General features: G+C 42.0%; 1 protein-coding gene across 1 annotated transcript; it reads right to left on the bottom strand.

Annotated features, from left to right (window-relative positions):
* Positions 1–34,197: 34,197 nt before the first annotated feature.
* Positions 34,198–136,856, bottom strand: SCN10A (sodium voltage-gated channel alpha subunit 10). Its single transcript, XM_009201166.3, has 27 exons — positions 135,257–136,856; positions 133,662–133,789; positions 130,608–130,688; positions 111,347–111,475; positions 103,373–103,464; positions 101,044–101,235; positions 100,533–100,599; positions 96,861–97,002; positions 96,517–96,714; positions 95,625–95,795; positions 92,052–92,345; positions 89,601–89,712; positions 81,755–81,993; positions 78,995–79,168; positions 68,671–69,030; positions 66,734–67,180; positions 65,272–65,412; positions 63,521–63,644; positions 62,326–62,480; positions 59,059–59,232; positions 54,044–54,166; positions 52,170–52,454; positions 50,855–50,908; positions 49,505–49,642; positions 47,287–47,391; positions 41,869–42,139; positions 34,198–38,591 (listed from the first exon to the last, which is right to left on the bottom strand). The coding sequence occupies exons 1-27, from the start codon at positions 135,524–135,526 to the stop codon at positions 37,378–37,380; spliced, it is 5,880 nt and encodes a 1,959-aa protein (XP_009199430.2). The 5' UTR covers positions 135,527–136,856; the 3' UTR covers positions 34,198–37,377.
* Between the last annotated feature and the right edge of the window lie 243 nt (positions 136,857–137,099).

Here is a 137,099-nt window from a genome sequence, read left to right as displayed (position 1 = left end):
GACAGAGGGGCAGAGTGAGGGAGGGAGCATTTTAGGGTGATGGGATGTTCTGTATCTTGACCTTGATGGTGGTTCCATGACTCTGCATTTGTCAAAACTCACAGAACTGGACACCAAAAGGAATGAATTTCCCTGAATGTAAATTAAAATATAAATAAATAAATGGTTTAAAAAAACAAGAAAGGAGGCACTTTTACCTTTGTGAGCGGAAGTGGTGCTTCCTTCAGGAATGTGTGAGTGTGTGGGTGTCTGTGGAGTGGAGGAGAAACAGGAGATATCTCTGGCTCTTAGAGAGATGGTAGTCAGAGCTGCCGTTCTGGAACAGTCCCTGGATTTCAGGTATTTCATCTCTGCTGCTCTGTACATAAGCCTGGTCTAGGGGCTCTCGTTGCCCAGAAACAGGAGTTTGGACTTTGAAACAAAAGACTGTGTTTTGTTTTGTTGATCAGACGTTTTCTCCCTAACGCACTCTTCCCTCTCTCTTTGGTGGTAGAGAAGAGGGAGGGAGCCAATGAGCGAGGGAGCCAGTGATCCCACGCTGGGGGCACTCCTGAGCCTCCCCCTCAGTTCCGTTCCTTCCCCAGCATCCAGATTTCTAAAAATAAAAACATCAGGGATTTGGAAAGAGGGTTGGATACAGAGTCAGCAGAACCATTGACTTAAGTCCCAGTACTACATAGGATAGCTGAGAGGCTGCCCCAGACCTCAGTTTCCCCATCTCTAGGGGCAAAATTGTGGGATTCTGAAATCCTCCAGTTGCCCTACCCCACTCAGCAAGAATGCAGTCATAATGAATGAAGGAGGCACACAAGGAGCAACTCAGCGTCTCCTGCTGCGGTTCCCCTGCCTGGGGCTACCTCCTTCACTTCTGCAGCCAAATGCTAACAGGAGTCCCGGGTGTCCTAGCCTACCCCGTGCTGCCTGAGATTAGTGAATGAACAAAGGTGTTAGACCTGACAAGAGAATTCAGGAGACTTTGGTTCTTTTTTTTTTTTTTTTACTGGAAGTCAATGCTTCGGGCCAGAAAAATGCTTAGACCTGGCAGTGGCTGACAAAAGCTGCCTGTTGTCAGCAAGTGTATCGGCTTCTGAAAGAGATAAGAGGCAGGGGGCTGGAGTGCAGGCTTCTCAAGTGAACGCTGACAGGAGAACAGAAGAGCTGCCTCCCACTCTCACCAGCACGGAGATCCGGGCTGCCAGGGCGGAGACGTCAACCATTCCAGCCCCCACACTGCTCTGATGAAGGGAGACAGGTCTGGGCACCGGCAGTGACCTGCCCAGGGCCTGCAAGTGGCAGCGGCTGTTGCTGAGGTCCCTGGGGAGAGTCTGGGGACCTGTCCGCCTAAATGTGCACTGGGGAAGAGTGGAGCTACTCTGGACTTAGCTGTGAAATGGAGGCAGCCTTGTAATTTCTGAGCGCTGTGGAGAACAGAATCCCTGTGGCTCCCATTCTGAGAAAGGAGTGTTGGGGGCCCAATCAGCCACAACTCCCAGGGAGGTTGGCCAACTTTGGGCCCTGGGCCAACTGTGGGACCACATCCTTATTGATGGACCTTTCCATGGAAACAGGGTGAACACAGGGCTTGCCGTTTGTTCTTTTGGAAGTTTCTACTGAATAGCTCTCATTCATTTCCAGGGTGCAGACATTAGCTGTAATGCCTTTTAGGGCCCCACCTGGGATGCTTCTCCCATGCAGATAAATATCCAATAGAAATGCATTCTCCTATGGTTGTTGTCAAGCCTCTGGGGGTGGAAAGCAGGGAGAGGCCCTCCATTTGCCTCCTGGCTCATGTTCCTGGTCTATACCTGTTGGATCACACTAAGAAGCAAAATTGAACTGTTTAATGCTTCTGAGGCTGAGTGGATGGGACACTCAGCCTCAACTTCAACATCCTTCTAGTGCACCTTTCTGAACCCAAGCCAGAAGGCTAGCAACTAGATTTCCCAGACTCCTTTGCAGATAGAGTTCTGGATTTAAATTTAGATTCCACCAATTAGATGTGCTGGCATGAGATTTGAATAGCAGTTTAAAGCAGAAATCATCTTCCTACTGTTTTGGCTGTTTCTCCTGGCAAGCATAGTCAGAGAGATGTTGGGCTTTTCTCTATCAGTATTCCAGTGACCTGTGACTAGATTTATGAGTATAAAAAAATAACATGTAGCAGGTGTAATGGCTTTCCTATCATGGTGAATTCTCCCTTCATGTTTTGAAGCACTCTCTTGGAAGTCAAACATTATGTAGAAAGTCTGATCACCATGCTGTGAGGAAGCTCAGAACTGCCATAGGTAGAGAGATGGTCCATGTGAAAGAGCAATGAGATGCCAAGATGGGAGTAAAGCATTCTTGGATGTTCTAGCTCATCCTAAACAACAGCTGAATGCAGCTGAGTGAATGACCCTGGCTAATGCCACATGCAGCAAAAGAACCACTCAGCTGAACCTGCCCAGGTTCCTAACACACAAACTTATGACCAGATTAGAAGGTTTTTTTCCTGTTTGTTTTTTGTTTTTAGATAGAGTCGCGCTGTGTCACCCAGGCTGGAGTGCAATGGTGCGATGTTGGCTCACTGCAACCTCTGTCTGCCAGATTCAAGCAATTCTCCTGCCTCAGCCTCCAAGTAGCTGGGATTACAGAAACCCGCCACCATGTCTGGCTAATTTTTTGGTATTTTTAGTAGAGATGGGGTTTCATTATGTTGGCCAGGCTAGTCTCAAACTCCTGACCTCAGGTGATCCATCAGCCTCGGCCTCCCAAAATGCTGGGATTACAAGCGTGAGCCACTGTGCCCGACCTAGAAGGTAATTTTTTAAAGCCCATTAAATTTTGGGATAGATTGTTGTATCTCAATAGACAACTGAAACACTGATGCTTGGATTAAAGCTATTGTAATTAGTACTCTTTTTTAAATGGAGACATAATTTACATGCGGTAATGTTTAAAGTGTACAACTTGGTAAATTTTGACATATGTGTACATCCATGAAATTGTTACTACAATCAAGATAGTGAACATACCCATTACCTCCAATAGTTTCTTGTGCCCCTTTGCAATCCTTCCCTCTTGTCCCTTCCTGCACACCCACCTCCTCACCCCTGTCACCAGCGAACTGCTAATCTACTGCCCTCGCTTTCTGTTACTACAAATTAGTCTGTACTTGTCTGGAGTTTTCAATAATGGGATAATTATTATTATAATTTTTTATCTGTCTCTTTTAAGTAAAATTATTTTGAGATTTATTCATGTCATTTTACGTATTGATAGTTCATTCTTTTTTATTGCTGAGTAGTATTTCATTGTATGGTTGTATCACAATTTGTTTACTCATTTACCTGTTGATGGACATTTGGGTTGTTTCTAGTCTTAGCTATAATAAATAAAGCTTCCATGAACATTCATGTGCAAATCTTTGTATGAACATAGGCTTTCATTTGTGTTGGGTAAATATCAAGGAATGAAATGAGTGGATTGTATAGTAGAGGAATGTCTAATTTTTTGAGAAATCATAAAATTATTTTCTAAAGTGGTTACATCATTCCCACCAGCAGTGGCAAGTTCTACTTCCTCCATTACCTCCCCAAAACTTGGTCTGGTCTGGTCAGTTTTTAAAAATTTTTGCTGAGTGTTTAATAGTATATCATTGTGATTTTAATTTGCATTTTCCTAATCACTGATGATGTTGAGCATCTTTTTGTGTGCCTGTTTACTATCCTGGTATCTACTTTTTGAAGTGTCTGTTCAAATCTTTTGCCCATTTTAATATTTGATCATCATTTGCTTATTATTGAGTTTTGAGAGTTCTTTATATATTCTGAATCCTTTATCAAATTTGTGTTTTACAATTTTTTTCCAGTATGTGGCTTGTCTTTCCATTTTTTTTTTTTTTACAGTGTTGTGGACTTCTGGTTTCAAAATGGCAGCGTAAATTCAAGCTAGCTTCACTGTCCTCCTCACAACAGAAAAGCAAACCCAAATTATACAGTGCTAGGATTATCACCAGCAATATCCCAGAACTCAAATATGAGAATGAGTCAATTCCTGGGGCCACAAAGAGTGAAAAAACTCCAAGCAGACAGTAGGAGAACCAGATTTTCATATCTGCAATGCCCCTTCCCCCAAGCTGCCAAGCAGCAAGCATGCAAAATTCCACGCCTTCTTAACTAAAAAAAAAAATTTTTTTTTTTTTGAGAGAGTCTTACTCTGTCACCCAGGCTTGAGTGGCACGATCTCAGCTCATTGTAACCTCTGCCTCCTGGGTTCAAGTGATTCTCATGCCTCAGCCTCTTGAGTAGCTGGGACTACAGGTGCAGACCATGGTGCCTGGATACTTTTTGTATTTTTGGTAGAGACGGGGTTTCACCATGTTTACCAGGCTGGTCTCAAACTCTTGACCTCAAGTGATCCACCCACCTTGGCCTCCCACAGTGCTGGGATTACAGGTGCCAAATCATAGTTTCTACATTGGGAAAAGTGATACCAAGGTGGATAACCAGCTTCCCCACTTTCTAGATTCCCTGGCAGGAGCTCTGTCCATGCTTCAACCCACAGGAAGTAGTGTGAGTGCCTAAAGGGGACATATTCCTGAGGACAGCAAGAGACAAAGTGGGGAGGTAGGATTATCACCCCTGGCTCTAGAAAATTTGCTTTGTAACTTAGCTGAAGGAGATGGCAAATCAGAGTGGTTGTTCAGCAGCGACGCATCGTAGGAGGTACATTCCACAGGTCCTCTGGGCACAAACCCCTTGTCAGCCTTTCCACATTGCTGAATATCCCCTTTGGGACCTCTTCCTGACTGGCAGCTCTCTGATTACTTGCTAGGGCTGAGGCAATCCTGGGCTTAAGGTGCCATCTAGTGCCAAAAGGGAGGCAGTGACCTAGTAGAAAAAAAGTAAGAAATTCAACAGGTAGATTATGAAGAATGTCTAAGTAAATACACCCAACAAGAATGAAAGCAAGTCATACAAAGAATAAGTAAGTAACTAATCCTTCAATGCAAAAACAGTTGTATACAGGGAAATATGACCTCTGCAAATGGACAAAGGCAAGGAAACAGTGAATGACCTTAATGAGACAGTTATATGTGAGCTTTCTGACCAAGAATTCGAAATAGCAGTTTTAAAGAAACACAGTGGTCTTCAAGGTAACACAGAAAAATAATTCAGAAATTAATCAGAGAAATTTAGTTAAGGCATTGAAATAATTTTTAAAAAATCAAACAGAAATCTTGGAATAGAGAAATACATTTGCTGAATTGAAAAATTCACTGGAGGTTCTCAACGGCAGAATGAATCAAGCAGAGGAAGGAATCAGTGAACTCACAAACAGGCTATTTGAAATGACATGGTCAAGGGAGAAAAAAGAAACAAGAATAAAAAGGAATGAAGATTTCCTACAAGATATAGAGAATTACCTCAAAGGCCAAATCTAATAATTATTGGTGTTCAAGAGGGAGTTGAGCAAGGGCAAAGGGTATAAGGCATATTCAAGCAATAATAATGGGTTATTTTCCAAAACTTGAGAAAGATATAAATATCTAGGTACAGAAAGGTCAGAGAGCACCAAACGGTTTCAACCCAAACAAGACTACGTCAAGGCATATAATAAGCAAACTCTCAAAGGTCAAGGACAAATAGGATTCTAAAGGCAGAAAAATAAAAACAAATGATATATAAAGCAACTCCAATTCATCTGGCAACAAACTTCTCAATGGAAGCCATACAGGCTAGGAGGGATGGAATGACATTTTCAAAGTGCTAAAAGAAAACAACTGCCACCCAATAATACTCTATCCAGAAAAGTGATCCTTGAAATATGAAATAAGGGTGAAATCTTTCCCAGACAAACAAAAGCTAAGATAATTCACCATCACCAGACCCATCTTACAAGAAATGCCAGTGGAAACCGAAAAAGAGCAGGAATAAGTATACTTGTTTCAGATAAAACAGTCTACAAAAGGATCAGTACAGCAAGAGAATATAACAATTACAAATGTCTATGCACCCAGTACTGGAGTACCCAAGTATATAAAGCAAACATTAATAGGTCTAAAGGAGAGTTAGACTGCAATACAATAATAATAGAGGAATTCAATGCCCCATTCTCAGTAATGGACAGATTATCTAGACAGGAAAACAACAAAGAAACACCAGAGTTAAGGTACATACTATACAAAATAGGCCTAATTGACAGTTACAGAACATTTCACTTAATTGCTGCAGAATACACATTCTTTTCATCAGTACATGGAACAACTCAAGTCTCAACAAATTAAAAAAAGTAGAATTCATATCAATGATACTTTCTGACCACAACTGAATAAAACTAGAAATCAATAACAAGAGGAACTTTGGAAACTACGCAAACACATCAAAATTAAACAACATGCTCCTGAATTAAAATTAATTAATGTTAATTAATTTTAATTAACTAAAATTATTAAAAGGGAATTAAAAAATTCCTGGAAACAAATGAAAATGGAAATACCACATACCAAAAAGATGAAATGCAGCAAAGGCAGTACAAAGAGAGAAGTCTGTAGCAATAAACGCCCACATCGAAAAAGTTGAAAGACTTCAAATAAACAACCTAATGGTGCACTTGCAGAAACTAGAAAAGCAAGAACAAACCAAACTCAAAATTAGCAGAAGGGAAACTAAAAATCGGAGCAGAAATAAATAAAATTAAGACAAAAAATTTATAAAAGATCAATGAAATAAAAAGTTGGTTGTTTGAGAAGAAAAATAAAATCAACAAACCTTTAGCTAGATTAACAAAAAAAGGAGACCCAAATAAATAACATCAGAAAGGAAAAAAGGGACATAACAATTGAGACCATAGAAATACAATGAATCATTGAGGACCATTATGGAAAATTATTGCCAACAAATTGGAAAACCTAGAAGAAACGGATGTATTTCTGGACACATACAACTTACCAAGATGGAACCATGAAGAAATAGAAACCTCAGCAAGTCAATAATGAGTAACAAGATCAAAACTGTAATTACAAAGTCTCCCATCAAAGAAAAGCCCAGGACCTGATGGCCTTACTGCTGAATTCTACTAAACATTTAAAGAAGAACCAGTACTGATTCTACTCAAACTCTGAAAAACATTGAAGAGACAGAATACTTTCAAACTCATTATATGAGGCCAGTATTAGCTTGATACCAAAACCAGACAACCAAAAAAACAAAACTACAGGTCAATACCCCTGATGGATACAGATGCAAAAATTATCAACTGTTGTGGGAAGCCAGGGACTCCGAAGAGAGGGACTGGCTGAAGCATGGCAGAATAACATAAATTGTGAAGATTTCATAGACATTTATTAGTTCCCCAAATTAATACTTTTATAATTTCTTATGCCTGTCTTTACTGCAATCTCTGAACATAAATTGTGAAGATTTCATGGACACTTATCACTTTCCCAATCAATACCCTTGTGATTTCCTATGCCTGTCTTTACTTTAATCTCTTAAGCCTGTCATCTTTGTAAGCTGAGGAGGATGTATGTCACCTCAGGACCCTGTGATGATTGCGTTAACTGCACAAATTGTTTGTAGAGCATGTGTGTTTGAACAATATGAAATCTGGGCACCTTGAAAAAAGAACAGGATGACAGCAATGTTCAGGGAACAAGGCATATAACTTTAAACTCTGACTGCTTGTGAACTGGGAGGAACAGAGCCGTATTTCTCTTCTTTCAAAAGCAAATAGGAGAAATATCGCTGAATTCTTTTTCACAGCAAGGAACATCCCTGAGAAAGAGAATGCGTCCCTAAGGGGAGGCCTCTAAAATGGCCACTTTGGGGACGGCTGTCTTTTATAGTCATAGACAAAGGGATGAAATAAGCCCCAGTGTCCCGTAGCACTCCCAGGCATATTAGGACAAGGAAATTCCCACCTAATAAATTTTGGTCAGACTGGTTGTCTGCCCTCAAACCCTGCCTTCTGATAAGATGTTATCAATGACAATGTGTGCCCGAAACTTCATTAGCAATTTTAATTTCGCCCCATCCTGTGGTCCTGTGATCTCGCTCTGCCTCCATTTGCTTTGTGATATTTTATTATCTTGTGAAGCATGTGATCTCTGTGACCCACACCCTATTCATATACTCCCTCCCTTTTGAAAACTGCTAATAAAAACTTGCTGGTTTTACAGCTCAGGAGCATCATGGAACCTGCCGACATGTGATGTCCATTCCGGACACCCAGCTTTAAAATTTCTCCTTTTGTACTCTTTCCCTTTATTTTTCAGACCAGCCAACACTTAGGGAAATACAAAAGAACCCACATTGAGTATCAGAGGTAGGGTTCCCCTGATAATCAACAAAATACTAGCAAACTGGAGTCAACAACATATTAACAAGATCTTTTATTATGATCAAGTGGGGTTCATCCTAGGGATGCAAGGATGGTTTAACATGCACAAATCAATAAATGTGACATATCACATTAAAGACTCAAGAACAATAATCATGTGATTATTTCAGTAGATGACAAATCCAATAAAATTCAACATTCCTTTAGGATAAAAACCCTCAACAAACTGGGCATAGAAGGAACATACCTGAAAAGAAGGCCGTATATGACAAACCCACAGCCAACATCATACCGAATGGGGGAAAAAAATGAGGTCTTTCCTCTAATATCTGGAACAAGACAAGGATTACCACTTTCACCACTTTTATTCAATACAATGCTGGAAGTCCTGGTCAGAAAATTAGTCAAGAGAAAGAAATAGAAAAACCTAAAGAGCACATCAAAAAATTGTTAGAACTGATACAGAAATTCAGTGAAGTTGCAGGATACAAAATCAACACACTAAATCGGTAGCATTTTTATATGTTGATATGGTTTGGCTGTGTTCCCACCCAAAATCTCATCTTGACTTGTAATCCTCTTAATCCCCACACAATGTCAAGGGTGGGTCTAGGTGGAGGTAATTGGATCATGGGAGTGGTTCCCCCATGCTGTTCTCTCTCGAGATCTGATGGCTTTATAAGCACCTGGCATTTCCTCTGCTTGCACCGACTCCTTCCTGCTGCCCTGTGAAGAAGGTGCTTGCTTCTCCTTTGCCTTCTGCCACGATTGTAAGTTTCCTGAGGCTTCCCAGCAATGGTGGACGGTGAGTCAATTAAACCTCTTCCCTTTATAAATTACCCAGTCTTGGGTATTTCTTCACAGCAGTGTGAAAACGGACTAATACATATGTTAACAGCAAACAATCTGAAAAAATTTCAAGAGAGCAATCCCACTAAAAATAGCTACAAAGAATATAGAATACCTAGAAATCAACATAACCAAAGACATGAAAGTTCTGTACAAAAATACTCTATAAAACATTGACGAAATAAATAAAAAAGATGGTAGAATACTTCATGCTCATGGAATGGAAGAATTAATGTTGTTAAAAATGACAGTACTACTCAAAGCAATGTACAGATTCAATGCAATTCCTATCAAAATACCAAGGATAGTCTTCACAGATGTAGAAAAAAAATCCTAAAACTTATATGGTGATATAGTTTGGACATTTGTTCCTGCCCAAATCTCATGTTGAAATATAATCCCCAATGTTGAAGGTGGGGCTTGGCGGGAGGTGTTTGTATAATGAAGATGGATTCCTCATGAATGGCTTGAGCCATCTACTGTTGATAAGTGAGTTCTCGCTGTGAATTCACTTGAGGTATGGTCATTTAAAAGTGTGTAGCACCTGCCCCCTCACTCACTTTGTCTCTTTTTCTCTCTTGTTTCTGCTTTTTCCATGTGATGTGACTGCTCCCACTTCACTTTCTGCCATGATTTTAAGCTTCCTGAAGCCTCCCTGGGAGCAGATGTATGTCATGCTTCCTGTACAGCCTACAGAACCATGAGCCAGTTAAACCTTTTTTTCTTATAAGTTACCCAGTCTCAGGAATTTCTTCACAGCAATGCAAGAATGGTCCAATACATATGGAACCACAAAAAACCCTGAATAGCCAGAGCAATCTTGAGCAAAAAGAATGAAGCTGGAATTGTTACACTAACTGACTTCAAGATATACTACAAAGCTATAATAGCCACATTTTTAAAATCTGATTTAAAAAGGGGCAAAATATCTGAATAGAAATTTCTCAAAAGAAGGCATATGAATGGCCAACAGGTGTATGAGAAAATGCCCAACATCACTAATCATCAGAGATATACAAATCAAAACCACAGTGAGATACCATCTCACTCAAGTTAGAATGGCTTTTATTAAAAAGATGTAGAATAACAGATGCTGGTGAGGATCTGGAGAAAAGGTAACCCTTGTTCCCACCCATGGCAGGAATGTAAATTAGTACAGCCACTATGGAAAATAGCATAAAGTTTCCTCAAAGAACTAATAATGGAACTATGATATGATCATATGATCCAGCAATTCCACTACTGAGTGTGTGTGTGTATATATATATATATATATATATATATGTATGTATATATAATACACATATATGTATATATTTCATCTGTATGGAAATAAATATATCAGAGATATCTGCCCTTCTATGTTTATTGCAGCACTATCACAATAGCCCAAATATGGAATCAACCTATGTGTCCATCCATGGACGCATGAATAAAGAGAATGTGGTATATATACACAAGGAAATATTATTCAGCCACCAAAGAATGAAATCCTGTCATTTTCAGTAACATGGAAGGAACTGGAGGTTACTATGTTAAGTAAAATAAGCCAAGCACAGAAAGACAAATATCACATGTTTTCACTCATATGTAGGAGCTAAAAAAAGTGAATCTCTTAAAGATAGAGAGTAGATTAATGGTTACCAGAGGCCAGGAAGGGTAAGAGTGAGGAGAATGAATAGTTGATTAATGGATACAAATACGTACTAAGATAGATAGACCTGGTGTTGGATAGTTATTAGAGTGACTGTAGTTAACATTAATTAATTGTACATTTAAAAATAGCTAGAATAGAATAATTCAAATATTCGTAACATAATGAAAAAATAAATATTTAAGGTGATGGATATCCCAGTTTCTCTGATTTAATTATATGAATGTATCAAATTATCACATGTACTGTAAAAATATGTACAGCTATTATGTACCACTACAAAAAATAATTAATTTAAAAAATAAAAAAGTTTGATTACAAAAAACAAAAACAAAACAAGCAAATAAAAAGTGTCTTTTGCAGAATAGAAATTTTAAATGTTAATGATTTATAATTTATCATTTTTTTCTTTTAAATTTTATTGCTTTTGAGTTTATATCTAAGAAAGCTCTGCCTAATCCAAGGTCAAAAATATATATTCTCCTACGTTTTCTTCTAGAAATTTTATAATTTTATGTTTTATATTTAGACATATGGGCATATATTAGGCATAGTTTAATATTTGTATAAGATGTGAAACACGAATAGAAATTCTTTTTCTTTGCATATAGATATCAAATTGTTCCAGCACCATTTGTTGAAAAGGCCATCCTTTCTCCTTTAAATTGTCTTTGTGCTTTTGTCAAAGATAAATTCACCATGTATATGTGGGTCTATTTTTGGAAACTATATTCTTTTCCATTGATCTGTATGTCTCATCTTTCATCAATGCTGTGTTGTCTTGGTTACTAAAGATTTATAATAAATTAATCAAGTAACAAGAATTTCTTTCCTTTTTTCTTTTTTGGAAAACTTCTTTTGACTATTCTAGTTACTTTACGTTTTGATATAAATTTTAGATTCAGTTTGTCAATTTCTTATTTTATTTTATTTTTTGAGACAGGGTCTGGCTCTGTTGCCAAGGCTGCAGTGCAGTGGCATGATCTCAGCTCACTGCAATCTCTGCCTCCCAGGCTCATATTATCCTCCCACCTTAGTCTCATGAGTACCTGGGATTACAGGCATGCACCACCATGCCTGGCTAATTTTTGTTTTTTTTTTTTTTAGAGATAGGGTTTTCATATCTTGCCCAGGCTGGTCTCAAACTTCTAAGCTCTAGTAATCTGCCTGCCTCAGCCTCCCAAAGTGTTGGGGTTATAGGCAAGAGCTGTTGTGTCTGGCCAGCTTGTCAGGTTCTACAAAAAATCCTGCTTGGATTATGACTAAGATTGTGTTGAATCTATAGATCAGCTTATGGGAGAATTGACATCTTTGCAATATTAAGTCTTTTAATTCATGAACATGGTATATCTCTTCATTTATTTAGATTTTACTTTATTTTTTACATCTATATTTATAGTTTTCAACATACAACTCCTGTACATACTTTATTAGATTTATACCAAGGGTTTGATGATTTTTGGTGCTGTTATAAATTTTACTTTTTAACATTTCAATTTATATTTCACCTTCGAAGGGATATCTCAACATGCTTCAGATCACTGGACTCTTGGAATCTGAGATTACGTGTGCTTGCATTTTAATGGGGTTTACTCTCATCTTTTGATTCACATCTGTCTTACTAAGGCAACTAAAAAACTTGCTACTTGTGTTCATCATATCCAATCAGCATAATATCAAGAATGATGTGAATCGGTTTGCTGTTATGTAGAATACCAATATTATGAAAATTTCTTCAGACTATATAATTGCAGGGAAAGCAAGTTTAAATAGTCCTGTAGCAAAACTGCAGGTGCATTGTTAGTCATGCTAGGTAAAAGCAGGCTGCTTCTGTTGATCTTTGCAAATTGATGTGAAGGAAAAAGCATTTGCAAGGTCAATAACTGCATCCAGGACTCAGAACCTGTGTTGATTTGTTCCAGTAAAGATACTACATCTTAAATAGCTGTTGCAATTAGAGTAACTACGTAATCAGGCTTACAGTAATCCGCAGTTATTCTCTAAGATCTGCCTATCTTCTGAACAAGCTAAATTAGTGAGTTAAATGGGATGTGATAGATAACACTACCTGTGCAACTTTAAAGTCTTTGTTGGTGGCACTAATCTTTGAAATTCTCCCAGGGGTTTCAAAGGGCTACAGTAATAGCTCTTACTCCATGTGTCAATGAGCCAATATGAGGATTCTGCCTGCTTCCAGGTATGCCTCTCCCAGCTGTCAGGGGTCAGGAAACATCTCCTGTGAAGGATCTAGATCCAATAACCATGAAGTATGTCAATAGAGCTTTGTGGGCCACACTATGATTGTCATCTCCTCCTCACATCCTCCATCCTCACTGACTTCCATAAGTACCCGTTTTCCATTTAGATTGCAGTGGCATTTTGGGTTCCCAGGAATTACTGTCAGTTCAGAGTGAGTGTCTTTTAATCCCTCTGGATATTTCTTTTTCACCAGTGCACAATTACTATAGTAAATGATTGCAAGTTCCTTTGGAAAAAGCCTGGTGAAAGATTTATAGTATATACTTTTGGAAATTCTGCAGAATCTTTTTTCAATAGCACTGTGTCTCTACAATCAAAGGAATCTTAGTTTGTGAACTGCTTAAGGTTTGGAAACTGGGTGACAGGCTATGACTCTTTATTGCAGTGACTCTTCTTTGCAGTAAGTAGTTTCTGTCGACCTATCTTCAGACTCACTGTTTCTTTCCTCAGCTGTTTTGAATCCACCAATGCAACAGTTGAAGTTATTCTTCACTGCTGTTGTTGTGGTTTTAATTTATACTATTTCCTTTGACTCTTACAGTTTTCTTTCCTGCTGAAATCTGATCTTGTATGTTGTCTATATTTTCCATTAAACCTTTCAACATATTATCAATACATATTTTGAATTCCCTGTCTGATATTTCCAATTTCCATGTCATATGTGAGTTTAGTTTTGGTTATTGCTTTTTGTCTTCAGGTTATGTTTTGTCTTGCCATTTTGTATGCCTCACATTTTTTTTATTATTAAAAGCTGGGCACAATGTGTAAGTCAGTAGAAACTGGGGTAAATATTTTTATGCTTGGAAATGCACATGCTTTTGTTTTTGCTAGGGCTTTAGTTTGGGTTTTGTGTTAATCTAGTTAGTAGTTGGGCTGGGTTGAGGGCTGCTCCCCACTTGGCTTTGAGTTATCTCCCTGTGCTGCCCCTCAGAGAGAATGAATTTCTTGCAGCTCTCTCAGTTGTATTCCACTGTTATTTTTACATGACACTTGTTAGCATGGTGCTAGTGGACAGGAGAGGGAAATGTTTTTTGATGTATGAATTTAGCTTCATTCTTAGGCAGGTACTGAGAACCTGGGTCTTGGAAGTGTGGTCTCCAAAAGTATTCTTGCTGCTTCTTATAATACTGGGCCTTGTTATACTCCAGTTCCTCCGCTCTGGGGATACAGGATTTTTGTTTGTTTGGTTTTATTTATTTATTTGACCTCCCCTGGCTGCAGTGAGTTTCCACCAGTGTTTTAAGGCTATCATTTTGTTACCTGTCCTCTGTGGACTAGGGCTTTTTTAAAAAAAACTAGGGGAGATAGGGAACATGGGTCTGGGTAGAGGTTTTCTTTTCTTTTCTTTTCTTTTTTTCCAGTGACTGCTGTTTCCCTTCCCCAGGCAAAGATGGGGAGAGAGCTTTAGCAAGTTTCTTACCCATGTTCCCTGTGAGAACCAGCTGGGGTTCCCGGAATAAAAAGATGCAAGAGAATGTAGACTTCTCTGTTTATGTGCCTCTCCGCTCCCTACAGGCTTTACTCTTTCATGCTACCCTCCCATTGTACTTTACAATTTATTAAAAATTTCTAGTTAGGCCAGGTGCTGTGACTCACGCCTGAAATCCCAGCACTTTGGGAGGCTGAAGCAGGCAGATCACAAGGTCAGGAGGTCAAGACCATCCTGGCCAACATGGTGAAACCCTGTCTCTACTAAAAATACAAAAATTAGCTGGGCGTGGTGGCACACGCCTATAGTCCCAGGTACTCGGGAGGCTGAGGCAGGAGAATCATTTGAACCCAAAAAGCGAAGGTTGCAGTGAGCCGAGATTGCGCCATTGTACTCCAGCCTGGAGACAGAGTGAGACTCTGTCTCAAAAAAAAAAAAAAGAAAAAATTCTAGTTAAATCTTCTCATTGGCTTATATGGTATTTAGCAACATCTGTCCTAGGTAAGCAAATGCTTCGGTCTTGTTTTTCCCTACAGGCACCTGTTTCTCTCCAGATATTGGGTTAGTTGTTCTCTGTGATCTCAGTTCTCTCATAGATTTAAGAAAAGTCACTACTTTTTTGGCTTTTTTCTTATAAGCGTAGGAGCAATGCTGTTTCCAGTTCTCTATATCTTCAAGCTTGAGCTGGAAGTTCTCACTATTTTAATAGAGATAAATTAGTAGATGTAATATAATATAGAGAATTATGAAGTAGGTATTAATCTGTTAACTAAGTAACCGAAAAGGTAAACAGAGAACATTAAGGTCTCACAGCAGTAGGATCTACAGGAAGCAGATATAATTATAATTAGATAGAGCTGGAGGTACAAAGGAAAGACCTGGAAGGAGGGGTCCTGAGGAGCTGAAACTTGGACTTTTAGGAGGTGATTATGGCTGGCTAGTAGAGGTGTTTCTAGGGTAAAATCATGAAGGAGTTGGTTCTGCAAGTGCGGAAAAAATGCAAACTAGATTTAATTGCTGCTTTGGGAAGGCTCTGCTGCTCAGCACATGACTAGGAGAAGTTTCTAAACCTGTGTATCTGCTAACATAAAGACCAGTGACTTCGCAAAACTTCAACATAATAGGGGGTTAAACACAAGAGAAGTTTATTTCTCCTTTGTGTGAATTAATTTTGAAGATAGGCAGTCTAGGCCAAGTTTTGTGGTTCTACGATCATCAGGAACCCATCAATTCTGTCTTTCTAATTCACCATCCTAATTCACAGCTTCTGTCACCTCATAGTCCAAGGTGGTTGCTCCATCTGTCTCATTTGCATGGTAAGCTGGATGGAGGAGTTAAAACAGAACTCAAAATAGTTCGCCTCCTCTCTTTTAAGGAGCTTTCTGAAAGTCATAAAAATGCCTCTGGTTATATCTCTTTTAATCAGAATTTAGTTATAAAGCCACACCTAGCAGCAAGGGAAGCTGGGAAGGCTGTGTTCTAGCTGAGGATACTTGTCAGAATTCTGTTACCAAGGCAAAAGAAGAGACTGGATTTTGGGAAGCAGTTAGCTGTTTATTCCACTATGTGATTGAGGAAACCTACCAAAAACTGATAGCAAATATCTCAATAAATTCTGAAAGGTTTAGATATACGTGCTAAAGTCAGAAACAAGATTATGATACCCACTCTTATCATTTTCTATTCCACATCGTGCAGGAGGTCCTCCATGCATTAAGACTAGAAAAGAAATGGTGGCTTAAGTCTTGAAAGGAAGAGACAAATATATTATTTTTTACATAAGACCCAATTATCGACAAGGAAAATCTAAGAATGTATAAACTTGTAGTACTTAATAAGAGAGTTCAGAAAAATTTCCAGACACAAGATCAACTTTTGAAAATCAATAGTGTTCCTATACAATAGTAATAATAATCATAAAAAGTAATAGGCAAAATATGCCTTTTGTAGTAGCAACAAACTATGTCCTAGGAGTAAATATAATAAAGTTGTGCAAGTACTTTATGAAAATTAATGTCATGTATTATTGAAGGGCATAAAAGATCTAAGTAAATGAATAGGCATATCTTGATATTGGATTGGAAGATTGAATATTTTTAAAATGTTAGTTCTTTTCTAATCTATAAATTCAATGTATTTGCAAAAATTACTCTAATAGATGATTATATGGAACAAATCATAATTCTAAGATTTATATGGAAAACTAAAAGGTCACAAATGATAGTAAAATTTTGAGTAAAACCAAGTGAGAGACTTTGCTTATCAGATTTATTACAGAGCTATAGTAATATAGCGTTTTTCCTGTAAAAAGGCAGAGAGGTACATTAGTGAGATTGAACAGAGCGTCTATAAACAGGCCCAAGCATGGATGGGAACTTGATATTACATGTGTCAGAGGTGATATTTCAAATTTTAGGGAATGGATGGCTCTCTACAAAATGGTGTTGGAACAAATCACTATTAATATGGAAAAATATTGGATTCTGTGTTGAAGATGATTGGTTGTCTTCTAATATCCATTATCCTTCTCCTGTCTTCATAAATTAATATATTTTCCGTTGGGCACAGACCCAGACCCAAGGCTGAGATTAATACCTCTTTGAAAATGGTGTGGCCACCACAGGAACACAGCCTACTGGTAGTGAAGAAATTTGCCACAGAGTGTGGACAGGAGCTAGTCTTTACAAGTGGCCCGCCATTGGCATAATAAATGGGCAGGCCAAGCCTGTTCTGTAGAAGTCACTTTCCATTGTGGATGGTATGTCATTGCCTGAGGGTGCAGTCAGAGCTGGTCCTCTGTGCTAAATAGACAGAGTGAAAGACTAGAACCTGGAAGGGAATGTGTTCTTGCCAGAGCTTAGTCAGGTGGCAGCACCTAGCTATAAGGGAGACTATGAGAGAAGAAATGTGGGTGACTTCCAATTATACCTTTAAAGGGAGAAAATGTGCCCTCCACTTTTCCATTTCCCATTGGCTGAAATGTGGATACAATAGTGGGGTCCAGAACAGCCCTTCTGGGACTTGAGATGAAAGCTTCATGATGCAGATGTCAGAGCAGCATGGTAAAAGGAGTCTTTGGTTCATGGTGGCTGTGGAGCCTTCAGTCCTATACTTCCCACTTGGATTTTCATATGACAAAGCAATGCACCTCTAACTGTTTAAGCCTCCGTGATTTGGGGTCTCTTTGTTACAATAGCCAAGGCTATATCCTAACTAACATAAATATATACCTTGTGTATTAAAATATAAAATTCAAGGTGAATTAAAAAGCCAAAACAAAACACAAAATTTGAAATTTTTAGAAGAAAAAGAGAATATATTTAAAATTTCAATTATATAAGGAATGATTTCTTATATAGACCAAAAGAGGGAAAAGATTGACAAATATGACTATATTTATATTAAAATCCTCTTTTTATAAAAATCATTGAAATAAAGCAATAGTAACTACATATGATGAAGGCTTATTCTTTGCAAGTGACTCTTCTAAATTTCTTTTCAGTGATTACATATTCATGGTCAAAACAGTGCTCTGAGGTGTATGCTATTACCATCTCCATTTTGACAATGAGGAAATTAAGACACAGAGAGTTCATATACTTTGCCCAAGGTCACAGGGCTAATAAGTAGTAGAAGGGGGTTTGAACCTTGGCAATCAAGTGCTGGAGGTTACACACTTGACCACAACTTTATGCTGCTCCTTATTGATTTCTAAATGGACTAGAAAGACAGACGATAGGCTGGGAGAAGACATTTTCAATTTATAGCAGGTAAAGATATATGCAAAGAATACCCGAAAGTGTGTAAGAAAAAGACAACTGATGCAATAGACAAGTGAACAACAAGTACAAACAGGTAGTACATAGAAGAAAAAATACAGAACCAAAAAATGTTTTTAAGAGTAGTCACATTCACACAATAGTCTAGAAAACAGAAGAGGAGGGAGAACTTCCGAACTCATTTTAAGAAACTACTATTACCCTGATACCAAAACCATACATAGAAAGTACAAAAAAGAAAAAAAAAGATCAGTGTCTCTCATGAGCTTAGCCACAAAAATCTTCACCAAAATATTAATAAACTGAATCCAGCAACACTTAACAATTATTATACACTATGATGAAGTGGGATTTATTGTAAGTATTTAAGGCTGATTTGAAAACGATTTGGAAAATCAATTAATATGATCACCATATCAACAGGCTGAAAATCCTATGATTATATTAATTGATTGAGAAAAAAAGTATTGTAAAAATCCAACACTCATTCATGATAAAAACTCTCAGCAAGTTAGAAATAGAGAGAAATTTCCTCAACTTGATGAAAAGCATCTATGAAAAACCTATGGCTAACATCATACTTAATGGTGAAAGATTGAATGCTTTCCTCCTAAGATTGAGAATGAGGAAAAAATGTCTATTCTCACTGTTCTTATGCAACATACTACTACTGGAAGTTCTAGATAGTGCCATAAAGCAATAAAAAGAAATAAAAGCATTCAAAAAAGAAGAAATAAAATAATTACTATTTGCAGATGACATAATTGTCTAGTAGAAAATAACTACAAAAACAAACAAGAAAACTCCTAGAACTAATACGTGAGTTTAGCAAGATGCAGGATACACGATCAACACACAAAATTTCATCACATTCTATATACTAACAATGAGTGTATAAAAACTGAAATTAAAAACACAATACCAATTGGTGAAAAAAAAACCCCACAATATCATTATTGTATTCATTTAAAAGAAAATGAAATACTGTAATGAAACATGTGGAGGTTCTACATTCTGAAAATTACAAAATGTGAGTGCACAAAGAAGAGCTAAATAAACAGGGAGATATACCATATTCATGGATTGGAAAATTTAATATAGTAACGATGTCAGTTCTCTTCAAATTAATCTATAGATTTAATGCGACTTCTATAAAAATATCAGCAGCAGTTTTTGTAGACACTGACAAGCTTATTCTAAATAGTACATAAAAATACACAGGACGTAGAATAGCTAAAATAATTTTGAAAAATAGAAAAAGTGGAAGAAATCACTCTATTCAATGTTAAAGTTTATTACATAGTTACAGTAATTAAGATAGTGTAGCACTGGTGGAGAGATAAACATATATGTCAATGGAATGGAATAGAGAATTCAGAAATAAGATATACATATATGTCCAACTGATTTTTTTTTCTAGACAAGATCTTGCTGTGTTGCCCAGGCTGGAGTGCAGTGGCATGATTTCAGCTTACTGCCACCTCTGTCTCCTAGGCTCAAGTGATTCTCCTGCCTCAGCCTCCTGAGTAGCTGGGATTACAGACGTCCACCACCATGCCTGGCTAACTGTTGTATTTTTAGTAGAGATGAGGTTTCACCATGTTGGCCAGGCTGGTCTTGAACCCCTGGCCTCAGGTGATCCACCTGCCTTGGCCTCCTAAAATGCTGGGATTACCGGCGTGAGCCACTGTGCCCAGCCTTATGACATGCTGATTTTTGACAAAAGTGTCAAAACAATTCGATAGAGAAAGATATCCTTTTAAACAAATGGTGCTGGAGTGATTAGACATCCACGGGCAAAAACATGAACCATGGCCGGGTGCAGTAGCTCAAACCTGTAATCCCAGCACTTTGGGAGGCCAGATCACCTGAGGTCAGGAGTTCGAGACTAGCCAACATGGTGAAACCCCGTCTCTACTTAAAATACAAAAATTAGCCAGGTCTGGTGGCAGGCACCTGTAATCCCAGTTACTTGGGAGGCTGAGGCAGGAGAATTGCTTGAACCTAGGAGGCAGAGGTTGCAGTGAGCTACGATTGTGCCATTACACTCCAGCCTGGGGGACAAGAATGTGACTTTGTCTAAAAAACCAAACCAAACCAAACCAAACAAAAAACAGGCATGAACCGCAACCTCAAAATAAACTCTAATAGATCACACATTTAAGTGTAAAATGTAAAACTAAAAGAACTTTAAGAAAAATATTTAGGTAAAAACTTTCAAGACATTTGGACTTAGACTTGATGCCAAAAAGATTATCCATAACGAAAAAGTTGATAAATTGCACCTCATCAAAATTAAAATCTTTTGTTCTGTGAAAGACCATTAAGGGGTTGAAAAGATGAGCTACAAATAGGGAGAAAATCACATATACAATGGAAAACTATTATCTAGAATATATACAGAATTTTCAAATCTCAACAATAAAAAAGTCTCAAACAACCAAATGGGAAAATGAGCAAAATACATAAACAGACATTTGGCTGAAGAGGATTTATAGGTTGCAAACAAACACATGAAAAGATGTTCAACATCATTAACTATTAGGGAAGTGCAAATTAAAACCATAATGAGATATCACTATGCACCTATCAGAATGTCTAAAATACAAAATAGTGATAACACCAAATGCTGAGTAGGATGTACAGAAACCATACATTGCTGGTGGGAACGTAAAATAGTACTGCCACTCGAGGATAGCTTGGCAATTTCTTACAAAAGTAAACATGCACTTACCGTATGAACCAGTAATGGCACTCCTGGGCATTTATTTCAAAGGAATGAAAACTTATGTTCACATAAAATCTGTACATGAACACTCATAGTAGCATTATGCTTAATGAAGATTTAAAATAACCAAGATGTCTTTCAATGGGTAAATGGTTAAACAAACTGTGATACATCTATACCATGAGATGTTATTCAGCAATGAAAAAAGAATGAACTATGAATACACACAACAACTTGGAGGGATCTTTAGGGAATTATGCTGAGTGAAAAAAAAAAATCCAATCTCAAAGCTTACATACTGTATGATTCTATTTATTTGATATTACTGAGATGGCAAAATTATAGAAATGGAGAACAGATTAGTGATTGCCAGAGGTTAGGGGTGGAAAAAGGAGGTGGGGTGACTGTGCCTGTAAAAGGGTAGCACAGGGATCTTTGTTCTGTATCTTCACTGTGTTGGTGACATGAATCTATATGTGACAAAACTTCATAGAACAAAATATACCCACAGGCACACTCACACAAATGAGTGCAAGGGTGTTTGTTTGTTTGTTTTTAAGTTACTGAGACTCTGTGAAGAAGTTTTAGGAATCCCTTAAATTTTTAGTTTTGCTTATATACTCTTTCACATATACACATAGAAATAATATATAATCTATCTCTAAATAATATAAAAGAACTATTTCTTTTTTTCTTTTTCTTTTCTTTTTTTTTTTTTTTTTGAGACTGAGTCTCGCTCTGTCGCCCAGGCTGGAGTGCAGTGGCGCGATCTCGGCTCACTGCAAGCTCCACTTCCTGGGTTCACGCCGTTCTCCTGCCTCAGCCTCCCTAGTAGCTGGGACTACAGGTGCCCTCCACTACGCCCAGCTATTTTTTTTTTGTATTTTAAGTAGAGACGGGTTTCACCACGTTAGCCAGGATGGTCTCGATCTCCTGACCTCATGATCCACCTGCCTTGGCCTCCCAAAGTCCTGGGATTACAGGTGTGAGCCACCGTGCCCGGCCCAGAGCTATTTCAATAAGTACAAAATAAAAATTCTAAGTGATAAGAGAAAAAAAGGAACCAGGAAAGTATCACTAAAATGCCAACGATTTGTCATTTCATCATATTTAAAATTGATGAAATTTAATTAAAATTAATTTAAAATAAAAGTTTCTGACATCTAGTATGGATAATGACATGGGCAAGTGGGAGCTTTCCACACTATTGGCATAATTTGGTTTGACCACTTTGGAGTACATACAGTCCTTGAGGTGCAGAATGTACCCCAGAAAACCTTGAAGTAGGTACCCTAGAGCAATTTTTACAAATATGCACAAGTAATTGCTTATAAGATTGCTCTGATCAGCACTGTTTTGAGTAGCAAAAATTTCAAACAATGTAAATATTCATCAGTTGGAAATGGTTTAATTGTGGTGTGTTCAAAAAATGAAAAATAATTAAAACTTAAAATGAATGATGAGCTAAAAAATGTTGACTAACAAAGTAAATTATTGAAAGATACAGGAAATATTATGCTGTTTATGAAAAGTGTATAAAATACCCAAAATATCATATATTACTCATTAAACAAATTTGCATAATATAAACACAAAACATTTTTTATATAATATAAAGATAAAAATCTTGCAAAAAAATGTGCTCTAAATTCATGACAGTGGTTGTCTCTAGGATGGAAGGAAAGAGAATCAGACTGCGAAGGGATACAAGGGATATCTCAACTCTTTAATGTTTGAATTCTTTCAAGAATAAAGGAAGAGATCTGAAACAAATGTGATTGACAGCATTTCTTAAGAAGTTACAATACTCCAGGCACAGATTCAAGTCTTGGATTCAGTCACTTAATATTCATAACAATACACTATCCCTTTTTGCAGAAGAGGAAGGTGAGGCACCAAGAGGCTAGGTAACTTATCCAAGGTCTCACAGTGGGTAGAACCTGGATGTGTGGTGTTTGTGGGTGGACTGCCTGGCTTGTATCTGAGCCTTGTGAGGAGCATTTCAACAGGCCAACTTTGTGACCCCTGAGGGTGCTTTCCCTCCCCTCTAGTGCTGACCACCAACCTATTCCTGAAGCACTGATTTGAGGATGGGCAGTGGCTGGTGTTTCTCATGCCTGGTATGTGATGCATCTGAAGACGGGCTAGCTAACTGTTGGCATAGAGGCCGAATGCAGGGTGGCTGTGTTGGGATAGATAAGCCTTCCTACAATTTGTCATCTAACAGGATGCCCAGAAGAACCAAGGGATCTCAGCAGAAAAAAATCTGTAGGGGACTACCTCAGGGCTTCTCAGGGCTGTGGATGGAAGTAGGGGGAGGGGACAGATGAGCTAGAGGGACAGCATCTTACTCCAAAGGAAGAAACTACAGGTGGGAGAGCTCCAGGAATGAGAGCTTGAGGCAAACCCATAAAATCTCCCACAGAGTCATATTTAAACATTGGTGAGGCTCAGAGAGCCAGAGGTCAACTCACAACAGTGACAGCTGGAAAGAATTTTCCAGTTCCCTTTCCTTTCTAACACCCAAACCTCATAAGGGTCAGAGACAGCAGCTAGAAGATGGAGAAGGCAAGTGAGAGGAAACAAGCAACACCCCTTTCCAGGAACTGGAACTTTGAATGAGGTTGAAAGCTTGGTTATTACATAGGACTGACATTCTAAGTACCAAATTGGGACTTTATTTTGTGACCAAAACTGATCAGTGGACTTCTTGTTACATAAACGTAATCAGAAGAGGCAAGGGACAATCAAGATTCAATTCAGAAGTGTTACAACTTCCATTCTGAATGAAATTTAAGGGGGCAATGAGTGACAAAAATGAAGTTGCATCGTTGAATACAGAAGTAAGAGGCAAGCAATGTGCCAGGGAGCAAAATTTAAGGAGACACCAACTCTCAGGCTCATGCAACTGCAGGATCAGCACTTGAGAGTGAGTGCCTCCTTCAATCCTGTGTCCAGGGCACCATGCTTGCCTCACTCTGGTCCCCACCTTGATGGGCAGTACTAGAGGAGAAAGCACAATCCCTGCAGGTGGTAAGGGGAAGCCTAGACTCGAGGTACGGATTTGAGGATGTCAAAATTACTGGATGGGAGTTTCTTGAATGGGGGCTCTGCTTCAGAAACACTGCTTCACAGTGCTGAGGGCAATCCATGATGACTGTGGGCACTCAGGGAGGGGAAGGGTTGTTGCTAGATCTAATTGGAAAGCAGCTTTTCTGGTCCAAGATGACTACGGATGCTCAGATGACATACTGCTAAACATCTGCTCTGAAGGCCTCCATCTGTGATACCTTCAGAATCTACTCTACTGTATAATGTTCATGCAGAAGCCATGTTCTTCCCATGCTGCTTCCATCAATGACTAAAGAGAGTGGGGGTTCTAGAACTAGGCCATTCTTGCCCATTGAAGACCCCTCTGCTGGCCACTCTTTATTCTAAGACTCCTCACCAGCCTGTTAGAGACCTTTCCACTGCTGGCTGCACTGCAGACCGAGGCTTTTCCAATCTAATCCTACTTCCTTCCTTCTCTCCTTTTATAGACATCAGACCTGCATCACATCGGAGGTTTTTCCTGCTGATTCCTGCTCCCCTCCCTTTTATTCTTTATAAATGTCCCCTTCCATGAATCTCTTGCAATATAATTCTGACTTGAGAGACTGGCTCTTGGAGGACCAAGATTGACACAGAGGTGCTCTTCCCACCATGGCAACACATTGCGGGAGCAGTTCTTCTTGGTCCTGTAGACTCCGTATAGAAGAGATTCAGGGAGGATTTTGAGAACTATAGGAAGTGTTCAAGCTGGCAGGATAAATATATCTGAAATGTGCTCCATCATCCTCAAGGCGATCCCTATTTAGAAAGACTTTAGAGCTTAGTAAGATACCATAGAGGCTCTGTCCAAAACAGGGACAGTGAGTGGGGTAGGTGGACCTCATGGTCCATACATATGATGCCACTGGAGTGAAGCCACCAGTTGGAGCCCTTATTTCTCCATGTTTAGGAGAGAGCCTTGGCTGCCCCCTGACTTCTTTTATGAAGTGAACAACAAGGGGAAGCCAAAGAGTTTCTCCCACAGTCTTCTGTTGCTCTGAGCAGCAATAGCTAAGCTGCTTATAAACAGTAAGCCACAGCAACTTAGCCTGATGTTGTGTGCCAGGAAAAGGAACCGTGACAGCTTCTGGGTACAGTCCCAGTTTGGAGAGTCTTGTTGCAAACTGTGACTTCCAAAGTAGTTCAGTACAATAAACTCATGGAAAAAGGGGCCATAGGTGGTTATAGACTTGTTGGGAGTCTTGTCGGTTTACAAGAGGCAGTGAGAAGCTATAACTTGGGCTTATAATTAACCTTTTCTTTCTCACAGAACAGTTGAGAAGGGAGGTGAGGATCTACTTGGTCCCAAAGCAGTTACCATCGAAATCAAAGCTTTCAATAGTGCTTTGAGAAGGTGTAGAGAGGAGTTTCACCCGCCTCCTTGGTCAGAAGCAGATGGGCGATGGGTGATAGGTGGGGAGCTGGAGATGACAATGGTCAGAAGCAGATGGGTGATGGGTGATGGGTGATGGGTGATGGGTGGGGAGCTGGAGATGACATTGTTATTTCTGGGTAGGACCCTTCAACACCTCACATAAGCTAGAGGAAGTGATTTCCTTTCTCCAGGAACCATCTGTAGCAAGCCTGGAGATGGGCGCAAGGGCATGTGGATGGCATGGGAGAGTGACTTCCCAATTCTGAGCAGCAGGATGTCTGAGGGTTTGTGTTAATTTGTGCTTTCCCCCAAACAGGAGCTGAGACAAGAATCTGGGGACAGATAGTTTATTTGGGTGGCTATTCCAGGAAGTAAAAGTAAAGGAGCAGGGAGAGTTAGCCATGAAGGAAGAAATTCCAAGAAAAGCTGGTTAATGCCCTGGGTAAGAGGGCAGGGCAGGGACTAAGGTGAGTTGAGAAAGTGGCTTGGGGTGCAGAAGTTAAGGAGGCACTCACTCTCAGGTTCATGAAAACCTAGCCCTACACTAGAGCCTAGGCTTGCTGTGGATTCTCTGAGGAGTTTGGCTCAGAACTGTCTCTCCAAGGAGATTAGGATATTTATCTTCTAACTCTTGTCCTCCATGGGTAGAGGGTCAGCCTCAAGAGTGTCAGCATCCCCATGTACTCGCCTCTCCACCCTCGTGCATCTGGGCTGCATGTGCCTGGAAAATAGCAGTGGAGAAAAGCCCAATGACTTTGGAGAAGGCCCCGAGGCAGAAGAGCTACAGAGTTGCATCCCAAGTCAGATGAGGCAAGGGATGTGGCACAGAGCCCCAGTAGTGTATGCTACAGGGTTGACATGGTGGAATTTGAGCACAGCCTCCCACAGTGGGCTCTAGAGGAGCTGCCCTCTATTTTGATGACCCAAGTGCTGGGCATGTTCAAGGAGGACCCTGCAATGTGGTGAGATGCTCCTTTGTGTGTGAGCACAGTGTCCCACCCAACATCCCTCTACTCAATGCGGCAGGGACAGCAGCATTGCCCCTGGGGAGGGGCACAGTGTGGCAGGATGGACTCTCTAATTTCCCCCCCTTTTGTCTTTCTGCTTCTTTCTTCTGGGCAGGAGTGGAAGGCTTCTCTTAGCATGAGAATGTTTAGAAGTTATGCCAACGTCAATAAATGGTTGGCCTGTAGGTGCTCCTCCCTAAAGAATACAGGGTAGGGGTCAATGGGACTTAGCGACTTAACATAAAATGGGAGGGCAAGACGGGGCTATGGCTGGCTGCAAGGCAACCCTAAGTGGGCAGCAAAGAAGCGCCAGCATCATCCTCTGCTTCAGAGCAGTCTAGGGTCAGCTAGAAGCAAACTTGGTCATGGGTGGAGTGGGCATGACTTTTCAGTCACTGTGGGTCGGGGCCAGAATGATGGGAGTTACAGCACTGGACTGAGGTGAAGGTTTTGAGGCTCAATACATTTCTAGGCAGTAAATTTAATATTTCAAAGAGTTTGGGGGAAGTAATCACACTGTTCTAGAGAGAAGGCAAGACCCTGAGTTAGAGGAGTAAAAATAACGGATGGTGAGAGGTAGAGATTTGACGTAGAGACCCCAGGACTTAGCTGACAGAGTGTGTGGAAAGGCAGCAAGCATGGCTAGCTCTGAGTGTCCAAACTGGGTGGATTGGGAGGTGAGTGGTATCTTGAAAAGGGCAGGGGGCACTGGAGACTTGTTATGAGAAAAGAGGTGTGAGTTGGAGTGATCTGAGAACATTCAGGTGGACATGACCAGGAGGGGCTGGAGCCAGTTGAGGAGGGGTGACTTTGAACTCTAGGGAGCACTCACATTTTTCTTCTTTAAAGACAGTGCCTCACTCTGACACCCAGGCTGGAGTGCAGTGGTGCAATCATAGCTCTACTTCATTAGGAGGAAGCTCTGGGAGTTAAGCACTCCCTTGCACATTCCATATCTGCTGTATCCTCAAACTCCTGGGCTCTAGTGATCCTCTCACGTTAGCCTCCCAAAGTGTTGGAACTATAGGTGCAAACCACCACACCCAGCTAATTAAAAAAATTTTTTGTAGAGATGGGCATCTTGCTATATTGTCCAGGCTGTTCTTGAGCTCCTGGTGATCCTCCTGCCTTGGCCTACCCAAAGTGCTAGGATTATAAGCATGAGCCACTACACCTGGCCAGCACTGATATTTAAAGATGGCCAGAGGAAGAGGTGTTCAAAGAGGGAGAGGGAAAGAAAGTGAAAGAAAGAGAATGTTTTCAGAGGAGGGAGTGTTGTAGGAAGGACTCAAGCCCTTTTTCCTCTTAAGGGCCCGGTGTTTTGGAGGCTCTGCCATTCTACTTCATTAGGAGGAAGCTCTGGGAATTAAGCACTCCCTTGCATGTTCCTTATCTGCTGCAGAATTTCACAATGGTCTCGCCATAACAACCCCTCCCAAAGCTGTTTTTTCTCTTTCAAACCTTGCAAAGCATTTTCATCCCCATTGAACTTCTTTGCTGGGTTTGGTAGGGCAGTAATCTTCCCTCCAGTTGTGTAGATGAGAAAATTTGCTCAAGGAATTTGTGACATGAGCAACAGAAGGCCTGGAATCAAACTGGGACCATCTGCCCTCTCACGCAGAGCTCTGTCTGGAGCGCCATACCGCTTAGCAGATGAGTTTGAATGCATCTGCGTGGATCATTTCCAGATATCTTCGACCTCCAAGTGTTTCTGAGGCTCCTTGTTCTAGCTTCAAGAAAAAATTATTCAACAAGTACGTACACACACACACACATCTTTATATTGCCTTATAATGCAATTAAATCTGTAAGCTGAAAGTAGGAACAGCTACATTTCTAACAATCAATTAACTCAGTTCTGGTAAGGAAAAAAAATGAGTCTTCCTCATGTACCCCCCTTTAGAATTTATCTTTGTGCGGTGTGCATATGGACCAGGTTTTGTTGTTGGTTCTGTTGTCAGAACTGGTATTTAAAGGGTCAGCAGTAGACAGGAATTTCCTTGGTGTATATTTGATGCCCCCAGCAGATCCTGCCTTTTTCTACCCGAACTCAGGTGAATGATGATTTATCTGGGTCTCCTCAGGAGGACACGTTTCAAATATATTTCCATTTCAAGGAATCTTTGAATGACTTTCTGGAGCCAGAGTTCACTGCCAATGTTTGGGGCCTAGGGAGCATTTATCCAGACGAAAAGTACTTGGCCATCTCCCCTTAGATGAAGATGGGAAAGGGGAGCCTAGTCCATGTCCTTGGCATCCTATCTGAGCAGGCTTAGTGGCTTTTAGTTAGTTTGGTTGAGAGACTCAAAAGTCCCTAAATCAGGTCAGCACTGGACACAACCTCCTACCTAATCTCCCTGCACCTAAGCTCAGCTTTTATGTAATTTGTAATTGTGGCCAGACGGGTCTTTACAAGACATGAATACAGCGTGTAACTTGTAATACTCATGGGGAATTTTTGCACACCAGCCTCCTTCGTCCTTTCGGTAACAGTACCTTCACGTTTTTATTGGGGGGGGGAGGGGTTGGAGAGAGGAGGTAATTGCATGTGGTCTTGTTGGAACTATCAGTCTAAACGCCCCTGTCTTCCTCCACTGGAGCTGGGCTGATCAGATGCTCTCTAGCTGAAATTTGAATCCTAACTGGGAGATTCACAAGGGAAAAAAACTGAAACTCCTTGGTCTTGGCCTCTGAAGAGACTTTTTATCAGTGCCTACTGCCCAGAAACTTACCTAGCCTGGGATGCCATCCTCCCTGGTTCTTCAGCATTTTCTTTCATTCTTTGAGCTTCCCATAGCCTCCTAGTAGATTCTTTCTATGCTTGCAACTGAATAATTCTGATGCAGAAATTGATACCTGGAAATGACTGTTACTGTTAACAGATTCTAAAATGTGTCATTGGCCAAACTGAGGTTTGAACGTAGAGCAGTGAGACTTTCCTGTCCCCAGATCCAAATCTGGAAATCTCTATTATACCATTAGCTGTAGCCTGCTGTATCTGGAGACTCAGGCCACCTGCCTCTTGCAGTAGGAGTTTTAGGGCCTTGATGGAAAAATTCTAGGATCTGGAAGGGTGTGGGCTACTTTCTGTAGCCTTAGCAAAGTCATACAAATAAAGACAAACTTACTTTGCCTAAGTTGGCCCATATTAAAGCAGAAGGGGAAGCCTTTTCTCTTTATGGCAAGAACCCTAGATCTTATAGGCTTATGCATTGAAAAGTAGAGAAAACAAATTTCTGTTCCAGGCTAATAATGATGGAGAGAAGGCAATGGGGTTGGAAATGGTAGTGTGCCAGAGCCGGCTCATATTGGCTCAAGTTGACTCTGGATATCTCTTCCCAATTCTATCTTCAGGGTGGTCACATTAGTAGTTTCACATGGGCCATGGTGGAAGTGTTTACGCTAGACAAGGCAGAAAATGCTATGTATCAGTTTTTTTCTTCTCCTAAAGAGCTAATTTTTTAAACACCAGCACACCACTGGTTGGATACATTGAGATGGGGTAAGAATAGGAGCTGGGAGAAGCCTGACACCTCCTCCCCTCTCCTGCACTCTCTGTAAGGCAAAGGAGACTTTACCCCAATTTAAAGAGCTGTCCAGTGGGATACAGACTGGGGTAATGGGGAAGTAAACTGTGCCCCCAAACCCAAGCCTATGTTTTTTCAGCAGTATCTTTATATAGTGGCTGGCTAAAGCCATGATGAAGGCTACTCAGCTGAGAGCTGGAGGGAGAGAGGGCAAGAGGTCTATTGTTAAAAGACAGTAACACACAGGTCTAAGTCTAGATTGAAGGGGCATAACCCACTAGATCTCACAAGTTGGTAAAATATAACAGAAAAAATCTCTTATATTTTGAGACTGGGGTTTTGAGTGAGTTGCATTGCCAGAGAAACTTCAGTCCAGATAAGAAATGGCCTGTGATTGCTCAAACCTGAAGGCAATTTCTAGGGCCCATTGGTGCCAACATAAAGCGCAATAAGCTGCCTATTCCCAAGAGGGAATCTCTTCCCAGTGCTCTTGTCTCATGAGGAAGTAGGACAGTGGATGAGGAATTCTTCCAGTGATCAAGACCAAGAAAACTCTCCACTCTCAGGTCAAGGAGTACATGCTTCAGGGTACACTGTGGATTGGTACTTCGGGATGTGGTTTCTCTTTTTCTAAATAGTGCTTTCTAAATGGAAGCTAACATGTTTATCCTATACTATCGATCACATGGTTAGCATTTGGGTACTGGGCCATGAGGAGCTACCTCTAAACTGATCAGGAAGAAAGCATTTCACTCATTTGACAAATATCTTTGAATTTACTTTGATACTGTTCTGGTGGCTAGGAATACATCAATGAGTAAAGTAGAGTCTTTGCCGCCACAGAGCTTACATTCTAGTGGAGAAGACAGGCCATAGCCAAGTTCATGTATGAGACCCCAGAGGGTGTTAAGTGCTGTGGATGTGGCTTGTGATTAGATAGGCTGGTGGGAGAAGAACTGAAGAAAGCGCAGGGCTGAGTGTTATGGTTATACTGACTGAGGGAAAGCAAGTTCCATGGACTTGACATTGAGGCAAGAGCATGCCTGGTGTGTTTAAGGAACAGCAAGGAGGACAGCAGGGCCGAAGCACAGGGAGTGAGTGGAGGGGAGATGAGGTCAGGGAGGAGTGAGGGCCCAATGATGTGAAACGGTTGTAATGACATCTACTCAGAGCACCCTGGAGCATGGGTGGATTTGAGCTCTGGTTGTGGTTTGAGAATTGACTGTTGAGGGTAAGAGTAGAAATTGAAATAAAACTTGTGAAAAATGATGGCTACTTGGATAAAGTTGTAAGTTAAGGTGGTAAGAAATGGTCAAATCGGCCAGGCGCGGTGGCTCACGCCTGTAATCCCAGCACTTTGGGAGGCTGAGGCGCGTGGATCATGAGGTCAGGAGATTAAGACCATCCTGGCTAACACGGTGAAACCCCATCTGTACTAAAAGTGTGACAGAGCAAAACAAAGAAACAAAAAAAAAGAAAGAAAGAAAAAAAGAAATGGTCAAATCCTGGACACAGAACCTGCTGGAATTTTGAAAGCAGAGTTGACAGTAGTTGCTGATATCTATTATTGAAACACGCTTGACTTGAAGCTGAATGCAATAATTGGACAAGGCTTGGGAGTGTATGGTTTTATGTGAGAAAGTTACATCATGTTAGGAAGTTATTCTTGTTATTGCATGTCTGGAAAGAAGGAAGTTTGCTGACACTGGGCAGCCATGAGGTGGAACGTCGTGAGCAGCTGTTGTTCATCATCTATTCCTTCTTATTATGGCCACAGAGCTCCTCTATATGGGAACTACTCTCCACCCAGCTTCTGATTCTGACTGAGCACATGATCCAGGAATGGCCCGCAGGCTGCATGTTCTGGACACAATGTTTGCTTAGGAAAAGGGATGTAATACAATCAGGGCCAATGCCATGCCTTCCTGGATTTTTGCTGGAATCACTGGGTAGGAGTTGAGCTTCCCCTCTGCGATCACAGATATGCAATTTGCAGGTGATCTTGGCTACCCCATGGAAAGAGTCTGCCTGATAATGGAGCCAACACAGAAGAAACCAGAGTCAAGAGGGAGAGATGATATCCTGATGGCATTGTGTGAGCTCCTGAATCCAGCTAAGCCCAGATTCAGCTGCATCTCAGCGTTTTCTGTTTAGATGAAAATGTCTTCTTTTCTTTCTCCTTTTTCCCGGGAACTAATCTAGGTGGGATTTCTATCACTTGCAACATGGGATAATATCTGGTCAGTATACAGAGGTATAATGAGATATTTCTATATTGACTCGGAAATAGCGGCTGCCTCAAGTCTTCCGAGGACTCCCTACCCCGCCAGCTATCCTGATCCCTTCTTTGGGACCTCTCTCTCTGGACCTCCCCACAATGCAACAATGAAAGGGTTAATAACTGACACAGCAGGGGGCCTGCTTCAACAATATGGTCAGTTCCTGCTAATTGGTTAGTGCCAGGCAGATTGTGAAAAGTTTTAATGTCATCCATAGTACCATCCAAAATAATTCAGGGGATACAAAACTTTGTGCCCGTTGTGAGCATATTCTCCTCACTCTCACACTCCTTGATATGCTTGTATTACAATAGCTTGGTTACCTTTCCTCAAACTCTTCATCCACATGCACATCTTCAGTGTCTTTTGCAGTTTTTATTCCTTTTTCCAAGAATTTTATTTTTTATTACCCACTATTGGACTCCTACGCCACCTTTTACAACTCAGCTTTGATAATTCAAGTCCAAGACATAAAATGTCACCACTGAGAGTAGCAAATAGTAACTACTTCTGTGAAAAGGTAGGAGTATCAAAGCTGAACCATTTAAAATTTCTCTTTTCTTCTTAAAATCATGGGATAGAGCATACACAGAAAATGCATGAGACAAATACGTTTAGCTTAATGCATAGACATAAAGATAATACTCGTTAAGAGAATCATGTAGGTGAGTAATTTTTTTTTTTTTTTTTGAGACAGAGTCTCTGTCACCAGGCGAGAGTGCAGTGGCGCAATCTCGGCTCACTGCAACCTCTGCCTCCTGGGGTTAAGTGATTCTCCTGCCTCAGCCTTCTGAGTAGCTGGGACTACAAGCACGTGCCACCATGCCCAGCCAATTTTTGTATTTTTTAGTAAAGACAGGATTTCACCATGTTGGTCAGGATGGTCTCAATCTTCTGACCTCGTGATCCACCCTCCTCGACCTCCCAAAGTGTTGGGATTACAGGCCTGAGCCACTGTGCCCGGCCTACATGAGTAATTAGAACATTGCCAATCTGTCACAAGCACTATCGTCCATCTACCAGTAACCTTGACTTTTGTGGTCACCAGCCCTTGCTTTTCTTTATACGTTCCTAAACGATATAGTTTAATGTTGCCTGTTTTTGGCACTCATATAATCATAGAGTAGATATAGTTTTGTGTCTGGCTTCTTTCATTTAATAAGGTTCCTTTTTAGACTTGTTTGAGGCTGTATATCATCCATTTTCATTACTACATAAAATTACATTTAAAAATACCACAATTTATTAAATTATCCTACTATTGAAGGACATTGGGTTGTTTCTAATTTGGGTCCATCACGAACAATATTGATAAGAAATCGTTTTGTAAATATCTCCTGGAATATGCGTGCATGGATTTCTCTAGATTTCATACCCAAGAATGAAAAACCTGAGTCATGGGTAAATTTAAGCGGCTTTCTGACCTAGAACTAGAAATACCATTTGGCCCAGTGATCCCATTGCTGGGTATATACCCAAAGGATTATAAACCATGCTACTATAAAGACACATGCACACATATGTCTATTACAGCACTATTCACAATAGCAAAGATTTGGAACCAACCCAAATGTCCATCAATGATAGACTAGATTAAGAAAATGGACCATGGAATGCTACGCAGCCATAAAAAAGGATGAGTTCATGTCCTTTGCAGGGACATGGATGAAGCTGGAAGCCATCATTCTAAGCAAACTATAACAAGGACAGAAAACCAAACACCGCATGTTCTCACTCACAGGTGGGAGTTGAACAACGAGAACACATGGACACACTGCAGGGAACATCACACACTGGGACCTGCCGGGGGTGGGGAGATGGGGGAGGGATAGCATTAGGAGAAATACCTAATGTAGATGACGGGTTGATGGGTGCAGCAAACCAATATGGCACATGTGTACCTATGTAACAAACCTGCACATTGTGACATGTACCCTAGAACTTAAAGTGTAATTTTAAAAAAAGAAAAAAACAAAAGAGTTGTCTTCTTAATGTATTTGTAAGCCTTCAGCCTGTCTTCAACTCCAGACTGAAGCTCTATCTTATTTTGCATCCCTAGCACTTAGAGAAGTGACTTCACTTTTGTCTTAGGCAAATGCTCCAGCACACCAGGGCTCTGCCTATACCTACTATTCTGTGTTAACTGGATGTTCTGAATTTGCCATCTGTGTCTACGTGTTATGCAGTTTAATGGTATAAAAAGTTAGGGTGGTGTTTATGGTGGAGGCATATTTTTGAGAACTTGCAGGTTTCAGATATTTGTATAGCCAGCATCATTGTCCTGTCTCTTATCTCCCTTCAGTGCTAAGGTATCCTCACATATTCTGGTCCAGAGAGATTCTAGTATTATCTCTTGTGGGTGGGGTTCAGAAGGTAGCTCTGGCTCTCAGGTTGGCTCGCATAGAAATCTAGTTCCTACCTTGCAGTTGTACCACCAGGTGAACTTGGAAACTGGATCTAGCGAAATTTTCAAAAGATAATCTTGCATTTGGATACATTTCCAAAAACTCCGTGTCATGCAAGATGTATATATTGCATCCCTTTTCCAATGGTTCCCATTACAATTTGGGAAATGCATTTGTGTAGAAAAAATGAGAAATGTATTAGTTTCCCTGGGATGCTGTAACAAATTACCAGAAACTAGGTAGATCACAATAATAGAAATTTATTCTCTTACATTTCTGAGGCTAGATGTCTAAAATCAAGGAATTGGCAGGGCCGTGTTCCCTCTGAAGCCTGCAAGGGAGAACCCTTGCCTTCCGTGCCTCCTTCTAGCTTCAGCAATCCTTGCCATTCCTTGGCCTGCAGATGTATCTCTCCGATTTCTTCCTGTGTCTTCATACAGCTGTCTTTTCTCTGTGTGTGCTTTTTCTGCATCTTCCCATGGTATTCTCCTCTCTGTGTGTCTCCGTTCAAATTTCCCTCATATTTTAATGACACCAGTCATTGGATTGGGGCTCACCTTCATCTGAATTTGTTTATGTCTGCAAAGACCTTAATGTCAAATAAGGTCACAATCACAGGTACTATGGATTAGGATTTCAACATACCCTTTTAGGGAACATTATTCAACCCGAAGCATAATTCAACATAAAGTTGAATTATGTTCCTATGTTTAGGGAACATAATTCAACTCAAAGTAAGAATACTTCTGAGAATAGTATCGTCTACTTTAACAGAATCAGTCTGATGGTTGGGCACACTTAATTCTTTCACATATCATTGTAAAAATAAACCTGTGCCCAAACTCTCTGTCCACTTAGCTGTCTTATAAACACTTGGGCTAGTAAATCCACATGGGATTTAGATGTTGAAGAAGCTGCACAGTCAGTCTCTGTGCTCCCTGGTTCAGTGTTACAAGAAAAGAAGAGCTATTTGGTTGAACTCATCTTTTAGAATAAATTAGGCATTCAGAGAATAGCTGATTTGTGGTGAGATGCCTTGGGCCCTCTGCTATCCCATCATCATCTTATTAACCTGCATCTGTGGATGCTGCCAACTCCCAATAAGCACCTTGAAAGCCTCTTTGACTTCTGATGGGCTAATAATGACAGAGAAGGCACAGCAAGGCCTCAGCAAATCTGTATCCTTGAGGCATGTGATATGTATCAGCCACTGTGCTTTGTAATTATGCAAATGGAAAATCTTATGAAATGATCAAATATATATCCAATGAATTGGCCTGAACTTTGTGATTGTGGCTGGGAATGGCCCAAGAGTTAATGAAGATCATGATTGTCATTACAATCCCTATGTCTTCTGTTGTCATAGGGAGTCTGCTTTCCTTCATCTCAAAATCTGCAATGCGCCTTTGGCCTAAATAAACTCCTCTGACAATTCTCACTCTATTCAGTTCATACAATTAATCTTTTGGGGGCTTAACTCCTATTTTATCTCTTGTTCTTGGAGCAGTGCCCATCATATACTAGGTAATTAATAATATTTGCAGGATGAATGAAAGAAACTACTGGCCATACCTTTTATATACTGGATCATCATTCTCATGATTATACTTTTTCTTCTGATTATACTAACTATGGAGTCCTGGCCGCCGGGTAATGTAAAAACTCTCCTCCTTAATGTCTGATTATGATATGTGAACAGACTCTGGAATGTATTCAGAAGCTGCCTCTTCAGCTACACAACAGAAAGGTCCAGCCATTTCAGCCTCAGAGAAGAGTGTTTTTCCCATATAAATGGGGCAGGCACCATTGAGTTCTACAACATGAGACGTGAAGGCTATAGACAGCATTCATTTTCTTCCCTTCCCACCAATTTTACAAGTGAGGAAATTGAAGTTAAGAGGGGAAAGTCTTTAGCCCTGGTCAGCCAGGCAATCAGTGGAAAAGTTAGGATTCCAACTGGCATTTCCAGATCCCAGGACAGCGCTCTTTCCTGCTCCACCCAGCCTCAATCTCAAACTGAAAAATATCAAGATCCCAGAAAGTGAGGGGTAAGTGACTCATGATACATGTCAGTATCACAGAAATAAAAGAAAAATAAAATGATGCTTTAAGATATAACAGTGGTGTGGACATACCTTTAAAAATAATAATTTTAATGGATATCGCAAAGGTTTTTCAAGACATGGGCCACAGGTGTTACCCTGGGTCAGAGCAGTTGTCCGACAGCTCTCACATGCAGTCATGCAAAATCCTAAATAACATTGCCAATCTCTATGTGGTGCTTCACAGAGGACTACCTTGCACCTTAAGTAATGTTCTTGTTCTATATCTTTGGAAGTTCTGGTCCTGAGAAGTTTGTCTCAGTAAGTATAATCTGATTACAATCAAAATAAAAGGACCAGGGATATTTTCTGGAGAGTAAGAGAACCCGTGATCTGATATTGAAATTCAGAAGGGAAATCACAGTGGAAGTACTCTTGGCTTCTGACTCCTTTTTGTGTATGAGGGCTTTTTCAAAGGTGGTTACCAGCTGCATTCCCTGCCCAGTTCTGACATTGTGACCAGTGGCATGCATTGCCGAGGCTGTAGCTGGGTGTGATCTGTAGCGGGAAAGAGTTAACACAGAGCAGAAGGACACATCATAACTGAACATATTCAGGCTGGAGTGTCCTCACTAGGGCCCAGGGGCAGTCACCTCTGTACTGGTGGCTTCATCTTCATTTTGTATTGAGCTAGATGTCCTCATGTTGACTCTATCACTAAGGCCTCTAGTGACACTCTCATAGGATGGTGGGAAAGATGTGGCAGATGCAGTTGCAGATTTGTCTGGCAGTACACAATTTTCATTTGCTGTGAATGCAACAAAGGCTTCATCTGGGAGTGATGCAGCCTCCTCCTCAGCTCTGGGCACATGTAGGGTGTTGGAGAGTGCCATGGAGCGGTGCAGCACATAGCTCCGATAGGCCTTTTGAATGACAGTGGCTGAAATGTCTTCTTGCTTCCATCGGAGAGTGGTTGCTATTGGTTCATAGGATGACTTTGAAAGATTAGTTGCCATAAATTTCTCCTCCATATTTGCCTTCAGAGAATCCAACTCCCCGGACTCTCCTAGGACATTCTTGGTGAAAGCAAAAAGGATGTCCAAGCAGTGGATCTTGTCTCCAGGGACCAAAGGCAGGTCCATCTGGATCAGTATATTTCGATTGGGTTTTGGGATTCTCAGGGGACCAGAGAGAGTGTCTGCAAAGTCTGAGAGAGCAGAAAAGGTAATAAACTGAGTAGCCTCTGGGTCAAACTTCTCCCAAGTCTCATAGAACATGTCAAAGTCGTCCTCACTCAGGGGCTCGGTGCTCTCCTCCGTGGCCACGTTGAAGTTCTCCAGAATCACTGCAATGTACATGTTGACCACGATGAGGAAGGAGATAATGATGTAAGTGGTGAAGAAGATGATGCCCACAGCTGGGCTCCCACAGTCCCCTCTGGTGCCATTGCTGTTGGGCAGATTGGGGTCACAGTAGGGGGGCCCCGTGTTGAGGATGGGGCTGAGGAGGCCATCCCAGCCGGCTGACGTGGTGATCTGGAAGAGGCACAGCATGCTGTTGGCGAAGGTTTGGAAGTTGAACATGTCGTCGATGCCAGCCTCCCACCTCACATGGGGAAAGCTGGACATGCCGAAGATGGAGTAGATGAACATGACAAGGAAGAGCAGTAGCCCGATGTTGAAGAGGGCAGGCAGGGACATCATGAGGGCAAAGAGTAGTGTGCGGATCCCCTTGGCCGCTCGGATCAGTCTGAGGATGCGGCCGATTCGGGCCAGGCGGATGACTCGGAAGAGCGTCGGGGAGAAGTAATTTTGAAGCGACTTAAGAATTGCAGAAAAAACCAGGCCTTTAAAAGAAGGGGGAAATTATCTAATTAGTATCTCCAGCTGTGAGACCTGACAAAGTTGGCTGTGATGGTACTCTGCTTTGCTTGGCATGGACCGCCACTTGGGCATCCATATTTGAGGACTCTGGGCCCTCGGAGCCTGGCACGGTAGGTAGCACAAAGTAGGGGCTCAGTAAACGCCCATTGCATAAGTCCTCTCTTCCTCATCAGTCTTACCCTTCCTACCATGTTATCTTGCCTCCACCCAGAACATCCTCTTGGTCAACCTCCACAGTCAAAAACTTATCTTCTGCAGCCAAGTTCAGCCGGAAGTGATTGCAGTTTATTCCACAGGCCCACAGTCTTTGGCCTGTTTTTGCCTATGACACAGACTCTGCTCCTCCCTGATACTGCAGCCTTTGGGTCATGCCCTTTCCTCCTCTCTGGTCCTGTGCTCTGTGAAGGCCATGACCCCCTGTGATTCCTCTCCCTACCTCCTACTGTGAAGATTGACTCTGTTTCTGGCACCTGGTCCCATGGCTAATTGTATGGAGTCTGGTGTTAATTACAAGGGGGCCTGAGGAGTCGGGCAACTGGCTGACAGCTAAAGTAGAATGGCTTTGAATGGCCAGCTGTCTGCACAATGGCTTAATTTGTTTTTGTTTTTGTTTTTGTGTTTGGTTCCAGCTGTGTTTGAACTTTATGTTAGGGCCTGGAGATACGGTTTTTTTGGGGGTCAGTTACTGCCCCCAACTCCAACTAAGAACAAAGTTGGAAATATAAAGAATGTATATGTGCCTCTATGTGATGTCTAATTTGAAGATGTTTGAAGCTTAGTCTTGGGGACCTGGGGAACCCTATTTGTACCAAAGGCCTCCACCAAAGATGAGGCAAGGCCTTTAGGTAAGAGAAGTTCAACATCTCACAGGAAAAATGGTGAGGGATGTAGCATCAAGCTCTCGCTCCTTGCCGGGTTCCTTGGGCCCTCTCCCCTAACCTGCCCTTTGTGGTTGTGCACATGGGTCACAATATTGTGTTGGAAAGAGGAAGAAAGTATAATGGGACTTGGGAAATAATTATAATTTTGGATTATAAAATCTTTGTGGAAGACCTTTTGTGAAATTCCAGTTTAATTAGGACATGTTCCCATAGTGTAGGGTACATTATTTGTCTATATACTCTGGTAAAATTTTCTGCCAGACAACTGGTCTACAGCATATTTTAATTTGCTCCAGAATCTTATTTTAAGGGAGAATGAGTGCTTGTACTTGTAACAGTTAGATATCCAATTGCCTATTGCTGGTGAGAAGGAAGAAAGGGAGGTAAGGAGAGAAGGCAGAAAGATTGATATAGTGGGTTTTTCTGCTTATTTTCCAGCTCTATAAGGGATTCCTGCCCCAGCGGATGGTGCTACCCTGTAAGTCACAGGAACTGGTAGTTCAGATATCCCCATCACAGAACTAAGTACTTGGCTATGTTTTATTTCTGTATTTCTGATACATAAACAAGCTCCCTTCTTTAATATAAAATCAAAATAGCCTTCGGAATCTTTCACTTTGGAAGACAAACAAAACAAAACAAAAATGAAAACAACTAACCAACCAACCAACAAAAACTCCTATTATGCTAAGTGAGATAAGCCAGACACAGAAGGACAAAAACGACATGATTGCATTTATATAAGGAATCTAAAATAGTCAAACTCATGGGAGCAGAGAATAGAATGGTGGTTTCCAGGAGCTGGGAGGAGGGGAAATTGGGGAGGTGCTTGTCAAAGTGTACAAACTTTCAGTTATGTGACATGAATAAATCCTAGAGCTCTACTTAGAGCATAGTGCCTGTAGTTAGCAATACCGTGTTGTCTACTTAAAAATTTGCTGAGAGAATAAATCTTAAGTGTTCCTAGCACTCAATAAATAAATAAATAGGCAGGAGGAAATATTTGGAGGTTATGGACATGTTTCTGGCATTGATGGTGGTGATGGTTTCATGGGTGTATACTTATATCCAAACTCATAAAGTTGTGTACATTAAACATGTACAGCTTTTTACATGTGGATCATACCTCAATAAAGTATTAGAAAACAGAGCAGCAATATCAGAATAAAACAGGAACAAAAACAAACTGAAATCCCCAGAAATACATGCAACCAAAGGCTGTGTTTCAGCACCAAGGTGGGGAGGTTGATGAATGCTGCCAAGTTGTATTTAGATACTCTCAGCTCTTGGTAGTAAATCAGTGGGAAATTAAATCTACAGCTATGCCCCAACATGAAAAGTAAGCAGGTCAGGATATAACCAATCAATATACATTGATAATGCCAGGTGAAGCTGGTGAGCTGTGATTTGGCCTTTATAGGGTCAAACTTCACCTAAACCATAAGTCCAGGGACAGTCTCTTGGCTGTTGGTGACAGGCAGCAAGTTCATTAGAAGATCAGAGCCTAGTCTAAATTCAGCTTCACCCCTTGGAAACTCTGTGACCCTGCATAATATTCTTGATCTCTGAATCTCAATTTTAAATGTATAAAATGAGGATAATAACACCTGCTCAACAGGGAGGCTGCGAACATTCATGGAGCCCAGCTCAGCGTTCAGAACTTAGTAAGTATTCAATCATGGCAGTTCCATTCCCCATGTTAGCCTCTAACTCTAGTAATATTCTCTGAACACCATTGGGCCCAAAATACTGGACCTGTCATTCAACAACACCCAGACTGGGCCTTAAGGGTTTTAATTTCTTGGCATTGATATCTTGACTTTTCTATCACTGATGTTCCCTAATAGAACAGTTGTGTAGAGACTTAATTCCAGACCCTAGACTTGAGAATCTGCTTTGAACAATCTCCTCCCAGTCTTTCCTCACTTTGATGGCAACCCACCTCCTTTTCCAGAACATATTTTAAGACTCACCTCACATTACACCACCCGCCCCCTGCTTTCAAGACCATAAAAGCAAGGTCTGCTGGAGGCTCCATCATCTTACAGTCTGAGGTTCTCAGAAGGAATGATTATTCCCTGTCAGCCCCTGAGGTTCTGGCCATGGGCTGTGCACGCAGTAGGCACTTGAAAACACTTCATGTGAGCATGGAGAAGACCAATAGAACCTCTTCATTTCACTGAGACAGTAGCCCAAGACATTTAAAACTTTCTGCTCTTGGAAAGCCGCAAATACAGGGTTCTTCTAACATAAACATGTATTTCAAAAAGTTCATTGGTTATTTCCTTGGTTTTAGAAGAGTATCCCAAAGACCCCTAAGCAGAGGTGGGGCTTCCCCACCACCTGACTGCCCACTTACTCGTAATGGAGAGAACTACGACAATGAAGTCAAACACATTCCAGCCATTGGTGAAGTAGTACTGCCTCAAAGCGAACATCTTCATGACACATTCGCCCGTGAAGATGGCCACAAAGAACTGGTTGATTTTGCCCAGAATTTTCGTCTTTTCTTCACTCTGGTCATCAGTCTCCACCATCATGGTGATCATGTTGAGGCAGATGAGGACCATGATGGTGATGTCAAAAGCTTGTCTGGTCACGATGTCAAAGACAAAACCCTGGAACTTGTTCTGAGAAAACAGGAGATAGTGGCATCAGGGCCTTTGGGCCAACACAAACCAGGCATCTGTATTATCCATAGATGAGTTTTGTCTCCATCACACTCCACATCTGAACAGAAGCCAAATACTATCCTTACCTCTTCCAAAATTTCACTTTTAGTTGACTCTACCTCATTGCCCCAGTTCAAGTCCTTAATACCTCTCCTGGCCCTTTGATGTCACCAGGCCCTTCCTTTGTCCTGGTCTGTGCCCTTGCCTCTATTTGCAATGCCCTCCCAGTCCCCTCTCTTGGCTGTCTAAATTCCAACAGTCTTGAGTAATTCATCTGTTTTAAGCTCTATTTACTGCATGGAGCTTCCCTTAGTCACGTGACACCACACTGCCCTGTCCCTTTGGGGCTCCCACTTTTCAGTCAGCCTTGAGTTCTAGTATTTCATATCTGCGTCTCTTCTTCTTTACTAGATAATGAGCTCTTTGAGGACAAGGGCTATACCTTCCTTAACTTTGTTTCCCTGTAGTGCCCTGTACATTGCAAGAGTTCAAGAGCTGCTTGAAATATTAGTTTGAGCTACTTTGCTGAGAGTAAAGTCAAGTGCAAAGGGGAAACTTATTCTTGGAAATGTTCCCTCTACTTCTGGTGCTATGCAAATGCCTAAGCAAATACAGATATAGGGCATGGGGTCAAGTGTTGGTTGTTTGCATCTTGGAAGGAATATCCAGAGTGGCCTGGAAAACCAAGAGATCATTTACATCTGGTTATTTTTATGGTGTCTTTAAAAAGTTCTTAGTGTGATCCTCTCTTTTTTTAGTGCTGTGAACATCTTACTGCTCTGTGAGTCCTTGATCTCAACCCCATTCCCCACTCTTTTTGACCTCCCAAACCTTCCCCTGACCTCTATGGAGCTCACCTGCCTTGATCTGCACGTATCTCCCCCTATTCAAAGGCTGCCATTCTCCCCTACCCCATGTACCTCAGGGGTTGGGTCTGGGGTTCTCCTTGTTCACCACTGACCCTTCCATACCATTGTTCTTCCTGTGTCTTGTAAAACCCCTTCTTGCTTTGTAGCTTTGCCACCTAGCTTTGTCACCTCCTCATTATTGCCACTTACCAACCTCTTGGTCTCTCTGCCTCATTACTGATGGGTGAGGAGGCTCTTGGCCATATTTGCCAGCTCTTGGCCACATTTGCCCACTCTTGGCTATTATCCTAGGCAACATTAATATCCATGTGCATTACTGTTTGTCTCTTAGTTTATTGCACAAATCTCTAATTACCTAGTTTCTCCTAACTTAAAGCAGAATCTTCCAGAAACTTACATCTCCCTCCAGCTACCATCTTAGATCTCTGCCCACCTTCAAAGCAAAATTTCTTGAAAGAGTTGTGACAATCACTGTCCCTCATTTACTCCTCAGCCCACGTCAACAGAACTTCTGCCTCTATCCTGACATTGAGATGGTTCTCACTAAGATCATGAATGACTTCCCATAATATTAGATCCAAGGACACTTGTCTGACATTGCCTAGTACACTCTCTACCTTGAAATGTTGCTTTCTTGGTTTCCACCATGGCTTACATTTCTGCTTCTTTTCTTGCCATTTGTGATGCTCTTTTATAGTCTACTTGACCCAACTTTTAGACATCAGAGCTCTTCAAGGCTCAGTCTTGAGCATCCTTTGCTCTTCACCCCATTTTTTCTCCCTTGACAATTTCTCCAGCCAGGAGTTAATATATATGTGCAAATTTGGTCAATTGTTTGCCTCTGTCACCGGACTATAATCTCCATAAGAGTAGGAACTTTGTCTGTCTTGCTCACTGCTCTAACCCTGGTGTCTCCATAGTGCCTGGCTGCAATAGATGCTCTACAAATTGGTAAATGAGTGGAAGACAGAATGGGCAGCTCTGAGTTAACCATAGCTCAAATAAAAATTTAAAGTCACCCTTTATTTGACTAAATTCAATTCTGTACCAAGGGTACATACTGAATGTATGGGATATGTGGCCTCTGCATGAGTGGCTATGAGGGAGGAAAAGAAGAACCTGTCTGATCCCTGCCAGGGAGCCCACGGGAGCTGCACAGCAGGCAGAGGGGGAAGTGCTGTGATGAGGCTGATCCTTGCCTTCTGCTTCACGGTGGGGATGGGTTCCTTTCCTGTTGGGTTAAAGCAAAGTACCAGACCCAAGTGGCCTTGGCTCAGGGCAGAACTGCTGGCTCACATCTTTCCCGGGGTGGGAGGGGGATTGCTGAGCCACTAATCCCTTCCATTTCATCACTGAAAATGGTGAAAGAATACAGGCCCATTCATGGTCACATGACTTCTAATTAAACACAGCAGGCAACAGCATCGCTAAGTGGCTGGGTATGAAGTTTGCCCTGGATATTGTGACTTGCTAGCTGCTCTTGGCTTAGCCCATAGTCAGGGATCATACCTTTGCAACCCTTGGTGCTCTCAGAGATGATGAAGTGGGTGATTGATGATGTGATAATCTCTAGAACCTATTATATTTCTATAAAGCGGAGTATGTGAGACTTGCTTTTATTGATTTCTGTAGCAGGGAATGTTAAAGAATAAAATTTTCCAGTCTTGTTGAATCCTTAGCTTTTGCCATGGAAGAAACAAGACTTAGAGCCTGAGCATCATCAGAGGTGAGAGGAGGTGTGTGGGGCTCCTGTGTGGTCCCAGGTAAGCTCTGTCATGAAATGGCACCCATGCACTGATGGGGAAGAAGTCCTGTGTCAGTGCTTTGCTGGTATGACCAGCTTGAGCTTTGGAGCTCCTAAGGGGAGAAGGTGGACATTCCAGGGCCAATAATCTGGCCAAAAGCAAGCTGGGCCTGGGAAGAAGGGTCTTAGTTGGGAGTGGGAATTTCCTTTTTCCTTGGATTTCTTTCTTGGTTCTAGACTTTGAAGAGGGAAGATGATCAGGCTTGTGCCACTGGGCATGTGGGTGTCAAAGATGTTGCCTGTCATATGGATGCTGATCAGGAGCTAGGATTGTCCAAGACATATGGGTCCTGGAGAGCAGCCATCTGCAGTTGGTGCTTGGACTCTGCTTCATGCTGGTTTCTCTGTTGGCATCCCTGTGACTTCAAAGTTTTGTTTAAATGTTCTAACCTTGCCTCAGCTATGCTAAATTAGGGAACAAAGGAAAGAGTGTCTACCTTGCTTGGGCCAGAATATTAAGGGGAGAGCCATGTTCCTCCACTAAGGCTAGCATAAGGTTGACAGTGAATTAGTAATCTACTCCCCTTCCATTCAAAGGATGGAGAATCTCAGGAACAGAGTTGGTTATGAGGTTTCACTTTCCCTCCACATGTGGAGAACTCCCCCATTGCCATCCCGGGAGGATCCTGGTTGCAGTTTAATTAGCAGAAATGGTGATTTTGTTGCAGGTATTCCTGGCTGACCATCAACTCCATCTCCCACTCTTATTTACTGCCTGGAATTTCAACATTAGAGTCCTGCCTTTGTAGGTAGATGCCTCTCCAGGGTCCCTTTTTAAAATATGATTTATCTTGTCCTAAGAATGTTGTCTTCTTTGAGGGGAGGAAGCTTTCTTTGGCAGCCTATGGGGTTGGGTGATGACAGGGAAGAAGCAGGGATGTCAGAGAGATTGAGTAGTATGTGGGGGAAGGTGCCAAAAACCTTTATGATTTTGCCAAGGGTTGCCCCTAGCATACACTCATTGGCATCTGGTTCAAATGTGGATTCAACCTTACTCCAGCCACCAGTAAAGGCCAGTGTGGACTCAGCTGCTTGCTTCTCAGCAAGTCTTAGGGTCCTCCTCCCATTACCCATGACTTGAATGTAGTTGGGACTCAGCCTTTCACCTAATTTTAATTTTGAGCCTGCTCCTCCCCGTTGAACTTGTTGATGGAGGGATACTCAATGAACCTAAGGACTTTTGCTTAGGCTTACTCAGATCCAGTTATCTTGATCATATGGGGGGTTTAGGAAGAAAGCTCTGTCCCTACAGAGGTCTGAACCTCCTATCACTCCCCATTCCCCACTGGAACACTTCTTATCAGAATCTAGACTAGTAATAAATTCATGACCACTATTTCAAAATAAAGTGTCAAAAGTCATCATTTTTTTTATCTTGTAAATGTTTTTGACTTTGTTCTGACAAAATTTGAAGTAAATTATGCAAATCCTATACCTTGATTTTAAAAAATCTAATACCTTGGCTAACAGAATGCAAGTCTCTATAATTCATTTAGGGAAAGGCTTGTTCCTTTGTTAAAGGTCCTTTGGACTTTGCCGTTGTGTGGGGAAGGGTTAATGAAATTGTGCCATGAGCAGTACCTGTGATTTTCTTCACAAATGCTGCATCTTAGCCACAGAAAGTTCACGTAAAGGGACACGGGGCCAATTCCATTCACTGGAGTGGATGGCTTGGAAATTCTTTGAAGAGGATCAGCAAAAATTTCTGACACATCAACATCTTCACCCACAAACCTGATCATCCATTCCCAAAAAAGTGCTATCTTGGGGCCTCTCAGAGGCTTGATGTTTTCTATCTTCTGGTAGAGGGCTGAGAAGAACTTAGGTGATATCATGTGTGGTATGGGTAGTGTGTTTAATGGAGATCTTGAGATCTTTATGAAAAAAGGAGTGAAACTAGAGTCTGGCCCTTAACTCAAGTCGGATAACTTTTGGTTCCTATTGGGCCACTCGACCATGACCATGTCTGCATCTTGGATCCTGGCGGGGGAGTTGAGTTGTGGTCATTTCCTCTCTATACCTGTAGGCATGGGGTAGAATATAGGGTGATACTGGAGATCCACTGTGACCTAGACCATGATACATAACCACACAAGTTTAATCCCTGGGTTCTAACTACCCTTACTGTCACTTAGCTTAATCTGCCTCCAATCCTATGCTTGAACTCTAAAACTGTTGGAGAAACTCAGTGCTCCCCCAAACAGATTCATTTCAAATAGCTATAAAAGGTACGTTTACTTCAGAAGACCAGAGTTGCTTCTTTTGGACTTCTCATTCCTTGGGCCTAGGAACCCTCATCACCCTCATCCCAATGTCAACCCAGATCTTCTCCTCCATAAACAGCACTCCCTCAAGCCCCTGCCTGACACAGGCATAGACTGTCATGTTGGATTCACAGACAGGCTGTGCTACAGGAAAACTCTGGGGCTTACCAGGGGCCGTGGGATGGGCTTCTGGGGCTTCTTGGAGCCCAGCTTCTTCATGGCATTGTAGTACTTCTTCTGCTCCTCTGTCATGAAGATGTCCTGGCCCCCTAAGTGCAGAGAGGGCCACACTGTTACTAAAGCAAGAGGAACTCCCGACGGATACCAAAATCAGAACAGGCAGGCGAGAAAGGATCATATCAACCTTCTCCCCTCCTCTGCAAATAGACACACCAAGCTCAGCATCAAGGAGTGTCTTGCCACAACCAGTGTCAGAACAGTGGGAGTCAGTTCCATTGCCGACTCCCTGCCTGGGTCTCTAAAGCAAAGCCAGTTTCTGTTCTCGAGGGATCCAGAGATACTGCCTGGATAGAGGGTGGGGAGGGTTGGGAAACAGGACTCAATGAGACAGTACATGTTGGTTCAAATCTGAGTCTTGGATCTAGCCTGTTCATTCCAGTAAAATTGTTTGGTCTTCTAGAGTCACAGTCTCTCCCAGCGGGCAAGAGATTTCCTGAGGACCTTGAAGCAAAGACTCTGGGACAGAAGCCCTCAAATCTTTTCTGAAGAGGAGGAGATGAGGACAATTACTGCCTTATCCTTGGGTCCTTGGTCTCAGAGGGACCTCTGGTTCTCTTGAGGCCCTGCCAGTCACACTGCCCTCTGCTGTTATAGTGCCAGAAACTGTACCACCAAAGATGTCTTCCACGCTTAGAATTGGGTATTAGTTTTTCTTTAGTGGCCCTTGGATTTCCTTCATTCAAGTTCTCACCTTTAACTTCCTGACATAATTTGAAAGCCACCCATTTTAATAACATGTTTATGGAAGTCAGTCCCTGCAAATGCTGGGAAAGTAGGCTGAGATCCGTGGAATTTGAGAGGAGATCTGAGAAGATCTATGGACACAAAGGGCTTCCTGGGAGGACCATCTTTATGGGGTAAGAGAAGGAAAGGGCAAGAGCAGTGGGTAGGTGAGCTCTGGGTGAAGTCATGCTGAGAACTCTGACCAAGGATTCAGTAGATGCAGTTTCTCAGTGACCCCAGCCTGATCACTGGCTCATCTCCCTCCATTACCCAATGTCTCCCTCTGTAATCTGTCTCTTGGCCTCAGTTTTCTCATCTGTAAAATGGGAGAAACGACTGCTGAATAATCTCAAACCTCCCCAGGGTGCTGATCACACTGATCAACACTGTCTTGTCCCAGACCTATCCTACCCTCTTCTTATGCCCAGAACCCTGAGCAAGGATTTCCTGTAAGTGGGGTGCCTGCCCCACTATGTATATATTTTAAATTGTTAATAGTAAGAGCATCTGGTGCTCTTGAGGCCCTGCCAGTCACAGTGCCCTCTGCTGTTACAGTGCTGGAAACTGCACCACTAAAGATGTCTTATGCTCAGTCCTAACCTCAGTGCTCTTTGTTCAGGGTTTTGTTTACCCCTCACCACAATCCAAGGAGTAGGTATTATCAGCCCCATTGAATGAATGAAAAAAACTGAGACTCAGAGAGGTTTAAAATATTGCCAGCATGAGCCATCCACAAGTAGCTGAGTCAGGAATGCAAACCCAGGTTTGTATGTGCTCTGTGACTTATCTATGTAGCCCCTTTTCTCTCTGGATCTCAGTCATGCAAATCTAGGACAGTGCCTATCTACCTCAGGGGTATGGAGGGCATTAAATGAAAGGATAATAGGAAAGTACTTTATACCTTTATTGCCCTGATATTTTCTTATAAACATCAGAGGTTATCTGAGATTTGATTCTTATTAATCAGAGTCGGTACCCTTGGAGGCACAAGCCTTCCTCCCCATCCCAAGGAGGGTTGGGATTCTGCCAGTGCTTGGCCATGGCCTTTCCTGAGATGCCCTGACTCAGTCCTTTGTGGGGATCAGATGCCCCAACAGGTCAGCAAGTTCTGAATCCCTTTCTTTCCCTCCTTGTATTCTCCCAGGGCTCACCTGGAAGACATCTAATACATCCGGTTCCAGTTGGGAAGACCAAGGTCCCTTTGGGATGTGAACCCTGAATGAGGATGTCAGGGGGGCATTGCTGACAGAAAGAAATGCAGCTCTTCCAGCAACAGCAATCACAGGGCAAGGGTTAGCACTGATATTAAAGTGATGGGCTGTGAGTAGTGTGGCTTTTGTCAGGAGGCCAGAGCTGGCCAGGGAACAGGAAATATAAAGCTTACCACTACAGCAGAAACCAGAAACCCCTGAGCCCCACTTATCTTTTTTTTCTGTTGATTGAAGTTGTCAATTATGACCCCAACAAAGAGATTCAGTGTGAAGAAGCCTCCGAAAATGATGAAGATGACGAAGTACAAATACATGTACACGTTGTCCTCCCACTTGGGTTGCATGTTGACCTGTGACCAGACAAGGGAGAGTGGGAAGGAGGGTGGGTGTTTTAGTTCAGGTTCAGTCTGAAAGCCAAGCCTGAGACAGGGACCTGGGTACAGGTGATTTATCTGGGAGGTGATCCAAGGAAGCAGGAATGAGGGAGTGGGGGAGAATAAGTGGGAACAGGAGAAGAGCCTGTGAAGAGGATATTGTTAAGCAGGGCATCATTGTGGGCAACTGGAGCACAATCCTACTGGGGTCCTCTGAGTAACTGTGTAGAGCACATGCAGGATTGTATCACCAAGTGTCAGGGAAGCTGGAGTATTTATCCTCAGACTCCCAAAACTTATTGGTAAGTGTTGCCCCTGGGAACATTAAATCCCTGGTCCTTGGGGGAGGAGTTGCTGAACAAGCTCCTAAGCCCTGAAGTCTTCAAACAGAGAATCAGAAGTGCAGCCTGCAGGTGAAATCAGAAGTGGGCCAAAGGAAAAGGTGGCAGGGAATTGACAGTACCTGCCATAGCAGGACGGGGTCATTCCCCAACAGTGTCTCCCCAGCCTGGTTTTATTATTATTTTATTTTTTTTGAGATGGAGTCTCGCTCTCTCACCCAGGCTGGAGTGCAGTGAAGCGATCTTGGTTCACTGCAACCTCTGCCTCCTGGGTTCAAGAGATTCTCCTGCCTCAGCCTCCCAAGCAGTTGGGTGCCTGGTTAATTTCTTTCATATTTTAGTAGAGACGGGGTTTCACCGTGTTGCCCAGGCTGGTCCCCTGAGCTCAGCCAATCTGCCCACCTCGGCCTCCCAAAGTGCTAGGATTACAGGCATGCGCCATTGCACCCAACCCAGCCTGGATTTTATGATAGTTTCTGAGATTCTACCTCATTCCTCCCAATGTCCCTTGATTATAGCCACTACCCTTGCTTTGCTCCCACCCCTGTCCAGGGAGTGGCTCACATGAACTCTCTCTTAGAGGTTATCTGATGCTTTCCTCAAAGGTGAGCAGAGGAAGACCTCAAGAAGCCTCAGGAGTGTAGATGTAAAGGGGATAGGCTCAGTGGCTGAAACACCCAACAGAGAGCCAGCTGGACACTGCTTCAAGGAGGGACAGTGTGAGGTTGCTTGGTGATCACCTCTTCCAGTACCAGGGTCATCTTCATTTCATTTCAAAAGCAGACTGAACTGATATGGGTAGGACTCACAGAGGGGAAGGCTGTAGGGACAGTGGGCTGAGACTCACCTCCCGGGAATCGACAGCTGCATACATAATGTCCATCCAGCCTTTAAAGGTTGCCTGGAGACAAGGAGCAGAGGCCACTCAGTGTCTGCCCATCCATTTACACTGGACCTTTCCCAAGCCATGGTGGCCCAGTTAGAGAGGGCAGATTCCTGAGTTGGAAAGGGCTTGGGCAGAAAGAATGAAAGGAAAGGTTCCTTTGGGTTATTTGACTAATCTCATACGATGATTTAAAGTAATTCCACATGTGGCTGTTTAAGAATAGAGTAGCATTAAAGACACAGAGCCTTTCAGAATGTAGTATGGACTGAGGACTGAGTGTCTAGGTGTCTGGTTCTAGTGCCAACTGCTACAATGCTGCTCTGTGCACTTGCCTAAGGTTTCCCCTCTCAGGGCTGCCATTTTCTCAACCACTTTCCCACTATATGCACATGATGTAAGAATGGTATATCTTTCAGATGGAGAAGTTGAGAATAGAAGACCTCCACATTCCTGCATTCAGCTTTAGCATTCTTGAGGTCGAGAAACTGGGTGTGCCTTCCAGCATGTTCAGAGCGTGCAAGACATCTTAGGTCTTACACTCCTAGGCCTGTTACAGCACTTGATGAGCTGTTTTGATTCACTTATTAGTCTGTTTCTCTCATACAGCATCAGTGTCCAAGGCCAGTTCTGACTGTATCTCCCAGGGCTGAGTAGTACCATGCCTGGCATACCAGAGATACTCAGAGATTATTTTTTGAATAAATGCAAGAACCAATGGTAGAATGTAGACACTCAAGAGTAACTGCATGACAAATGTATGAGTAACTGTATTAACACTTGAATGAACAGAGGACTGAATAAACAGGTGGATGAAGGCAAGAAATGAACGATTGAATGGATGATGAAAGAAAGAAAGACACGGTGAATGTGTTTGATTGTCATTATCACCGACATTATCTATCATTACGATAGACCTAATTAGACATAATTTATTACCATTTAGGAAATGATGTGAAGACCAAACATATGGCTATGCCCTGTCTATTTTTTACAGGTACTGTGTTTTAAGTCACTACCTGATACAATCCCATGGCAGGCCCATCCCTTTATACTATTCTACCAGCCCACACTTGTGTAATTGCACCACTGTGAGATCACATTCACTAGGAAGGCCCTCTAGTATCATGGTGTAGTCTGTAGGAATAGAGAATGACCTCAGTTCACCCTGAGTTCTACTCCTTGCAAAGTCCCCACATAGCATCTTCTGGGAACTCAGACTCTCCATTTTATTGAGCAGCCAAAGCAAGAGATATGGTTGATCTCATGGTTGACTCACCACCTGCAGAAGTGCAAGGTAACCCATTGCAACATTATCAAAGTTGACTTTCACATTGACCCAGAAGAAGCTGCCGGTGGAGTTTTGAATATTGCAGTCAGACTTGTTATTCACAATCGACAAAGGTACAAGAGAAAACTCTCCATCGGTGTAGTTGATGCACCTCCAAAACTTCCCTGCGAAGAGGTTCACACCCATGATGCTGAAGATTAGCCAGAAGATGAGGCAGACGAGGAGGACGTTCATGATGGATGGGATGGCGCCCACCAGGGCATCCACCACCACCTGGTGGGAGATAGAGAAGGATCTGGAACCCCCAATGCCCCACCCCCTCTGCTGGATTCTATCTCTTTCTATTCTCATTCAGGCTGCTTCATGAGCCAGTGGCCTGTGGAAGCAGCAAGAGAAGTGGGTTAATTAGTGCAATAATTCAGACTCAGAAGACTGAGAGACACTGGGCAGCTGAAGATGGATTTAGACCTTCTTCCCTTAACCTCATTCAGGGTGGGTTGCAGTGAGAAGATGGATGAGTTTACAAGCATACTCCACTCTTTTAGAAGTGTGAGAATGTGTGTATTGTACCTGCACATACAGACTTCTAGAACCTTGACTTATTCTCTTTAAATACCACACATAAAACAGAAACACAATTTAAATACAATTTAAAGTATGCTTTGGTCAAGAACTAATGAAAACCTAAATCCATAGTCACAAAATAGCTCATTTGTAAATAAGCAAACGAGGATCTATTAGATACAAAATAAAATAAATTTCAAACTATTTCAATCTTCAGGTCCTACTGTTTGTAAAGGCACAAGTTAATTTCAAAAGCCCACTTTTGTTTTTGAAGCTATGATGACTACTTCCAGCCAATGATAGTGGAACAAAGCAAAACCTTACTTTCTGCCTTTTGTAATTATGAGGAAGAGGTGGCTGTCAATCAGCAGTCTCTAAAACAAGGCTTGGGCTGTGAGCATTCCGTCCTGATGGAGGCAATTAGGGCAAAGTGGAGGCTGACACAGGTGGATAAAGAAAGGGGTGGATGGAAGGGGAAAATCCACAGGACCTGATGATTGCATCAAGTTGGAGAGAAGAAGCATTCCAGTGGGTGGCAGCTGAGGTACTGAGCTGATGATGTCACTACGTTTAAATGGAGTATTAGAGGAAAGACTCATTTGTCATGGAAAGACAGATAACTTGGGATGTTCTGGAGATGTTGGCAATAAGAGGCAGAGTTGAGTGACTGAGAGAATAGATGCTTGTGGAGCAATGATTCAGGATCATTTCACTAAGAGGAAAGGGGGTGAGGTCTGGGTCCTGGTGGCTGTGATATTTATGGGTGACAAGGGAAGAGGGGTCCACAAAAGGACTTGAAAGAGAACTAAGAGAGTTAGGACATGCAGCACCACCAAAGTCAGAGCAGGAAGTGAAGACTCAGAGCCTACCTTTGGACATGGGGCCCCGGAGCTCAGGGTTGGTGGGATGGAGGGCATAAAGGGGGAAGGGTTACCAAAAGCTGCAGATCAGAGAAGTTTTTTTTTTTTTTTGGTTGTTTGTTTTTTGAGATGGCGTTTCACTCTGTCACCCAGGCTGGAGTGCAATGGCACAATCTCAGCTCACTGCAACCTCTGCCTCCTGGGTTCAAGCGATTCTCCCGCCTCAGCCTCCTGAGTAGCTGGGATTACAGGCACACACTACCATGCCCGGCTAATTTTTGTACTTTTAGTAGAGATGGGGTTTCACCATGTTGGCCAGGGTGGTTTTGAACTCCTAACCTCAGGTGATCCGTCTGCCTCAGCCTCCCAAAGTGCTGGGATTACAGGCATGAGCCACCGCGCCTGGCCAGATGAGAGCAGTTTTGAGATCAGACTTACCCGCATGCCTTCAAATCGAGACAGAGCCCGCAGTGGCCGCAGAGCACGAAGGGTTCGTAGGGCTTTGATGGGAGCCACTTCAGAATATTCCAGAATCTTTGCTGTGAGACTTGTCAGTGAGATCTAAGTGCAGCAGAGGGCAGAAACATCACTCTAGGTTTGCAGAAGGGCAGTCCTGGTGGAAGAAGACAGGAATTCCCTGCCCAGCCTCCCATCCCTACACATCTAAGCCATCATCCTAGCTCCCACCTTATTTGGAACTCCAATGAGAGGTCTGGAAAGAGTTCTGTCTCTTCCCTTTTATTAAAAATTTTATTCACCACTCTCTTAAACAATCTGGGCAGGAAAAACTCAGTCTCAAACATCACCAACCTCTGGTATATAGGTGGCCAAGCTTCCAGTGTATTAAATCAACTCTTCCTTTTCCCTCTAGGGGCAGCAGTCAGGCCTCAACAACCTTGAAATTGATTTTCAGAGACTTGGAGACATGATGTTCCCTCCTAGGGGCTATGCTGAGGGTCTACTCTAAGGAATATAGTAGTCTCAATTATATTTGCTCAGAGAAGTGGGGTGGAAAGAATAGTGGCTTGGGTGGGGTCTAATTCCCTCTTGACCCCTGATTTTTTGTGACCTTGGGTTAGTGCCCGGCTAGTCCAGGATACTTTCACCCTTTGTAAAATGAAAAAGTCAGACTAAGAGAATTCCAAAGTTCTGATAGCTCTGTAGTTCTTCAAAAAGTTTCTGGTATGGGTCCATGAGATCTAGCTTCAATAGATATCTGAGAAATAATGACTGACTTGTGAACCCCTTTTGGTCTGTCAGTTTTCTTTAAGTGGTGGTCCAAAGACTGCAAAGGACAGAAAATTACATGAAAAAAGTTCCCCTGCTAGGAACTTTGAAGGTTCCAGGGAGATGTCATAGATACAGGCTATGACCCTGTGCTGTGAGATCTTAGCTACGCCACGGATGGTGGGCTGAATTCAGACTCAGCTTATCCTGGCAGTTAGGCGGGATGCACACAGGGGCTTCAGAAAAGAAGGGCTTTATACTTGAGTGACAGGGCCTCAAGCAATGCCCATTCTTTGGATGAATGGCTTATTCTACCAGGACAAACAACTGGAATGGAAGGGACCTCCTTCCTTCATTCATGTAAGGCTCCAGACACCGGCAGGTGAAACCCAGCTGCCTGGGTGCCTGAGGGCAGGGAGGTTTGGGGCCAGTTCCATGCTGAACCCTATTCAGTCTTTTGCTCAGCCCCTTGGGAAGTCTGCCTCACATGGATAATCTGCAGCTGGGGCAGACAGGTGCTGGTGCCTCTCCAGCAAAGTCTGTCCACCCAAGCCCACCTCCATTCTCACTGCTCAACCCACTAGCCTCCCAAGTGGTCTCCAGGCCCTAGTACTGCATCCATGCATCTATTCTCCATTGCAAATCTGATTATGATCATGTCTTTCTCTAACTCTCAAACTTCAGTGGTACTTTATCACCCTCAGGATAAGCTCCATACTCTGTAGCCTGTGTCATATGGTCACAACCTACTTTTCCAGTCATATTTCACCCACACATTCTACTCAAATCAAATTGTTCCCTGAGCATACTTGTGTCTGTGCCTTTGTTCAGGGTCAGGTTTTAGCTAAGACGGGCCTTCCCCAGTCCTCTCGCAGCTTCTTGCTCCTGCTTGTTTCTATGCCCCACATCTAATGCCACCTCCCATAGGAAGCCTTCTCAACCACCCCACCCCAAGAGTGGAAAAAGGCTCATGTCTCTTTGTCTCCAAGATACCAATTGCCCCCAGTAGTGCTCAACACATTCACCCTTACAATACATTTATTTCCGTGTGTGTGTCTTGTCTGCTGAAAGACTAAAGTGTAAGATCCTGGAGATAGTGAGTATTTATTCTGTGCTTCGGTTTCTTCCAGAGCACTTCATAAGGCAATCCTGTATTCAATAGTTATAAATAGACGTTTGACAAATGGAAGAAAAATAGGAGCATTGGGATGGCTAGAAGGAAGGAAAGAAGGAAGTACCGCTGGATGAAAAGTTGAAGGGTAATTTCACAGAGGGATGAATTAAAGGATACAATGATAAATAGGATAAATTTAATGTATAACATGAATACTATAGTTAATAATAGCATATGGTTTTAAGTATTTTTCTTACTGAGTAATTATAGCTGCTCTTGCCACAGGGGTCGAAATGGGTAACTATGTGAGATGATGGATATGTTAATATGTTCCACTAGAGTAACCATTTTACTATATATATATCTTATAACATCATTTTGTATCCCTTAAATATTGATATGGTTTGGCTGTGTCCCCACCCAAATCTTATCTTGAATTCCCACGTGTTGTGGGAGGGGAGGGACTCAGTGGGAGGTAAGTGAATCATGGGAGCAGGTCTTTCCCATGCTGTTCTCATGATAGCAAGTAAGTTTCATGAGATGTGACGGTATTGTAAGGGAGAGTTTCCCTGCCCAACCTCTCTCTTTGCCTGCTGCCATCCATGTAAGACGTGAGTTGCACCTCCTTGCCTTCCACCATGATTGTGAAGCTTCTCCAGCCACATGAAGCTGTAAGTCCAATTAAACCTCTTTCTTTTATAAATTGCCCAGTCTTAGGTATGTCTTTATCAGCAGCATGAAAATAGACTAATACAAATACATACGGTAAAATGTATTTAAAATTTTTTAAAAGATAACAGATACAAAAAGATGGATAGGATAGATAGTTGAATGGAAGGATGGAAGAAACAAAGAAGAAAGGAAAAATTATGAAAGCAGGGAATAGTAATGGATAGATGAGATAGGTGGATAAGAGAAGGATGGATGGCTGGGTAAAATGACTGATGCATAAATGGAAAGATGGGGATTTGGACAGAATAGATGAATGAAATAAATTAGTGAATGACTGGAAGGTTGATAGGATGGACGAATGGATGATGAATGGAAGTGAAGGGGATGAATGAACAGATAAGTGGAAGAAAGGAAGAATAGATGGATAGGTTGAAGCAAGAATGGAAAGATGGAAGAATGAGTGGATAGAAGGATGAGTGAGTAGAAGGAAGCTTGGATGGAAGATGTATGAATGAGTGAACAGAATGTTAGATGATTGGACAGTTGTATAGAAGAATTAATCAAAAGATAGAAAGATATAAGGGTTAAAGATGATGAATAGATGGAAGGAAGTTTAGAATAAATGATTGGGCAGAAGAGAAGAGGGAAAGAAGAATGGGAATGGATGGATGGAAGGGGAGGACTGATGGAGATGTACAGCTGGAAGGAATAAAGATGGATGGATGGCCGGGCGCGGTGGCTCAAGCCTGTAATCCTAGCACTTTGGGAGGCCGAGATGGGTGGATCACGAGGTCAGGAGATCGAGCCCCTCCTGGCTAACACGATGAAACCCCGTCTCTACTAAAAAATACAAAAAACTAGCCGGGCGAGGTGGCGGGCGCCTGTAGTCCCAGCTACTCAGGAGGCTGAGGCAGGAGAATGGCGTAAACCCGGGAGGTGGAGCTTGCAGTGAGCTGAGATCCGGCCACTGCACTCCAGCCTGGGCGACAGAGCGAGACTCCGTCTCAAAAAAAAAAAAAAAAAAAAAAGATAGATGGATGTTTGGGAGGAAGGAAAAAGGAAGACTGAATGGTTGGATACGAAAGGAGACATGTATGGAAGGAAGGATGGATGGTTGGAAGGAAGAATCAGTAGGAAGATGGATAAAATGAGTGCGTGACCATTTAAGGTGATTAGGACTGAGACTGGTGACATCAACATAAGCAGGAGTGACTGTGCCCCTAAAGGGGTGGGACACAGGAATAAATAATTTTCCTTTCATTTATGAATAATTATTTTATATGCACAGAATTATCATCCATGACTGAGATTTCAGGTCTCACAACTAATCCTTGTAGTACAGTGGCCTGAAGCTGCTAGTGCATCAGGGAAGAAGAGAACTGAATGCACAGGCCTGCTGTGGAGGACCTGCCAGCACAGGAGGCTGGACAGAATGTTCCGTGCTGGACCTCATCCAGCTTCAGGAGGCAAGCACCAAATACAGACACATTTCCTGACACCTCTGCTGGGCAGACCTTGCTGCTGGCAGCTGCTGGAGTGGGGCAGGCAGAGACCAACACAGCACATGCCTCACCCTGCTTGCAGAAACCCTCAGCTATGCGGCAGTGAACACATAACTTAGGTAACCATGCAGCAAAGCAAAGAAGGTAGGGGCCTAGACAGTGATACAGCAATGAAGTGGTTAAGATGAGGAAGAGATGATGTTGAGGAATCACACGTGTGATGTGTGAGAAGCACACAGTCAATTCCCTAATGCACGGGCTACTGGCCACAGGTTACTATGAGTGTGAACACATGAACTCCAGCTCATTACCTCTCCAAAAGGGCCCTCTGGGGGAGGGAGGGCCCACTGGGGAGGAGGCAGCAGTATAAGCTCAGTGGTTCTTAGCCATGGCTACACCTTGGAAATGCCTGGGAGCATTTATAAAATACAGATGCCTGGGCCCCACCCAAGACCAATAAGATCAGAATCTCTGGGGTAGTGGTGTTCGGTCACTGCATATTTCAGAGCTCCTCAGGGATTCTAAAGAGCAGCCAGGTGTGAGGACCACAGAGCAGCAGGTGGGAAGATCCTCTGTGCTCACAGTTCATGGCTCCCCGAGGTCCAGAAGCCCCATCTGTGGATGCAGGGCCATAAGACCTCTGAAAGCTGCATATGTCATCTCACTTTGGATGTAAAAATGCAGAGGATTGCAGGGATCTTTCTGAATGGAGACCTAATAACTCACCTAACAGTCACTATTGTGTCACAGTCATGTATTGCCTGGACTTTACCACTCATGGGTGTCGGGGCTATTCTCAGACTCCTCACTAGATTGCTCAAAGCTTTTCTTTGGAGTAGCCCTTGAGGGCCAAGTCTCTGAGCTTCCTTTGCACTAGCTATAGCCAGGAGTTAGAGGGCAGGACCCCAAACCCCACGTGTTCCCACTGAACCACTCACATTCACAATGAGGAAGTCCAGCCAGCACCACGCATTGGTGAAGTACTTTTTGAAGCCATAGGCCACCCACTTAAGCAGCATCTCGAACACAAAGATAAAGGTGAAGACCCTGTCAGTGTATTCCAGCAAAGCTTTCACCGTGGGCTTCTGGTCCAGGTAATAGTCTTCAAAGGCCTGGAAGGAAGAAAGGATGCAGAATGGCAGTCTGCCTGAACCCACAGAACTGGCACCCAGACTGATAGGGAAGGACCCAGCCAGCCCTGACCACAGTCCCTGGAAGGGGATTTGGTAGTCAGCTTGCCGGTAGCATTTTATTTGCTGTGGGGAGGTAAAGTGGGATAGTGGAGGAGGTACTGTGAGATACAAAGCATGACTTCTTCAGGGCCAACGGGGACACACAGCCCTGCTGATACTTGCAGGGATGCTGAATGCAAGGGAGAAAGAAAACCTTCTCAAATTGGATTTTGGAAGTGAACCAAAGGGATGCTAACAGTGACTTTGTTTAAAAATAAAAGCATTAACGGATGTTCACAGGCAGTTTACAAAATGAAAGTAAGAATCGCCAACACACCTCTGAAAAAGAATGTTCTATCTCACTGGTAATCAAGGAAATTCAAATTAAAAGAAGATGCTGTTTTTCTTTTATCAGATTGGTGGAGATGGAAAAGAATGGGGGAAAGCCTAGGATGCTGTGGCTGTGGGAAGCTGCCACTCTTACAAGTGACTGGCGGGAGTGAAAACCTGACCAGTTCTGTGTGAAGCCAAATAGGCAATGTGACTCAAGGGTTTCAGGAACCCAGCAATTCCTCCTTCAAGCACTAATCCTAAGGACACTGGAGGCTGTTGGCGCCCACCCAGGTCCTCTTTAAGGGGCCAGTGCCCCATCCTTCATCTGCTGGGAATGTCGGCTGCTAATAGTTCATGGATGCAGACACCCCCTTTTCCTGATGGCTTCGCTGAGCTGGGGGGAACTGTCCACCTTGGGAAATGCTTATCCTCCCTGCTGGGGCAGCCCTCAGCCAGGAACACTGACAGGGGGGTTTACAAGGCTGTCTCCTTTGCCTCAAGGTGGGACAGCTCTGTGGTGCCCTTTGTGCTTCAGCGCTTTCCGTGGGATCAGCTGAAGCTGGATTTCAACTGAACCCGTATCTTTTCTTAGCTTCTGATTCTGTGTCTAGGACCAGGACTAAGACAGGAGATTATCCAATGTCTTTGAGGGAATACACATAGGGAATATTCAATGTGTATTAGAAGGAAACATAGGGATTGATTGAATAAATTATAAAGGAATATGTTGTAGCCAATTAAATGAGATAATATGAGAATATTTACTGAGAAAATTTACTGAGGTTTTAGCATGCATATATGTGGTTTTATTTTTGTAATATGTGTATATTTTATGCATAAGCAAGATGAGAAGGAGGTATACCAGCATGTTTTCAAAGTGAGCTTCTCTTTGAGTGATGGGGAAATGGATGATTTTTTTTTTCTTTACCTTTTTCTATAATTTCCAAGTATTTTTTTGGTACTTTACTTTGTCAGATGAAAATGCATGTTATTTTTAAAAGGTACTCAAAGTGAAAGCCTAAAGAGGGCTAAATTTGGTGCCAGCCTGTTCAGTCCTATGGGGAAGAAGATGGGAGGGAAGGGAGAGCTGCAGGGGGGCGGGCTGGGCTGGAGCAATGTTGCAGGTCTGAGCTTCCTCCTGGGAATGTGGGGGGTGGACCGAGGTGTGAGGAGAAGGGGGTTAGAGAGAGAAGGGAGGGAGCAAGGGAGAGCAGAGAAGTGAAATGAGGAGAGAAGGCCCACAAGCCAATGAGGCAGTGAGGAGAGCACCTGGCCAACAGCACATGTGGTTATTATTTTAATCCAGGAGGACTGGAAGGAAAGGAGCGTAGGTGTGGAGAAAGCACTGCCCAGCCCCCTCTTGCCCCTACAATTTGGCCTTTACACTGTGCTGAGGTCCGTGTGGACAATCACCACCCTGTGCCAGGGCACTGGGCACCTGCAGCTGCTGTCACACCCTCCCCCCTGCACCCAAGATGGCAGACCAGTCCCTGCCCCAAAACTCTCTTCTCCCTTGGCTTTGCGTCATTGCCACCCTAGTTTTCCTCCCACCTCTCAGATCCTGCCTTGTCCCACACCTGTGCTCCTCCCTAAGGCTGAGGCCATGCACCGAGCAGTTTTGTCACCCTTCTTGGGCAATCTGGCATTTAGATTGAGGCCCAGATATTTAGTAGGTTGTTTTCAGAGAGTAAATGACACGAGGCGCAAGATGAGTGAAAACACGCAGCCGTGAATCAGAAGAGTGGGGCTGTAGTCCTAGTCCTTCAACGAATTAGCTGCAACCCTGGACTCTATTCCCAGCCCTTCAACTCATTACCTGAAGCCCCTCATGCCTTTGGGCTTCAACTTCCTCATCTAGAAAATGCAAACAACTGAGGATGTTGTCTCTTCCTGTGTCTATGTCTACCTTGGTCTATTGGCCGAGTAGTTGAGATTGTATAAGGAGCCTAAGCCACAGTACAGAGAGAACCTTCCTTCTTTGCTCTACAAAGCCCAGTATTCAGCCAGGGCCTTAGAGATGTGTCCCAACTCTGAATCTCTATTCCCATAAGGTCTCGTTATTCAAAGCGTGGGTCACTGAGGGCAGTACAAGCATCACTTGGCAGCTTGTTGGAAATGCAAATTCTCAGGCCCTGCCACAGATCTGTGGAATGAGAATCTGCATTTGAACAAGCTCCTGGGAGATTAAATTTTGAGAATTGCTATTGTAATGATTTTCTGTGAGCTTTAAAGGAGTAATTAGTAGCATTTGAAAGTGGTTTGATAAGGAAATATAGTCCTTTTTGTACTGTAGGCCTTCAGAGAAGGCTGTGGGTTGGGGAGGTCAGAGGGTGAGAAGCCAGGGGCTTTGGGATTAAGTAAGGGAAAAGCTGGGGTTTGCTGCTGACGAGTTGGGTGACCTTGGACAAGTCTTAAACATTTTGAGTGTCAGTTTCCCCACTATACAGTGGGATGCATACACTCACTCACTCAAATGCTTGCAGCCAGGTGTGGCAGGCCATGGCATGGGCACCTTGGACACCTCCCATGCCCTGCTGCTAAGAGGGACCCTCGCCCTGGGCTGCAGCTCTCCTTCTAGTGACAGGCTGGGGACTTTCAGCTCAGTAGTCAGGAGAACCCACCGATGCAGCTCCAGGGCCTTTGGATTGTACGAGATTCCTATCTGGAGGATTTGGAGGCAGGGGGTGTGCCTCCCCTTACCAGAGATCCACTGCTGAGCAGGATCATGAAGATGATGAAGCTCTCAAACCAGCTGTGCTCCACAATACGGTAGCAAGTCTTACGCACCTGCCAGCCCATGTCCCATGGACTCTTGGTGGTATCCACTTTGCAGCAGGGACAGTGGCGAATGCATCCTGTGGGGAGAGGTGACTGATGGTGGGTGATGGCCACTGGGCAAAGGGGATAATTTCTGCTCCTGCTGCAGAGAAACCTTTCTGCTAGGAAACCCACTTGTCATCCCCTTGGAAAAGAATTATTTCCTGGAATATGGGAGAAGAGGGGTCCCTTCCAGGCAGTCCCACAATCCAGACCTGCAGGTGTTCCTCTCCATCATCAGTCTTGCCCACTCTGGTATTTTTCCTAGCCATATCCTTCTTACAGATGGCACCAGTGGTCCCTGTTCTTCTGCCCACCTATACCTGGAAAACAGACAAGCTACAGGATATGAGCCTGGGGGTGCCTGAGGGGGATATGCTCCGAGCCCAAGCTGAACTGAGGGCCACAACATGGCTGGGATGGGAATTAGGTCCAGTCTAGCCCAGCCCAGCCCAGGGTCAAATAAAACTATTAATAGAAACTCAAGTGTTTAAAACATTTTTTCTATGTATTTTTAGAAAGCATTGAGGCCACAATTCCCTTCATAGAATGGACTCTTGATTCATTCATTGCACAAATGTTTATTGAGAATGTAACGTGTCTCACTGTTCTAAACACTGAGAAGAAAGATGACTAAGACACTGGTTCTGCTTTTGAGAGCTAAACAAAAGATTGAGGGAAGCAGATACATCATGGCCCTCTTCTGGGTCCTTCATCATCCAAATCAAGAGTTTTTGGTGGTGTTTATGGTGGTGACTGCCTTTCCCCCTTTCAACTCAAGAGGGCTGGTTTAGAACTGAGGGGGCGGTTTTTGAGGGTAACAAGGAAGGCCCACATCTCAACTTGGTGTCTGATAGTGCATGAGATGCAGATACCATGGCCAGGCTGCTGCCAGCTGGGGCATGTGTGTCTGATGCTGGCGCCCTCAGAGTGAGGCAGCAAGTGGGCACAGCGTGTTTGTCTTCTGTGGACACCAGGCCAGGGCCCTGGACCCAGAGGTGCCCAGGTGAGTGTTTGCTCAACTGGATTCTGGCCCTAATTGACATCAGTGTGAGGGGGCCTGTGGCTGTCCCTTTACCTTCTGTGAAGCAGTCATCTGGCTCTTCTAGGTCATCCGCCAGCTCAGGGATCTTCCTCAGGATCTCCTCAGGATCTGGGCAGTCCACCGTGCTGCCCTCGGAGGAGCTTGTGTCATCCACTCCCTGCAGGGGAGAAGCCCAGGGCAGTGAACTCGTCTCTCCGCGGGGCCCGGGGAATTGAACACGGTCACTGCAGGTTCAACTGCACCCGTGTTTGGTGCCTCGCCAGCTGAGGCCTGGAACACTGCTGTTCTCCCTGGAGCCCCAGAGGCTTAGCTGTGTGAGACTGTAAACCTTTGGGCCCCTGATGGAGTGCTGGCAATGGCCCGAGACACCGTAATTACACCCATAACGACTCTCAGCGTTCACTGGGCTTGAATATTTAATCATGGAGTGATGCTGCAGGGGCCTGCTGCCCTCCTGGCAGCTCCAGCCCTATAATGTCTCCAGATGAATTCAATTAGGAGTTGAAGCTGCTCTCATATTAGTAAACCTGATAGCTTGGCTAATGGACCCAAATGGTGGGGCGGGTCCCCATCTGTCGCTGCTGTCAGGCCCCTCCTGCCTAGCCAGGGTCATGGACAAGAAAACAAAAACAAAAAACCAACACCCAGAAGTTGTGTACTGAAGACACTGAGCAGGGACAACTAGCCAGGGGTGTCCTTGGAACATTTGGGAAGAAGCATGACATCCACGTGCACAATGTGACAGCCCTCACCCAGTGGGAACCAAGCGGCTTCTGTTCACCCACAGCCCCCAAATGCCGTCTCAGCCCTCCCTCTTATCTTACCCTGCTGTGGTCAGCCTTGCCTAGGGCACACAGCCAGTAGCTGACATTCTTCAAGCTGAAGGGCTTGATAACTTTGGGGATGAATTATGTCTTCCTTATCGCTATTGAGCCCAGTGCCTGTCACATAGTCAGCACTCAGCGGCTAGGTGTCAAATTAAATTCTTGAATTGAAGGCAGTGTGATTAAAGATGCTAAACTTTCATAGACGCCTCTTTCCCTATAGCTTGTTTCCTTCAAGATTTGTGAGTGAAACCACAACATTTATTTTTACCTTGTATAAGGCAATCCTAAACCTCAGACCTTCCAGCTCAGTCTCTGCGAGGCTGTCACTTCACTACTCACCTATAGAGAGCCCCTCCCCAGCCCCAGGCTGTTTTTGTCTAAAGAAAATGACGTGGACAAAAGCAAGCAGGGGAGAATCAAGGGAAAACTTCCTCATTTGTGAGCACCTCTGACTCTTACTTGCTGGCTCTGAAAGACATTTGACTTTCTTTGTGCATTGTCTTTTGTTTCCTTTTTTCTTGGCTGCCGTTTTCTGGGTGCTTATTTTGTCTCGGGCAGGAGCTACACATTTGACAAGAGCATATCATTTAAGCCTCAAAATCATCCTACCAAGTAGGCATTACCATGCAGTTTCATAGATGAAGAAATGGAGGCTCATAGAGGTTTAGGAACCGATCTTAGGTCCCACAGCTTGCAGAGTCTCACTCTTTCTTTGTTTCCCTACAGCCACCCTGGAGTGAGATACCATTGCAGCAATGGTATATGATGAAAGTTGAAATTGTGCAGATTAGCCGGAGGTTGGGAGGGACTTCAAAAATTCCCAGGATGAGAAATGAGGTTATGTGGTTGAACGCAGTCTGGAATACCTCACCCTCACCCCCACCCTCCAGCCTCTACCAGCCCACTGGTCAGTGTCTGGCTGGCTGTCCAACCTCTCCAGGAAGCTCACATACCTACCTCTGCAGGGGCCTGAGGAATAGACTCATCTTTCCACGTCTCACCCAGGTATGGAGCCAGGTCCTCAGAAGATGTTCCAGCGCCTGGGCTCCTGAGTGTCAGGTGGTCCTCACACCTCTCAACTTGCTGCAGCTGCTCCTGCTAGTGAGAGAGGGTCCCAGCTGGGTGCCTGGCCCCACCTTTAGATGACCAGTTCTAAATTTGAAGGGATCTTGCACATCACAGGCTGCCAGAGCCAAGGGTTTCATATATGCAACTCACGTACATACATATACATACATACACAGTGTGAAGTGAGCATGAAGACTATAGCTAGATAGACCTGTGTTTTATCCTTGGGTTACACTAATTATAAGATGTGTGACCTTAGGCAAATTGTTTAACCTCTCTAATCTTTGTTTTCCCCATCTTCAAAATTCAAAAGGCTAGATCTGCATCATTCAGCTGTTTTGGTGACTAAATATGTTAGTGCTGGTAGAACACTTTGCACGAAGTGCTTGGCTCAGTAGATGTCAGCCATGACAATTGTTATGTGTCCAGAGGTCAAAATTGTAGGGAACTTGGCCATCTGGAGCTCCCTAAGAGCCCCAAAGTAACTGAAAATGCTTCTGAGTGGCAGACAGCTGTTACGGAGTTCATGTCCTTTACTCTGGGGATGGTGATGCCCTGCCCTCTGCTGTCACCCAGACAAAGGCATGTAAAATATGGCAGCTGATAACAGCAGCTGCTGGAACACAAGTGATGACTGCAGGGAAGAAGGCTCTGGGAAAGCTACAGACTCAAAGCACAATTTTTCTGGACCACTTAGTGACCTGACCAGCAGCCCTGCATGTTCCTGAGGCCCCACAGGGATCCCTGCCTTCCCACGTTGGGCAGAGGTGAATGCCCTGAGTTACTGAGAAGAGGTTAGCGAGGGTTGATATACCAGCTTAAGGTAGTAAGGAATAGTGCCAGGTATTTAAAAATACATATTATCAAATGGCTTAAATGTGCTTTAAATTTGTTGGTGCCAAAAGGAGTGTGTCATTTCCCTATTATATCACTCGTGGGGAAAAGCTGGCTAAATGAGTCACATAAGAATCAGGACTTCTGAGGATGCTGGTGAAGATTAGATGAGCCTTGCTCTTGGACAACATCCTGTTCTTAGAGAAATCTCATTAGCATCTCATGCACAGAGCCTGGGTTGGGCAGAGCGCATGGGACAACTGTGTGAAAGACAATCCCTAAGCACCTCAAGGTGGCCTGTTGCTCACCTGCTGCCCCCCACTCCCTGTTTGCCTGCCTGGGGAATTCTGACTTTTTCTTCCAGGCCCTGCTCAAACGCCACCTCCCCTGGAAAGCTTGGCATGGTTTACATTTCTTTATGTCAAGGTCTCCTCTGCATTTCCCTTTTGCCCTTTGTCACTCAAGCCCTGAGGCCCCTCCCCACTGCCTGTGGCTGTCCTATGGGGATAACTCTTACCTGTCCTTTGGGGATCACTTCTTGTTGGGCGCTCTGAGCATCTTCCTCACCATCATCCTCCAAGTCATCAAGATCGGATTCGCCCTCAGCAATGGGCACAGAGACCCACACAGTAGGATTAGCGATGAAGTCACTGTGCTCATCCCTGGGGCCTCTGGGAGCTTGAAGCCCTCCAGAGCTTCCCTCGGCAGTGTTGGCAGCAATGTGGTTCTCAGCTTTGGAGCTGGAGAGTGGGAGTTTCACCACCAGCTCGGGCTCTGCCTTGGGCCGGGGGAATGGGCAGGGCCTGCTGAAGAAGCTGCAAAGAGCCTGCTTGATACGATGGCCAAAGACCTGGATCCGTGCCAGGGCCACCTGCAGGTTGTTCACCTCCCCATCATCCTCCGGAGCTGTGAGGTTGTCAGCACTGAAAGAGTTCAATAGCAGGGCGATGAACAGGTTAAGCACCTGAAGAGAGGGAATGGAAGGGAAGACCGATCAATCTCTAAGCTGAGCCCCACATTGGCCTACTGGGTTAGCAGCTGGCTGGCAGGACAGCCATGGCCTGGGCCTCTTCCTGTCCACCTGGGATTCTGTCTCTTTTAGGGGAATAGACATTCTGAGAGCAGTTGAGGGAAGGTTTGGGGATGTCCTGGAGTGACCTGCCTTAGTGGATGAGGCGTGGAAGCATATTTTCTGCCATAAAGGAGGAGGCCCCTGCTGAGCAAAGGGACGTTTAGGGACAACAGAGAGAAGGCACTGGCCCTTCCTGCGACCACCCTCATGTGCCAAAGCCCTGGGTTCTATTCCCAACTCTGGAATCCAGGGCACATCTTGCTGCTTCCTGTTCTTCACTTGAGAGCAGGTGAAGAGTGGATGTGAAGACAAAATGATACGAGAAATGTAAAAGTGCTCAGAGGGGTAAACTTCCTGTCTGAGGGTGAGGGGCGTCTGTGGCTTTGCAGAGATGGTGGGCTCAGCCCGGAAGAACAGAGCGTCTGGGATGCAGGCAGAGGCATCTCTGGCTCAGAAGCCAGGGTGGAAAAGACTAAAGAGTCTGGATTTGTTGTTGCTTCCCTTCTCTTGGTTTAGCTTTCTTCTGCCTATAAAACTCTCATGAGGAAAGAACCCAAGTTGGTTGATGTCCAGGGCAATAAGAAAGGGGCTTCTGGAAGACTGCATCGTCGCACACAACCAGCCAGTCCCAGGAGGGCAACGACCCCCCATGACCAGACTGGGTGGAGACAAGCTGAGGGCAGGGGGCCAGGCTGGGGCAGAGAAGGGGTACTGGTGCTCATTGGCAAGTAAGTCTCCAGAGGGGCTTCCTCCAAACATGGAGTCGATTTTGTTATTATCTCCATGGCCTTGGATGTTGTCTGTGACCTGTTGTGCCTTCTCCCTGCGGCCTCTCCCCCTGCTCCCAGCTAGGACCTGTGCAGCTTGGAGAAATCAGTCAGCTCTTACTTCCCTGAATAAAAACGGTTTCCGAGCCCCCTTAGAGTGGGGAAACACATTTTTCCTTTAACAGCTAATAGCCACCATTTATTGAGTTCCTGCCTCGGCCCAGACATTGCATTAGGCAATTTGCATATGTCATCTCCTGTCATTTAATTCTCCCAGTAAACCCATGAGTAAGCACTATTTTCTTGATTTTAAGGAAATTAGAGCTTGAGAAGATTAAGTCTCTTGCCTGGGGTCACCCACCTAGTAAATGGTGGAGCTGGGATTCTACACTAGGTCTCTCTTTTTTAATCATATGTTCTCATTCCTGCAAGTCAGGCTGCCTCCCAAGGCACACTTTTTGTAATGAATCCCAGATGAATTTGAAAAGTTTGAAGACTTTTCAACCAGAGAAGTACAATCTGGGCATAAAAATGCAGATCAAAGCTTTTTCAGATAACCCAGAAGCCTCCTCCTTTCCCCAGGAGACAGTGCCCCCAGCAGGGCTCACCACTCACCACCAGGTTCCCCAGCACCATCACCGTCAAGAAAAGGATGAGGCATATGGATTTCTGGCCGACTTCCATGCAGGCCCACATGTTCTCAATCCACTCTCCACAGAGGATACGGAAGACAATGAGGAAAGAGTGGAAGAAGTCGTGCATGTGCCAGCGGGGCCAGTCTTCATGGGGCGCGGAGATATTTTTTCGGTTATTACGGTAGTTTTCCCCTAGGAGCTGCTTGCCAACCAGAGCAAAGACAAAGACAATGATGGCCAGGATGATGGTGAGGTTCCCCAGTGCCCCCACTGAGTTTCCGATGATCTTGATGAGCGTGTTTAAGGTGGGCCAGGACTTGGCCAGCTTGAAGACGCGCAGCTGCAGAGAAACAGAGACTGTCAGGTTTTGGTAGCTGTGCTCATTACCTTTCATCTAAAGTTTTGGCTGGAAACCAAAGATCTGGGAAAAACACAAGACCTCTCATCCCATTAAACCAGGGCATTTTCTGGAAGCTGCTTTCAGAGACCTTTCTTCCTGTGCTATAAATTACTCAAAAATATGATCAGCCTTCTATGGTTCCTAAGTATCAATGTGTTTCACTGACTGTGGCTGAGTCAGGGTCTTGTACTGGGGTGGTGGCCTTGTGATCTGTACTCTGTTCTATAGCCACAGGCCTGATCCCTCCTGAATATGGGCCTCTTCTGTGGAGGTGGGATGGGTGTGATGGGGCTCACAAATAAGTGAGAACAAGCTTATTTTGACCTGAAGAGAGACCAGCCTCCTTCGGGTAGGGGACGACCCACTGCATTCGATAGGTATTGGCAAAACATCTCTTAGGGCATTTCTCATCTTGGGGAAGTGGATAACATCTGTTGCTCCCACCAGCTTTGAAACTGCAAATGTCTATGATTTCATGGACTCAGCATTCATATGTTCATTTAATTGACCAACCAACCTGCCCCCCGGAGCACCAGCCATGCAGGTGCATGGCACTGTGCTAGCCTGTGAGGTATATGAAGAGAGGTGTGTGGGCCCTTGCTCTCATGGAACTAATTGTTTAGTTACTGAGAAAAGATGAAGTCTCAAAAAGTCTTCATTGTAAACTCAAATATGCTAAGTCCCACAGACAGCAAAAGCAACAAGCATAAAAATGTGTAAATGTTTTAAGATATATTTGTGTGGTTCTCTAATTTGTTCAGAAAAAAACAACCGCGATCAACTGTCAGTCTGTCAGTCAAGGTGTGTTTATGGAGCACCTACTAGGAGCCAGCCTGTGGCTTAGGTGCTAGGATGCAATGCTGAACAGAACAGTGCAGCAACAATTTTATCACTTATATCAGTGAGTAAATCTCATGGGAGGAGGTTTCGTCCTCTTACACAGTAAGTACTGTATACACCTCTTTATGTGATAGGGGAGAGGGGGTCCACATTCACCTTAGACCTAATCTGGAAATTACTCTCCTCATATGGGAAGCGGAGCTTAAAACAACAACTCTGTGGACTGGTCACAGAGGCAGCTGATGAACACAAATAAAAATTGAGCATTAGTAACTAGTATGGGCAGCAGGAAACGTAGTCCATGGCCTGCCAAAGGTTGTGAGCCTAGCAGGAATTTCTCCCCACTTTAAGACAAGATCCCAAAGAGCTTTACCCTTCATGGAAGGATGAACCATAAACAAGCCAAGGAGAATGCAAGGAAAATTGGATGGCTGGTGCTAGGTACCAGCTACAGGAGGAAAATTGACTCTGAGCATTTGGAACAACAAAGTGGTGGTGCTCATATAGGATTTTAGCTAGAATTCACACTACCTAGGTATTTTAAGTTGAGAATTTAATTTAGAGCAATTCTACAAAGTGCTCTGCAGAATTAAATGCAAATACTCTCTGGAAGAACCTGCCTTCATCCCAGGTTTCATAGTATTCCCTCAAAAACTGTTTAAGAGTTGCAGTAAAAAAACAAACAAAAACAGAAGGAATGAGAGTGAATGAGATCCAGGAGAAACCACAGATGTGGAAACAGTCATTCCATTTCTTCAGATGATACAATTATTAGTCAGAGATAATGGTATAATTAGGAATAATATGTTAAAGAAATAAAATAATAACTTGAAACAATGTGTAGAGAATAAAAAAACTATAGATAACAAGTTGTGAAAAACAAATACACTCTTAGAAATGAGAAGTATAATACTTAAAATTAAAAATACTATGAAGAAGGTTTGCATCAGGTTTGACACAATTTGGGAGAGAATTAGTGAACTGAGGATATGTCAGAATAAATTATTCAGAATGTAACCCAGAGAGACATAAGATGAAAAATATCAAAATAGTGTAAGAGACACAGAGGATAGAACAAGATAGTTTAATATCTATCTAACCAAAGTCCAGAAGGAGAAAAAATAGAATGGAGTGGAGGCTATAATTGCTCACATAATGTCTGGGAACTTTCCAGAATTGAAGAAAATTACAAATCTAAAGATTCAAGAAGTCAATGAATCTTAAGCATTATAAATGAAAAGAAATCCACACCTAGACATATTACAGTGAAATTGCAGAACAGCAAAGACGGAGAGAAGATTTAAAAAGCATCCAGAAAGAAAGGAATAACAGTTAAATTGAAAGCTGATTGCTCATTAGCAACAATGGAGGCTAATTGTTGGAATAATATCTTCACTGAAGGAAGATAAAATAAGTATCAACTAGAATTTTACATTCATAAGAAATGTCTCTCTAAGACAGGGGCAAAATGAAGAGCAAATTTCAGATAAACAGAGAGGTTATTGCCAGAAGGCACTTACTAAAAGAAATCCTAAAGGAGGTACTTCAGGTAGATAGAAAGTGATCCCAGAAGTAACATGTAATGTGTAATACACAAGAATGCGAAACTGTACCCCAAAGGGTTAAATAAATCAATAACTAAATTTTTAGGCTTACAGGATACCAAATAAGAAACTACTCACTGAAAATCTGAAACTCAAACTGTGTTCCAAAGAGTAAGAAATCAGTAACTTACAAAAATTCTTGCGTTTTTAGGACAGCAGATAGGTAAAGAAACAACTTGCTGTGACACTGAAACTCCTTCCTCTTGTCAGATGAAGAAAAAAGTGGCTGAAATCAGTTGGAACCGGGATGGCCGACTGGAGTTTGTGCAGAATGAACTTACTGACGTCATGGACTGAATTTCCACTTCATATTGGATACTAACTCCCCCAAGATTTGCATATGCAACCCACAAGTTAGCATGAAGAAATAACTGTGCAGGCCCAGGGACTCTCCAAACCTCCCCTTTCCTTCCACCAATCACCTGCAAATCTCGGTATCCACTCACTAAATATTTTCTAATAAAAATACTGCCTTGAAGACAGCGCAGTGGGGAGACAGATCTGAGGCTTGACTTCCTGTCTTCTTGCCAGCCAGCTTGCAATATTAAGCTTTTCTTTTCTCAAAAACCTGGTGTCATAGTCTTGGCTTCCAACGTTATAGTATTGGTTTCTAGTGCATTGGGCAGCGAGCCCCCACTGGCTCTATAACAAAGGCATAAAGAGCAGGAAAGTGCTAAGTATGAGAGTGAATCTAAATAAACATTGAGTGGACGCAACAGCAATGTCTTGTGAGATGTGGAAGAGACTGGTCATATGGTCTCCATTCACCTTTCTGCTCCCAGATACAACGGAAGACTGTTTTCCAGTTTTGCTTGCAAATAGTTGGGGTCACATTAGTGGGTTCTGTCTGGTGGAATGGAGATGGAGACAGAAGTAATATACATGGCTTTTAGGCACAGCCTTAAACCCCCTGCACTTTTTCTTTCCCTTTCATGTTCACCATAAAGGTCACTAATTGAAGATGGTGACATCATAATATGGGATAATCCTAGATCCTCGAGTCGCTACTTGAAGTAGAAACTCCCAGGAAAGCTTCCCAACAAGCACTGAACGTGCTGTGAGAGATACATCTCTATTATGTTAACTCACAGATTTAGAGGGTATCTCTGCAATTAGTTGTACTTATCTTGAGTAATGGAGAAATTGGTTCATTGAAAAAAGGTATTGCCTTTTCAAAAGCATCAATCTGTGGCACTGGCTTAATGATCATGTGGTGGGCAACAAGGAAGCTGATAGGAGAAGGCTTGGAAAGTTAATCCATGCTATTCAGTGACAAAATATTGCCTGCAAAAATTTTGAGGCAGATCATAAGCCTCATGAACCAGCAACCCTAGGGGAAGGGTTTATTAAATCTTAGTATTGTGGGTCAGTTGTAACTGGCTATGTTGGTCAAGACAGTACAAGAAAGAGATTAGCTCAGGAAAGATTTAGCTGGTTTATAAGAAATAAAAGGAAATATAATCCAGAAATTTAGAGCCTTGACAATTTAGGGAACTGTACTGCTTCTAGATTCCAGGCAGTGAGCAATGGGATTAAGTCTTCCAATGTTGAAGACTAGTTAAATTTTCCAATTAAATGAAACAAGTCTTAACAAAACGTGTAGTAATGGCGTAGCCACTGTTTCTCGTGCAAGAGAAAGGCATGGGGAAAGGAGAGCAAAGAAATGAAGAACAATTGAGAACTTTGTCAAAGAAAGCATTTTGTGTGGCAAATGAGAGGTCTGAAGCCATCTAAGTTTTTGAAGTAATGGTATTGTGAAATAAACCATAATCCCTGACTGAAAAAGCCTTTCACTATTTAAACCTTAAAACAAACCTTGGTTTTCCATTTTTCCACAAGCAGGAGGCAAACTTTGAAGGTTATACTGGCCTCCTTCAGGCATGGCAAAGTCACTTCTTGGAGTCCCACCTAGAGCTGGCTTGCATTAGGCTATGATATGAGTGAGAAATAAACCTTTATTGGGGTAAGTTACTCAGTTTTAGGGATTGTCTGTATAATAGCTTTATTTTTCATTGATTAATAAAACTTTTTATAAACAAGATAAAATTAAAATACTTATCATTACAATAAATTGGGGAAGGGTATCTGGAATGAAAAATTGGGAGGGAGGTTACAGATTTTAGCTAACTTTTGCCTTTGATTAAATTAACTAACGGAGAGTTAATTTATGCTGTAATTTCTGCAGCCTCAACCTCCTGGGTTCAAGTCATCCTCCCACCTCATCCTACCAAATAGCTGAGACTACAGACGTGTGCTATCATGCCCAGCTAATTTTTTTACTTTTCTTTTTTTTTAAATTTTAATTAAATTAATTAATTAATTTACTTTTGAGACAGAGTTTTGCTCTTGTGGCCCAGGCTGGAGTGCAATGGTGCGATCTCGGCTCACCGCAACCTCTGCCTCCCAGGTTCAAGCAATTCTCACGCCTCAGCCTCCCAGGTAGCTGGGATCACAGGCATGCGCCACCACACTGGGCTAATTTTGTATTTTTGCTAGAGATGGGACTTCTCCATGTTGGTCAGGCTGGTCTTGAACTCCCGACCTAAGGTGATCCGCCTGTCTGCACCTCCCAAAATGCTGGGATTACAGGCATTAGCCACTGCACCTGGCCTTCTTTTTATTTTTTTTAATGAGACAGAGTCTCACTCTGTTGCCCAAGCTGGAGTGCAGTGGCATGATCTTGGCTAACTGCAACCTCTGCCTCTGGGATTCAAGTAATTCTCCTGCCTCACCCTCCTGAATAACTGGGATTACAGGCATGCGCCACCACACCCAGCTAAGTTTTGTATTTTTAGTAGAGATGGGGTTTCCTCCTGTTGGCCAGGCTGGTCTCCAACTCCTGTCCTCAAGCAATCCTCCCACCTCGGCCTCCCAAAATTCTGGGATTACAGATGTGAGCCACCCCACCGACCCCCTTGGCTTTAAAAAAAAAAAAAATTGGCATAACTTTGGAACCCTGATACCAAAACCTGGCAAGGACAATGAAAGTCAGGAAAATTATAGATCAAATATTACTCATTGATATGGATAAAAAAATCTTAAGCAAATTTTTAGCAAACTAAATCTTCCAATGTATTAAAAAATGCATCATGATCAAGCTAGGTTTAAGCTGGGAATGTAAAGTTGATTTAACATTAGAAAGTCAATTAATATAATTCACCACTTTAACAGATTAAAGGAGAAAATACATGATTATCTCAATACATGTAGAATAATTGTCCGATAAAATTAAACATCCATTCATGATAAATATCCTTGATAAAAGAGAACTTCTTAAACTGATAAAGGTTTCTTATCTTTAAAAATGCCTGCCACAACTGTTACGGGTGGTGAAATGTTGAAAGGATTCTCTTTGGGATCAGGAAGTTGACAAAGATGCCTGTTATTAACACTTGTTTTCAACAGTGTACTGGATGTCCTAACTAGCACAGTGATCTAGTAAAAAGAACCTAACGGCATAATGATTAGAAAAGAAAAAATTAAACTCATTATTTTCACATGATGTGATTGTGTTAGAAAATTTAAAACATTGTATAGATAAATCATTAGAATTAATAAGAGACGTTTCTGGATACAAAAATGTTAAATGTCAAAATGCTAGCCAAAAATGCTAGAAAAGAACATTTAAAAAGATATGCAAGATCCTATGGAGAAAATTGCAAAAACATCATGGAAACATTTTTAAACTATATTGAAAGACTGGTATAGAGAGTATACTATCTTCATAGATCAGAAGACTGCATTTTGTAAAGATTATATGTCTTCCCATATTGACCTATCAATTATAGCAGTCCCTAATGGGAAAAACAATAACAGCTTTGTGTGTGGAGGGGTGTGCAACTTGGCAAGCTAATTCTAAAATGAATATGAAAGTGTGCAGGCCAAGATATTCTTGCAGTAAATTAGGTGGATTACTTGATTTACAGACACAGATATATTTAAAGCTGCCATAATTAAGACTGATATTGGTACCAGGATACACCAATGGACTAATGGAGCAAATGGAGCAAGGCTTTAAATGATGGGAGGAGAAGCAATACTATTTTGGGAGAGACGGAAGACAGAATTTTTATTTCTTCCTTTTCCCCTCCTCCCTTCTCTTTTCTTTCCTTCCTTCAATCAATCAACAGATGTTTATTGAGTTCCTATGTATGTGCTGTGCCTTGTGCTAGGCCCTTGGGGTAAAATGGTAGACAAGAAACTCTGGTTTTTGCCTCACGGGATAGCAGGACAATTGTAAATGCCAGGTTAATTTGATGAGGGAATCCAATTTTAGATAGCATGGTTGGGGAGGTCTCTTCTAAGGAGGTGACAAGTGCATGGAACTCAGAGGTTGAGAATAAGTGAGCTAAGTGAAGACTAAAGGAAAGCATTCCAGGCACAGTGAAAACAACTTCGAAGGCCCAAAGCCAAGAAGATCTCTGTTATGTGTGAAGAAGAGAGAAGAGGCCTTTCTGCCTGAAGTAAAGTGGGCAAGACAGAGACTGGTGAACTGGCAGGTCCTGATTATGTAGAACTTTGTACACCATCATGAGGAGTCTGGATTTTATTCTCAGAGCAATGGGAAACCAGTGAAGTTACTTGTAACAAATGTATTACCAACATAAAATGTTGGTAATAGGGAAACTCTGTGTGTGTGTGTGTGTGTGTGTGTGTGTGGCGGGATTGATGGTATATGAAAGCTCTCTGTTCAATATGCTCCAGTTTTCTGAAAACTGAAAACTGTCCTGAAAATAAAGTCTATTAATTAAAACCATGAAGCTGACCAGCTGGTGGTGATTTTTCTCCAGCATTTCTCACAGCTCAGGTGCAGGCAAGGTGGAGAGAAATATTTGACTTAGACTCTCCAGTGAGGTTTTGCCAAGCACAAAAATGCAAAGAGGCAGAGGGGAAAGGTGATTGAGTTTATTTTCAAGGGCATAATAATATTGGTGGGCCGTGAAATCTAAGGCAGGTCATGAGGGAGGTGGAATAGACCCCAAGAAAGTGTGTAGTTGGTGGGTGTGGTTAGGGAATTGTGCCTTGATCAGCATGTTAAAATCAGCGAGGTGGGGACAGGGCAGCATTCCCCTGGAGAATCCTATAGGGGCAGATTGTGAAGTAAACTTGCCTATTTTGGGTTGTTTGAGACTTTAGACTGTGGGATCACAAAAAAAGTAGCACATAGACCTTAAAACACTAAGCTTCTGCTTCCCCAAATGTATAGAAACGTTCGTATTTTATTAGAAAACTCACTGTGGGCCTGCCAGGGCATGGGGGTATGATATCTTGCTCTCTTAACGATTGTGCTTAGGTGCCTTATATTGACCATCAGCTTAGGGGCCTGCCTCTTGTCATCAGTTTCTAGATACCGAGAGAAATCTGTCCTTCTACAAATGTGATTTAATTCTGACCTTCTAAGATTTCTGGGTTGTGGATAAAGAGTCCTACAGGCCTACTCTACCGTTTTCCTCCCTGGGATGGTGACAGCACCATCAGCTTAGGCAGATGCCATCAACCAGAGCGATGAGATGAGAAGAGAACTTGATATGAGCGGATTGATCTGAGAGGAGGGGTCTGATATTGATATTAGAAGAAGATTTATTAATCTGATTTTGATCTTTATAAGGAGGGATTAGGGACCCTGATAATACTGATGATGATGGTCCATTCCTTCCTCCTCCTCCTTCCTTCCTTCCTTCCTTCCCGCCCTGCCTTCCCCGCCTTCGCCTTCTTCTTTTCCTTCCTGTTTCCCCGCCTTTTTCTTTTTCTTTTTCCTTCCAGGGCGATCCTTCCTTCCTTTTCCGCGACATTTCTTCTGATTTTATGCCTGAAAGTGAGCCAGCGCCCGCAAAGTGCGCGCAAAGATTCGACGCCAGCTATGACGGATATTCTCTCTGTCTCCTTTCTTTTTGAGTATTGTGGTCTCATTCTGTCACCCAGTCTGGAGTGCAGTGGCATGATCATGGCGCACTGCAGCCTCCACCTCCCTGGTCTCAGGTGATCCTCCCACCTCAGCCTTCTGAGTAGCTGGGACAACAGATGCACCACCATGCCTGGATAATTTTTTCATTTTTGTAGACACAGGGTTTCACCACGTTGCTCTTGAACTCCTGGGCTCAAGCGATCTGTCTGCCTTGGCCTCCCAAAGTACTAGGATTACAGGTGTGGGCCACTGCACCCGGCCTGAGATGGTCACGTTGATTTCTATGTAAACCTCCCTCCCTGGAGTTGTGCACTGCTTTGGGTCTGCCTAGGTGAAATGGAGTCATCTTTGCCTGTCTACCTGAGGCAAATATCCAGTGCCCAAATCTCTTCCATGGCTGGCTCTATGTCACTACACATGGGCATTTGAGTTTGCCACCCCTAATCCAGGTACACCAAGTTCAGGGGCTCAACACTGTCTCACTGGCCTCCGTGATAGGGTCCCAGGCAGATCTGTCCTAGTGTCTCGCTGCCTCCTGAACCATGCACCCCTTCAATCTCTGGATGCCCAACACTTGTCAGGACCTTGGGGAGATTGCTGGATACTCCCCTTTGTTTTGTCACCTCTCTCCAAGGCTAGATTCAGGGCTCCCAGTTAACACTGAGAGATTCCTGAGAGCAAGTGGCCTGCGCTAACAAGCCATGACATTTCTTCAGGCCTCTTTCCTATTCCCAAGAGTCAACGAGATGCCAAGCTTCCTCCAGATGGCCTGGAGACTTGGAAGAACCTAGTGACCTGACTCTCCTGGGAATCTGACAAGTTTGGCTGACAAACGTGGCTCTGATAAAAGTGGGTGACTTGCGGCACTTCTCCTGTAGAGGGCGTCCTGGAGCTGAGTTTGGAGAAGAGTCGTCACTGCATGTGAGTGAGGCTAATAGGAGGCAGTTTGAGGGTGCTTGACACATTGGGGCTGTGACTTCGGGCACCAGGGAATTGGAGAATGACCTCCTTGAGGCTGGAAGGAGCTGGGGCTCTGGAGTCAGACAACCTGGATTTGAGATCCAGATCTGTGGCATATTCCCTTGCTTGGCAGATGGGAGACTTTGGGGTCATCATGGAACCATTCTTTTTCCTCCTCCACTCATGAGGATCTTAAAAACAACTATCTTTCAGGGTTGTCGTGAGCATAAAATGAGGTACGTTTTATCAAGTGTCCAGTGCTATGCCTGACACATTGGAAGTGCTCAGTAAGTATTAGCTGCTATGATTATCGCTGTTATTGTTATTTGATAAGAGACGAGGACAGTGCTTGGAAGTCCCCTCTTGGTGCAGATGAGGGAGCCAAGGCCCAGAGAGGAGAAGGTACGTCCCCACTCTGAGTCACCGAAAAGCTGGGACCACAGACCTAAGTCTCCAGTCGCCCAGGAGTCATACCCTGCTCCCTCCCACAAGGACAGGAGAGGAAGGGGGAGCTGGCTGGTGCAGTCCCCAGAGCACAGTGTCTTCCCTGAGTCTGGGTGGGAGTTCCCCCAAGCCGTCAAGAGAAAAACATTACCAAGCGGAAGCTCCGCAGCACAGACAGGCTTCCCTTCTTGGCCACGCCCAGCTCTAGCAGACTCACAGTAACGATGATGCAGTCAAAGATATTCCACTTCTTCTGGAAATAATAGTATGGGTCGAAGGCAATGATTTTGAAGACCATTTCAGCAGTAAAAAATATGGTAAAGACCTAGGAGTGGAAACAAGTTTTATCACAGTGGGATCTGTGGGGTCGGAGGCAATGACAAAAATGGCAGCAAGAAAATGTCTTATTTACAAAATAGAAAATCCTCTTGTTTTGTTCAGTTGCTATGTTATCTGTGGGCTCCTGAGTATTGGCCAGGGGAACAGCCAACGGGACAGAATGGAGACATTTCTGCACCATTCTCAGGCACTGTGCATGCTGCAGTTTTTCCATGCGAATGGTGGTGGGAGTGGAGTAAGTCTTTAAGATCATTATTATAATATCATTATGTCAGTGAAGAGTCAGTCTGGTTCAGCAGTTAAAAAGTGTGGGTTGTGGGACATCACAGACCTGGATTAAAATCCCAACTCAGACATTTTCTAGCTTATGTAAGCTTGGACAAATAACACATCCTTCCTGTACCTCAATTTCCTCATCTGTATAATGGGCATAAAATGAGCCAATGCATGTGCAATTCTTAGCAAAGGGCCTGGCAGATAGTAATTCATTCATAAATAATAGTGACTAGTGAGAACAATGATTCATTGTCTCTAAGATTCTTTTAGGCTCTATGTGTCTCTAATTGTCTTAAATAGGACAGAATTCTGACGCTGAGAGAGGTCAGAACCAGGCTCGGGTCACACAACAACCAGCAGGGAAGGGAGACAGAGAAGGAGGAAAGCAAAGACCAGGGTCAGGTGCTTTTCCTTCATATCTTTTCATCTGAGCCCTTCACCAGCCTGAAAAACGGACAATGCATCCCTCTTATGGAGAAGAAAACAGGAGAGTTTCAGTGACTATCTCATGCCACAAGACTGTCCCTGTGTAATTCAAAGAGCATCTATTGAGTGCCCCTTGTAGGCAAGTCAGTGTGGTATGGTGGGGGGTGGGGTTGAGGTCTTGTGTCTTCCAGAGACGTGGGTCCACCCTGGCTCCACCCTCACCAGCTATACAATCTTGGGCAAGATACTTAACCTCTCTGAGTCTTAGTGCTTCCTTTTGTCATGTGAGGGTGATGATAACCTTATAATGTTGTTGTGACACTGAGATAACATTCATAAAGCACCTGACTCATTGTAGGCACCAAACACATGACTTTCTTGCTTTAAAAAAATGGCACTTTGCCCTGACACTGTGGAAAAGGCCTTTTCTCTCTCTTGCGTCCACTTTTCTAACTGTAGAATGAGGGTGTGGGCTCAAATGTCTATTCCATAAGGCCCTCTGTGGTCCTAGGCTGACTTCCTGGGAATAAGCATTCTCTTCTCTTTCCATTTTTCCTTTTCATGTCAACTTTAGGATGTGACCTCAGCCTAGGTGCTGCCAAAACATGAGTCATGTTGATTCCACCATGTTCCAGAACCTACTGCAGCCCCTTTCACAGCCCTGGATTATGCGGGAGGGAGTGGTTTCTAGGGATTAGTAGTTACATTACCTCTGGGCCTTCCCCCTCCACCTAAGTCTGCAGCCTGTAAGAAGCTGGATCCCAAAGCTGGACAGTTCTGGTGAATCCAGTAGGTCACGTCCAGAGTGGTGGACCCTGCTGCGGACATGAAGGCAGGACACCGACCCTTTCTAGTTTCTGCCTATCATGTGTGCATGTGTTTGAACACACACACACTAGCAAGTCCTGTGAGGTGGCTTAATTCAGGGGTTAAGAAAAGTGTGGGCTTGGGGGCCGGTCTATCTGGGTTCAAATTCTGATGTGGCCACTAACTTAACTTTATGATCTTGGGAAGATTATTTAACCTTCTGTATCTCCATTTTCCATCTGGGAAAGGGAATAATAATAATACCTACCATATAGGGTTGTTGTGAAAATAAAATGAGATAATCCGTGAGAAGCATCTGAGTATTATTACTATTCCTGTGGGTGGGGCAAGGTTGGAGCAGTTGTTCTCCCTCTGAGTCAGATACTTGATTCAGTATATAGTGAAATCCAGTAAGGACTGTATCTTGTTAAGAGTAAATAACACTAACAAATGATGGAGGAAAATTTAAAGTAGCATCATATCTAAACTAGACGCCAAAGAAAAGTTCCGACTTCCTGATGCTTTTGCTACAACAGCAACCGTGTTTCCATGTTTCCTCCCTTCCACGGTCTTCCCCTTCCCTCCCTAACTCTTTTTCTCCTTAAGTGACAGCATTGAAAATCGTGGCTACTGCTAATTGCAGTCATAAAAGTAATTACATTGGAAGGAAATGGACAAGTCCAAAGATTGTCTTTAGATAAAAAAGTGACATTTATCCTCATTTCAAGGTAGAGGCAACTGAGATTCAGAGAATTCAAGTGGTTGTCCTGTGTTTTATAAAGGGCAACTAGCTGCCTCTGGCTCCAGGCTCTCTTGGTTCACTTTCCTGTGCTTTTTCATCCCAAAGCCATTCCCACTGGCTCAGCCTGGGTCCTCCCACACTTGACCTCCTGAACCCACCCAGTGTCCACATGTCTCCTGCACTGCTGCTCTGCTTTCAGCTAATGGGCTCAACACACTAACCAATAAGGGCATGCCCCACCCCACCTGAACCGCACCCTGTCACCGCCCCCACCCCCGCCCCGGCCATGCCAGTGAGGGCAGTACCAGCCAGAGCACTCACAATGTTGCCTATCTGAAGCATGGCTTCGAAGGTAGGGCTCATGCCATGATGCTCCATGGCCATGAAGATGGTGTTCACCACGATGCACAAGGTGATGGTGAGCTCTGCAAAGGGGTCCGTCACAAGCTCAAAGAGAATTGTCTTGAGCTTCACCCACATGGGGCAGCAATCCCAGATCAGATACTTCTGAGCCAAGCTGGTCAAGCACGGTGGGCACTTCTGTTCAGACTCCTCGAGCTCTGCATTACAGGTGTGGTCAATGACAGCTGTCAGCCATGTGTCACCTTGGACCCCAATTCTGCGGTCATCCTCTAGGCCTTGTTGTTTCTAATAACTACCACCTCCAACAGTTTGACTTCAGTCGTCTCTCTGTCTCTGGTGTTCATTTCCTATATTTTGAACTCCTTTAGTCCTGCAACTCCAATTAATCTCTGACAATACACATTTTTACTGCCCATCACCTATATCATGTCCTTACTTCTCAATTTACCCAGCTTAGATTTCACATCCATCTCTCTAACTCCTCCCTTGCAGACACCCTCAATTCCTTTGCCCCTCTCCTCCTTCATTGTACTTGCCTGGCAAAACCTGAACTCTGAATAGACCTAATTTGTAGACTACTCTGTACTTGCACCCAGCCAGCTGGACCTGGCTGGAAAAAAAATACATAACTATGCTTACTGGCCCTCCTAGAGATCTGTGAGCCCCAGCCTTGCCCTGCCCAGAAATCTGGCTGTGTTTCTATGTTATATTCCTCTCCTTCAGTCTTCCAGATGACTGTTTCTCACTTCCTCTTCCCCCTCTAACCTCCAGCCTTCTTTCTGCTCCTCACTCTCTGTTGATGAGCTCCCTTTTATTTCACTCAGAATGTAGAATAGCTCACAAAAGAACTTCCCCTTTTTCCTACCACTAAATCTCTGGCATAGCTGCAAGTCCACCCGGTATTCTGTCTTCGTGGCCCACATAATGCGTGGGTCGCTCTACCCCTCCCACTTGTGCCAGGCCCTTTCCTCTTCTACCTATTCAAGGCCTTCATCATCCATAGTCCTCTTCCTTCCAGACCATTCCCATGAGTAGGTAAACATGCTTTAATTACCTTGCAGCTTTGAAAAAGTCTCCCTGGACCCCATGCTCTCTTTCATTACTGCTTCCTTAACAGCAAAATTCCTCCTAAGAGTTTTCTACACTTAACCTTCTACACCTCCTTACCTCTTTTTTTCTCTGCAGCCCCTGGAATCCAACTTTTACTGCTTCCAAATTCAAATAATCGATTTCCAGTTCTCATCTTACTCTTACAGCATTTGACAGAATTTATATTGTTCTCTTTGAAACCAGTGTTCATTTGGCTCTGGGGACTGCACTATCTCTTGCTTTTTCTCCCATATTTCTCCACTTCTTTTCACTTTCTGTTTTTGTCTCCATCTTCCTTTCCTGCTTGTAAATGTTGGAGAACTCAAGCATTCTCACTTTAGCCTCTCTGTGTTTTTGAACCTCATAGCCCTAAAAAACCATCTCTATGCTGATTTCCATGAAATTATGTGTCCAATTTCTGATCCCTTCCTGAACACTAGGCTCATCTCTCTACCTGCCTCCATTAAATCTCCATGTGGATCTGTAACTGTGGCCACCTTGATGGAGGGCAATTTCTTACCTTTAGGTTTATCTATAAATTCTGTGGCAAGACATGCATCTTAAACAGATATCAGCCTATGTGGGCAAAGAAAGATGATGTCCATTGTTTATAATCATAATAGAAAACAACAACTGATAAAGTATAATACATTATGAAAAAGGATGAGCAGATTTATTTGTAGTGATGTAGAAAAATATATATGTTTAATGTGTGTATGTGCATGCATGTGCTTATATATGCATAGAACATTGCTTGAAGAACATAAGATAAACTGGATTGTGGTGGGGGTGGGGCATGCACCAGGAGTGTGGAGAGCAAGAAGGGTCTATAGTGGGAAGGAGACATAACTGTCATTGCATATACATTTGCAGTGTTTACATTTTTTTTTTTTTTTTTTTACTATATGCACTTGAAAAATGAGTTTGGAGAAATAATTGTGCGCCCCTAAATTTTGATAACAGTGCTTTTTCCTGATAGATAATTTAAAAATGTGTATGTAGTCAAGATTTATCAGTAGTATTTTTATTTGTTTTCTTGCTTGTATGCCTTGCATATGAAGCTTTTCTCACTGCAAGGCTTGGAAAACACCTTCTCCATGTTTTTTTCTTTCTTTTGTAGTTTCACTTTTTCCACTTAAAACTTTGGTGCATTTGAAGTTTATTTGGGTAAAGAGTAAGATATTGATGTGGTTTATTTTTTCCTGTCTCTGGTTATTTATAATAACATTACTTATTGAATAATTTTTCACTTTCCTAAGATTTGAAATGTCATTTTTGTCATGTTATTAACATTTATGTTCATGTGTTTTCATATACACATGTCCATTTCTCTTTCACAGATCAGACTATTTATTTTCACCATCATGCTGTTTTAATCACTGACTGTGGATTTTAGAAACTACAGATGTCAAAACTGGCAAAGCATAGTTCTCTAAAGAAGCTGGCACATCCTGGGACCAAAATCAACAATCTCCGTTTGGAACAAAAGCAAGAACTTCCCTGGACCTATTTTGGCACTAAGATGAAGCACAGGAAGTAGTGATGAATGAGGACACGTTAGATGTGCCATTTTGGCAGGAAGCAGCCACCTGTGAGGCATGATGGGAAAAGAGAATCAGCTTTGTAAACAGCCTTGACATTGCTGAACTTGATTGATTGCGGAGACAGAGAAGCTAAAAGTACCTACTTGCCGGCTTAAAACATGACCATGGCCCCCCTCAAAAGGATCTGCTATGTAAAACTGATACAGAAAGAACTTTTCTCCCTTCATCCTGTTACGCTTAAAGAGGTCCCCATGCTCCTGTAACACCAATGTCTCCACTGTGCCTCCTCTCCTGCCACTGCAAGAGTCTGTTGAATATTCCTTCTTTTCCCTTACTCTTCAGTCTCTCCTACTGTCCCAGATCCTTCCCATTAGCATGCAAATAAACAAACAAACACTCCCCCAAACACAAAAACCAAAGAGTCTTCTTTCAATTCTACTTACTCTCTAATGTCATCTTACTGTCTCCTCTCTCTCACAGGCAAAATTCTGGAAAAAAATTGTCTGTACACCATATCTCCATTTCTTCACCTCTCACTTGTTCTTTAAGCCCCTTCAATGTGGCCTCTGCCTACCCTTTTACTCCATTAATCCTCTTTTGCTTAAATCACCAAAGACATCCATGTGACTAAAACCCCTGCACCTTTTCATATTTCATCTTACCTGACCTTTCCACAGCATTGCCTCTGTTGGCCTTTCTACTCTTCCTGAAGAAATTTTACTCTTGGCTCTGCATTGTATTCTTCTAGGTTGTCTCTTATTTCTGTACCTTCCTTCTCAGTCTCCTTTGCTGGGTCTGTCCCTTCTGCTTAACCATTAAACACTTAGTTTGTTAGAACTGTGTCTTAGTCCTTCTTCCCTTCTTACTTCAACCCTTCTGTGTTAACTCATCCACTTGCATCTTCTTAAAATTACCACCTATATTCAAACTGCTTTCATATGTATACATATATATGAAAGGTGAAGTATGTTGGCAGAGAAACCAGTTAGGAGGAAACCAAGTACAAGATGGCAGTACTTGAACTCTGGGGTAGTGACAGTGGGGCTGATGGGAAATGGAAGGATACGAGCGCTATCTAAGGGGCATAAGATTCAGGACTTTATGATGCATTTGGTTCTGGTATAAGCACCTTAAGATATGCTGATACAATAACTCATAACGGGAGCATTTTAGGGGGAGAAGGGAGCTTCACTGGGGATGAAGATGTTCCAAGGGCACCTGAAACCCAATATATCCCAGACTCAACTCATGATCTTCTCCTTTCATGTTTCCCCAGTGAAGCCCCTTCTCCCCCTAAAATGCTCCTGTTATGAGTTGTTGTATCAGCATATCTTAAGGTGCTTATACCAGAACCATATGCATCATCAAGTCCTGAATCTTATGCCCCTTAGATAGCGCTCGTATCCTTCCATTTCCCATCAGCCCCACTGTCACTACCACAGAGTTCAAGCACTGCCATCTTGTACTTGGTTTCCTCCTAACTGGTTTCCCTGCCAACATACTTCACCTCTTAATTTCATTATCTACACGTATCCAGAGTAACTTTTATAAAATGCAAAGGTAACTTCCCTGCCTCCAGTCCTCTAATAGCACCTCACTCCTCTTAGCATGAAGTCCCATATCCTTAATGTGGTCTGGGAGGTTCTTGGGATCTGGTCCCAACTCATCCCTCTAGCCTGATTTTGAGTTCTCCCGATTCTCTAGGTTACAGCTACACTAGGCTTTTTCATTCCTTCAAATGTTATTCTCTCTTCTGCTTTGCAGTCCTTTCAGCCTGGAATAATTCCCTGACTCCAGGCTAACCTTACCATATTTCACTCAGTATCCTGCACTTCCTCTTTAAGGCACTCACCACTCCAGTAACAACTTGTTTCATATCCTCGTACCCCCCACTAAACATGAGGGCAGAGACTCAGGTGTGCTCACTGCTGTGACCCAGCTTATTGAATTCTGGTTTGGACAACTGTGAAATCTCAGCTTGCATGCCAAGCATAAATGGTTCACATGCTTTGAGTTCAGTGAGTTGTCAAGCTTCTATTGGTTTGGGTCAAACTTTCTTAAGCACAATCCCTCTTAAAGAGGTGGCCTTTGTAAATCCTATTACGACTCTGGCAGCATGAAGCATCCTTCAAGTATCTCATGTGTGTAATGAATATAACATCCAACCAGAGAAGACGATATGCCCTATGCTCAGAAAACTTTGACTTCTTTGATTTAACCTAAGGTTTCCTCTCCCCAGATTTTCTTTAAACAGTCATTGTTTCTCTGGCTTTCTCTCTATTCTCACGGCATCTTCCTTAAGGGGAAGTCTGCCCTACCCCAACATATTTGACTATTACTTATTTTCTTCCTTTTTATCAGTTCACACTGTTATAAATTAGCATCACTCCCCTCCCCGCCCACACCACCCAAATATCACCTTTGTGCATGCACTTGTCTTCTAGGTAATGGAGATCAGGCTGTGAGCAAAACAGGCACATCTCTGCCCTCATAGATTTTACAACCTAGTGAATAATAATAGCCAAATGTGATGAGTACTTACTACATGCCAGTCAAGGTTCTAAGCATTTTGCTTGACCTGATTCATTTAATCCTCACAAAACTCTACAAGATAAGTATAGTCTCACTATTTTACAGGCTAAAAATCTGAGACACAGAAAAGTTACTGAAGCTCCAAGGTCACACTGTGTACCATAAGTGACAGAGGTACGATGCAAACCCAGGCAGCCGGGCTCCAGAGCAGTGTTCTAACTACTACCCTCTGTTGCCTCTCATTCGTTCCATGACCTTCTTTGGTCTTACCTACATTGGGATGTGTTTGGGATATGCATTTTGCTCATTCCTATCTCATTCTTGCAAAATGCATTGTACTTGCTGTTCACGTCTGCGAACTTTCTCCTCAGTTTCTTACATAGCTGATTCCTTTATTTAATTCAAATTTATGTTCTTCTTGGAGAGAACTCTCCATCTCCTTCCCTACTTTATGTTTTCTCCTATATATCTGAATATTCATGTTCATCTTTCGTGTCCCCTTCCCTGCTAGGATGTAGATTCCATGAGCTCAAGCTTGTATCAGTTCACCGCTGAATCCCAGCACCTGGAGCAATGCCACACACAAAAGGGGCTCAACAAATGCTTGTTGATAAGAGAATAAATGAAAGAAGAGAGAAGGAGGAAGCTTAACAGTTTTTGAGAATAAATGAAAAAACAAACTGTTTGTTTGTATTCAATGTTTGCTGTTTGATGACTAATAGCAAAACAAAAACCAAAACAAACAAACAAAAACAAAGAAACCTATCTGGTTAAGAAAAAATTGTGGAATAGCAACTTGGTCAAATTCCATGCCATGAAAAATGTTAGAAGTGCAGACTGTATTACAATGAACAGTGATATTAAATAATTATCAATGAGAAAAAATAATATAAGGGAGTCTGTACACGTTGTTGTTGAGAAATGGGTGCACATTTCTCAAAGCACAAACTCAGGTATGCAAGAAATGTAACTTAGTTGAATTCAATTTATGCTTCAAGTCCTCACCATGGGAATTATCTTTTATTAAGTCAATGTTGGGTACTATTTCAATATCTGAGTCTGTGTCTGAGTTTTATAGGGCTCGAACCTGGTGGAGAGTTGAACAGGTCCTTTGTCATTGCAAAGCGTATTTTGCCTGAGTTGTAGTTCCCATCTGGTCCCTGGTGGGAGAATCCATGAAGATAGCTCTTCTCTTTCTAGATTCCCTCTGCAGGTCTCACTCATCTTTTTCCACAGCCTTCATTGGAGTCTAAGTCATCACCCAGTTCCTCTCTGCCATTGTAGAGCCACAGGACCCTCTCTGAGGCTGCTTCAGGCCTTCTCTAACCTAAGGTTGACCTAAGCTAAGGTTACCTTTCCCCAGATTTTCTTGAAAACATCATTGTTTCTCCTGCCTTTCTTACTCCACTCTCACAGTATCTTCCTTGAGTGGAAGTCTATCCTACCCCAAGATCTCTGACTATTCCTTATTTTCTTCCTTTTTATCAGTTTACATCACTATAAATTAGCATCACCACCCAGATATCACCTTTGTGCATGCACTGCTCTTCTAGGTAATGGAGATCCAGCTGTGAGCAAAACAGATACATCTCTGCATATCTGGTACATTACTGGCCAGTTCTACTCTACAATTGCCATGCATGTGAATCTCTCTCTAAGGCTTGCCACCTTTGGCTTCACCTAGAAAGTAAGGCACACATTGGCTCTGTTTTGAAATCCCTCAAACGTTTTTTCCGTTTTGGTTGCTCACCATTTCTTCCCCTCAAATTAGGATTCAGCCTAGGGCTGGGAGGAAAACACACAGGACTCCTTCTCAGGAGCACACTGGCACTCAAGCTCCCTTACAACTCCTCCAGCGCAGGTCAGTTTAATTTGTCTAGGGGAGTAAGATAACTGGAAATGACTAAGGTTGCATTCTCCATACCATGAGGCAAAAAAAGGCTGGAATAGAACAGACCTCCTGCTCAGGCTTAGGGGGATGCAATCACCCTCTATGGCAACATGTATGGATAGGTGGCCATGACTATTGCCACTCTCTTCTTCTACTAGCCCTTGGCTTGAAACCTAGACACATGGCTGGGGAGACTGAGTGGATTCCCACTTGATTGGTAGAATTCTGAATTAACAAGGACTTAGTTAAATTGACTGATTAATGGACTTAAATTGTCTTCCAATATTCAGCATAATGGGGGCTTGAACAAGAAATTAAGTTACAACTGTGTAAGTTACAACCATGAAAGATACAATTTTGAAACCATGGAAAGGATAATTTTGCTATGTTGGAAAATTAAAGATGGTTAAATTTCTTGCACACCTGAGAGCTGGCCTGAAATTCTCTGATGCCTGCCAGATCACTTTTTAAAATCTAGTTTTGTGATGCATGCAAAGCAGATACTAATTTGAACAAGAGATGAGCTGGGATATTTTATTCATCAAATTATTTGTTTTTAAAAAATTATGCATATAAAAAAATCACATTGATAAAAGATGATGGGGCCTAAGACATAAGAAGGAGGAGTATTAAGAATTCCAGTACACAGAGATGGACGCTTTGACACGAGTTAGAGACATTGCTTCTGCTGCTGATATGGGAATTCATCATGGCACAGCGGACGAACGATGCAATGAGCAGCACTTACCCTCAAGGACGGAGGTTATGATACTGACAACACTCATTGCCCTTTGGGCTCGGAAAGGTTCATCTAAGTATTCTGCTGACAAGAAAGTCTTCTTTTGTCCTGCATCGAATGCCTGCTGAGACACAAACAGAGTCAGGACACTCCCTTAACCTGACATCTTCATGGCAAAGTTGGATCATTCAGCCTCCTATTGGCCAGTCTCATATATAGTCATATGTCACTTAATGATAGAGATATGTTCCAACAAATACATCATTAGGTGATTTCATCATTCTGTGAACATCCTACATTGTATTTACACAAACAAATGCTATAGCCTTCTATACATCTAAGCTAAATAGTGTGACCTATTGCTCCTAAGCTACAAATCTGTTCAGCATGTTATTGCTGAATACTGTAAGTATAAACAGTTAATAAACATAAAGAAAGTTTATAAAGTTTCCAACCATGAGGACTAAGCAAATGATACTAGTAGTCACTATTTATTGTTATCTGTCAGACATATATAATAATGTTGGCACTTTATTATTTCATTTAACCCTCCAGCTATTTAGAAATCTTTTTACAAGGGGAGACGAGTAGGCTTGGATAATTTAAAGGACTTGCTAAAGGTGACTCAGGTGGTAACTGGCACAGTTGGGACTAAGATACAGGTCCATACTAAACAGAAGGGCCTAAAGAGTCAATCTTTCACTAGCCTGGTAATTTAACTAGACTGAATCAACGTCAGAATATCTAAACACATGATAATCTCAGAAACAGAGAAAAGAGGCTGAGGGCCCATCACAAGAGACGCATAAATGCCTTCAATGAGGCATTTTCTAGAGTGCTAATGCACTTCCAGCGAGCCCTGCAGGCTACCTTTGACTTTAAGGCTCTGTTTTGGTGATTCCATTTGCCTTGGAGACGTACTCTATACCTTCTCTGCGCTCTCTGTGCCTGGGGAGGGAGACCTGTACAAAATGCATTACCCTTGCCCTCTGGTTCTGGCCAGGTTTGGTTAATGGGAGGCATAGGCAAGACATTCAAGGATAGAAGGAGAGACAAGTCAGGTATTTTCCCCTGGCTGCTTCTCTTCTGTGCTATGACTGAGTAGCAGAGCTGTGATCCTCTACTAAGATCACAAGTTCTGCCACACAGTCTCTCTGACACATGAGGGCAGCTGCTGCTTTAGTCTAATTCTGGTCCTTTCCTTCATCCCTTCAGCCTAGGCATGTAACAACTTCCCCCTGTTACTAGTTTCTAGGTGCCTCGCCGTCCCTTATTCATTCACTAAGCCCAGCCCACACCTCTGTAAATACTTTACTAAACTCTACTAGCCCATTGGAGTGGTCCATCTGTTTCTTGCTGAGACCCTGAATCACATGGCATCAAATTAGAGACCGAGCTAAGGCAACTCTGTAAGACTTACCTGTATCAGTGGAACCATATATTGGTCTCTTTACAATTCTGTCTGCAAATTGCTCTGTATCCCTGGCTAACCAGAGAGGGCAAATGAAAAACACTAGAAACATCATTACTGAAACTGGAGGGGAGAGCTCAAATTAACTCACAGCTCCCAATCCAATGAGGAATCCCTGACTTGCCATTACACTCTGCTATTATTCTATTAAAGAGTGCTGGCCAGTTAGTCACTGTTGCCTAATTTGTTCATTTTGGCAAATTATTTCTTCGGTGAGTAAAGCAAGGAATACTGTGCTTCTATTCAGATCTGTCTTAAGAAACTCTCAGAATGTATCTGGGTTCCATTTGCCCAGCCTAGAGGAGTTTGCATAGAGCCATAAGCAGGAAGAGAAGGGTCCTTCAGTTTTTCTCATACCTGTCCAGGAAGAAAGGAGGCCTATCACTGAGGCAGTGATGTTGAGTGGGGACTGAGAAACACTGATAAGAAATATGGGGTCGGCCGGGCGCGGTGGCTCACGCCTGTAATCCCAGCACTTTGGGAGGCCGAGGCGGGCGGATCACAAGGTCAGGAGATCGAGACCACGGTGAAACCTCGTCTCTACTAAAAATACAAAAAATTAGCCGGGCGCAGTTGTGGGCGCCTGTAGTCCCAGCTACTCGGGAGGCTGAGGCAGGAGAATGGCGGGAACCCGGGAGGCGGAGCTTGCAGTGAGCTGAGATCCGGCCACTGCACTCCAGCCTGGGCGACAGAGCGAGACTCCATAAAAAAAAAAAAAAAAAAAAAAAAGAAAAGAAATATGGGGTCAAATGGAATATAATTTGCATCACTGTACGGCAGAATAAACCAGAAAACCTGTTTGACCTCAGGCCAACTCAATCTCTTTTTCTGGGTCTCATCTTCTATGTCTGTAAAAAAGGAGTAGAATGGGGAGGCATTGGACAGGATGATGGCTAAAGATCCCTTCCATTGGTGACACTCAGGCTTTTTGGCCCAAGGTTTCTAGCTGGAAGACAGCCTGGGGGAGTCTGAAGCATTCACAAACTCACCGAGACTTCAACAGCTCCAGGGGCAAGCTCACTAGTGGGTGGCAGTGGGTGTTCATCTTCTCCATGCCTGGAGTCAGGGTTGCTGGGTTGAGGAAGAGGGCTTCTAGGGAGGGGGCCTTGCTGGCCAGCACTCCCACCCAGCAGCAGGGAGCCCCGATGGCTTTCATGGTCTCCAGGAAAGACTCCATCATCTGTGACTACCTCAGGGAGTGAGATATCTCGGCCGGGGGACCGGAAATGGAACACACTGCCATGGCTAGCCCGGCGTTTTCCAGAGGCGAGGCCTAGAAAAGACTGGGCATTGCCCCAAAGGAGCAAGAAGGCTGGAAACTGGTCTTCTGGAAAATCTAGAGCCCAACACTTCCCTCTACCTACTCCCATTTCCCTGCCCCTATTTTTATGACCTTTCAGTAGCTAAGTAAAGGCACAAATCTAAGGGGTATTCTAGGTATGCATGGTGAGGGAAAAGGAAAAAAGGAGATTCTAGACAGACTCGGGGAAAGACCAGGAGAGAGGAGAGATCACAGGGTGCCGATGCTCAGCAAATAGGTTATCATGGACAGGCACATGTCAGAGGAAACCTTGTCACCTGGATAGGTCAACTGTTTGCCAACCTTTGGCCACAGGGCTAGACAAAGCTGTCTTAAGTTCCCTTTTCCACATGCAAAGTTGTCACCTAAGGAGGCTACTACACATACCAGTACTGGAACATACTTGGTAAGTGGTTGTTGAATGAACGAGTGCACTTCATTGTCTGAAAATTAGGTTGTGCAATTCATTAGATCCTGTCTGTATGAGTGTGAGAGTTTGTGTTGCACTGGAGGAGACAAGAACTGTACAGTGTAATGAGCTTCTAGGATCCCTCGAGGGTTGAACAGTCAACAATGGAGAGATTGAAGGAAGGGTTGCAGCCTAATTTCCTGGAAGAATAATGTCATTCCTCCAAATCAATAAACATTTCCCATCAACATCTTCCATTGAGGGAACTGTGTGGCTTAAAGTTGCCAGAGAAAAGAGCTAATTCATAAGCCCAGAGCCCTCAGAGAATTAGTGTGCTGGGTTAGGTAGTTCCCATGACCATAGTGAAACTTGATCATAGCAAACCATCATTTCTGTCCTCAGGTGGTCTATAGTATGTCCAAAATCTAAACATTGACCTCATACCAAACTCTGATCATACTGACTTATTCTACTCACCTTCCTTAATTCCTTTTATTTACCAAACTACTAAAGTGGAGAATCTTGCCAACTGGGGTTCTCCTTACTAATCCTCTTATCTCACAGAACCGAAGTTTCCTCTCTTGATAATTTGAAGCCCGATCCTGTTTAGCAACCATTACTAAAAGCCCAGTATTATAAAAAGTAGAGTACTCTCTGCCTGTAATACATGCCCAAGGACTATAGAACTCATATAATGCAAAAATCCTTCCCATTTTTGAAGCAAATGAGAAAAATTGACACATCCATATTAAAGAAGGGAATACTACATTATTTGCACTTGAGCACCAAGCAAACCAATGAAGAAACTGAGAAGAAAATTTTGGTTGCATATTTGACAGCAGTGTCTCCTTGGCCACGAGTTATTTTAGAATTAAGCTTTTTGACAAATGGTGGGCAATGTCTTCTGAGTAAAAACATTAGAATTGCTTTAAAAGGCATCCTCTGAGGAAACCAACTGGTCTGTGATTTTCCACAAAAACCCTCCTGGGTCTCTCCTATATATTCCTGTATTTCATTTCTGTGGGTTATAAAATGGCTTTATATAAAAACTGCGTTAGGTCTATTTAGCAGATGAATGTACCTGGGAAAAGAGGGAGAAGATGCCTTCCTGGATGGGCTCCAATCAATCAGTCAGCATTAAAGCAGTACTCAAATGGTACCTCCCCATCTTTGCACATACATGTTGTTCTTTCTGCCAGAAAAATACTCCTCACATTCTCTCAAGTCTTCAATTACTGGAAGAATCCCTACATGCTATTTATTGTTGACCCCAATTATCCCCTCCTCCAGGAGGCCTTTGCTGATACCTATCCAGCCCCATGAGAGTGGATGTTTCTTCCGTGATTGTCAAAACACCACATATGTGTCTCTAATACACTATTTAACGCATAGCTGTGTTTATATCTGCCTCCTCCACCCAAATGGAAATCCTTGGGGAGAAGAACATGTTCTAGTCATCTCTTTATACCAAGCACCTAGTACTGTTGAATGAACAAGTTGCAGCTCTTCTTTTTTCCCTTTGAAAATAAGCATCACTGGAGAGACAAGCACACATACCAATTATTGGACATCCAAGTGCTAATCTGCGTGGGGCTGACAGAATGGGGGTAATTAAAGCCCAATTCAGTGTCATTGACATTTCCATGGAAGCTGTGATTCATCCTGTTCTGTGATTGTCTGAACTGTGCCCCATGTATGCCAGGTGCTTCTCAAAAGAGGCAAAGCAAGAAAGAGGAGGGCACAGATGCAGATAGATGCTGAAGTGTGGGTGTGTCATGAGGTTGGTGTGCATGCGAGTGTGTCTGTATATGCACACATAAATCTTAGGGTTGGAGAGATGGTATTGCAAAAAAGTAAAACATCCTTTGGCTTAGCACAGGGAAAGAGATTGAGAGGGAAGTGAGAGGCATAAAACATAAAAATAGCCATGTTGATCCCCTTTTCCACACTGTTAGTGTGGAGCCACCCTCCCACACAGCCGATATTATGTGTCAGACCTACAGAAAGGGCATATTTGGGGTAAAAGGACTTTCAAGGGGCAGGAAGGTGGTGGGAGGAAGCATAGCGAGGAAAGTTGCAGTGCAAATTTTAGAGTGGGAGGCAGAAAGTTATTATGGCGGGAACAGAATTGCTACAGGGTCTGAGGTGAGGTGCTGAAGCCATTCCCAGGCTGGATTGTGTCACAGAGATGGGTGCTGGGAACTTTTCTGCTAAAAACAGGTGACAGCTTGAATTGCAGGGCCTTAGGAAGGAGGTCAGAAATTATACCCAATAATTATGTAAAATTCTGATGCGTCAATTTTAAATAAACTAAGTAAAAAATAAAAACCATCTCGACACATCAGAAAAAAAAAAAAAAAAAAAGGTGTGTGAAGGATCTTAACACCACAGACAGGGAACCTTGGGCTGTAGAACTGCAGACCAGAGCATCAGAAGGAAGCTGACCTTTGATGTCCACAGACACCTTAAGATTGGCATGTTCAATATGGGCTTCCCACCTTTCCTACAAACCTGGGTTCTTCTTCCAGTGTCCTCATCTTGGAATCACCATCCATTTCATTGCCCAATCCTGAAACCTGGGAGTCAAATTGGACTCCCCTTTCCTTTTTCCACAGTCCACAATCCCAATCTTGTGGATCCCCCTCGCCTAAAGTGTCCTTATAATTCACCCCTTTTCCCCATCTATAATTACACTTTCCTAGTTTAAGACAGCATTTTGGAGGGGTGTCTGGATCTTTCTAAGCTCTGTGCCTCCAGCTCTTTCCCTGCCACACACTTCTTCCCACTCCAACCCATTGTCCATGGCAGCTGCAATGGTGGGTAATCTTTAGAGCACAAACCTGAGCCTCTTACCATCCTGCGCTGGTTGTAAGGATCAGAACGGGGTGATTTGTTGTCTTCTGTGGAGCCCTCTGACACTCTTGACTTTATTCTGTGCCTTCTCTCACTGGCATTTTTGGAGGTTAAAGGTGATCCGTTGTGGGAGTGGAGAGAGGTTGTGTCAATCCCCAGCGCTGCCAGCACCTGTGAAGAGAGAACAACAGGTGTAGCCAATAGTATTTGCTTGGACTTAGAATAAATGTGTTCCTCAGACATGGGGTGCCAGGTGGGTGAGATATCTGAAACAGAGAAGCTCAAGGGTTAGGACCTGGGTGGTGGTGGGATTAGGTCATGGCAGGAACAGACACCTCTGGGTCACCCCCCACTCATTCATGGGGCACTGTGTTGGTGCCCCACCCAGATCCCTTTCACCAGATCAGCACACCTATCCTGAGCTGCTTGAGTGGCAGCAGTTAATGACTCATACTTGCAGCATTCTGAAAAAAAAAAAAAAAGCTCTTTTGGCTGCCTGCTTCTAGGATAGGTATGGGGAGGGTACAAACAGCTGGCTCCCTTGCCTCAAGGTAGGGCTAACTGTGGTACAGGTCATGCCCCAGAGTTCCCCATGGCATCAAGCTGAAGCTGGTCTCTAGCTGAGAACACTCCTTGTTTAGTTCCACCCTCTGCCCCATTCTGTTTTCTTTAACTCACTTTCTCCTGAGAGCACTCCCTCAATAGGTCACTTGCACAAGAATCCTCACTTAGGTTCTTCTTTGAGAAAACCTGAGCTAATATGGTCCCTGAGGCAAGATAATTCCTCCTATAGCTCCCTAAATGGCAGCCCTAATTAAAGTGGCTACTCCAGAACTCTATCCAAGAATGGAAGTCTGCAACTTTCTTCCCAAAGCTTCCACTCCTTACAAACCTCCTGCTCCTTCCGGAGCTTTTCGAGGGTCTCCTGGAACAACTTCTCCTTTGCTTCAATTTCATCAATGGTTGCCTTGTTCTGCTCCTCATATGCCATGGTGACTACAGCCAAGATCAAGTTGACCAGGTAGAAAGATCCCAGGAAGATTACGAGCACAAAAAAGATCATATAGATTTTCCCAGAAGCCCTCAGGGTCTGCAGATTCAAGGGAAAGAAGATAAACCTGTACCCATAGCACATGGACCCCTGAATTTAAGTCAGGCTCCTCCAGGAAAAGCACAGCCATGCAGGTGACCCACCAGCCTCCAACCAAGTCTGTGTGGGAGAATGCAGCTCAGTACCTGCTGGTAGAGGCGTTCCCAGGAATCCTGTGTCATGAGGCGGAACAGTGAGAGGAAAGCCCAAGCAAAGGAATCAAAGCTGGTGTAGTTAAAATCCGGGTTGTCAGAAGTTTTAAGGCAGATATAACCATCAGGACAGTGGCTGCAGCAAGAACAAAGAAGGTCATCCCCTGCTTATTGCACACAAGGCAGCCCAGGGCTGTGAGACAACCACAGAGTTTTATGTCAGAGATCAGAGTTCAAGACCTAGTCTTCATCTTATTAGCAGGATGATTTTGGACACTTGGTCTGTTTAGGTCTTGGTTTCTGTTATCCATAAAATGGAGATGCTAATACTTTCACGTCAGAATTTCATGCACAGGGGAGTTGTCTGGGGAAGGCAGCCGACTGCCCAGACATGATACCATGAGCTCTTTGCCAGTTCACACCAGGGAAAGGAGAGTCAGTAGCAATAATGCAGACTTAAAACCTGAGCCTGTTGGCATCACCTGCAGAGTTGTCTATCAAGGGAGGTCTCACATTAGCCAAGTTCACTGATTAATTATACATAACAGTGGAAATAACACTTTCCACTTACTGAGCACTTTCTGTGTTCCTCTCTCTCCCCTTAAGTGCTTTACAAACACTATAATTTAATCACTCAATGTTCTTTCTTTACAGATAAGGAAGCTGGGGGTCAGAAAGAAATCAGATGCCTAAAACTATGCAGGTGTCAATATATTTATTAAAAGGAGAAATATAACTGTCAAGTAGCCTAATACTTGAGTCAGCCTAGTCTCCTCCTGAAGATGGCCTGTGAAGGAAGGACAAATTGAAAATGACTGCCTGGTGAGTATTGGGGTGGGAGTGCTCAACTCCTTCCTCTCTCTCATAATAGTAGGATGAGTTGATGTCAAGAAGCATCTCTCAGCTCAGGGAGCATAAAGGGCTCTCATCTATCCTAGTGGAGATTGCCTGATCAATGAAACAGGAATGCCTCGTTTGAAGTCCCAAATTATTATTTTTTAATATTTTTTCTTTATTTTCCTTTTTTATTTACCTGCATTCCTTGTGAATACATGGAATTCTTTTACTCCCAGGATTTCTCCATGAACTCCAATCTCTGGGGCTCTCCTTATCCCAGACATCCATGTGAACAACGCATACCATGGATTAGAGCTCTGACAACTTAAATCTAATCAGTTCCAATTCTATCTCCACTTCGACTGAAGATTGCAAGTTCCCTAGCTTTGTAGACCCACATTTAAAGGCAGGCTCTCGGTTTGCTCTCCCAAGGGCCTAGGCAACCCGTTACCTGTAGGTTTCTTAATTAACTCTGAGGGCAGCCTTATTTCTATGTCTTCTGTAGAAACCCACTGTAGTCACTACATATCAACAGTTCACTGCTCTTAGGATTAAATGAGATCACTGCACAGTATCTTGCACTTCTGCATAGTAAATATTGTAAATAAACTGCGAAGGAAAATTCCTATTGTTTTTAACCTTGGAAGCTGCTGAAAAGATAAACTGGAATAATATATAATATATGTGGAAGAACACCGAAAATTATCAGCTATTTTCTGGTATTCATTTTCTGCCTTGAGACCCCTGACCTTCCTCCCACAGTGCCATTGGTCAATGTGGGCCTTTCCTCAGGGCTCTGGCTTCTCTGCAGCCCCACAGAGGACCCAGGTTTAGCTTTCATGGCATGACCCTCCAGGGCTCACTCTGTCCATTATCCTGAGCTGGCCTCTCTCTGACATCCCAGCCTGGTCCACTCCCCAACTGCCTGGCTGCGACCTGCTCCGTAGCGGGCCTGGCCTGTCGGGGAGCTGAGCTGTGGAGATGTGTAGATGGACTCCACAACTTTACCACAAAAAGGACTTGAGCTGCTCTGGAGCCATTGCCTTGAGAAATGGCATTATCTAGACAGAAGAAGGATGCTGAGGGGCTTGTAGTTTACATTTAAGTCAAAGGCAAATGAAAATTGATGTCAGAACAACCGTCCCATGAGCCAAAGAACCAAATGCCAAGTGCATTTGTGAAAGAAGAGTCCAAGGAACCTGATGTTGACCAAATGCTACTGCTTGTTTCCAGTCCTCAGCTCTAACTGAGATTGTTTTCCTAGTGAGCTGATGAAGGTGGAGCCTCATGCAGGCTCCATACAGGTCCACCTGGGCAATATGGAGCCGTCAACCTCTCAGGGAGTGGGGGCATTGTGAGCTCTGCTCTTCCAAGCTCTCAGCCGTGGAGGTGGGTGAGATGGCCTTTTTGATCTTTTGCCTAAACTGTTTCTGCTCATGCTTTCCTCCAGTGGCCAAAGCAGCAGGCAGAGCTGAGGGGTCCTCATCCCTTAGCTTTGTCTCACATTCTGTTCTGCGACCTGGAATGGCCTTCACTCAAACTGTCTTGTATTCACCCTGTCTGGAGACATCCTACCTGCCCTTGAAAGCTTACCTCAAATACCACCTCCCAGAAACCTTCCCGACTTTCTCTCTTGCCTCACACCGCCATCTCACTGTGTTTCCCCAGCCCTTGAAGCCTCTAGTAAAGAACTTGTTCTCCACAGAGTAGCATCTTTATGTCTATGCATGAGAAATTGCAAACTAGCAGCTTATAGGTTGGATTTGGCCCGCAGAAATATTTTGTTTGGCCCAACAATACGTAGACATTTTTGGGAATAGGTAGCCAATATTTATAGTTGGGACATTTTATATAAAAATCTAAATTTCCTATTTCTATTTTAAAAGTTGGAAGAGCTGGAAACAGTGAACCCACATTTCCACATGGCAACCAAAACCTGGACCGAGCAGTGGGGTTGTCCCCTTTAGAGGAGGCATGAACTCTCAGCCCCTAGGTTCCCTCCTGGCCCATTCCACTCATTTGTTACTATGAATCTGGCCTCTGTAAGAATTTGAAATTGCAAAGTCTGATACATGTGTTTATTCCTCTACTTGTGAGGGTAATGTGGCTATAGAATGGAGTTAGCTGTGATGATTAAGTGTAGAGAATTTGACACAAATACGTATTGGTTCCTTCCTGGGGTAGATTGTTTATTAAAATGGCTATAATTCTTCTCCCTGTGTACCCACATCCTTTCCAATGTGACTTTTCAGCTCCTTCCATTGAGTGATGAAGTCTATTTCTCTACTTCTTGGATCTGGACTGTACTGGGACTTGCTTTGGTCAATATAATGTACAAAAGGTACACTGTGTTGGTTCTAAGCCTAGGCCTGAGGAAACTTTGCAAACTTCCACTGTTTCTCTGGGAACTCTGCCATGAGAACAGGCCCAGGCTAACCTGCTTGGAGGTGAGAGGCCACATGAGCAGAGACAGGACATCCTAGACCAGCCATCTCCAAGTTAATCTGCTGTCTGCATATGCATGAATGAGCCTAGTCAATGTCAGCCAATGCCCATCTGATCCCAGTTCATAATGCTGATGCACAGAATCAAGAATTAAATAAATTGTTGCTTTAACTCACAAAATTTTGTGGTCATTTGTTATACAGCAAAATCTAACTCATAATTCCCTCCCCATGAGCTCTGGGTTGGCAAAGAGCATGATTTATTTATTTATACATCTTTCCCAGGACCTGCAACCCCATCTGTGCCCATAATATGCCAAGGACAAGATGGAGAAAGAGAAAGAATTGTTGGGAATTGTTGCTTTGTCATAAGTTGGAAACTCACCCTGAGTCAGATCCATTGCCACACAGTAAGGGATCAGAAGTGCCTCGCTTGTTTATGTAGATATCTGCTGAAGAAAGGAAGAAAAGAAAGCCTAACAGATGGTTCTGAACCCTCCAACCCAAGCCTTGTGTGGTGAATGCAACACTCCCAAGTCTTCCAAAGTAAGCTCCTTTGGCTATAGGTACTCAGTGGGCATACTGGGCCACATAGAAGGTGTAAAGTCACATCTGAAAAGAGAAGAGCTGAGCAGTGACTTCGGCTCTCTGTCTCCCCCAGCAGAGGTAGAATGACTTGTCTCTAGATTTATGGCTCACTTCCTTGCAAGAGGGATGCTGAGCAACAGGAAATAGAATACCCAAAAGTAAAACACAACTCAAGAGAAGCGTTTTGGCAGGAAAGGGGAATCAAAATATACGTCTATACACACACACAGGGGCTCCATATCCCCTGTCCCTATATGGTACCAAGGTTCCAACCAGACCTTGATCCCTATGGAAGAAACTCCACTCACATTTTCTGTGAGATGAGTAGTTGGTTGTCTCATTGACAGCCATATCATTCTTGACACATTTATTCTTGAGGTTGCCCTTGAAGAGTTGCAGCCCCACCAAGGCAAAAACACTTAGGCAGAAGATGGTGAGGATGGTCACATCAGCCAGTTTCTTCACTGAGTTAATCAGGGCCCCCACAATGACCTTCAGGCCTGTGGGAAGATGACAGTGGTATGACTACACGGATGAGGGAGCACACACAGAGCACACATCTTCATCTTAGCCATCCTCCCTCATCTCTACATACAGGAGTGAAGTATATACACACTCCAGGGCAGTTCCAAGACCTTTCCCATCCGAAGCTTACATTTACCTGAGAGGTAGGCAGTTAGGCAGGGGCTATTCTCATTATAAAGACGATGCAACTGAGACCCAGGCAATAAATGTTTTATCATCTTGAAGCTAATAAAATTCCTGACACTAGCAACTCAATTTAAATAATTCATGCTAAGTACCTACTTTTTCAGGCACTGTGCTAGGCATGAAGCTACTAACTTCACCCCAGTAATTTGGCATCTGTCTTTCTGCATGCATCTCTCAGTTCTGGGAGGCAGCTTGAGACTCGGGACACATGAACCTCACTGTGTGTGTGTGTGTGTGTGTGTGTGTGTGTGTGTGTGTATGAGAGAGAGAGAGAGAGAGAGACATGCAACAGAGATAGAGTGAAACAAAAATAGACCAAGAGAAAGAAAAAGACAGAGACACAGAGAAACAGAGAGGTGAGTTTTGCAATAGAGAGAGACTGTAAGAAACACTGAGACAGTCACTGGGGCATAAATAGAGCTTGTGCCAAGCACAGCTGGCAGCAAAGAAGGATACACCTGCTTGTTTAAGGAGGGATGATTTGTTGCTCTGGTAAGTAAAATCAACTTCTTTGGGAGAGCAGCTTCACAGGTAGCAGAAAGAACTCTAACCAGGGAAGCAATTTAGGATTTATTTTTGGTTAGTCATTTTGGTCAGCAAATAATCCACTGAGCACTACATGTGTCAGTCCCTGGGCTGGGAGCTGAGTGATGGCTAAGGCAGCAGCATGTCGAGTGCTATTGTCTGAAAACTGAGGGGAAAGTCCATAGCATTACTGAGCAGATGGGCACACAGGGAGCAGCCATTAACTGAAGTTCTAGGGGTAGGAATGGGGTGGGTGGAGTGTGAGAAAGGTGGAAAAAACCAGGGAAGAGGTAAAACCTTGGCAGAGCCCTGAGGAATGAGTGTGAGTTGAGTAAAGAGAGGAGGAAGGATATCCCGGAAGAAGGGGCAGCATAGTCGAAGGCTAGGAGGTGAACAACGGTATGGAGTATTTGCGGAACCATAGGTGGATTCCAGAGCACGGTGAGAGGTGAGGAGAGGTGAGAGATGAGGCAGAAGAGGGAGTATGGACAGACCAGGTCTTGCAAATAAGATAACTGGGTCTTCCCAGTTGAGAGTAAGTGAGAGAGATATGAAGGGGCAGGACCAGGGCTCTCTTCATGAAGAAGTGTGTCCAGTGGAAGCTGGCAGAGAGTTTCCAATCTTTCCCTGCAGAGCCAGACAAGAAATGGTAGAAAAGACTTCCACTGTAGAATGGGTGTTTCTGTTTACAGATGAGAGAACGAATGCTCAGGGTGAGAGGAGAGAACCCATCAGGCCACAAAGGGGAAGCGCTGAGTCCCATTTCAGAAAGTTTACCTTGTCTCTGGCCTCCCCATCCTCACCATCAACCTCATGGGGGATGAAGAGTAGTCGCTGGGCTACTGGTGTCAGTGGAGATCTCAGAGGTCCCATACAATGAGCTTTGATGGACTACTTTTGTGTCTGAATTCTCAGTAATCAAGAATTGCCTAAGTCTTTTTTCCTCTGGGTGTCTAAAGACAGGATTTTAGACCTCTGGAAATAGTGAAGATACTGGGACTGCTTTCTCCCTTCCTCCCCATTTCCAAGTTTAATCATTTAGTTTAAGGTATAAATAAAAATTCAACTGGGGGGGTCTTGCCTGAATCCCTCAACCAGAATAGAAAGTGAAGACATGCCCCTCCTGTTATGTATTGATTATGAGGCCATGTGGTATGTGGGAAGAGCACTGGCCTAGGAGTTGGGACAATAGGCTCTCCAGGTCACACTGTCTCTTACTAGTGATGAGGCCTTGGGTTCATATTTCCTATATTCCAGGCCTCAGTTCCTTTGTCTTGTAAATGGGGACAATAGTCTTTGCCCTGGAACCTTACAGGGCTCTTGTGAAAATTAAAGAAGGGAGTTAGGCTGTGAAAACTAACATATGCTCTGTGAATAAATGTGCTGGTTCAAGCAACTCACCTGGGATCACAGAAACTGTTTTTAATGCTCTAAGAACTCTGAATGTCCGCAGGCCTGAGATCCCACGGAGATCTATTGCTGTGCCAACATACCTGTAGGACCAGAAGTTAGTCATCATCTCTGCAACCAAGGGTCCTGGGGATGCATGCAGCATAAATAAGGACAACTTGGGGTATCATTAGCCTAGAGAGCATGCAGCACAGACACTTAGAATCTAGTGACACTGCCATCTATAGACTGACACTGACACTGATTTCATTATTGTAACATCTTTCAGAGTGGACCCTTTGAGAAGATGCATTGCGATCTAGGCAACACTGCATGTGGATGGATCTTCAAACACGGGGGTTTGACTAACCAGTCTCCTCAGACACTGATTTCTCAGGAGGAGACCTCCATGTCAGGGGGGTACAAGGCTGAGCCTTGTCTGATCCACTGTGACAGGCTAACTATCATCTCTGATTTGAGGTCTTTGACATCTCCTCATGGGCACGGGACTAATCTTGGAAAGCAATGCCCAAAGCGGTACTCCGTGGCAAGAAAATTCCAGGCCATACAATTCCAAATGAGGAAGCTGAACTGAGATGAAGAACCATCTTCAGAGTGTGAGCGTGGATACACCCATAAGCCCCACATGGACACACATGCGAAGCTTTTTATTTTATTTTATTTTATTTCAATGGTTTTGAGGGAACAGGTGGTGTTTGGTTACATGAATACGTTCTTTATCTGTATTTCAACAGTTTTGGGGGAACAGGTGGTGTTTGGTTGCACTGAAAATTCTTTAATGCTGATTTCTGAGATTTTGGTGCACCTATCACCCGAGCAGTGTATGCTGTACCCAGTGTGTAGTCTCTTATCCCTTACCTTCCTCTCACCCTTCCCCACAAGTCCCCAAAGTCCATTATGTCATTGTTATGCCTTTGCATCCTCATAGCTTAGCTCCTTCTTGTAAGTAAGAACATACGATGTTTGGCTTTCCATTCCTGAGTTACTTCACTTAGAATGATGGTCTCCAACTCCATCCAGTTTGCTGCCAATGCCATTCTTTCATTCCTTTTTACCACTGAGTAGTAATCCGTGGTGTGCATACACAACATTTTCTTTATCCACTTGTTGGTTGATGGGCATTTAGGCTGGTTCCATATTTTTGCAATTGCAAACTGTGCTGCTGTAAACATACATATGTTTTCATATAATGGCTTATTTTCCTCTGGGTAGATATCCAGTAGTGGGATTGCTGGATCAAATGGTAGTTCTACTTTTAGTTCTTTAAGGAATCTCCATAATGTTTTCCTTAGTGGTTGTACTAGTATACATTCCCACCAGCAGTGTAAAAGTGTTCCCTTTTCATTATATCCATGCCAACATCTATCATTTTTTGATTATGGCCATTCTTGCAGGAGTAAGGTTGTCTCATTGTGGTTTTAATTTGCATTTCCCTGATAATTAATGATGCTGAGCATTTTTTTTTCCTGTTTGTTGGCCATTTGTATATCTTCTTTTGAGAATTGTGGATTCTTGTCCTTTGCCCACTTTTGGGTGAGATTTTTTTTCTTGCTGATTTATTTGTGTTTCTTGTAGATTCTGGATAATCATTTTTTGTTGGATGCATAGATTGCAAAGATTTTCTCCCATCCTATGGGTTGTCTGTTTACTTGGATGGTTATTTCTCTTGTTGTGCAACAGCTTTTTAGTTTAATTAGATCCCATCTATTTATTTTTGTTTTTGTTGGATTTGCTTTGGGACCTTGGTCATGAACTGTTTGCCTAAGCCAATGTCTAGAAGAGTTTTTCCAATGTTATCTTCTAGAAATTTTATAATTTCAGGTCTTAGATTTAAGTCTTTTATCCATCTTGAATTGATTTTTGTATAAGGTGAGAGATGAAGATTCAGTCTCTTTCTTCTAAATGTGCCTTGCTAATTATCCCAGCACCATTTGTTGAATAAGGTGTCCTTTCCCCACTTTATGTTTTTGTTTGCTTTTTCAAAGATCAGTTGGCTGTAAGTATTTGGCTTTATTTCTGAGTTCTCCATTCTATTCCATGGGTCTATGTGCCTATTTTTATGCCAGTATCATGCTGTTTTGGTAACTATAGCCTTGTAGTATAGTTTGAAATCAGCTAATGTGATACCTCCAGATTTTGTTCTTCTTGCTTAGTCTGGCTTTGGCTATGTGGATTCTTTTTCGGTTCCATATGAATTTTAGGGTTGTTATTTCTATTTCTGTGAAGAATGATGATGGTACTTCAATGGGAATTGCATTGAATCTGTAGATTGCTTTTGGCAGTATGGTCATTTTCACAATATTGATTTTATCCATCCATGAGCATGGAATATGTTCCCATTTGTTTGTGTCATCTATGATTTATTTCAGCAGTGTTTTGTAGTTTTCCTTGTAGAAAGTTTTCACCTTTTTGGTTAGGTATAGTCCTAAGATTTTTTTTTTTTTTTTTGGAGCTGTTGTAAAAGGGATTCAGTTCTTGATTTGTTTCTCTGCTTGGTTGCTGGTGGTGTACAGTAGTGCTACTGATTTGTATACATTGTTTTTGTATCCCGAAAGTTTACTGAATTCATTTATTAGATCGAGGAGCTTTTTGGATGAGTCTTTAGGGTTTCCGAGGCATACGATCGTATCATTGTTGAACAGCAACAGTTTGACTTCCCCTTTACTGATTTGGATTCCTTTTATTTATTTCTCTTGTCTGATTGCTCTGGCTAGGACTTCCAGTACTATGTGGGATAGAAATGGTGAAAGTGGGCATCCTTGTCTTGTTCCCATTCTCAGGGGGAATGCTTTCAACTTTTCCCTGTTCGGTACAATGTTGGCTGTGGGTTTGTCATAGATGGCTTTTATTACCTTGAAGTATGTCCCTTCTATGCCAATTTTGTTGAGGGTTTTAATCATAATGGGATGCTGGATTTTGTCAAATGCTTTTCCTGCATCTATTGAGAAGATCATGTGATTTTTTGTTTTAATTCTGTTTATGTGATGTACAGCATTTATTGACTTGTGTAGGTTAAATCATCCCTACCTCCCTGGTATGAAATCCCCTTGACCATGGTGTATTATCTTTTTGATATGTGTTGGATTCAATTAGCTAGCATTTTGTTGAGGATTTCTGCATCTTTGTTCATCAGGGATACTGTCTGTAGTTCTTTTTTAAATGTCCTTGTTTGGTTTTGGTATCAGGGTGATACTGGCTTCATAGAGTGATTTAGGAGGATTCCCTCTTTCTGTATCTTTTGGAATAGTTTCAGTAAAATTGGTACCAATTTTTCTTTGAATGTCTGATAGAATTCAGCTGTGAATCCCGTCTGCTCCTGGACTTTTTTTTCTTGGCAAGTTTTGAATTACTGTTTCAATCTTGCTACTTGTTATTGGTCTGTTTAGAGTTTCTATTACTTTCTGATTTAATCTAAGAGGGTTGTATATTTCCAGGAATTTATCCATCCCCTCTAGATTTTCTAGTTTGTGCAAATAAAGGTGTTCATATTAGCCTTGAATTTTTTTTTTTTTTTTTGTATTTCTGTGGTATCATTTGTAATGTCTCCCATTTCATTTCTAACTGAGCTTATTTGGATCTTCTCTCTTCCTTTCTTGGTTAACCTTGTTAATGGTCAATCAATTTTGAATATCTTTTTAAAGAACCAGCCTTTTGTTTCACTTATATTTTGTATAATTATTATTTTTTGTTTGAATTTCATTTAGTTCTGCCCTGATCTTTGTTATTCCTTTTCTTCTGCTGGGTTTGGGTCTGTTTTGTTCTTGTTTCTCTAGTTCCTTGAGGTGTGACCTTAGATTATCTATTTGTCGTCTTTCATACTTTTTGATGTAGGTATTTAATGCTATGAGCTTTCCTCTTAGCACTGCTTTTGCTGTATCCCAGAGGTTTTGATAAGTTGTGTAATTATTATCATTCAGTTCAAAAAATTTTCAAACTTCCATCTTGATTTCATTGTTGACCCAAAGATCTTTCAAGAGCAGATTGTTTAGTTTTCATGTATTTGTATAGTTTTGTGGGTTTCTTTTGGAGTTAACTCCTAGGTTTATTTGACTGTGCTCTGAGAGGATACTTGACATAATTTCTACTTTCTTAAATTTATTGAAATTTGTTTTGCTATCTGTCATGTGGTCTATCTTAGAGAATATTCCATGTGCTGATGAATAGAATGTATATTCTGCAGTTGAGGGGTAGAATGCTCTGCAAATATCTGTTAAGTCCATTTGTTCTAGGTTATGGTTTAAGTTCATTGTTTCTTTGTTGACTTTCTGTCTTGATGACCTGTCTAGTGCTGTCAGTGGAGTATTGATTCGCCACTATTATTGTATTGCTATCTATCTCATTTCTTAGGTCTAATAGTAATTGTTTTATAAATTTGGGAGCTCAATGTTAGGTGCATATGTATTTAGAATTATGATCTTTTTCCATTGGACCAATTATTTTATCATTATATAATGTCCCTATTTGTCTTTTTAAATGTACGGAATATCTTTCCCCCTCTCTTTAGCTTAAGTTTATGTAGCTTCTTATGTGTTAGGTGAGTCTCTTTTTTTTTTTTTTTTTTTTTTTGAGACGGAGTCTCGCTCTGTCACCCAGGCTGGAGTGCAGTGGCGCCATCTCAGCTCACTGCAAGCTCTGCCTCCTGGGTTCACGCCATTCTCCTGCCTCAGCCTCCCAAGTAGCTGGGACTACAGGCGCCCGCCACCTCGCCTGGCTAGTTTTTTGTATTTTTCAGTAGAGACGGGGTCTCACCGTGTTAGCCAGGATGGTCTTGATCTCCTGACATCGTGATCCGCCCGTCTCGGCCTCCCAAAGTGCTGGGATTACAGGCTTGAGCCACCACACCCGGCCAGGTGAGTCTCTTGAAGACAGCAGATACTTGGTTAGTGGATTTTTATCCTTTCTGCCCTTCTGTGTCTTTTAAGTGGATCATTTAGGGCATTTACATTCAACATTAATATTGAGATGTGAGGTACTGTTCTATTCATTATGCTAGTTGTTGGCTTAATTTCTTTTTTTATTGTGTTACTGTTTTATAGGTCCTGTGATATTTATGTTTTAAGGAGGTTCTATTTTGGTGTATTTTAAGGTTTTATTTCAAGATTTAGAATTCCTTTTAGCATTTCTTGTAGTGCTGGCTTGGTAGTGGCAAATTCCCTCACCATTTGTTTGTCTGAAAAAAAAAAACTTTATCTTTTCTTCACTTATGAAGTTTAGTTTAACTGGATACAATATTCTTGGCTGGCACTTATTTTATTTCAGGAGGCTAAAAATGGGACCCTAATCTCTTCTGGCTTTCAAGGTTTCTGTTGAGAAATCTGCTGATAATCTAATGGGTTTTCCTTTATAGGTTATCTGAGGCTTTTGTGTCACAGCTCTTAAGATTCTTTGTCTTGACTTTAGATAACCTGATGTTTATTTGCCTAGGTGATGATCTTTTCTGAGATGCATTGCTGAGGTATTCTTTGAGTTTCTTGTATTTGGATGTCTATATTTCTAACAAGGCCAAAGAAGTTTTCCTCAATTATTCCCTCAAATAAGTTTTCCAAACTTTTAGATTTCCTTCTTCCTTGGAAACACCCATTATTGTTAGGTTTGGTTGTTTCACATAATCCCAAATTTCTTGGCTGCTTTGTCACTTTTTTTAATTCTTTTTTTTGTGTGTCTCAGTTTGGGTCAATTTAAAAGCTTTGTCTTTGAGCTCTGAAGTTCTTTCTTCTACTTGTTCTAGTCTATTGTTGAAACTTTCCACTGCATTTTGTATTTCTCTAACTGTGTCTTCCATTTCCAGAAATTGTGATTATTTATTCTTTGTATCTATTTCTCTGGAGGATTTTCCATCCACATCTTCTTGTTTTAAAAATTTCTTTAAGTTAGTTTTTATTTTTTCTGGTATCTCCTTGAATCACTTAATATTCTTTTTTTTTTGAGACGAAGATGGAGTTTCGCTCTTGTTGCCCAGGATGGAGTGCAATGACACAATCTCGGCTCACAGCAACCTCTGCCTCCCAGGTTCAAGTGATTCTCTTGCCTCAGTCTCCTGAGTAGCTGGGATTACAGGCATGCACCACCACACCCAGCTAATTTTGTATTTTTTAGTAGAGACTGGGTTTTTCCATGTTGGCTCCAGGATGGTCTCGAACTCCTGTGGTCTCGAACTCACTCAGGTGATCTGCCCACCTCGGCCTCCCAAAGTGCTGGGATTACAGGCGTGAGCCACTGTGCCCAGCCCTGAATTCTTTATCTGGCAATTCAGATATTTCTTATTGGTTTGGATCCATTGTTGGGGAGCTAGTTTGATCTTTTGAGGGGTGTTATTATACCCTCTTTTGTCATATTACCAGAATTGCTTTTTTTGGTTCCTTCTCATTTGAGTAGACTATTTCAGTGAAAAGATCTGAACTGAAGGGCTGTTGTTCAGATTTTTTTTTTCATGGGTGATCTCTTGATGTGGTGCTCTCCCCATTCCCCTGGGGATGGGGCTTCGTGAGAGCTGGACTGCAGTGATCGTTATTGCTCTTCTGGGCCTAGCCACACAGTGGGGCTGCGAGGCTCTGGGGTGGTGCTGGGAAATGTCTGCAAAGAGTCCTGTGATGTGATTGATCTTGAAGTCTCCCAGTCATGGATATCAGCATCTGTTCTGGTGAAGGTGGCAGAGGAATGAAGTAGAGTCTGTGAGAGTCCTTGGTTGTAGATAGGTTTAGTGTGCTGGCTTTCTTGAATGCTAGCTATGTTAGCTGTGAAGTTGTCACATGGACAGACTCAGGACATCTGGTTAGCCAGGATGTTGCAGGCAGTGCAATTGGCTATTGTTTTCTTCTTCCTGGGATCAAAGTTATGCTGTCATGAGTTGCTTTAATGGCCTGAGTCGGTTGGCCTCCAGTCGGTAGGTGATGCTTTCAATAGAGCACTAGCACATTAGTAGAAGGGGGATCTGAGCTCGCCCTAAGTTGGCCAGGGTAAATGTTTTAGTTTCTCAGGTGATGAGCACGGCCATAAAGCTTCCAAGAGTTTCTGTGTTTTGTGTTCAGCTACCAGGGCAGGTAGGGAAATACCATCAGGTGGGGGCAGGGGTAGGGGAGTCTGGACTCAGACTCTTCTTGGGTGGGGGTTGCTGTGGCCACTGTGGGGGAAGGGGGCTGGTTCTCAAGCTAATGGGGTTGTGCTCCAGAGGGAATTTTGGCTACCTCTGCTGTGCCACAGAGTTCTCCAGGGAAGTGGGGGATAGCTGGTAGTGAGAGGCCTCGCCTAGCTGTCATGTAGTTGGTGAGGCTGGTCTTGCTCCTGCAGCGCCCCACTCAGACCTTGCCCCAGGCTGTGAGCTTCCCCACTGAGAAAGAAAGCATGACTTTTGTACCTCATCCCTCCCTGTCTGCTTGCAGTTCCCATTTGCCCCCTGGATTCTGCTCAAGAAAATTTGTAACCAGTTGAAATTATTGCTAATTTTAGTTGAAGTTTCTTTCATCCTGTGACCCCTTCCCTGATTCCACTGGCTGCCTTCCCCAAGGGCCCCTGTGAGATATAGTCAGGGATGGATTCCCTGGTCTCAAGCTGGAGACTGGGAGTGCCTACAAGGCACTTCCCTCTGCTGCTTCTACTTTTATATTTTGTGGGCTCCCTAAATTTATTTATGTTCCAGATAAGGGTAAATTCTTCTCCTGTCATCTGGATTTTCAGATTCCCCAGTCGGGATGTGTGTTTGGAGGCAGGTTTCCCCCCCTCACATTTTGGGAGCTCACAGTTTTTCACCTGTCTTGCAGAATTTGCAGCAGTGTGCCACTTATTTAAAAGGATCTGTGAATTCTTTCAGTTCTCCTGGTATATTCCTGCAGTGGTTCTTAGAGCAAACGTTCATGGGTAAGTATCCACACACTGTCCAAGTGGGACCTGCATGTTAGCCCTGTCTCCTACTCACCATTTTGTTCCCTCTTCTCTCACACATGCAGATCTGCATAGAGAATTACTCACGCCAGGGTAATGACGCTAAAATCCAGCCAGTTCCAAGGATCTCTCAGGTACGTGAACTCATTTAGACAAAATCCTCTTGCCAGTATCTTTATCAAGGCTTCAAAGGTGTAAATGACGGTGAAGACATACCTGGGAAGGAGGGTAGAAAAGGAGCATCAACTGTGCCATGGAGAGTACTCAGGGGGTTCCTTCTCCTTCCAGGAGGGAGGGATGAGCTTCTGTGATTGCTCCAAGAAAAAACATGCAAAGAATATCACCAAGGTGATGAGGGGGAAGAAGGTAAGGCAAGGAAACAAGACACAGACTGAGGAAAAAAGAAGGGCCACACAAATAGATGGAGTGGGGAGGGATGTGTGTGGCTGGGACAGCCAGCAGCTTCTGCTGTTCCGGGGTTAGGCAGAGGGCAGTAGTGGGTGAAGAGCAAGGATACTCCTGTTCTATGTCTGCCAGGGCCTCCCTACCCTGCAGGAAGCTGGAGGCTCATCTAAAAACTCCCAGTTTTTAGAGACTGGAGGGCAGACTGATGAGAGGTAACTGACAGAGCAGACCTAAGAAAGCTGAAAACTGGCTGAAGCAGGGAATACCTAGAAGCAAGCCAAGCTGTACCGCAGAGCCCCAGAACTGCTTGGAATGTAGAGATGCTAAGTATCTCTGAAAGCAAGGTTTAGGGGAGGGTGATAAGTAGGGCTGAAAGAACTGTTTGAAAGTTTTTACAAGAACCAGTTGGGTTTTCTAGATGCTGCTTTATACCATCCATTCAGTGAGAAACTGCTTCTGCTCCAGCAACAGATTAGATGCTCATTTTCTTAAGAGTTGAAGAAAAGGGAAAGAGTTGCATACTGAAAAATGCACATAAAGAAAAGTTTACATACTGAAAGGCAAACAACTCCCCTCCCTATTCACTTCTGTCCCTCATTAAGTTTCCAGAAGATAGTCAGGTTTAGAGCCCATGAAAATGCTACACTTTTAACATGAGCAGCCAGCCAGGGAGCAACAGGAATTTGAAGGATGCTTCTAACACCAGAAACCAAAGCAACCAAACAACTGAAAAAACAAAACAAAACAAAAAGAAGAAAGAAAGAAAAGAAAAAATACAGAGGGCAGAAGAAAAGTTAGAGAAATAGAACTGTATTGGCCAGGCACAGTGGCTCACACCTGTAATCCCAGCACTTTGGGAGGCCTAGGCTGGCGGATCACAAGGTCAGGAGATCGAGACCATCCTGGCTAACACGGTGAAACCCCATCTCTACTAAAAATACAAAAAATTAGCCAGGCAGAGTGGCGGGCCCCTGTAGTCCCAGTTACTCGGGAGGCTGAGGCGGGAGAATGGCGCGAACCCGGGAGGCAGAGCTTGCAGTGAGCAGAGATGTCGCACCACTGAGCTCCAGCCTGGACGACAGAGCAAGACTCCGTCTCCAAACAAACAAACAAACAAACAAAGGTACTTATATTTTTAGAGAGTTAAGAGGTAAGAAGAGGTTCCACATATAGAACAAAAACAGAAGGCCGTAAAAAGTACCTTCAAAGAAAAAATGGAATAGGAGGACTTGTAAATAAAGTTTTGGAAATCTCAGAGAAAGTGGAACAAAAAAGCAAAAATGGATAAGAACGATAAAAAGTTTGAAAATTAGAGAATCAGACTAGGAGGTGTATTGTTTGACTAATAGGAGGGCTAGAAAGAAATTAGAAGACAATGAGCAAGGCCTTCAAAATTAAGAGGAAAATAACTTCTAATACAGAAGTCTTTCCCTAGCCAAACTGTCAAAGAAGGTAGAATATATGAATTCTTGGGAAATTTACTTCTTAGTTACCCTTATAATAAAGTTACTAGAAGCTGGGCATAGTGCTGTGTACCTGTAGTCCTAAATACTTGGGAGGTTGAGGCAGGAGGATCACTTGAACTCAGGAGTTTGAGGTCAACAGCCTGGGCAACATAGAGAGACTTTGTCTTAAAAAAAAGTTACTAGAGGATATTCTCCATCCAAACAAGAAGCATATATGCGATCCAGGGAAGAGGCAAAAGGAATCCAAAAAAAGGATGAAGAAGAAAAAATATCTAGAAAACAGCTGTGCATCAGGCCTAGAAAACATCTAGGTCAGAATGAGGCAGAAGATGAAGTACTCCAGCAGTGATTTCCATAGGAAAAAAATGATACACATGCACCTAATGTGTGCAAATAAATTGAAGCAACAATTAAACATCTGGAGAAGAGTTTGGGAACAAATTAGGGATAAATAGAAAACTGAGCAAACAAAGAAACAAATCCTTATTAACTTCAGGGAAAGTAAAAACATTGTGCAAAAAGGAAATATAGTCAAAGTACACTGCCTGACACAGCTGTAAACAGTGTTTACTTAGCAATGTAATGTAATTATATATGTAGTCAGACAATGGATATATTATCTGATGATCTAAGTGAAGATTATAATATGACTGTAACAGAAAGACGAGGGTGAGAGGAAATGAGTTGTGTATGTGGCCTTAAGTTTGTTCTCATAATAGGAAGCCAATAAATAACATCAGAAATTGAAAAATTAAAAATTAGTAGTATGAGTATCTTATTGGAGATAGGGAGGTATCAGAAGACACAGGTAAAAAAAGCTAAAAATGATGGCCTCTGGAAAGAAGAGATGAGAAAAATGAAATTGCTGCTTTTTTTGGTCAGAATCTTTATAAAACTCTGTGACCTTTTAAATCATGAACATATATGTCTTAAATAAAAGTAAAAGTCAAATTAAAAAGTGAATAATTTTTTTCACATCTGTGAGAGGAGAAATCACGTTTGAAATCATGAAGAAATCTATATCTGGCTGCATAGCTGCTTGAGCTGTCAGCTTCCATATCTTGTTGATTTCCCCCACACACTCTTTATGTTTTCTAAATTAGAAAATCTTAACTCAGAATTATAGGTTGTTGCGAAGCTTTGACGGATATTTCTGGTTTGTCAAATCAAACACAGACCCAGAAATTATGGAGAGAGTGCTCTCTAAAGACTATTTTCAGTGTTTCACCAGAAGGCAAGTGCCCCAGCTCAACAGCAGCTAATGGAGTTGCATCCTCTCTTTGGTGGTATTTGGCTCTGCAAGGTATTTCTTGATGTTCGGTTACAGCATTCGGATGTAATTTTTAATAAGCCCAGTGTGTTATTTCCTAAGTGCTTTTTCTGGTGAATGAAGAAAATCATTGGGTATTGGGAAAAAGTCAAGCTTTCAGCCATTGAGGCACTTGCACCACTGATGTCTGATTGTTACGAATCCCGATATTCAGGCTCTGAAAGCAAAGATTCATAATATTCAAATTCTGAATGGATCACTGAGATACCTAACTTGTATTCATAAAAATCGTAATTAAAAAATTTCATTCCTTATTTTTAAAACTCTGTGTAAGCCTTTCCTATTTGCCAGCCAAAGCAATTCAATGTGGGAGAGCAGCCTCTCTTACTCACTTTTCATTTCAGCCCAGTAGGTCAAAGAGATGTACACTAAGTGACCACAATCAGTTTGTATTCACAATTTCCACTGTGTACCTCAACAGCAAATCAGAATCTGGAGGCATATTACAGACCCCCAGCTGCGTTCTGTGAATAAGGTATGAGCTAGCATTGGGATTTGGAAGCAGCATCTTCTATCTAGATAGTGATACCTTTCCTTGCTGATTTTGCGGCTGGATTTCTTCAATGGCAATTTAATACCTTTCCTCTTTAAAAAAAAAGTTTTGGTAAACTATGTATAATATACATAACATAACATTTACCACTTTCACCATTTTAAAGTACACAATTTAGTGGCACTGAGTACATTCAGTGTTGTGGAACCGTCACCGCTATCTGTTTCCAAACTTTTTTATAATCCCAAACAGAAATGTACCCATTAAACGATAACTCCCCATTCCTCCTCTCTGGCAACTTTCACTCTACTCTCTGTCTCCATGAATTTGCCTGTTCTAGGTACCTACTAAAGGTGGAATCATGCAACATTTGTTCTTTTGCGTTTGAGTTATTTTACTTAGCACAATGCTTCGTCAATGTTGTGGCATGTATCAGAATCTCATTCATTTTTAAAACTGAATGATATTCCATGGTTTACATATATACTACATTTTTTATCCATTCATCTGTTGATGGACATATTTGGCTATTGTGAATAATGCTGCTACAAACATTGGTGCATAAGCCAACATACCTTTTAAAGTCTGTTTCATAGGTTCAAACTAATTTTTAATTATACCAGAAAGCTCTCCTTTTAAAATTAGCTTCATGATAAATAGAACAAAAAGTCACGGAGTCTTTCCCATATATATAGTGAACATATGCGGACAACTTATTTATTCATAGTTTTGTTCAACTATAAAACAAAATGTCTGCTCTTATACATAACAGTCGTTGCCTTTAAATGCCAGTCACATTATAACGAATGCAATACTTCTGATTAAGGAATTATACCAATTGTTTTTCTTGTTTCTTTTCCAACTGCAATATTTGTAATTGATTTGGAAACTGGTTTCGTATCTTACCAGCAAGAGTGCAATTGTGCTTGTTTTTGATATGAGGATGAATGATGACTCTATAGTTTTGTTGTCTTCTCAACCTTTAACATAAAATTTTCACAGTTTTATACTGGAAAGCCTTATTTTGTACTTGTAGTAGAGACAGTCAATTGGTTTAAAAGTGGGGTTGATAAGCTTTATTGGAAAATAATATGGAAGTTTTGATAGCTTTATATCATTACTTGACAAAAATGTTAGCAGATAATAAACTGGGTGCTAGGACAAAAGGATCATTGGTCCAATAAAATTCAATTATCATTATTCATTGTCATGACTCCCATTTTCTTATATATTTTTGTCTGTTTTGGGGAGATTATCCACATCCATTGTCCAGTTGTCTCATGACAAACATATTCATGCTTTATATTTTTACAATGGAGGCCATTCATTACTTATATTGTGACCTTATTTCACATTGTAGGATTTGTATTTCTATTTTTATCATTATTGTTAGGCTTCAGAAAACCACTTTTGAAGTGATGACTCCTTTTTTTTTGAATTGTGATGTTATGCAATGCGACAGTAACAATGGCAAATGCAAGTCTGACTAGTGTAAACAACCGTCAGGTGACAATAAAATACATTAGTCAAGATAAACTGCCTATAATTAACTCCATGTTAACCATTATGAACGAAATCAGTTTTTGAAGCACATGCACTGTTTTTGAAAACACAAAAAGTTAGAAATTCTGTGAATATCATAATTAATCTTACATGTTAGATTTTAAAATTATATGTGCATAGAGATCCTTAGATCACTTGTTGAGAAACATTGTAGGAGATGGAGAGAGATGAATTGCTCTGCTAAACAAAGTAAGAATAAGTTGGAGTTCCCAGGGACAATTCAGGAGGGAGCTGGAACATCCCAAAGGGACAGTTTATGAAAGAAGATTACAGGCCAGCCTCATTTAGCAAAATAGATAAAATGAAATACGGCAAATTGAATCCAGTGAAGTGATCAGCTGGAACCATTAAAAATAGACTAGCAAATCTGTTAGTTTACAGATTTACTATATTAACAGATGAAAGACTATATGATAACCTCAATAAACATAAAAATACTGATAGAAGCCAACACCCATTAATGATGAAAATCTCAACAAACAAGAAATGGAAAAAATTTGATATAAAGAGTAATTATAAGACTCTCAGAAACACCATAATAGTGAAACATTAGAAGCACACACTTTAAAATCTGGAGCAAAATAAATATGCTCACTGTCATAGCTTTGAATCAGAATCATGTTGAAGGTCCTGGCCAATTCAGTAAGACAGGAAAAATAAACAAATGGTATAAGAATCATAAAGGAAGAAACAAGTTTGTCATTATTTGCAGATAATATAACTGTCTAAATAGAAAGTCCAAGGGAATCTAGAGAAAAATTTAACTTTAAGGAGCTCAGCAGGGTTGCTGGATGCAAAATCAAAATATATAAATTAATAATATTAAGATAGTTTAGCAATAATAAACATTCAACAGGGCAACCAAAATTGCAATGTACCTAGGAAAAAGACATTATAAAATGTTGTAGAAAAATATTAAAGAAGACCTGTATAAATTAAGAGATCTGCCATACTGATGTGTGGGAAGGCTTCGTATTGTAAATGTGGTGACTCTTCCTGTGGTGATAAATAAATTCAGCGCATTACCAAACAAAGTTTCCACAGACTTGTAAGAAAAGAGCTGGAAAATATAACCCTTAAACTGATATGGAAAAGTAAAGAAACAAGAAGAACCAAAATAATTTTCAAGAAGACAAATAAGGAAGGGCATGTGAATCAACCAGGTTAAGTCTTACTATAGAGCATTTTAATCCATGTGGTGTTGACTCAGGATGTGACAATGAGATTACTGGGAGAAACAGATTCCGTCGACATGGGAATCTGGTGCATGGCAGAAGCAGTGGTAGAAACCACTTGGGAAATGATGTATTGAAAATAATGTTGGAATAATCCATATGGAAAAGTACTGGAAGCCTATCTCATACCACACACCTACAAAAATAAATTCTAGGAGATCGAAATACCTAAATGTAGAAAGGAAAACTGACTTTGAGGAGAAAACACAGAGTAATACCTTTATGGAATACTATATGGCAATAAAAAATGAATGAATTAGGTCTTCATGTATCCACTTGGGCAAATCTCAAAAACATAATTTTAAAACATCAGATAAAGCACACATACAATATGATAACAGTTCCATAAATTTCAAAAGATACAAATCAATACTTTATGCATGCAGTGCTAAACACCCACTTCCCCGTCTGCAGTAGATGCAGCTTCATTTCACATGTTCTTTTCCAGGTGAGAAAACATTTATCTTCCCTACAACCAAATTGCTATAATTTGTCAAAGTTTTCCAGAATTTTGATATGGTTAGTGATGAGTGTCCTAGGGTCATCAAAGAGCCCCTTCAATGACTCTCTTAAACCAGGGCATGGGGAGAGTAGGAAAGTTCTGGTCTTGCCCTTCTTAACAATTTTTGACCCTCTGCTCTCTTCACCTTCTGGTGCCCAATCTGAGGAAGAACCTTTAGTTTCCTCCTAGGCAAAAAAGGGGATTAGAAAATGGAACATATATCTTTATCTTTCCACAAGCAGACAGATAGGCAGGCATACAGAAAGGCATAGACCTACCATTATCAGCAGGTAATTATGCAAAGCTAATGTTTCAGCAAGGAATAATAGAAGGGAGGGAAGACAAGGAAAAAGATTGTGTTAAGAACATGGCAATAAGATTGGTTTCTGATTCCTTACTGGCTACAATTTAATGCTTTTTCACAAATATCCAGCATGATCTTCAGAGCCCCAGTCTATCCCAAGGACATTTATTCTCTTCCTCTGGGCTCTCAGCAACATAGGAAACAACTAATGGCTATTATCAATTTGCATTTCAAAAAGAAAATCTAGTCTGATTATTTCCACAAGGCCAAGGATGCTGAACATCATCCAATACCTGTCACACAAATCGCCAGGCTGGAGACCATATAGGTAGATTTGTATATGTTATATTTTTCATAGTGTGCATATAAAGGGAATTATGTCAATAATTCAGTTAATACAAAATCTCTTAAAGAATGGATTTGATAATTAGTGGGAATGGAAAGGATCCAACTTTGGAAGACAATTTGGCAACATCTCAAAAATTAAAATGTACACCCTTTTGACCTGGCAATTCTACTTCTAGAAATTCATCCCTTAATTTTGCTCCTATTATGTGTATGAAGACACATGTGTAAGAATATTCACCAAAAAATTAATATGTGGTGGCAAAATATGAGGATTATGTTAATTATGATAAACATGAATGTCTATCAATAGTAAAATAGTTAAATAAACTTTGCTTCATCCATGCAAATGAAATCTGTTCAGTTAATTTCTACAAAACAGCTGCTGCTGGGATTTTTTTGGGGATGTCATTGAATTTATAGACTAATTTGGGCAGCACTCACACTTTAACAATTGTGAATCTTCTAATCCAGTCACATGAGACATCCTTTAATTCATTTGGGTACTTTAAAATTTCTCTCAATAATACTTTTTTTTTTTTTTTAGTATAAAGGTCTTGTGCATATTTTTAAAACAGCATTTGGATTTATTAGATCTACTGTTTTTCTATTTTCTAATTTATTGCTTTTTATAATTATTAACTTCTTTCTTTCATTTGTTATCCTTTTTCTAGTTTTATGTTAGGTCTTTAAATAATTTCTTTTCAGCTTTTACTGATATAAATATTCTATGCTTTAGTGCTGTGAATTATTCTCTGAATATGTATGTCTTTAACTGCACTCTCTAGGTTTTTATTAAACTGTTTTTTATCTTTTCTTCCCTAGAAATTATATAATTTTAGTTTGTAGTTTGTCTTTTGTCCAAGAGTTCTTTAAGAGAGATTTTTAAAAAATTATCAAGTGGAAAGTCCTCTCATTTTATTAAGTTTGGTTATTATTTTTTAACTTTATTGCAAAGTGGTCAGAGAATGTTTTCTATATTATTTCCACTTTCTGGAGCTTATTGAGGTTTTTGTCATGGCTTAATATTTGGTTTGATTTGTTTGTGTTTTTGAAAAGGATGTGCATTTTCTATTGGTAGGGAAGGTAGTTTGCTATATATTAATCAGATACATTATATTAATTATATTACTAGGTCATCTATAACTTTACATACTTTTGAATACATTTGATCTGTTATTGGCTAAAATTAATTGAAAATTTCTATTCCTACAATGTTTTTATTTATCTTCCTACTCTAATAATTTCTAATTTATAAATATTGTTGCCATCTTATTTGTTGCAAAGATATAGATTACTGTTATGTCTTTAATATTAATATGTCTGTGTAATTTTTGTCCTATTTCATGCTTTTTGACCTAAATTCCACTTTCTATAATATTAAGATCATGGATACTGCTTTCTTTGTTTGCCTTTGCTTATGTCTTTCGAATTCTATAATTTTAGCCTTTCTGTGTCACCATGAGGAGTATCTTTCTTATTCAACATAGAGTTGGGTATTGCTTTGTAATGTAATAGGCATTTTTAAAAATAGGTGAGTCAAATCCATTTATATTTATTGACATGACAGATTTGCTTAGTCTTGGCTTGTTTATATTATTTTATATGATGTATTTAGTTTTTAAAATATTAGGTTGGTACAAAAGTAATTGTGGTTTTTGCATTGTTGAAATTTGCCGTTTGATATTGGAATACATTCTTAAATAAATGTGGCTATGTTATACATCATTTTAATGTTCATTTCTCACTTTACTTTTTTTGCTAATGACTACTTGCTGTTTATTTTATATTTATTTTAGACTATGGAAATTATGTTACAGAAAAAGCAAATTCTAGCAATTTTCTTATTTGAGTTCAAAATGGGTTGTAAAGCAGCAGGGACAACTCAACATCAGCAATGCATTTGGCCCAGGAACTGCTAACAAAGGTACAGTGCAGTGGTGGTTCAAGAAGTTTTGCAAAGGAGAGAGCCTGGAAGATGAGGAGAGTAGTGGCTGGCCATTGGAAGCTGACAATGACCAGTTGAGAGCAATCATCCGAGCTGATCCTCTTACAACTACACAAGAAGTTGCCGAAGAACGCAACGTGACCGTTCTACGGTCATTCGTCATTTGAAGCAAATTGGAAAGGTGAAAAAGCTCCATAAGTGGGTGCCTCATAAGCTAAGGAAAAATGTTTAAAAAATCGTCATTTTGAAGTTTTGTCTTCTCTTATTCTATGCAACAAAAATGAACTATTTCTTAATCAGATTGTGATGTGCGATGAAAAGTGAATTTTACATGACAACCGGCAATGACCAGCTTGCTGGTTGGATTGAGAAGAAGCTCCAAAGCACTTCCCAAAACCCAACTTGCACCAAAAAAAGTCATAGTCACTGCTTGGTGGTCTGCTGCCGGTCTGATCCACTACAGCTTTCTGAATCCCAGCAAAGCCATTACATCTGAGAAGTATGCTCAGCAAATTGATGAGATGCACAGAAAACTGCAAGGCCCGAAGCCAGCATTGGTCAATAGAAAGGGCCTGTTCACTCTGATGGTAGTTTCTTTTGCTGTGCAGAAGCTGTTTAGTTTAATTAGATCCCATTTGTCAATTTTGGCTTTTGTTGCCATTGCTTTTGGTGTTTTAGACATGAAGTCCTTGCCCATGCCTATGTCCTGAATGGTATTACCTAGGTTTTCTTCTAGGGTTTTTATGGTATTAGGTCTAACATTTAAGTCTCTAATCCATCTTGAATTAATTTTCGTATAAGGAGTAAGGAAAGGATCCAGTTTCAGCTTTCTCCTTATGGCTGGCCAATTTTCCCAGCACCATTTATTAAATAGGGAATCCTTTCCCCATTCCCTACAGAATGGGAGAAAATTTTTGCAATCTAGTCATCTGACAAAGGGCTAATATCCAGAACCTACAAAGAACTCAAACAAATTTACAAGAAAAAAACAAACAACCCCATCAAAAAGTGGGCAAGGGATATGAACAGACATTTCTCAAAAGAAGACATGCATACAGCCAACAGACACATGAAAAAATGCTCGTCATCACTGGCCATCAGAGAAATGCAAATCAAAACCACAAGAGATACCATCTCACACCAGTTAGAATGGCAATCATTAAAAAGTCAGGAAACAACAGGTGCTGGAGAGGATGTGGAGAAATAGGAACACTTTTACACTGTTGGTGGGATTGTAAACTAGTTCAACCATTATGGAAAACAGTATGGCGATTCCTCAAGGATCTCTAGAACTAGAAGTACCATATGACCCAGCCATCCCATTACTGGGTATATACCCAAAGGATTATAAATCATGCTGCTATAAAGACACATGCGGCCGGGCGCGGTGGCTCACGCCTGTAATCCCAGCACTTTGGGAGGCCGAGGCGGGTGGATCACAAGGTCAGGAGATCGAGACCATGGTGAAACCCCGTCTCTACCAAAAATAGAAAAAATTAGCCGGGCGCAGTGGCGGGCGCCTGTAGTCCCAGCTACTCGGGAGGCTGAGGCAGGAGAATGGCGTGAACCTGGGAGGCGGAGCTTGCAGTGAGCCGAGATTGCGCCACTGCACTCCAGCCTGGGCAACAGAGCAAGACTCCATCTCAAAAAAAAAAAAAAAAAAAAAAAAAAAGACACATGCACACGTATGTTCATTGCGGCACTATTCACAATAGCAAAGACTTGGAATCAACCCAAATGTCCATCAGTGACAGACTGGATTAAGAAAATGTGGCACATATACACCATGGAATACTATGCAGCCATAAAAAAGGATGAGTTTGTGTCCTTTGTAGGGACATGGATGCAGCTGGAAACCATCATTCTCAGCAAACTATCGCAAGAACAGAAAACCAAACACCGCATGTTCTCACTCATAGGTGGGAACTGAACCATGAGATCACTTGGACTCGGGAAGGGGAACATCACACACCGGGGCCTATTATGGGGAGGGGGGAGTGGGGAGGGATGGCATTGGGAGTTATACCGGATGTAAAGGACGAGTTGATGGGTGCTGACGAGTTGATGGGTGCAGCACAGCAACATGGCACAAGTATACATATGTAACAAACCTGCATGTTATGCACATGTACCCTAGAACTTAAAGTATAAAAAAAAAAAAGAAAGGGCCCAATTCTTCTCCACAACAACCGACTGCATGTCACACAATCAACACTTACTTCAAAAGTTGAGCAAATTGGGCTATGAAGTTTTGCCTCATCTGCCATATTCACCTGACCTCTCACCAACCAGCTACCACTTGTTCAAGCATCTCGACAGCTTTTTGCAGGTGAAACACTTCCACAACCAGCGGGATGCAGAAAATGCTTTCCAAGAGTTTGTTGAATCCCGAAGCATGGACTTTTATGCTACAGGAATAAACAAACTCATTTCTTATTGGCAAAAATGTGTTGATTGTAATGGTTCCTACTTTGATTAATAAATATGTGTCTGAGCCTAGTTATAATGATTTAATATTCACGGTCTGAAACCCCAATCACTTTTGCACCTTTTCATTATTTGGCGTATCTTGTTTGCTTTTTATTTTTTGATGTACAATTCTTCCAGTATTTAGAGTTTGTCATATTATTTGTTACAAATATATAGATTACTAAAGAGTTTGTATCTTTATCCTAGTGGTTATCTTTATAAGTAAAAACTTATTATAAATTTTTAATTATAATTAAAACCATGTAATACATTGTCCTTAGTGTGCTAGTTCTTGAAACAAAATCTCTTATTTCAGTTTGGTGATTTTCTTTCCTTTCCTCTCTGTTTTATCCATCATCTGACTGTATTTAATAATATCTTTTTTTTATGCTTACCTTTGTACTGTCAAATATAATCATTTTGTCCATTTCTCGATCTGTCAACTTTAAATAATACTCTTTAACTTCTTGTTATTATAGAAACAGCAATAAGTGAACATACTCTGCTCCCAGGTTCTTTCCTCTTTCTGCTTCCATTTCTTGCTATTTGTATCATGTCAACACTTGCAGGGCCTCTGGGGCTTGTAGGGGGTAAAATGCCTTTATTCTCATTTTTATCCCCCTCTGGAGGCACCGTGGTTTAACTAGCCCTGATCTGTTAAGTGATTTAGCACTTCTCTGCCCATTTCTGGTCTTCCAATTGTTTTGACATCATTTGTTCTCTGTTCTCTGTGTTTTCCATTCTCTTTCTCTTTGTTCTTGTATATTTATACTGTTCTTTTCCCCATGCTGTCATTCTATTGGCATTTTGAGAGGGTGGGGTAAAACATATGCATTCTATCTTCCATATTTAACCAGAATCTCCGGATAACTCCCAAATAACTCATTTTGAAAAAAGTGTTTTGCATTAAAAGTTCGGAAGAAGCATAGACATTTTACATGCTATATAATCTCAACTATATTAAATATAATTTTATGATTTTGTGATTTCTCTACCTAGTTACCATCTTCTGATTTATATTTTCAGTGTTCAGCATTAATGCAATGGTCATTTATTTTAAAAATTATTAAGTTTTTATTATGATATGTAACATGTATAATAAAAATGTACATAAAACATGAATTAATTATTTTAAAACAAATGCTTATGTATTAATCAGCCCTTGATGCCGTAACAAACTATCATAGATGGGTGGCTTATGCAACAGAAATTTATTTTCTCAAAAATCTGGAGGTTAAAGCCTGAGATTGGGATGTCAGCATAGTCGGGTCTGGGAAAGACTCTCTTTCTAGCTTATAGATGACTGCTTTGTCCTTATGTTCTCACACGAAGGGGAGAAGACTGTCTCTTTCTCTTATAAGGACACCAGTTCTACCACTTAAGGGCTCTACTCTTGTGACTTCATTTAACCTCAGTCACCTCCTTAAAGGCCCAATCTCCAACATAGCAACATAGTTTCAACATTTGAATTTTGAGGGGACACAATTCACTCCACAGTAGCTTGTGTGACAACTACCCATGCCATAAAATGGAATATGACCAACACTTTACCAGCCCCTTTCCAATTACATCCTCCTTCTTCTGCCCTGGAGGCTACTATTCTCCTAATTTTTGGTACTTTTTCTTGCCTTACTTTATTGATGTTTTTTACTTCATAAGTATGCATTCCTAACAAAATAGTTTAGTTTTGCCTGATTTCAAATTTTATATAAATGAATCATATAAATGAATCATGTTTATATAATCCTTTGCATTTGGCCTTTTTTGTTCAATATTACATTCTTAAGACTCATCCTTATTGTTGTGCAGGACTAAAGTTCATTCATTTTTATTGCTGTACATTTTCTTATTTTAGAATGTAACAGAAATAGTTAACATACTCAAAGTTTATGGACATTTGAGTGGTTTCTGGTTTGGAGATTTTATGGGCAAATGTTCATAAACTTTCTTGTAACTGTATTCTGGTGGCCACAATTACATATTTCTGTTAAACACAGGTATGGTAAGAGTGTAATAGAGGAATACGGTATATGTGTGCTTTCACCTTTACCAGATAATGCCCAATGCTTTCCAAAGAGGTTGTCCAAATTTACACTCCCACTAGCAGTGTGTGAGTTTCTGTTGCTCCATGTCATTCCCAATACTTGGTATTGTGACACTTTAAAAAATTTCCCTTCTATGATGAACATGTAATAATATTTCAGTATGATTTCAATTTGCATCTCTTTGATTTAAAAAAAGGTTAAGAATACTTTCATATGTTTATGGCCATTTGGATTTCCACTTTTGTAAAGTGCCTATTCAAATTTTGTGCTATTTTACAAGTGGTTGTTCTGACATTTTTCTAATTGATTTGTAGGGTTCATTACTCTGAATATAAGCACTTGCTTTTTCATGCTCTTAAAGTTGTCTTCTGATGAACACTCTTAATTGTAGTATACTAAAATGTATCAGTTTTTCCCTCTATAGTTAGTGCTTCTTGTGTCATATGTAATAAAGTTTTCCTTAATCTGAGGTCATAAAGATATTCCTCTTTGTTTTTTCCTTTCAAAAAGCTTATCCACCATGATCAAGTTGGCTTCATACCTGGGATCAAAGCTGGTTCAACATATGCAAGTCAATAAGTGTAATCCATCACAAAAACAAAACCCACATGATTATCTCAATAGATGCAGAAAAGGCCTTCGACAAAATTCAACACCCCTTCATACTAAAAACTCTCAATAAACTGGGTATGATGGAATATATCTCAAAATAATAAGAGCTATTTATGACAAACACCTAGCCAATATCATACTGAATGGACAAAAACTGGAAGCATTTCCTTTGAAAACCAGCACAAGACAAGGACGCCCTGTCTCACCACTCCTATTCAACATAGTATTGGAAGTTCTGGCCAGGGCAATCAGGCAAGAGAAAGAAAAAAGGAATATTCAAATAGGAAAAGAGGAAGTCAAATTGTCTCTGTTTGCAGATGACATTATTGTATATTTAGAAAACCCCATCATCTCAGCCCAAAATCTCCTTAAGCTGATAAGCAACTTCAGCAAAGTCTCAGGATACAAAATCAGTGTGCAAAAATCACAAGCATTCCTATATAACAGTAACAGACAAACAGCCAAATCATGAGTGAACTCCCATTCACAGTTGCTACAAAGAGAATAAAATACCTAGGAATACAACTTACAAGGAATGTGAAGGACTTCTTCAAGGAGAACTAAAAACAACTGCTCAAGGAAATAAGAGAGGACACAAATAAATGGAAAAATATTCCATGCTCATGGATAGGAAGAATCAATATCATGAAAATGGTCATACTGCCCAAATTTATAGATTCAATGCTATCCCCATCAAGCTGCCACTGATTTTCTTCATAGGATTAGAAAAATCTACTTTAAATTTCATATGGAACCAAAAAAGAGCCCACATAGCCAAGAAAATCCTAAGCAAAAAGAACAAAGTTGGAGGCATCATGCTGCCTGACTTCAAATTGTACTACAAAGCTACAGTAACCAAAATAGCATGGTACTGGTACCAAAACAGATATATAGACCAATGGAACAGAACATAGGCCTCAGAAGTAACACCACCCATCTACAACCATCTGATCTTTGACAAACCTGACAAAAACAAGCAATGGGGAAAGGATTCGCTATTTAATAAATGGTGTGGGGAAAAATGGCTAGCCTTATGCAGAAAACTGGACCCCTTCCTTACACCTTGTATAAAAGTTAACTCAAGGTAGATTAAATACTTAAACATAAGACCTAAAACCATAAAAACCCTAGAAGAAAACCTAGGCAATACCATTCAGGACATAGGCATGGGCAAAGGCTTCATGACTAATACATCAAAAGCAATGGCAACAAAAGCCAAAATGGACAAATAGAATCGAATTAAACTAAAGTGCTTCTGCACAGCAAAAGAAGCTATCATCAAAGTGAACAGGCAACCTACAGAATGGAAGACAATTTTTGCAATCTACTCATCTGACAAAGGGCTAATATCCAGAATCTACAAAGAACTTAAACAAATTTTCAAGGAAAAAAGCAAACAACCCCACCAAAAAGTGGGCAAAGGATATGAACAGACACTTCTCAAAAGAAGACTTTTATGCAGACAACAAGCATATGATAAAAAGCTCATCATCACTGGTCATTAGAGAAATGCAAATCAAAACCACAATGAGATGGCATCTCATACCAGTTAGAATGGCAATCATTAAAAAGTCAGATGCTGGAGAGGATGTGGAGGAATAGGAATGCTTTTACGCTGTTGGTGGGAGTGAAATTAGTTCAACCATTGTGGAAGACAGTATGGTGATTCCTCAAGGATCTAGAACCACAAATACCATTTGACCCAGCAATCCCATTACTGGGTATATACCCAAAGGATTACAAATTATTCTACTATAAAGACACATGCACACATATGTTTATTGGGGCACTGTTCACAATAGCAAAGACTTGGAACCAACCAAATGTCCATCAGTGATAGACTGGATAAAGAAAATGTGGCACATCCCTAGAACTTAAAGTATAATAATAATAATAATAATAATAATAATAAAAATGTGGCACATATACACCACAGAATACTATGCAGCCATATAAAAAAGGATGAATTCATGTCCTTTGCAGGGACATGGATGAAGCTGGAAACCATCATTCTCAGCAAACTAACACGAGAACAGAAAACCAAACACTGCATTTTCTCACTCGTAAGTGGGAGTTGAACAATGAGAACACATGGACACAGGGAGGGGAGCATCACACACCAGGGCCTGTTGAGGGATGGGGGGCTAGGGGAGAGAGAGCATTAGGAGAAATACCTAATGCAGATGATGGGTTGATGGGTGCAGCAAACCACCATGGCATGTGTATATCTATGTAACAAACCTGCACTTTCTGCACATGTACTCCAGAACTTCAAGTATAATTAAAAAAAAAGAGCTTTATGTATTTATATTTCACAAAGAAAGTGAGATGTTGATCTACCTAGAATTGATTATTGTGTGTGGCGCAAAGTTGCATGTTTAATGTAGTTTTTCCAGTGGGATTCCTAATTCTTCAGCATCACTTTTTGAAGACCACCTTTTCCCTACTGTTCTGGGGTGCCACCTTTTCACACATTAGATGTTTATATATGTGTTGGTCTGTTTATGGACTGTCTATTCTGTTACATTGTTCTGACCAATCTTACACCAATGGCACACTGTTTCAATTAGAGCTTTACAGTAAATCTTGACATCCAGTAGAATGAGTTCTCCCACTTTGTATTTCTTCCTCAAAAGTTTCTTGGCTATAATTTGCTCTTTAAAATTTCATGTAAACTTTTGAGGAAGAAAATTTAAAGTTTAAAGTTTGTCAAGTAATACCAAAAGAAGCCTGTTGAAATATTGATTTGAGGATCATATTAAATTTATTAGTCATTTTGGGGAGTCTACAATATTGAGACTTTGAATCTGAGAACATGTCTCCCCACTGATTTGGTTTTCTTTAAAAATTTTGCACAACACTTATTATAATTTTCCTTATAGACATCTTACTCATACTTTGATAATCTTATTCCTAGATACTTGACATTTTAAAATGCCAGTGTAAATGAAATGGTACTATTTTCTATTTGTTGCTAGTGTATATATACAATTGATTTATGTATGTTAATTTGTACCCAGCTACCTTACTATACTCTTTTATTAATTCTTGTATGTTATGTTGGATATTTTATGTATACAATCTTATTATCTGTAAATTACATCTTTGGTACTTTTCTTCTTCTTGCACTTTTTTTCCTTTTCTTTACTATGCTGGCTAAGACTTCTGTTACAAAGTGGAAATGAGAAGAACAGACATCTTTGTTTTTTTTTTCTTTTGATCTCAAAGGGAAAGCGTTCCATGTTCACAATTAAGTATGATGCTTGATACTTTAAAACAATGAATATCCTTTCTCAGGGTGATGCAATTCCCTTTTTAAAAATTATTATACTTTAAGTTCTGGGGTACATGTGCAGAATGTGTAGGTTTGTTACATAGGTATACACGTGCCATGGTGGTTTGCTGCACCCATTAACCCATCATCTACACTAGGTATTTCTCCTAATGCTATCCCTCCCCTAGCCCCCCTACCCCTCAATAGGCCCGGTGTGTGATGTTCTCCTCCCTGTGTTCATGTGTTCTCATTGTTCAACTCCCACTTACGAGTGAGAAAATGCAGTGTTTGGTTTTCTGTTCTGGTGTTAGTTTGCTGAGAATGATGGTTTCCAGCTTCATCCATGTCCCTGCAAAGGACATGAACTCATCCTTTTTTATGGCTGCATAGTATTCCATGTCGTATATGTGCCACATTTATTCCTTTCTATTCCAACTTTTCTAAGAATTTAAAATTATAAATGGAAATTAAATTTTATCAAATGACTTTTAGCATCAATTAAGAAGACTATGTGATTCTTTTCCTTTAATCTATTAATAAAAATATAACATATTTTCTGTTGTGGTATGCATTACTGTTATGGTTAGCAAAAAAAAAAAAAGAAAGAAAAGAAAGCTCTGCAAAGCACCTGTTATTATACCCAAAGGTATGTTAGGTTCAAGCTGGAGTGAGAGTATCCCTCCCAGATGTGTGGATATGGAGTGGTTTTGGAAAGTTTCCACATTCAGAAACTACAGAGGTTTCATCCACTAACCTAGGGAAATAGAATAACCTCAGGAATACTAAGATTCCTTTGAGGCATATGAAGCTTGATAACTTAAACAGCTTCATTTATGAATTATTTTCTAAATATACTCCAGAGCCATTTGTTCTTAGTTCTGTCTCAGCTTTGCTCCTGTCTCTCTTTCACAGTAGGCCTTCTCAAAAGCATACCTTCTCTAAGGCATAAATTTATGTGTGCATCTAACAAGTGAGTGTGTGTGTGTGTGTGTGTGTGTGTGTGTGTGTGTCGGGGGCGAGGGGACTCATCTTACCAGGCCACCTTAGACTAATGAAATTAGAAATTAGACTTTCTGGGGCTGGGACTCAGGCATTTAAAAAATCTCCCCAAAAATTGCAATATGCAGCCAAAGTTGAGAACCACTAATCTGTTTCTCCTTGAAACTGAAAATCGTGTATGTTTATGAAACAAAGCTCATAGAAGGAGAGACCTAGTTATTACAAAGACAAATAGACAATAAGATTCAGCACTACCCACATGAGTCATGGCAAGATAAATAAAAGACAAAGACTGCCAAGTGAAGGAAGAAAAGAAAGCAAAAAGAGAAGGTACAATAATGATAGCAAATCTACTCACTCAATTTTCTCTGGAAGGTCAGTTCGGGTCATGCACACACAATTAACCAAAATAGTGACCGTAATAAATAAACTGAACCACCTGAAAAGCCTGTGTTAAGGAAAATCTGAGATCACCAAGTCTCTGTGATGTCATCTAGGATCACCTTGATGCTGAATAATTACATTTATAAATCTTAGCTAGTATTAGCTTTATGATCTTGTCACATAATGACCACTAACATTTACTGAGTGTGCCTAAGCTAGGCTGAGTACTTTGCCCATGTTACTTCTAATACAGCTAATCCACAGGTGGGTATTATTATCTACATTTTGAAGCTGAGAAGCAGGCTGACAGAAAATAAAAGTTAAATAACTTTTCTCAGGTCATGCAGCTAGTCAACCATGCTGCAGAGATGTGAACTCTATCTGTCTGATAAACTCTGAGCAAGATAGAAGGAAACAGACTCCCTTTTTCAAAATGTCCTTCTGCCCCGAAGTCTTCATTTCACTACACAAAATGTTCTGAAATTTCATCTGGCAAATGTCTTTTTTATTCTAAAAGACAAAGAGAAGTTAGAAACTTGGAGATAAGTGAAGAGGTACAAACTTTCATGGGAATTAGTTTCATCAGATTGTTTGCATAACCTAGTTGAGATCAGTTCCACCAAGGAAATGGTCTTCCGGATAGGAACGGTGGAGGCAGGCACAGGGAAGTGAAATACTGGCTCTGGAAGAAAACCCCAAGTAGAATTAGGCTGGAGTGGAGAACTCTGAATAGCCAGAGTAGAAAATATTGACAGCTGACTATGGGCAAAGGGATCACCAGAAAGGGAGGGAGACATTGAAAGGAAGGTGGGTAAATGGGGTAAATAGAAGGGAAGAAATGTTGGTGGTGAGAATTTAAAGGTAAATTGTTCCCACTTGGACATTTTTCTTAGGAATAGCTGGGCTCCTAACAGTACTTCCTAAGGAAAAACAAAGCTTGAAGATAAGCTTGACCTACAGAGAGAGTACAACACTCATTTTTCAATTTGAGCGCAAGTATTTAAATGTATTTTCATTTTCTGTAAATGCCTTGATGTGTCCGGTTTTAGTTACTTAGGAACACATCTATTTTGAAAAGAAAAATTCTGTTAATTAAACCACATTTTCCTGCTGACTTACAATTAAATTAGGAAGTATGCTCACAGGGGGGAAATGTTAATCCAAGGATTAAACTAAAATCATGTCTCCAATTCTACAAACCTTTAAAAGTAATATATCTTATGTATAATATTAATTATGAAAACATTCATAGCAAATGTGATTAGAATTATATTTTTGGTGAAATATTAATAATAGGGCCCTGAGAATTCTAGTATCTTTTGGGGCTGGAGTTACCAAATTTATGAGATTTAAATGCAGACTTTTGTGAGGAAGAGACCCCCTCAACAGCTTTTCTGTTCAGCTGTGACTCTACCAAGCAATTATTTTACTCATCAAATCTCAAGATGAAGAGAATATTCACTGGTCACTTGGTTCTTTTAAGGGGATTTTATTTCTAATTAGCTGTTTTTTACTTATCCAGATGTAATTCAACCAGAATCCATATAGAGGAGTTTGTACGTTTGTGATTTCTCTTTATTTGTAATTTCCATGTAATTGTATATATTTTGAAAAAGCAATAACTACCCAAGCAGAGATGACACATTGAGAGAATAATTATCCTGATTACTTTCCATTAACTGCCTACTTCCTCACTGCAGATACTGCTCTATGCAGGATGCAGGCTGGACTTCTTAACTAGGTACATAGTCTTGGATAATTTACTTAATGCCTCTGTGTGTCAGTTTCATTATCTGTAGAATGGGGATGGTAATCTCTACTTTGAACTGATGATGGTGTTGACACTTAGGAAGTATTTAGCAAGTGGGAGACTGCTATTGTCATTAAATATCCTTCTGTAGAATCTGAAAATTCAAGATTCAGCTCAGAAAACGTAATTCTTGCTGGCTAGCCATAAAGACAAAAATGTAAAAAGAGAAAACGTAATGCAACTTCATCAACCGTGCAGCTTCATGTTGAGTGTGCAGCTAGATGACTGTGCCAAGGTTACTAGCTCAATGAGAACTGTCCAGAAATCCAACAATCTGCCTCAGAGTAGGGAGCAGGGTAGAGCTCTTTTTTACTGATGCCTTCTAAGAAAAGGCTGGTTACCATTTGTCAGGCAACTGAGGCAGGTGTATTCTTGCACATCAATCTCCTGCAAGCCAGGGCTAAATTTGTCATAAGGAACTTCCAGTCCTTCCAATGATCAAGGATCTTAGGTCATTAGGATCTTTCCATTAGGACTACCCAGGAAGATCTTAGGAAAACAAACCAAAGTTTCTTTTCTCTACTAGTTTGGCTTGCCTTGCAAAATCCCCTGAAGGCAGCTTCTGACACTACCTAAAACAATTCGTATAGTAGACATTTGACCAATGTGTCTCTAATCATTACAGTCTTGTACGGCATGAAGCGCGCATTATTGACATTTTAAATCTGCTAGGAGTTTTTGAGTAACTTGTGATGTTAACAGTGCCCCATGATCAATGAAGTCTCATTGAGACTGTGTGTGCTCTTCCCATCATGGTCTGCTTTCCTTGCCCTCTAGGAGGTGCTGCTCTTTTGCCATGGTTATGGCACAGAGTAACAACCCACGCCTATCTCATCTGCCCAAAGAAGGTTTGGGCCCTCTTACTGCCTGTTGTGTTGTGGGGAGAATGGACCACATACCGTGGTGAGAATGTGTCTGGGGACATCAGCAAACCTCCCCTCATAAAGAGGGCTTTTTTCAAATTGTGCATCCACAGGTGTGTCTAGATTAGTCTGAGGTGGATCCAAACCACCTGTGTGTTGCATGAACACTTCCTCTGTGTCTTGGGACTGCTTTGGGGTGTGGGACATATTAAAGGCACAGGCCATTTTTTCAATCTAATAACCTCATTGTCCTTTTGGGATTCAATTGGATAAGGGCTCTGTTGTTAACCTCTAAAGAAGGTACTAGACACGGTGGGCAAAGTCTGATTCTAACACGTGGAAGAGGCAATTGTGCAAAGGATATGAGTGGACAGACACTTTGATGGCCGTTCTTCTGATCAGGTTGAAAGGACTGAATAGCCACAGGGCCCGAGTGGCACTAAACCGGGAAATGGTCCTCCCTTTGTTCAGCACCATAAATGTCTAAAACAAAACAAAACAGAAAGTGGACCTCCAATGAGAAACAAGATTCCTTATACAACCATATTTTTAAACATGAGTGGCATTATCTCAGGCTCATGAGCAAGAAGGGCTCTCGGAACCACAGGTCAATGACAGCCAAATGGAGGTACGGAGAGGTAGAGAGGATCAAGGACTAAAAGCCATATCCTCACCCTCTCAGCAAGATCCTGGTCTCTGGGACTGAGAGTGCACCAAGATGAGCCCACTGAGGGTGCTTCATGGACAGACAGCCGATCCTCAGGCTGGTAAGATGTATTATGCCCAGGGGAGGATTCTGGCAGCAAGATGGTGAAGTTCTGGTTGCATTTAATTTCTCTTCTGACTAGAGAACCATCCTTGTTTTGTAATGTTTCTTCTGTCTCCACCTCCTATGTCTTTGCCTCTTAAACCCTCTCCTGTCTTCTCCCTCTGAGCATTTAGGAGTATATGAACTCTTGGCATGGGAGAGGAGGAAGAAAGATATTCAGTGCCTTTTTATTTACTCTGCTAGCCATATTTGAGATGGCTGGTTCCTGTTCTCCTAAATCCCAAACATGCATTCACCATTTTTTGGTTCTATAGAACATCTCAAATACAACATAGGTGAGATCATCGTCATGAAGAAGCTCTTGTTTAGTGATTCTCAAACTTTTTGATTTCAGGGATTATTACTCTCAAACCTTATTGAGGACCCCAAATAATTTTGTTTATGTTAATACCTTTTTGTTTATGCCATATATAGGTATATCATATTAGAAATTAATATATATGTATATATGCTTATACACACATACATACATATCATATGTGTGTATATATACCTCATATTAGAAATTTAAAACTCAGGAAATTTTAAAACACGGGAATATACAAGCACACATTCCAGTAGCTGTTAGAGTGATGACATCATCCCCCATCAATAGCCTCTATATTCACCAATGTATGATGATAAGAGAATGTGTGTGAAAAAGACAAATTACATCCAAGTATTGTTATAAAATAGTTTTGATTTTATAAACCCACTAAAAGAGTTTTGGGTACACCAGGGGTTCCAAGATCATAGTTGAGGACCACTGGCTTAAATCATCCTGCTTTCTGTCCTCATCCCCATACTCCTCCCCCAACCTCAAGATGTGTGCTCTCCACCTGCAAAGAGAGCCAACTCATCTGGAGGCCCCAGGCCAGAGCTCATCCAAGGGAACAGCTAACTTTCCCTGAAAGCTCTGCAGCAGTTATCTGCTTTTGAAGATCTAGGTTTAGTTAGTTTCTATCATAAATGTCATAAAAATTCAAAGAGATCATCAAAGAAGTTAGATATGGTTTTTTTGTTGTTAATGGAGTCTTTAGTAGACTACATCACCCAGGGTTCAGGAGGACTTCCTGGACTGGGTGGGACCACGACTTCCTCTCCAAGAGCTGAGACCAGACATTCCTACTGGTAGCTCTTACCCGGTGTGTGCTGTAGAAGGTGTCTAGATCCTCCAGGGGCTCCCCGATCAGTTCTGCTGGGAGCTCACCATAGAACTTGGGCAGCTGGTTGCAGGCTTTCAAGTTTAGCTGTGGCCGAGTCTTCTCTTCTTGGTCCTTCTGCTCCCTGTGCTTCTCTCTGGCTTTCTTTGCTGCCTGCTTGGCAGCAATTTGCTTCTCTATCTCCACCAGTGACTCCGGAGTAAAGCGACGAAAGTTGTTAGTTTCGAGGGATCCAATGGGGAATTCCATCTTCTCATTCTTCTTCAGGAAGTATTTATACTCTTATAAGAGTGGACATAACCACAGAGAGGTGACAGCTTGCCCACTGGTCCTGTCCCTCTCATCTGTCCCATTTTGATTGTCAGAACAGCCCCCCTCCCACCCTCATATCTGGCTTTTCCCTGAACTCACACTTGGCTCCTCCCAAGAACCCATTCCCCTGCAATGCTCTCAGGGGAGGCTGTTTATTCCACCCTCCTCCAGGTGGCTATGTCTTTGCCCCCCATGTGCTTCTATGTCATTGCTTCTTCACCACTTTGTACCATCCTACCCCTACCACCAGATTTAGCCATGCTGCCTTCTCTCCTCATTTCCAGGACCACTGAGCTCCAGGCACTCTCCCATATTCATCAAAGACTTTGGTTCATAATCTATTTTATCTTAAGTCTCATGCTACTTTCTTATCACAACCTTTTATTTATCGACATTGTCAACATTTCTCCCCCTGTTTGAATTCCATTTGGACCTCCAAGTTACTGGAGAGCTCCAGATAATTGGAGAATTTCACGGGAACCTCCAATTTCTTTGGGACCTCCAGGTTCAGTCTATGGCTGAACACTTCTGTCCATATCAGACCTGTGGTCCACAATTTTAGCCACTCCTCACCCTTATCCTAAATCCCAAGCCTAAGTCAACCTAGAACCGTTCCCCTGAACTGCTGAGGGGTGATGGGGAAACTCAGTATTGCCTGGGAATCATATGGTATCCCTAGTCAGCAGTTTCTTCTAGTCTGAGGTTTCAAATACACTCTTTTTCTCACTATTCCCTGTCTTCTTTTGCAGTGAGCCAATGACCACATTTCCTAGTTCATGGAGAAAAACAGAACTCTGTCAGCTTCATGCCATCAAACCTCCAACTCACCTGCGTCTGCAGCCTTTTTTCCTCTGTCCCTTCTGTTACAACATGAGAGGTATCATCCCACATTCTAAGGACCACTCCTTTCCCTCTGCTTAAGGTCTTATCTCATAGCTACCTCATTTTTCTCTCTCTCCTTGTCTGCCAGCTCTTTCCTATCAGCATTTAAAGATGCTTAACTTTCCTTCAACTTTAAAAACTCTCCCTTGATGCAGGGCCCATCCAGGTCTTCCCTCCTCTCTCCTTCTGTTCTCTGCTGGCTTTTAAAAAAGGACTTACTTCTGCTCACTGTTTCTAGTCACTCTTCAGTCTTTGAAGCTTGGATTTTGCCCTCCTATCTCACCAAAATGCTTCCTTGCAGGGATACAAGAAATCACCTTGTGGCTAAAGTCAGGGGGCCCTTCTCAGCTCTTATCTCTTTTTTCTTTTTCTTTTATGAGAGAGGGTATCACTGTCACCCAGACTAGAGTGCAATGGTGTAATCTCTGCTCACTGCAACCTCTGTCTCCTGGGCTCAAGCAATTCTCCCACTTCAGCCTCCCTACTAGCTGGGCTACAGACACATGTCACCACACTCGACTGGTTTTGAAAAAAATTTTTGTAGAGACAATGTACCACTATATTGTCCAGGCCCATATCAGTTCTTATCTTGATGGACCTATTGGCTGTTTTGACAACTTCCTCCTTA

The sequence above is a fragment of the Papio anubis genome, chromosome 2 (assembly GCF_008728515.1).
Source record: "Papio anubis isolate 15944 chromosome 2, Panubis1.0, whole genome shotgun sequence".
In the NCBI taxonomy this organism is placed as follows: Eukaryota; Metazoa; Chordata; class Mammalia; order Primates; family Cercopithecidae; genus Papio; species Papio anubis.
Note: the sequence above shows the minus strand (reverse complement) of the source record. Positions and strands in the feature narration are given on the sequence as shown.

What these genes read in the sequence shown, in the direction of transcription:
- SCN10A (XM_009201166.3), bottom strand. Translation starts at nt 135,526, where the DNA reads ATGGAATTCCCCATTGGATCCCTCGAAACTAACAACTTTCGTCGCTTT. An exon ending in AACAGTTTCTGTGATCCCAG is followed by an intron (nt 101,236 to 103,372) that starts GTGAGTTGCTTG and finishes ATCTTCCCACAG; the next exon opens with GCCTGAAGGTCATTGTGGGG. An exon ending in CATAACCTCCGTCCTTGAGG is followed by an intron (nt 81,994 to 89,600) that starts GTAAGTGCTGCT and finishes CCTGTAATGCAG; the next exon opens with AGCTCGAGGAGTCTGAACAG.